The following is a 144,179-nucleotide window of genomic DNA, read 5'->3' as shown; positions in this document are numbered from 1 at the left end:
ACTTAGTTTTGGCAGACAACCACTTTCGGTAGCTTTGCCGAACAATGTTCGCCAAATTGTAAGCTCTGGCTCACCCTCACCTCCCTAGGCCTTTGTAGCCCCTTTTCATCAAGCTTTAGCCAATAAATGGCCTTTCTCTAAAAATTACTCTATTGTTCCATAACGCCCACCGCCTGCCCATACCCGCCAACCTGTACAATTGGTGTCAGAAGTTTGGATCCGTTCCCGTAGTGACTTTGTCGCTACACTAAATTTCTCCCGGCAAGACGCCGTACACTTCGCGCATGGAATGCGCCAACCGGCCGCCACGTTTGCTCCACGTGGACCGTGGCTGCTCCACTAAACACGCACAGGGCGCGCGCTGCAGCGAGGCAGCCCACGCTAGTCAGCCACGTGAGCTGGACGCCGCCGCGCTGACCGCTGCTTGAGTTGGAGGGGCCTGCGCTGCGCTGCGCTGCGCGACGGGGCCGGGGCGCCGTCATCCGCCGTCGCCGCGCCGCCCACCGTCGCCCGCCGCTGTCAACGACGCGCCAGGGGCTGCCGCCATCGCCGACCGGCCGAGCCAGCGCCGTCCGCCGCCAACACATTTGCCGCCGCCCACGGGTCCGGACGCCGCCGCCCGCCGACCACCGCTCGCCGCCACTGCACCATGCCGTCGCCGCCACCAATGCGTCGCACCATCGCCATCACCATGTAAGTCGCCGCGATGCTTACAACTATATCTTCGACGATCTTCCGCCGCTGGATTGAGAATCTTTGTGGCCGTCCTTTTTTTGTAACAATCATTACTTTTTTCTGGTCACTAGCGTCCCATAAAATTGTAAACATGCCGATGGGAACACGAGCGACGGAACGGGATACCCCCGTAGAGGCACCTGCCTCGCAAGACCCGCTCGAGGCCATAAATGCACAAATGCGCCAGTTACTCGCACAAAATCAGGAGCTACTTGAGCAAAACCGCGTCTTGAAACAGACGCTGGAAGCTAGTGCGCGAACTTCCATACCTGTGGCTAGCTCCGCCCCTGCAACTAACACTAATTCTGTCTCTAATACAAACGCCACAATTTCTGCTAACATGGCGACTGTAAGCAATTTTCCTGCGGCTGATTTCATTCCCACCTTTTCTGGGAAGTCCCACGAAAATGTGGCTATGTTCTTACAAAATATTCGTGATGTGGGTCGCACGTGTGCCTGGCCGGATGATCTATTGGTCAATGTAGCCAGACTCAAGTTGACAGGGGAAGCACGAATGTTCATAGAAACGGTGGACGAATTGCGTGACACGCATGAATTTGAAGTATTGGCCCGCGGATTGACTACACGTTATTCCGATACCAGAGGTACCGCATATTACAGAGATCAGTTATCAACCCTTAGGCAGAAGCCTAACGAGGATTTTGATGCCTTTGCAGATCGCATACGAGCAGTGTCTTGTCGTACCTATAAGCTAGGTGAAAATGCCAGTGAAAACAGAATTTTGCGCTCAGAAGCGGAAGCGCGTGCAATTGATGCATTTGTTCGCGGTATTGACCCCCGCATCGGAGGAGAAGTCAAAGCGGCCTCCCCCACTTCTCTGTTTGAAGCTGTTCGTTTGGCAATGTTACGCGAAGAGGTACTGCGTTTTTGTGCTGCCGCACCGCGCCCAACGGACCCAGTACCGGTCCCAGCAAAAGAAGTATTTTGTCAGCGTTGTGGGAAGCCCAACCATACGGCAATGCGCTGTCGCGCGCCGTATTGCACTATTTGCCAGACAGTAGGTCATGCTAATAATGTTTGCCCCACAAAGTCACCATTTTCTAATCAGATGCGCGGCCACCGCCGCAACGCAGGGTCGAATCAGGGAAACGCTTGGGGGGCAGGTTCCACCACTCACCCGCGCCCCCGACAAAAATAATACACCCGGTTAGGACCGAAAAATGTAAAGAGGTGGAACACGTTAGTCTAGTTGGCGTACTCGGGAACAAATCAGTTAGAATTTTAGTTGATACTGGTGCTCAAGTTAGTGTATTGTTTGTGGAGAAAAATGATCGAAGGGTGTTACAGCCACCCCGGTACAATATCAGTGGCCTTGGAGAGGAAGTAATTGTTCCTGCAGGTTCGTGTGTGGTGAATCTGCAAATAGACGGTGGTAAATACAGTCAGAGGATGGAGGTAGTGAGGCTAAAGAAGGGTGAATTTGACATCATACTAGGGAATGACTTCCTGCACCGTTATCAGGGGATAGTGGACTATCGAACGCGAACTCTGCAGTTCGGCGAAGCAATTCACCGATTTGGCAGTGCGCACCCCCGTCAGACGCGAGGAAGCTGCGAAAGGCGCCGTTCACAGTTTCCCATAAAACCGCAGATGTGGGCGATAAAAACCACTAACCCTGTGAGGATAAAAGGCGGAAGTGGAAAGATTCTCTGGATAGATGTCAAAAATCAAGAACGCCCCAAGACAGACATTCTGGTTGACCCGCTCACCCAGAATGATGTTTTAGATCGTCAGTCAGTACATATAAAGAGAAGTATCTGCCGGCCGGAGAGGAGACAGAAGGGTTTTGCGATACCAGTAAGTATAGATAATTTTGGTGTAGAAGATGTTGTGATACCGAAGGGTACTATTGTTGCCAGTGGTCAGGAAATTTTTGAGGAAATAAGAGGAGCTGAGAAGCAGCGAGATAAAGATGAGAAAGGAAGGAGAAGAAAGAAATGTTCAGTTAGAGAAGTGCGATATGTCGCGTCGACGATAAGGAGTCAGTTAGCAGAGAAGTTAGGTCATTTAAACAGTGAGGAGAAAAGGACGTTGCAGCTAGTATTAGAGGAATTTTCGTGGTTGTTTGAAGAGAGGCAGTTTCTACCGGCTACGGATTTGGTTCAGCACGAAATTCCGACCGAAGAAGCTCGGCCTATTGCGCCAGTAGTTCCACCCAAAAAAGCAAGAAAGAAGGTAATACAACCGCCTAGACAGCAACGTAGATATGCTCTAAGGTCAAACCCCTATGATTTGCGTTCCTGAAAGTAGGTCTGGAATGGTATGTAAACAGTTGGCAAAGTCCTGCATGCAGCAAGAGAATTAATTGACGGAAAACACCGTAGTTACTATACATTTAATTAAATTGTGCATGTTAGTTATAAGTAGACATAAGAATTGGCAACTGTTGGTAACTGGTAATAGAATTTATGACGTCACATGTTAATGGAAGTGACTGAAGTTATGTAATCATTTTGTCTTGTCATTTAACGTCTCCAGTCATGTTATCGTAGCAGTCGAGAATTAAAACCACAAACATTCTTTAATCATGGAATTAAGGGGAAAGTTGTCCTTGTCAAAAGAACACGTAGAGAAAGAATCAGTTAATCTTGTATATTTCAAAGAGATTCACATTTCACTTGTTAATTTAGTGAATAGTGCACGAACACAGGTATTAAAGCTTTACCATAAAAACATGATACTAATACGCCTTCGTAACTGCCAGTAGATCAGTGACTACATGCAGCCGTCTACCTGTACTTTGAAAGACGCCCTATTACATGTATGTTTTGCTAAATGATCACACAACGATAATAACAAGAATAAATACGTCCAAGTTAAACAACAAATAGGCTACTCTAAAGTAAAAGGAGTCTTCCTGAAGTGCTATTTTATTGTTTTCATGATGCGATGTTGAACAGACAACGAGGTAAGTTTTTTGGTACCACGTATTTCTGTATATTAAATGCCACGGAAGGAGTGCGTAAATACCTCCACTGTGGTCTACAGCCGTTCACATGCGCCGAGTCCCGCCCCTCCCTGTCAGCTGGCGACGCGGCCCCCTCCCCTCTCCATCCACCGGCCTGCCGAGAGAGCGGCCATTGCAGTTCCCCCTTCCCCACCCACCGCCTCTGTCCTTGGTGCGTGCAGCATCTGCACCTCTCCCCTCGCCCCTCCTCACCAGCCAACCATCGCCCTGCACGCCGCGTGCGTCAGCCACGCTACACCTTCGTACGTTGCAGTTTAAACAGCAAACCTAAAGTGATAGTTATAGAAATAAACTCGCCAGCTTAATATCGCCCTGCAGATTTTACTAGTCTGATCTAAAGATGGGGATCTATTTGTGTTGTCGGAGAGAGAACTTTTCCTGGAAAGCATTGACTAAACCATCAGGATTAGTAAACGTTGGAATTTCAGATCGATCTCCGGCTATGTTGTATCACCACCACGGTTAATAAACGGATCTATATGGCGTCAAGAAAGCCGGCACTTGCCGCTATATCTGTCCTGTAAACGACCGCTGAGTGGGGAACGCGTTAGCCAAGGAGTTGGGTTTGGAATGCCATTGCAAAATATAGTTTATATAGAAGCCTAACACCTGCCATTTACCTAAATTTTGAAGAACAGAGTGTTTAAGTAAAATAGTTGTAAGCCGATAGTTTTGTGACCTCTAGCGATTGAAGTTATTAGAGTCCCTTAGAAAAGAACATCCTCCATGCATAACTGTCGTGAACAACATAAGATAACTCTGGAAGGAAATTTTGTGACTGTACCGTGAGACAAACTCCATGCGTAGTAAGAGGACGGACCCAGCGTGAATGCCAGTTATGCAGCCGAGCCAGTGAAACCGGACGCAGCCGTACTGTCTGCCAGCTGTGCTGTCAGCAACTTACAATCTCACGAGCGCGACGCGTGTCGCACCTTAGCACCTCAAGCTGCACTGAATCTCAACACAGAAATTCTTAACCATGATATAACGAACCCTTTGAATAACCTTGCGCACATTTTCAATAGTAAGGAACATACTTTGCTCCCTACACACTCTTTATATGACAGATGAACTCTAATTTTATTAAAAACCAAAGCACCGACAGGTAAGTCATATCGACGTCTTCGAGATGCAACTAGCTTCGTCGAGCCGCCAATATTGATTATATGGAAGCAGGTAAGTGAGAGAATGAACAAAAGGAACAACCAATACACACCGGAACGATTGGTTGGGTGACTGATGATCGTCAATATTTGCAAATACAAATCAACACAGGAAACGGTTTATCACACGTTTAATAATTATTGGTCTGTCCATTGAAGGAGACATAAAATCATTTTTCATCAGAATCTTGTTACAGGAAGTATTAACGTGACATTACACTATTCCACAGCATTACACATAACATTGCCATGACTTAACGACAGTTTTCTTCTAGGTAAAAGTACCAAAGACTATTAGTTGGTATGAAGACACAAACGAGAGCATAAAGGAATACCAAGGGATGCTTACATTCATTTTGCTACGAAATGTAACTGGAGGATAAGGAAGTTTTGTTTGAAGGAAATAATATTTTAAACTTTTGCTTTTGTTACGGTTTTGCCACCGCTTATATCACTATGACGAGTTGCCAATTACTTATGTCCAATTACTTATGTCAAATTGCTTGTGCCTAATTGATTACGTCCAATTACTTATGTCTAATTACTTGTGTCCAATTACTTAAGTCCATGTATTATCTTATTGTTGTTCATTTTGACTGTTTTATTACTAACTATTTAGAGAATTTTGCTAAAGTTTTGCCAGCACCAGTAATTTAGTATTTGTATCAGCCTAGTGTTTCCATGTGTCGCTGTGTTACTATACTGATGAGGATAATAATTTTGTAGGATTTCAAGCATGCTAGAGTAAGTTCCCGAGTACTGCCAATTATTTGTTTAATAATAATGATGCCTTAGGTAATAAATTGTTTTGGAAGGGTAATTTAGGACGTAACCATGCTTTATTTTCATTTGTATTTGAATGTTCATCTGGAGGGACATACCACATGCCTACCCCCGTGATAGATAAGGTAAACAGAGAGAATCACACCCACAGAACGAGCAAGCTTTGGCCATATACCTAGTCTGTTGGATGAACAAGAGAACCACCCGCAAGGGCACGTACCTTACGTGACGCGGCTGGCACCCGCGCGGTCCCTTAGCTGTCTGTGTCGTTTCTTCACTTTTCCGTTCCGCGACATAGTCTGTTCTACCCACTTTCATCTTTCCACTATCAACAGAACAACCCTTGAAGAGTCATGCTCCGCCCGCAAGGGCACGTACCTTACGTGACGCGGCTGGCACCCGCGCGGTCCCTTAGCTGTCTGTGTCGTTCCTTCACTTTTCCGTTTCGCGGCATAGTCCGTTCTACCCACTTTGATCTGTCAACTTTCAACACACAAAACTATTCAGCCCAGACTTTGATCTTCCATCTCGAAGAAGAGTTCACGAGAACAGTGTTCCGTGCTCTCTGACGACAGCTGATCAGGCAACGTCAGACGCTAACCGCGTCTAGCCCGCAGCTAAACGCCAGTAAGCGGAAATCTCTGTTCAAAACCTTGAGCCTTCTTTGTTTTCCCGTTGTATTTTCCGAAGGAATACCGACTATTGAAGTAGTAGCATTTAACTGTATGACATGTCCCAGGACACTGCGATACAAGCAAGGATAGACGGAGTTTTAAGCAACCAGCTGGGCCCGAGGAGGCCAGCACTACGGAGTTACAGAGACGGCGAGTTTAGTCGCAAAATGTTGAGAGGATGAAGACGGCGAATTTGGTCGCAAAGTAAAGTTAGTCGCAAGATGTTGAGAGGATGAAGACGGTGAATTTTGTCGCGCAGTAAAGTTTTGTTTTAGGTGAGGGAAGTCGAGTTTGAAGAAGAGGAAGAAGCAAGTAGCAGCTATCTTGGAGTCGCAGAATTGTCATATACACAGTTAAGTAGGCGATAACGTCGTGTCAACGATGCGCCGTGCGCTAAACATTCATAAAGGAAAAGTCCTTCAGAAATTACGCTCAAATTATATTGTAATCCAATTTCTTACGCTTTCTGTCTCCACTATGGAAATCTCTAGATTCCCTTCGAGTTTTGTTCTTCTCTCATTAGCAACAGCCTTGACATCCAACAACACAATCTACACACCACCTGCACAAAACTGGTGTCACTTATCTTTGGCAATTTTACTTGATATGTTCAGCAAAAATGTTGATGCATGAGAAACTTCTCATAATGTGAACGTTATTACACGTAGAGGGTCAGCCCAAAGAGGCACTTACTTTGTTTAGCGATATGGAATATGCAGCAAAATAATATGATATTTGTGTACTTCACTTTTATATTTTCATGTTTTTATAACAATTATGTTTGGGCTAAAATGGATTTCATAGGAACTTGGTTACGAACCAACTTACTAATGCATAATGTAATTTTAAACAGAACCCACTGAACAGCTCATCTAGCGTGATGACACGCGTAATCCCACTTCCATTTTGTTTGTCATCGGTGAATAAACCATATCGATTACGCATATCTATTTCCCTTTGGAGAGAGTTTAAAATACAGACAGCGCAATGAACAGCGTCGGTAAACTTCATCGCTCTCTCTCACTCTTACACCTGACGCTTGCTTACTGCACGTAGCCGCCTCGGCTTCGCTTCTCAGCTGCCGCGTGCAGCTTTGACGCGGCGCTGCCCTTGGAAGTTATCTGCCGCGCGCCTTTCTGGCGCAGCGCGAGATTCGGCCTTGCAGTCAGCTGCCACTCTGACGAAGCCTCCGCGCAGATCTTCAGCAAACGGTTCCTGTTGGAACACCACTTATAACCTTCCATGCCACTACGCATTACTTAGTATTCGCACCCCTTTAATTATGTTTTTTATACCTGAAAGCTCATTCATGATTCCCTTGTCAGCTAACGCTCAAGTTTTACCTAAAAAATCAAATAATCACATCCTAACGTCAATTGATGATTTGCTAAAACATGAAAAAGGACAAATTTCTTACGTTCGCCTGTTGGCACTTAAATGAATGGTAAACAGCCACGAACTAAACTCAACAATAAAGAGAAAACAAGAACCTATCAGGCATGTGCCCTCCCTTAGTTTTAAGAGTGCAATTCTAATATTGGAGAAGCTAGTGTAGTGCAGTGAAGTGTTCCCTTAGTAATAACTCCCTTTTCAACTGTGTTTTGAAACATGTGGACCTCCCTTCATACCCCCCCTGCGCTGAGTTCCAGTGCACGGACCTGGCCACGGCCACGCCCCCTTCCCGCCGGCAGCCTGCGCGCTGCCCGCTGAGGACAACACACCACGCCGCTTCGCGTCTGTCGCCCTCGCCGTGACTCATCAGTGGTGATGTGTTTAAATTTTCAACTTATTTTAACAAAAGAAAAAAAAAGACATTTTTACTTCAACTTAGCAACAAGAACACTTGGCATGTTTACCTAATTCACACTGTTGTGCTTTGTTCTAATTTTGTGATGATTTTATGATGTTTTGATGTTTTATGATACGATGTTCTGATGTTTTATGATGTTCTGATGTTTTATGATGATTCTTGTATACACACAATATTGTTGACATGTGTAAGCTCCCTTGCGACCCTTAGGAGGTCTCTAGAGTCTCTATACCCTCCCATAGATTAAGACCCCTGTCGTCTTCCGTGAGAGCCAATGTTCACTTTCTCTCGCAAGATAAATTTGTTTACATTCAAATAATAATTGCATTGAGCGAATTCACATACGTTCTCCGCTCCCACGGAAGGGGGAGGAATGTAAAGGATGAGCCAGACAATAGGAGATTTTACTTTATTATATGAGCCTCCAACCAGTAACTTCATTTTTCCATTGCGGCCAAGCCACGGCCGGCAGCGTTAGCTGCCTGTAAATTCTTTCGTCCCACGGTTTAGTAACAGGAAGTCAGCACCGATGAAGGGCACCTTGTTCACGCGCCTCTCTCATGTGCTGACGAGGTAACGCCGTCCCAGGCGTCGCTTAGCAGGCAACGCTCTGGAAAGTTCCATGCCGCCCGCACGGTTTGCTCGGTCCTGACCAATCAGGGTGGAGGAAGCCGCGTGGTGCGTCGAACATACCCGGCCGCCCGTCGCCGGGCCCGCTCTCTTGTATTCTTGCTCACCCGCGAGTCGGATGCGCGTCCTGTAGCACTGAACATCTCCCGCTTCTCCCGGTGCTACGGCACTGTGGACTTAGTTTTGGCAGACAACCACTTTCGGTAGCTTTGCCGAACAATGTTCGCCAAATTGTAAGCTCTGGCTCACCCTCACCTCCCTAGGCCTTTGTAGCCCCTTTTCATCAAGCTTTAGCCAATAAATGGCCTTTCTCTAAAAATTACTCTATTGTTCCATAACGCCCACCGCCTGCCCATACCCGCCATCCTGTACAGGTAGGTCACTGTAAGCACCCAGCTGCGCGACAGACGCCTGAAAAAAAAAAGCCATTAGTGTGTGTGTTTCAGAGGCACAGGTGGAGAAAAAAAAATAAGGGAGGCCATTATCCTCTCTATTGACATTCCTTTGTAGAAAGCATCGTAAATACGACACGCTCAAACTTGAAAACATGATTACACTGTCTTGCTAGTTGAAAGATTGTTTACTGCATTATGAAATGCCATATGGCTAGTGAATGACGTTTCACACCTTGCTTCACCTATTTTGTTTAATATCTAGTTTCTAGCTGCACTGCAGCAATGGTTAAAATAAAATTTTACAGATGTACTAATATAAATATTTTCTGTCTACAGATCGAGTAAATAATAATTTTTTCAAACAAATGAGGGAGCACAAAAAGACATTTACCTTCACAGGAACTGCATACATAATTTTCTTTTCAAGTACTTGCTAATTTATTTTGTAGAATAAGTTGTGGTGCACCACTTTAATGATATAGATATTAAGATGTGAATAGACATTTCCCTTATCTGCATTGTTGTCTTTAGTGTAATATTTTTTCTGCTTGATCTTTGCCATGCTTAGGTATTAGTTATAGCATTTGCTGCTGCTGTTTGCCATGCACAGTGCTCCTGAATGTCACTTTGTATTACTCTGTTAAGCTAGTTTTACTACTGATTTATTTTTCTTGTTGCTGCACATTGGCTCATATTAGTGGTAAAGTTGCATTGCTTGCTAATTTAGACTTACTGTAGCTTGCTTTGCCATTTGAATATTTTGTCATTGCTGTTTGTGTTAATTGTTTTGTGCTGCTGCATTGCCTCGTCCCTTAGTTTAGCATCTGAGCTCAGTAGATTTAAGTTAGCTTAAGAGGGGGTAGACTATAAGAAACTAGCTATGATGGATTGGAATGCATTGAGAAGCTATAAGAAAATGGTTTGGCAAAAAAAAAAAAAAAAAAAAAAAAAGGTGGTGTACAGTGGAGAAAAACTATTTTTGAAAGAGGATGTGAACAGAATACAGAAAGCAGGCTTAGATAGGACTTTTTGGGAATAATGATGAATGAAGGGAGATCTCCATGCAAAATACTGCAGTAAAACAAATCCTGTCCTTTCCTTTTGTGTCATCCCTCTATGTGACTTCTGAAATTTTCCCAGCGTATTTCTTCTTCTAATAATTTCCGGGTATGCAGCCGGATCCCGTCGACATTCTGCCACGATATTTCGGCCCAGAGACGTCCGGCCATCATCAGGTGAGTACACAACTACTGAAGAGCCCAGGTGCAGTCGCGGTATTTATGCCGAATCTCGCGCATGCGAAATGTACTGGCATCCTACAGCGCATGCGTCAGGTGTTGACATGTGCAGCATAGCCGAGTTGTACGTGCTGCCCTCGGTGGTGAAAATAAAGGTTCATCTAGTCATTGTGTATCGAATGACGCTGTCGCTTCCGCTGTGATTGTATAATTTTAATAACAGGATTCCAATTTTTATCCAGGTGAAAGCCGTTGTCACGATTTATAAGATTATTGGCAAGACGAATTTCCACTGATTCCTTGATTATGGAATCCCAAAAACCGGAAACCGGGGCTAATATATATATATATATTTTTTTTTGTTCCATTGTATTCCATTGAATGTCTCAATGAAATACAGTGCTCTGCTACTGCCGATTTTGACGGTTGCCGCAGACAACTCGGCTATGCCGCGCATGTCAACAACTGACGCATGCGCTGTAGGATGCCAGTACATTTCGCATGCGCGAGATTCGGCATAAATACCGCGACTGCACCTGGGCTCTTCAGTAGTTGTGTACTCACCTGATGATGGCCGGACGTCTCTGGGCCGAAATATCGTGGCAGAATGTCGACGGGATTCGTCTGCATACCCGGAAATTATTAGAAGAATCCGTCTATGTGTTATTACGCTATGTGAATTTGTGTTTTTCTTGTCTTAATGTGATTAGCTAATAATAGTTATGTTGTAGAATTTTTCTGATAATAAGTTATTTTCTTTGTAAAGATGTTTAGACTTTATTTATTCTGTTCTGTTTTAATGCTCATGCGTGAAGTTGATGTTTCGAACGTTATTCTGATCTTTTATGTATGTACTCATGTCATAATTCCTGTAACACTGATGTATATGTTATTTCGATTCTTTTGTAAAGCCTGTACTACAAATGTTATCTATATTGGTATGTTTTTTAAGGATGTATTTTGTACCTTTGAAATTGTATTCTTATGTTATAAAATTGTAATTGTCACCAGTTCATCATGTTATTAACTCGTAAGTTCCATTTCACTGCACGCGTTTCTGTTGGTCATAGTATATGGACAATATATGAGAAGTAGAGACTGTTAGTGTTTGCACGTGTGTTAATAATTCAGCAAGGGACTGGATAACAGCATTGCTGGTTCTAAGGACAATTCCAAAAACTTTGTGAGTGCACAAGTGGTGGTTATGGACTTGCTATATTGTCCACAAGACTCTTCGATGGTGATTGTGCAACTGCACAGTCGCAACAGATGGCTGCTGGCCATCTCTACAAGGACTACAGTGGGTCTACACCTTTGATGATCCACCAATACCATTATTTCTACAAGGACTACAGTGGGTCTGCACGTTTGATGGCCCACCAATACCATTATCTCTACAAGGACTATTGCATCTTTGATGGCCCACCAATACCGTAATCTCTACCAGGACTACAGTGGGTCTACTCTGTGGTGACCTACCTACCAATATTCTTAAAAACTTCGACTGACTCTGCTGTGAGTTTGCTCTGTTGTGGCCCATTACCTGTCTGCATATCAAGAGTCAGCACTGTCTTTCCCTTGGAAGGACAACACTACTTCTTCAAGACAGCATGGAAATCCACTACTTCTGTGTGCATTTTCTTTTACTGCTCAGACTTTGAGAAAAATACTGCCATTTTACTGTGATGAACGATCAGGACTGTCTTTATGGACTGTGAAAAAATTTTAGCATTTGACCAACATTGAATCAATAAGTGTGGGCATTTGATTTCTCTGTTACTGTAATTGTGAAAAAATTTTTAACAAATATGTATTGGCCAGTGCCCAAAAAAATTTGTAAAATTTTTTGTGGGGAGCATGGGGGCTATGTAAGTAGGCTGTTTCAGTTTTCTTATTGGTAACGCCACGTAGCGCTCTGTATGAAAATCACTGGCTGTGCTGTGTGCAGTCTGTGGCTAGTTTGCATTGTTGTCTGCCATTGTAGTGTTGGGCAGCTGGATGTTAACAGCGCATAGCGTTGCGCAGTTGGAGGTGAGCCGCCAGCAGTGGTGGATGTGGGGAAGTGAGATGGCGGAATTTTGAGAATGGATAATCTGGAGGTGTGTCCATCAGAAACAGTACATTTGTAAGAATGGATGTCATGAACTGCTATATATATATATATATATAATGACTATTAAGGTAAATACATTGTTTGTTCTCTATTAAAATCTTTCATTTGCTAACTATGCCTATCAGTAGTTAGTGCCTTCCGTAGTTTGAATCTTTTATTTAGTTGGAAGTACTGGCACTCGCTGTATTGCAGTAGTTCGAGTAACGAAGATTTTTGTGAGGTAAGTGATTTGTGAAAGGTATAGGTTAATGTTAGTCAGGCCATTCTTTTGTAGGGATTATTGAAAGTCAAATTGCGTTGCGCTAAAGAATATTGTGTGTCAGTTTAAGCCCAGTCACGTGTATAATTTTTCTAAGGGGACGTTTCACTGTGTTCAGTTTTTCAAGGCCTATCCATTGTGGCAACTTACAACTAAATCTGAGGGGGGTGCGATGGGGAGGTTCCCTTGTAAGATAAATCGTAGGGTCAGTATTGCCTCATGTGTTCCAGCATTTCTATGGAATCCAAACTGATCTTCCCCGAGGTCGGCTTCAACTAGTTTTTCCATTCGTCTGTAAAGAATTATGAGGAATAAATTCACTTGATTTTTTTGTCGTTCCACGCGGAAATTGCAGCTAATCTCGCCTTACACATAGCGATTTATCTGTCCTAGATACCACTGCGGCAATAAGCAAAAGACAAACACTCCACCTCTTCGCTACCCCTGAAGTAATGTGGTCGCCTGTAAAGTAAACGCTCCTTTGACTCCTAGTTCCAGTTTGTCTGAACGACAGATTTTTAGCTGTTCCATTGTAGAGATACAAGTAGACACATTGAAAATCAACAAGGACATCTTAAGAAAACTTCTCCATGAAAAGAAGTTTCGCTATTTCGTGTATGTAATAGTGTAAAGGAGAAAAACTTATAATACTATATCTTTCCGCTTCTGTCGACAAAATTTGCGGCATTTGTGAAAACACAATTTTGTTTATGAAATGCTGTATTTCCATATTGGTAGAGAATGACACAGGACAGCAAGTAAACACAGACAGTTTGAAAGCCGAAAGTAACATCTTACTAATTCCTACCAATATAGGCACAATTGTGTTACAGATACTTTGTTTCATTAAGATAGACTTTCGTCGTAACGTTACCGTGGTGAGTTGTACGGCCGGACGAGGTGGCCGAGCTGTTCTAGGCGCTACAGTCTGGAACCGCGCGACCGCTACGGCCACAGGTTCGAATCCTGCCTCGGGCACGGATGTGTGTGATGTTCTTAGATTAGTTAGGTTTAAGTAGTTCTAAGTTCTAGGGGACGTATGACCTCAGAATTTAAGTCCCATAGTGCTCAGAACCATCTGAACCATTTGAGTTGTATTAGTACAGTGCATATTTTAACAGCTTCCTTCATTATTTTATTAAACATAACAGTTAACATCAGAGAGAAATTAATCATCAACAACATATTTTCTTACGTTATATAAAAGTCTGACAATGGCCTGCCTGTTTACAGATTCCACACATGTGGAAACCTATGGTCCTGAATTAAAGATGTTGTCGAATTAGATTCGAAGTAGATTTTCGTCTAGAAACGAATTTTCTTGACAGTTGTTGGATAAGGAGGAGGAAAGATAAACATCTGAGAGCATAAGATCAGAAGGGTAAGTGCGTGAGGGATGACTTCCCAGTCTCCTGCATGGTTTTGCTTGTGAAAGCAGAATGTGTTATCGTCTAGTAGCAGCAAAACAATACGTGATGCGGCTTTGTCGGTCATTTTTGTTACATTGCGACTGAAAGCTGTTGACAACAAATACCAGCTGTGATGGACCCACGCCTGGGGAGGAGTTCCTAGTGCATTACGGCCTTCTTTAGTCAGCAGACGTGAAATATTTTGTACCCATTGACCACTGCTCGAGTATATGCCTTTTGTTAGGGATCGGCCGCTAACTCCTTCGCGAGGTGTTAGCACAATGGCATCATAGCTTATCACCAGTCACAATATTGCATAGGAATGCTCAATGGGTTAACTGACGATGTTCAAGCAAAAATGCAGTAATAGTCACCCTTCTAATTTTGTTGTTTTGAATTATAGCATGCATTTCTGTAACCTAACATCTGAACTCTGCCTATTGCATCTAAATGAAACAAAATGTTGAAGCCAAATCGACAATATGTAAAAAAATTGTAGACCTTTTTCCACTTGTGACTCCATTTCTTAATGCTTAAGGGGAGCCGGATCGATGAAAATGAGAAAATTAACGTTTTTTGGTTTTTTCATTATAAAATTATTTGGAGTTTTCTGAATAAAACAAATCAAATTTCACCCTCCTAAGTGAATTCTAAGTGTGTTTTTTATCGCTGCAAAGTTGACGCGCCGCGTAAACGGCTGTAGCGACTCGGTGTGTCACCTCTGTCGGCGCCGCTCGCTGGCTGCAAGCAGGATGTCTTTGCGGAGTTAGACAGTGTTTTGTTTGCCAGCGTTGTATGGCTTTATCTCTGTGACAAGTGACTGTTCATATCGGTAAACATAAACGCTGTACCGTGTGTGTTGACTTGTGGAGTCTGCTTTGTGTTGTTTAGCTGTTCAGTTTTGCGTATTTGACGAATTTTGCTCGTACCTGTTTTACGTATTAGGTTTGTGGATATCAATATGCCCCGTTTCAGCAATCGAGTGTTTAAGAAAAGGCGTAATGAGTGGAAGAACAAATATTTTGTTGTTTTGACGGGAGATGCTGGTCAGACTGCTTCACTGATTACTCCAAATGAACGTGATAGAACTTCTTCCAGCAAGAAACTTTGTGATAGCAAAGAAAAATTTGAAAACTATGAAAGTGACAGTAATGTTGTGAATGAAATAATTAAAATTTTCTTGCTCTATAATCTGTTTGAAACATAACGTATTATGCCAAGTTTGCAAAGAAAGAGGACTGGAATTGAAAACTACATCACACATTGGTTTCGCATGGAAAATGTTATTGAAGTGTAACAAATGTGTTGCAGAAGTCTCGTTTTCTAATTCTAACAGTATTCCTCCTAGTGGTAATAGTGGAAAGAAGGTGTATGATATAAATGTTAGGCTAGTGTATGGCTTGCGTTGCATTAGCAAGGGCAGTGCTGCAGAGACAATGTTATGTGGAATTATGAACGTGTCAAAACCACCAACCAAATTTGGATTTTATAATGAATTGGTGGGGTCTCCTGCTGAAGATATCGATTAAGCAACAATGAAGAAAGCAGTTGAAGAAGCTGTGACAGATAATGGGAATTGTAGAGATTTAAATGTTGCTTTAGATGGATCATGGCAACGTAGAGGTCATAAATCTCTAAATGAAGTTGTGACAGCTACCAGTGGAGACAGCTGCAAGGTAATTGATGTTGCTATTTTCTCAAAACATTGTAGATGTAAGGCAATACCAAAGACAAACGTAGTGAAAGCTGTGAAGCAAATTTTCACGGCACGAGTGGAGCGATGAAAGTAGAGGCAGTGAAAGCAATTTTTTCCAGATCACAGGACTGCTATAATGTACGAAACACTATCTAGGAGATGGCGATTCTAAGGACTACAAAACTGTAAAGGAACTCAAATCTTACGGCAATGAAATTCACATTAAAAAACAGGAGTGCATTGGACATGTGCAGAAGCGCATGGGGGCTCGCTTGCGCAAACTAAAGCAGACATTAGGATCCCAGAAGCTTAGTGATGGTAAAACCCTTGGAGGAAGAGGAAGACTGACAGATGAAGCAACTGATAGATTGCAGAGGTCTTATGGGTGTGCAATTAGGCAAAATACAAGAAGCACTGAGCATATGAGGAGAGCAGTATGGGCATTATTTTTTCATACTGCATCAACAAATTAGCACCCACAACATGAACTGTGCCCCACAGGTGAATACTCACGGTGTAAGTACCAATCAGGAAAGGAATATACCCATAAAAACAGTTTGCCAAATGCTGTAATTGATGTAATTAAGCCCATATTCAGAGATTTATCACAGCCAAGTTTATTGGAAAAATGTTTACACGGGAAAACAAAAACTCTAAATGAAAGTGTAAATAAGTTGATTTGGATTAGGATCCCCAAAACAGTGTTCGTACAGATAAAAACATTGCATTTTGGAGTGTATGATGCAGTGGCAACATACAATGAAGGAAACATTATCAAATGCGATGTGCTGAAATGTTTAGGTTCCAACCAGGACACAACACCATTTCCGCAATGCGCCTAATTGATGAAGAAAGACTAAGAGGTGCAGGAAGAAGAGACAAAAGCCTACAACATGCAGCAAAAGGGAAGAAAAGACCAGTGAAAAGGAAACGAACACTGGAAAAAGAAGAGGATGCTGATAATCCATCATATGCGGCAGGAATGTATTAAAAAACTTCTGAAGCCCTTTCCTGTAACTTTAAATTTTTCATCTTTGAGTAACATTTTCTCAAAAACTGCTAATAGTATATCTATGAAATTCATAAACAGTATTGTTTACTTCTTTTATTTCATTTTACAACAAATTGTAAAAGATATTGTATACTTCAAGAGTTATAGAAGAAAAAGTACAAAATTTTAGAGAAAAAAATAAGCATCTGTTAAAAAAAATTATATAAAAAAGCTATAAATATTTCTTGTATGGCATTGTAGCTTTGTAGATAAATATTCACTGAACATGTAGTCCAATTTTCAGAGCAATATGTTTAATGGGTTTAGAAAAAATGTTCCTTCTATTTGCTAAAATTAACATGGAGGAGATGGATCATTCCAGCTCCCCTTAAACAATGAAGTTTCAAATATGCAAACTGCAAGGTAAACATTAGAAACTCAAATAAGAAAATGGCACTTGATAAACACACTCACAGTGCTGTACCATGGGCACCTGGTTGGACGGCACCTGACGTCAGGCAATGGGCGGTGTGTGGTCGGTGGACAGCCGCCACTGTAGGGCGAGGAAATTCTCTGGTATGGACCATTCTGATCTTGACGCATCCATGAGGTATTTTGTGGGATTATTTGTGGAAGTGTTATACTGTTCCACGTGGTTAGAATAGTAACGAATTATCCATAAAGTTACATCAGCCAGACTTTAGCAGACAGCCAAAATGCCGTTTAAAATCTAAAGAAATAAGTGACTCCAACGTCTGGCATTTTGTCAACATTGTGCGACGTTTTCCACTGGACAATAAGCTGATAAAGCTCTTTAATATCTGGAGAATAAGACAATACTTGCTCTAGACACTTGCAGACCCTATAGTGTTACCAAATTAGGCACGTGGCTGGACTTAGAATTCTGAAGGGTGGCTGGTTTTATGGACCACCTTAAGAAAACACTCAGTCTTATGGCGGCCAACTAGCGGCCAAGTTTTCTGTCTAAAACCGTACACGGAAAAGGTTGCCATGTTTCCATGTCACAGACATCAGCGTTCCAATATAAGATTCCCTTACTGCAGCTTTGAACATCATACATTAATAACATTTAATTAAATTATCATGCATTCATTTAAAAGATGATACATACCATCTTTCATAATACCACCATTTCTTAAAAAAATAAAAAGTGAGACATAGCGTCAAAGACTAATTTAAATTTTCTAATATTTCCCAAAGAAATAATGTGACAGCAAAGGGAAGAGTATGTCAAGTCATAAGAATGGTACTGATATTTCTATTTCCAGAGCCACAGCCATCAACAGGGTGTATTTCCGATACTTCACTCATTGTCAAATATCGTTCAACTCAGACCGCGATCGTAACATTTAGTTGTAAGGTCAGGGATAAAATATATATGCACCGATTTGTCAGGATGACGATTCTACCTGTGCGTGCTCGGCGTGCAGCGCCAGTGACGGGAATGATTCAAGTTTCCCATTAACGGTAGAAGCTATCCGAATGGAGAAGCCTGTTGGGGTGTAGGAATGTAGACGACTTAACCATATTGTCCTCTAGAAGACTGAATAGCGAACTAATACTTAGAATGTGTTGGGCAGCTTTCGTGATCAATTGGAAATTTGACAAGATTCAATATGGACATGTGTTTGCGCTGGGCTATTATTCCCTCCAACGTAAATTGTTTGGTTGACTGCATCTTAGCACTTGACTTTATTTAGTTGAGAGAAGACCGATTGTGGTGTATGCATCTAGCAGATGGAAGACAGTTTTGCTGGTTCTTTAGACATGGGAAATACGTTATTTGACTTTGTAAAGTATAGGGATACCAACATCAGTATTAGCAAGTGGAAATATCAGTTTTCTCTATTTTTCTTTTGTTGAGATTTTTCAAGTAAAGGTCTTCGCAGATGGGATAAGCTTCTATTTAATCTACGGTTTACAGCACACTCCACCTAGCTAAAGTTTCGGGTTTCTAGAAAAATAATTTCCAGTCTATATCTTCAGAATTATATTGCACAAGTGGTACTGCTATGCAAGCGATATTGATATGTGTTTGATATCGAGAAGTATCGCGAAAATGGTATGATGTTCTAGCAAGCCATGCGAAATTAGATATGATATTGTAATCACAGAGTCTGGAGATGTGTGTAGAAAAGAAAGCAAGCAAGCAGGTTCGGACCAGAAACAGGGAAAAACGAATCAGTCTTTGCATAACAGTTCTGAGAGTGACTTCGATCGACTGAGGGTGCTCTGATCACGCGTTGGGCTTGGATGACTGCCCTACCTCGCAGAAAATATCTAGTGCCACGAGCATACCTACAGTGCATGTGCTTATGCTATCTTCGTGGTATATGTACGAATGATGTAAAAGGGGTGATTTTTTATGGCGCAGGATACGAATTGTATGTTTACTGCATCGACACGGTAAGCGGTGATATTTGCTGGGTTGGAGATTGGTTTCATGTTCTAATATTCAACCTCTTTTCCTCAGTCAGTTAGCAGTGTAATTGAGTAAGAGACTTTCCGTATTTGACGATATGCAGGGCACTTTGCACGGTTTAATTGTGGGTGCAATATGGCTATCTGTAAAGAATAGTTTTTTGCAGCTGAAAGTCTCGTCTGCAGAAATAAAAAAAAAGTGCACGGTTTTTCCACACTACTGGCATCAGTAATTCTGCTGCTAAATTCGATAAGAACTAATCATAATCCCCATTTATTCACAAGACATCCTTTGTGCTGGGATATAGGAGTATCTACATAGCGATGAAAAAGTTTGTGTGTGTTGAAAGTAGGAAGGGTAAGACGTGATGGACAGGGTGCCAGGTTAGGACCATCAGGAGGAATGCATTCGGAGTTATTCCGCTATTTTCGTGAACAGATTCTGTTAGGACAAGAACTTCCTTGCGGACAGGCTGAGAGAGCATAAAAGCTCCTACAAAAGCGACTGTTAACTATTTGTGGGGCACTATACAATTTCCAAGAGGTCGACTTGGCTCTTATTTTACATAGCCATGTGATGTCAGTATAACATTGAGAACCTTTTAGATGGTGAGTCGCCACGCGGACGTTTCGCAGCGATGCGTCAGTCAAGCTGGGGCAGGTAAGCGTGGCTGGACGCAGCTCGTATGTCCCGTTAGGATCGCTAGGGAGAAAGCTGCCTGTACTATTCTGGAGCAGATTTCTATAGCGCGAACTGTGACGTCAGCATCTACAGGTATAGCGTCAGCAACAGTAAACACACGTGCTGCCCAGGGGCAGGTCACGTGTAGGACGAGTGTGAATCTGTAACGCCGGAAATGCATATACTCCTATTTCCATCTATTGTACTATTATTTTTTTTCCTTGTTTTGTTACCTCAAGATATGACATTTCTGTCTCTTTATATATTGTAATTGTTTTACTGTTTGTATATATATATTTATGCACTCATGTCGATGTATAATTGGTTTGTTTCGTAAATATTATTTGTATTTTTACGCTGGGTCTTGCCTAGGGAAAACTGCTATCGAACGATTACGTCGATAGATCGTGTGACGAATCAAAGTGTGTAGGATCTTTGGTAGTGTTAACTCTGCCGCGTGGAGCGCGGGCAGAACAGTGAGAGTCTGGCGGGAGTAGCGAGTGGAGCAGGTGTTGTGTGACGCTCCCGCGAGTTGCCGCGCTTTCGGGGTTTGGCAGCATGTAATTGCGCTCGACTCGCGATGATAGTTTCTGACATGGTGTCGCGGACGGGAAGCATTAGCTGGCGCACATCAAGAGCCCGTTTCGCCTGGAGACCGTGTCGAGAAGAAGGCGCGCCAACATCCAGCTTCTGCAACAGCGACGGCCGACAATGAGACTGTCGCCACCTCCTCGATCGACGGCTTCAAACCTTCAATCAACCAACAAGGAAGACTAAAAGCACGTAAAGTTTCAGAACTGTATGGCAGACCTCAGCTTTTCAAATTGTTCCATTTGCCTCGCAAAATTACAGCAACTTAGCATGAACCTTTGTTGCTCATTGTCCCAATTGCATTGCCAAGCAGGGTCCCTTCCTTTTCCGAAATGAACCCGAGTGTCTTTGAAATTCAAACGCCAGCATTAAAATAATATAATTAGATTTCACTGCTTTAATTTCAAAGTTCAGTAGCTGGCTACAATATTTAGGTTACACGAGCACAAATTTAGAGTGCGAGTTTTGTTAGCATATTTTAGCTTACCTGTGACTGCAGCTCAGCTTGGTACGTACTAAATTTTACTATTGTTAATAGTTCAGAATCATTTAATTCAAGTTCAAAGTTAAATATCTTGTTTCTAAATTGCTTAGAGTCAAGTTGCTTTTGAAATGATTGTTGAGGTAGTCCAAGACTAACCGTATTTTACTGGATTTCGATGTGCTTCAGAAAGAAAGCTCACTATTAACTTCAGTCACTAAATTAATTTTCGATTTTCCGGTTTTATTAATTCTTTTGCTAAATTAAGTCAGAGTGTAGCGAAATTTATTACTTCTGACAAACTTTCAGTTTTCACACTACACGTGTCAACCTTCAGTTGCCACGCTTCTAGTGCTAATTATATGTGTAATAACCTTTCTTTTTCAGTTACTATAGTAATTGTCCTTAGGACTGGCGACCGTGATTTCCCCCAAATCTCAAATATCTAATTACCGCTAGTTAATTGTTAACGTAACGGCCGCACATTTACTTTCTTTATTAACTTTACCCCTTTTCAAAATTGATTTCCACCAGTTTCATTTGCAATTTTCCTTTCATTTAGATGTAACCCTTTCCTCCCTCTTTACCGATAGATTAACTTCGGTGACGATTGCTTTTCCCAAATTTCCATTAGGTACACGCGGTTTAATTTCTCACTGTCATTAAGGTCGATAAGTGAGGGGGGAGGTTACACGTGGCGACCTGGTGACAGGACAATCTTCAAATTTGAGGTTGTTCTGGACACGAATTTTGCATTGTGCAAATCTCGTAACAAAGTACTGGTTACGAAATGGTCGATACGTCAGCGAGAATATTCGTGTGAGGAATCCTAATTAGAGTTGAGACTTTGCATTTATATTGAAAATTATTAAAATGAGTGAAAGCAACAATTACCAAAATTTGGTAGACTTGGATACGAAACAATCGGTCGAACAGTGGGAAACGCGCACAGCGGTACCCATTGTTCCGGGGCAGGCGGCTAGCATGAAAGATGCGACCGCCGAAACGCAACAAAGAGCTGAAATGGAATTCCAGACTTTAGAAAATGTTTCGGAATCGGAAGTGAAAATCAAATCTGAATCCCTTGATGACGAATACGGGGGGACAATGAAAGAGGAAGCCGCTACGGAAGTAAAACCGGTGGTTTCCGGGAATTTAACTGATTTATTGAATGTTTTGATTAACGAAATCAAGAGCCAATCGGCAGAAATTAAAGATCAGGCTGCCAAGCAAGAAGCTCAGGCTGCCGAGCAAGCAGCTCAGGCTGCCAAGCAAGTAGCTCAGTCTGAAAAAATTGAACGAATGCTAGACAATCAGAACAAAGCTATTAATTTTGTTAACAACAATGTTGAAGTTGTTAACACAAAAGTTGATAAAATCAAAGACGATATTGTCGTGATTAATACCGAAATCGGTAACCTTAAACAGGAAATGATAGGCGTTCAGGCGGAAATTGCAAGCATAAATACTCGTTTTGATTCCGAAATTAGCAGAATCGAGAAAAGTGTAGGAGACGCAGTTGCTCCGATCATCGAGAATAAGGTGACGGAACAAATTCAATTAGTGAGAAAAGAGGATCAACAGAAGGTGGAAACTTTAAAGGCTTTAGTATCCGAAGTAGATACCAAAGTGACGAAGCAGGCTAACACCTGCGAAGAGAAAAAGAGGGAAGTGGAAACGCTTGCGACAACCACTTGCCAAGTGATTACGAGGGTGTCGGAATTAGAAAGGAAACTTGACGAAAAACAGAGCTATGTGCCAATCTGTGCACATAGTTCGGAGTTGTTGACGAAAGAGGAGCGGTTCGACCCCTTGAAAAAAGGCGGTATACACCCGACGGATTTCATTAAAAATTGTGAAAGAGTTTTACCCAGATCATGGACTAATGAGAGAAAAATTAATGCGGTTATTGATGTGTTGGCTGGTGATGCCAAGCGTTGGGGCCTAAACCTCAACATTACGAACCTGACTTTTGACGAGTTTAAAAATTTGTTTCTGGCTGTATACTGGTCAGAGCAAAAACAGCAAAGTGTCTGGCGCGAATTTGTCGTATCGAGGCCTTTCGATGCGAATTCGCGCGGCTCGATGAAGGAGTTTTGTGAGGGCTGGATCCGCAAGTTGGAATATTTGTGTGACCGCCGCTCGGAATCCGAAATAGTCTGGGAACTCTACAAGAAGCTTCCAGATGATGCTAAACGCTATGTAGGAAGCAATCACAGGACAATCAATGATTTCCTGGGAAGAGTTGAGGACGAGGACTATTGGCGCAATAATCGCGACAGTGGTACAGGCCGTGGTAACAACAACGGGTACCACAGCAACCACACCAACGATAACCACGGGAATAATGCATACCGCAACCATGGCAGCAATAACAATAATGGTTCGGACCGTAATAACAATCGGTACAATGCAAATAATAACAGGAATGACGGAAACCAGTATCATACTAACGTGATACGGGCTTCACAGAATAGTAATAACGCCAGAGGGTGTGATCAGCCGCCTCAGCAACATCCGGGGAGCGTATCTGCTGGGACGAGACAGGGAAACCATTAGCCGCGCCGGTGAGGGGCCGACCGGGCGTGGAGAAATTTTGGCGGCCCAATAGCAGGAGAAAACCCAGGTGTCGTCGGTATGAAAATTCCGTGTGGAATAATCAACGGCGGGAGAGTGTGCCAGTGTTAAGAGAAAGGAGTGCGCCCACAAGTAGTAGATCAGCTGTATACACGGCAGTAGAAGGTACATTCACTGTCAGTGAGAACAATTTAAGTAGTGTTCCGGAAATCGATTATAAGGTGCCAGCTGTAATACCCACAGCGGAACTGGAGATTGAGTTTAAGAATGATTCGCAATTGTTGAGAGAAGATCAGATGTCGGATAAAACGTCCGTCATCGAGCGAGGGGATGCAGAGAGGGATGAGGTCTGGTTAAGGCAGTTCGGTCGCTTATACGACGAACTAAGAGATTATAGGGGTCTGTATGGGAGAAGTGTTTATGGGGAGCGCGTGCAGTATTTGCCGCGTCTCGTCCCACAGGAAGATAGTATTTGTGAAGTGATTGAAAGTTCTGGCCCTAACCGGCAGACTTTACCAGAAATAGTTGATGTTAATGGGGAGCACGAGCAAGATTCGTCGTGTTTCGTCCCGCAGGAGTTAGATGTTGAAGGAGTAACGGAAAGTTCTGGCCCTAACCGGCAGACTTTACCGAAAGTTATAGTGGTAGAAGTAGCCGACCCATCCGACGCAAACCTCCAGTTTAAACATTGCGAGAGTATTAAGGGGAAAGATTACGAAAATTTTAGTGATAGCCGGACACAATTGGTAGAAAAGCACATAGATTTCAGCGTGTATGAGGTTAGAGCTGACGTTATGCGGTCAGACGGTAGCAGTGTGGGTTGCGCAGATCCAGAGGAAGTAATTTCAGATGTGACTGGGCACATTCCTCCAGGTGGATTGGCAGATGAGATCAATCTGATTAAAGAGGAATCAACGAAGGTGACAATTAGTGAATTGATAGCAAAGCAACACTCACTAGTTGACGAGTTACAGGAAAAGGTTTCGGTATTGGAGGCGAAGCTAGAGACTAAGCCTCAGGACAAACGTGTTGAAATTAAAACTGTATGTGAACAGAGGCTGAAAAAGCCGCCAGATAAACCGGATTTAGGATCAAAGCCGGATGGTTTTTTCTGGAATGACCTGGATATAGACGAGGATTTACTGTGGGAAAATAAAGAAACAGTCGAGGACAAGTGTAGACAGATAGTAGTGTCTGTTAATATGCACGACCTACAACTAAACGTGTTGATTGACACCGGTGCAGAATTGAGTGCTGTATCTGGGAAAATATTTGAGTTACTGAAAGACAGACCTGGCATCGTAGTTATGCCAGTAACAGGAGTGAAAATTATCGGTGCTACTGGGAAGGCCAGTAAACCGGTCACAAAACAGATTTTTGTCAACTTCGAGATATGTGGGGCACGATTTGAACAAGAGTTTGTCGTCGTGCCAGACTTAACTACGGAAGTAATTATCGGGTTAGATTGGCTATTAAAGTACCGTGCAGTGATTAACTGCGAAAGCAAAACTTTGACATGTACGTCCCAAGATAAAACAATAGTAGTTAGTTTTGACGAGGCAGGAGACGGTGTGCATAGGCAATACCAGCCTATACACATTGTTAACTGGCCGGATGACATTGACGTAGGAATGAGTTTGAACTGCCATAACATGAGGAATTTCGGCATTGACAAAAGTGTAGAAAGTGAATTGGAAGAGATAATCAAATTCCCTCCACGGATTAACATTAGTATTGGTGTGAAAAAAGATCGTTTGCGAGAAGTAATGAAGCCAAAAGCCGATGCTTGCATACGTCGTCATGACGCTAAAGCGCGTTTTGCTAAGTTTGCAATCGGAGACTTAGTACTTGTAAAAGCTCATGAGAAATCGAGCGAGATAGACAATGAAATCTCTAAATTTAAGTTTGTTTATAATGGACCATATAAAGTCATTGGTATACCTCACACAAATGCTTATTGCTTAGAGTATCCAAGCTCTGGAAAGCTGTTAGGTATACGAAATATAATAGATTTGAAATTGTACCAACCTAGGATCGATTAATACCACACAATGGGTAATTTGTACAATATGTAAATATAGAGTGTAAGATTTAAGGTTTGCTAGATTGCCATGATTTTGACTGACCAAGAGGACATTAAAGAAGTTGTAATTAATAAGTAATTAATTTTGACTAAATGATTTAAGATAGAGTGATTATTTATCAATTGAAAAATCCAAGCTGCTAATTTAAGTTTTCAGCTGAGTCACAGTAGATTAAGCAACGTAAATATGATTTTGTAACTAGCTGTAAGATTTCATGAATATGTGTTTTACTAGTCATTGCCGATGTACTTAGACGCTGTTTTAAGTTTCAGGCTAGTACATGCGTGTGATGATGGACAGTGTTGAGTTATCCACTGTGATAGTATTAAGGGACTCCTTGAGATTACTCGGGAGTGAGTTTTTCCTAAAGAATTCAGTGAAACGGACGTTCTGGAAACGCCGTCACAAGGGCGAGTGAGATCAAGCGTGCCGCACACGCGGGCGCAACAATACTGGCGAGGCGAGCCGCTGTCGGCTCTTGTGCCGCTGTTGGCTCTTGTGCCGCTGTCGGCATTCTTTGTACTTGCGAGTACGAAAGGCGGAATAGTTTTTCTTCCCGGACAGCTGATGTGAAAGAATTCTGCTGTCAATATTTATGTTTTTTTCGATCTACTGAATATTATTTTCTTGTTTAGCGTTAAGTGGAATCTCATGACGAGATATTAATTATGAAAAGGTTATGTAAAAATGTGTATTCTATGTAATTAATTATTAATTTGCGTATTTTGATCTACCTGTTTTTATGACCATGTACTCTGATTAATTTTGCAAATAGTATTCCATTTCTCATAGTGTTACGAATTTTAATGATTTTGGAATAGCTAAACCATTTTCTATATCTTCTATGAATTTTAATATGTTGTCAACCTGTTTTATTTTGTGCAAGATGACAGAGTGGAATAAGATTAGGAGTGTCCCCACTCAATTATTATGGTCTAAAAATTGATTTATGATTAATTAGACGAATGCTAAATTTTGTTGATGTTTTGAGCATATGCATTTCCACTGTTTCTTTTTTGGGACATTTTCTGAGTCTGTTTACGTTACACGAACATCCTCAGACAATGTGGGGCACGTGTAACGCCGGAAATGCATATACTCCTATTTCCATCTATTGTACTATTATTTTTTTTCCTTGTTTTGTTACCTCAAGATATGACATTTCTGTCTCTTTATATATTGTAATTGTTTTACTGTTTGTATATATATATTTATGCACTCATGTCGATGTATAATTGGTTTGTTTCGTAAATATTATTTGTATTTTTACGCTGGGTCTTGCCTAGGGAAAACTGCTATCGAACGATTACGTCGATAGATCGTGTGACGAATCAAAGTGTGTAGGATCTTTGGTAGTGTTAACTCTGCCGCGTGGAGCGCGGGCAGAACAGTGAGAGTCTGGCGGGAGTAGCGAGTGGAGCAGGTGTTGTGTGACGCTCCCGCGAGTTGCCGCGCTTTCGGGGTTTGGCAGCATGTAATTGCGCTCGACTCGCGATGATAGTTTCTGACATGGTGTCGCGGACGGGAAGCATTAGCTGGCGCACATCAAGAGCCCGTTTCGCCTGGAGACCGTGTCGAGAAGAAGGCGCGCCAACATCCAGCTTCTGCAACAGCGACGGCCGACAATGAGACTGTCGCCACCTCCTCGATCGACGGCTTCAAACCTTCAATCAACCAACAAGGAAGACTAAAAGCACGTAAAGTTTCAGAACTGTATGGCAGACCTCAGCTTTTCAAATTGTTCCATTTGCCTCGCAAAATTACAGCAACTTAGCATGAACCTTTGTTGCTCATTGTCCCAATTGCATTGCCAAGCAGGGTCCCTTCCTTTTCCGAAATGAACCCGAGTGTCTTTGAAATTCAAACGCCAGCATTAAAATAATATAATTAGATTTCACTGCTTTAATTTCAAAGTTCAGTAGCTGGCTACAATATTTAGGTTACACGAGCACAAATTTAGAGTGCGAGTTTTGTTAGCATATTTTAGCTTACCTGTGACTGCAGCTCAGCTTGGTACGTACTAAATTTTACTATTGTTAATAGTTCAGAATCATTTAATTCAAGTTCAAAGTTAAATATCTTGTTTCTAAATTGCGTAGAGTCAAGTTGCTTTTGAAATGATTGTTGAGGTAGTCCAAGACTAACCGTATTTTACTGGATTTCGATGTGCTTCAGAAAGAAAGCTCACTATTAACTTCAGTCACTAAATTAATTTTCGATTTTCCGGTTTTATTAATTCTTTTGCTAAATTAAGTCAGAGTGTAGCGAAATTTATTACTTCTGACAAACTTTCAGTTTTCACACTACACGTGTCAACCTTCAGTTGCCACGCTTCTAGTGCTAATTATATGTGTAATAACCTTTCTTTTTCAGTTACTATAGTAATTGTCCTTAGGACTGGCGACCGTGATTTCCCCCAAATCTCAAATATCTAATTACCGCTAGTTAATTGTTAACGTAACGGCCGCACATTTACTTTCTTTATTAACTTTACCCCTTTTCAAAATTGATTTCCACCAGTTTCATTTGCAATTTTCCTTTCATTTAGATGTAACCCTTTCCTCCCTCTTTACCGATAGATTAACTTCGGTGACGATTGCTTTTCCCAAATTTCCATTAGGTACACGCGGTTTAATTTCTCACTGTCATTAAGGTCGATAAGTGAGGGGGGAGGTTACAAATCTGCCGTGGAGTTCTGTGCCGAGGTGGACAGGGGTGTGTGCTGTACCTCACCTGATTCGCGAGGACGTGACGGCGGAGGAGGAGATGCTGCGGAATCGGGCTGCTGCGAGCAGCCTGGTAGCTGCAGCCCTAAGGCCGGGAACATGTTTAGCGTTTTTGTCCGACCGGAATATTTACCGTCGCCACTCTAACATTAATGTAGCGTTTACACACTGAGCGGTAAAAATACCGACGCCACATCAGTCGATCACTGACCACCGTGCAACAAGTGTCTATTTAATTGTCGTTTTATCATGTTATAAATAGTGTTGTGTACAACATGAATAGAGAACAACTTTTTACATTATTGTTATATCGTCTATTGAAGAGGAAGCGAAAAATAGACTTATTTGGGTTCGTCCAATTAATGAAAGGAGAGAGGAAGTCGACCCTTCTACACTTTGTTTCCTGATTTAAGAAGCGATGAAGAAAAGTTTTTCAGTTATTTTAGGATGTCAGTCTCGTCATTCGACGAACTGCACAACCTGCTGAAAAATCATATACAATGGAAAAACACTAGACTGAGGAATTGTATTCAACCGGTGGAAATGCTGGCAATAACTTTAAGGTAAGTATAATTGAGAGTTGGGAATCAATTCACCACACAACTTTTATATTACAAAACCTTATATTTCTGTACAGAATACGCTAAAGCATTTTATTAAATGTTTCGCAATATTTGATCATTACGAATTACAGTTCAGAAAAATCAGTAGTGTTCGTTGAAGATAGTCAAGTTACTAAAGGGCTGGGAGATTGAATATTACATCCCTGGTCATTTCAGAATAATTTTCGTAATGATGAGGAGCAGAATTTATCTGCTGAGGTACGTTTGGAATTGGCTGGAAAATTGTGATTGGAGAGCAGGTCATTTGTTGTAATGGAACTGGACTATTTGTTAACTGCGATGAATGTATGTTATTCCTAAATGCTTGTTGAGGCGTCTGGGGAACACTGAAAGGTTGTGTAGACTTAAAATTTGATGGCTGATTAAACTGCTGGATCTGGGAAGTAGATTAGTTATATACATTATAGGTTTGAGGTATAGAGGGGTATGTATTTTTAATTTTCGAAATGACTCGAAGAAATTCCATTTGGGATGGAAGCCACTGTGTGTCATCAAACTTGTCTACATGAGGCAACAAACTTTCGAAGAACGACATTTTGCCGTTTTTTCTCAGGTTCTCTTTTCTGTAATGTGTATAAAATTTTTAAGTCTACTTCATCCATTTTTTTTATGTTGCCTTGCAGGTGATTCTGCTTTTGAAGCAAATGTTTCGGCTGTTCCTTCAACTGTAGTCACTGCCGGAGGTACTGGTGGAACACTTAGCTCTTCACTATCCTAGTCTTCATCTCCTTTGTTATACCTTTCTTCTGTTTCTCTTTCGTCGTATATTTTTTGCAGAAACTGTAGCTCATTGTTGAATATGTACTGTTTTTTCTTGGAGGCATGTGAACCACTTCATTTTGACTTTTTGTATTTTTTAGGTGATTTGATAAAAGCATCACGTAAGTGTTTCCAGCTATTCATGACTTCTCTACCTGAAAATAAAATATTTATAAGGCGAAGTTGTTAACTATAATATACGTGTTGCATAAAATAATGTTTTTAATGTGTGTGAAATCCTGTGGGACTTAAATGCTCAAGTCATTAGTCCTTAAGCTTACGCACTACTTAACCTAACTTATCCTAAGGACAAACACACACACCCATGCCCGAGCGAGGACTCGAACCTCCGCCGGGAGCAGCCACAAAGTCTGTGAGTACAGCGCCTTAGACCGCTCGGCTTATTCGCACAGAATTGGAATATCTACAGCAAGATTGATTGTTCAAGGGGTCTGTCAAGCTCTGTGGCTAGTTTTGCAAAGTGAGTGCATACCACCACCCACTAAAGAGATCTGGGAGGAATCAGCAAAGGGATTTGAATAAATAGCAAATTTCCCTCATTGTACAGGTACCATAGATGGAAAGCACATCCGTCTCGTGTGTCCAGCGGGAAGTGGCTCTATGTTCTAATATTATAAAGATTGTTATTCAATTGTGTTAATGGCTATCACGGACAGTTCGTAGCGATTTACGTTCGTGAACATTGTAAGTTATGGAAAAGACTGTGACTATTCTATTTTCAAAGGCACTGAGCTGTGGAAATCAACTGGAAGACATGTGCCTACCAGCAACAGTAAGCCCGAAAGTACCTTATTTCTTTGTTGCTGACGCTGCATTTGGCTTAGATAAACATTTGTTGAGACCTTAGTCTGGTACTCACTTGACTGTTGAAAAGAGGATATTTAACTACAGACTGCGTAGAACAAGAAGGTACATAGAGTGCGCTTTCGGGATACTCGGAAACAATGGCGAATTTCATCGTCCCTCGAATGTACAACCTGATTTTGCTACTGATATTGTCAAGGGCTGTATTGTACTTCACAATTATGTTAGAGATAGAGATGGGTACGTAGCTGAGGATGCTATGTCAATTACAGGACTTGAAAACATCCAAATAGCGTGCTGTTCAAGAGGAGGTTTGAAAGCCAACAACGTGAGAAACATTCTGTGTCAAGTGTTGGAAGCATTCCCTGGCAGATTTCAAAGATCTGAGGACCAGATACGTGGAACCAGGAAACATAATCATAACTACATACACTGTGGACAGGTTTGACACCGTTTGGCATAAAAAATACCTCCAATCTCACTTGACGACTCTATGGAGTGATGTGTGCACAACGACCATATATGTTAAATTAAAAGGAAAGTCAACAGTTGCCGTAATATTGATGTTTTATTGATGGCAGAATCGATTTTCGATCACATGGTGATCATCTTCAGTGCTGATATGTACAAATTATTATTGTCATCGCTTCTCAGTTTTGGTTATTGATAACCTGATACCAGTGTCTGAGTTTAATTTACACACAATGTGTACGTTGCAATACTACCCTACGCGACACTACTGGTACGGCGGCGACGGTGAAAATTCCGACCGGCCAAAAACGCCAAGTGTGTTCCCGGCCTAACCCGCTAGCCTGAGGGAGATCTGCCAATGGACGCCAGACGCAGCCGCGGCCGGGGTATAGGGTCGGCGACAGGGGCAGTGGCGGGGACGGCGGCGGCGTCAGGAGTCGAGTGGCGGGATGTGATTTTCACTAGCGATCATTTGTTTAAACTGTATTACATTGATTTCACCGACCAATAGGATCTACGAATTAAAAAAAACTGCCCCATACATGTGAAAGATGTTGTTGTTGTTGTTGTCTTCAGTCCTGAGACTGGTTTGATGCAGCTCTCCCTGCTACTCTATGCGTGAAACATATCTATTTCATTAATTTGCATAAATTTTTTATATCAATGTGGTGTTAGCGGTACAATAGTTAAGGGGAGGGTGTGCGTGAGTGGGTGACATGGAGCAGAACAGCAGGATAAGTGCAGAACGCTAGGTTAACTTTCATAATTTTTATGCAAATCGCAGTACAATAGTGTAAGGGGATGGGCGCAAAGAAGAACGCGCCAGAAATGGCGTTTAACAGCATGTGAAATTCGAAAAGTGTACCGTATCAGAAAATGGTGGGAAGACATAAGTAATTACTTAATTTGGTATCAAAGGCGGTAGAATAGTTTAAGTAAATGGGGTGACATGGAAAACAACTTAACAGAACAATAGGTTAAGTGCTGACAAAGGGCCAAACATTAGATTAAGACACCCAGAACACAGTTCCAAACATTAGGTTATGCAAAATGTTTGCTTCATATAATTACTTCTTACAAGACCTACACGTTTCCATACAGCAGAGAACGATGAGCAAGAGAAAACAAACCCCCACAAACTGATTTTTTTATAGATAAACAATATAAGGGCAGCATGATACGTCTCTTGTCTCCGAGCTCTTGACCGACACTACTTAGGATCATGCTTTCACGTTTCACCCTCAGATTGTTACTAGTCTCACAACAATGCTTAGAATCGCGCTCCCATGTTTCGCCCTCAGATTGTAACTATCGATAGCTGAGTGATTATTTATCTCCAATCATACACAATGCAAAGAATAGCGTTAAGTTCACTATATTGTTTTTAATCTGATGGAGAGTTCCGACACACTCCTTACATAGTTAGTTTATTTATGTGAATGTTTTCACTGTGTCTCGTGGTCTGAGTGGTTTCATTTACATACTTTTCAGACTTTTCTATTATCTCTGAACTATGACTGAGGTTGCCAAATTTGTTTACAGACGGAAATTGAATAAGTATGTGAATGGTCTTTGTCCTCCCGAAAGAGCATACTTCCCTGACGTTGCTCAGATTGCTTACAATTAAATCTTCGTTACTTGAGAGGGTCCCCATGAGAAACGAATAACCTTAGAAGAATGAAACTCCGAGGAAAAATTTGCTGGGACATGCAGAAGAGAAATAACGAATAAACCATCGAAACGAACACATTTTAATCCCCACATGAGAAGGTTCAAATCTGGTGATCTTGGTGGTTATGCAGATTGGAACCAACGGGCAATGGTTGTCCTCAAACTGAAAATCTTTGATCGCCCCTTATACTACCTATCTAAAACGTATGCTTGTTGGTTTAAGAGAGAATGTCCTGCCACCGCTCCCCTGTCACTGCGACTGACTGACTCTGGCGTAGAATTGAAGTTGCGTGGAATGACGTACCCCTCGTATCTACCACTCACACTCACTTCGACTTGATGCCCAGGGTGGGTTATACCCGTTATTACTGAGACGATTGATTGTTCCCAATTGTCCCCAAGTTACCTACAAATTTAACAATCTTTTGTTCCACCTCTGCTGTATACGCACAATAGTAATAATGTTTCTCACAATAGTAATATAACGGAGGGGTATCTGTTGAGAGGCCAGACAAACGTGTGGTTCCTGAAGAGGGGCAGCAGGCTTTTCAGTAGTTGCAGGGGCAACAGTCTGGATGATTGACTCATCTGGCCTTGTAACACTAACCAAAACGGCCTTGCTGTGCTGGTACTGCGAACGGCTGAAAGCAAGGGGAAACTACAGCCATAATTTTTCCCGAGGGCATGCAGCTTTACTGTATGGTTAAATGATGATGGCGTCCTCTTGGGTAAAATATTCCGGAGGTAAAATACTCCCCCATTCGGATCTCCGGGCGGGGACTACTCAAGAGGACGTCGTTATCTGGAGAAAGAAAACTGGCATTCTACGGATCGGACAGTGGGATGTCAAATCCCTTAATCTGGCAGGTAGGTTAGAAAATTTAAAAAGGGAAATGGATAGGTTAAAGTTAGATATTGTGGGAATTAGTGAAATTCGGTGGCAGGAGGAACAAGACTTCTGGTCAGGTGACTACAGGGTTATAAACACAAAACCAAATAGGGGTAATGCAGGAGTAGGTTTAATAATGAATAGGAAAATAGGAATGCGGGTAAGCTACTACAAACAGTATAGTGAACGCATTATTGTGGCCAAGATAGATACGAAGCCCACGCCTACTACAGTAGTACAAGTTTATATGCCAACTAGCTCTGCAGATGACGAAGTAGTTGAAGAAATGTATGATGAAATAAAAGAAATTATTCAGATAGTGAAGGGAGACGAAAATTTAATAGTCATGGGTGACTGGAATTCGTCAGTAGGAAAAGGGAGAGAAGGAAACATAGTAGGTGAATATGGATTGGGGCTAAGAAATGAAAGAGGAAGTCGCCTGGTAGAATTTTGCACAGAGCATAACTTAATCATAGCTAACACTTGGTTCAAGAACCATGAAAGAAGGTTGTATACATGGAAGAAGCCTGGAGATACTGACAGGTTTCAGATAGATTATATAATGGTAAGACAGAGTTTAAGAACCAGGTTTTAAATTGTAAGACATTTCCAGGGGCAGATGTGGACTCTGACCACAATCTGTTGGTTATGAACTATAGATTAAAACTGAAGAAACTACGAAAACGTGGTAATTTAAGGAGATGGGACCTGGATGAACTGACTAAACCAGAGGTTGTACAGAGTTTCAGGGAGAGCATAAGGCAACAATTGACAAGGATGGGGGAAAGAAATGCAGTAGAAGAAGAATGGGTAGCATTTAGGGATGAAGTAGTGAAGTCAACAGAGGATCAAGTAGGTAAAAAGACGAGGGCTAGTAGAAATCCTTGGGTAACAGAAGAAATATTGAATTTAATTGATGAAAGGAGAAAATACAAAAATGCAGTAAATGAAGCAGGCAAAAAGGAATACAAACGTCTCGTAAGTGAGATCGACAGGAAGTGCAAAATGGCTAAGCAGGGATGGCTAGAGGACAAATGTAAGGATGTTGAGGCTTATCTCACTAGGGATAAAGTAGATACTGCCTACAGGAAAATTAAAGAGACCTTTGGAGAAAAGAGAACCACTTGTATGAATATCAAGAGCTCAGATGGAAACCCAGTTCTAAGCAAAGAAGGGAAAGCTGAAAGGTGGAAGGAGTATATAGTCTATACAAGGGCGATGTACTTGAGGACAATATTTTGGAAATGGAAGAGGATGTAGATGAAGATGAAATGGGAGATATGATACTGCGTGAAGAGTTTGACAGAGCACTGAAAGACCTGAGTCGAAACAAGGCCCCAGAAGTAGACAACATTCCATTAGAACTGCTGACAGCCTTGGGAGAGCCAGTCCTGACAAAACTCTACCATCTGGTGAGCAAGAAGAATATAATGCTTCCAATCCCATAGAAAGCTGGTGTTGACAGATGTGAAAATTACCGAACTACCAGTTTAATAAGTCACAGCTGCAAAATAGTAACGCGAATTCTTTACAGACGAATGGAAAAACTAGTAGAAGCCGACCTCGGGGAAGATCAGTTTGGATTCCGTAGAAATATTGGAACACGTGAGCCAATACTGACCCTACGACTTATCTTAGAAGCTAGATTAAGTAAAGGCAAACCTACGTTTCTAGCATTTGTGGACTTAGAGAAAGCTTTTGACAATGTTGACTGGAATACTCTCTTTCAAATTCTGAAGGTGGCAGGGATAAAATACAGGGAGCGAAAGGCTATTTACAATTTGTACAGAAACCAGATGGCAGTTATAAGAGTCGAGGGACATGAAAGGGAAGCAGTGGTTGGGAAGGGAGTGACACAGGGTCGTAGCCTCTCCCCGATGCTATTCAATCTGTATATTGAGCAACCAGTAAAGGAAACAAAGGAAAGTTTGGAGTAGGTATTAAAATCCATGGAGAAGAAATATAAGTTTTGAGGTTCGCCGATGACACCGTAATTCTGTCAGAGACAGCAAAGGACTTGGAAGAGCAGTTGAACGGAATGGACAGTGTCTTCAAAGGAGGGTTTAAGATGAACATCAACAAAAGGAAAACGAGGATAATGGAATGTAGTCGAATTAAGTCGGGTGATGCTGAGGGAATTAGATTAGGAAATGAGACACTTAAAGTAATAAAGGAGTTTTGCTATTTGGGGAGCAAAATAACTGATGATGTTCGAAGTAGAGAGCATATAAAATGTAGACTGGCAATGGCAAGGAAAGCATTTCTGATGAAGAGAAATTTGTTAACATCGAGTATAGATTTAAGTGTCAGGAAGTCGTTTCTGAAAGTGTTTGTATGGAGTGTAGCCGTGCATGTAAGTGAAACATGGACGATAAATAGTTTGGACAAGAAGAGAATAGAAGCTTTCGAAATGTGGTGCTACAGAAGAATGCTGAAGATTAGATGGGTAGATAACATAACTAATGAGGAAGTACTGAATAGGATTGGGGAGAAGAGAAGTTTGTGGCACAACTTGACTAGAAGAAGGGATCGGTTGGTAAGACATGTTCTGAGGCATCAAGGGATCACCAATTTAGTATTGGAGGGCAGCGTGGAGGGTAAAAATCGCAGAGGGAGACCAAGAGATGAATACACTAAGCAGATTCAGAAGGATGCAGGTTGCAGTAGGTACTGGGAGATGAAGAAGCTTGCACAGGATTGAGTAGCATGGAGAGCTCATCAAACCAGTCTCAGGACTGAAGACACAACAACAACAACAGCTATTCGCTAACATTCTTGGTGCTGCAGTTATAATGTCTAGCAACGTGTTTCCACGCCACATACCTTAGGTCGTCATTATTGGGTTCTGTTTTTCCAGTTGCCTGAATCGGTAAAAATGAAACCTTACAGGGATCACTCTGCTGTCCGACTGTTAAGACCCTTTTTTCGCAGTGGCGGTTACACGTATTAAGCTGAAATTTATGTCACGTACTGTGGACAGCAGTTCCTTGACGGTGTAAAAAAATTAAGATTCTACATCAATGAAATAAAAAGATACGGCCATTTATGTCACATTTTATTTATTATTTAGCGTATGGCATTTAGACACAATTGTTATTACAATCAATATGCAAAATTGTAATAATTTGGCATTAGATATTCTTACAGTTATTACAATAGTTATACAGAATTATACAAAATTACACATAATACACATGTTACAGTAGTTATACAAAGTTATAGTAGTTTGGAAGTAATTACAAACAAACATCTAATGAGTTAATATATGCAATTGATTCTGGAGTCGCCATCAGGAAATCTTCTGGAGTCCCATCATAGGCTGTCCTGGGGCAGTCTTCTATTATGTGCTGGATAGTTTGATTTTCTCCACATTGACATAGCGGCGATTCTGTCATGCCCCACTGGTAGAGGGAATAGGCGCATCTGCCATGTTTAGTCCTAATTCTGTTTAAAGTTGCCCAGGTTTTGCGTGATAAGTCAAAACCTGGAGGCTTCTGGGAGATGCATGGAAGTTTGCTGATGTTCTTTAGGGACCATTCTTGGTGCCAGGCGCTGGTTATGTTGAATTCTTCCTCTGTTGCAGATGTGGCTATTGCGGTTCTGATGGGTGACCTTCTGGAGCGGAGGCGGCTTTGGGTGGCATCTTCAAAATTCTCATGGATGGGTAGATTCCGATTGCTCATTATCTTTTTGTACTCTCTTATAAGAGCGTTTGTGCGGCGTAGTTTAGGGGGTGGTATGTGGCTTAGTACTGGGAGCCATTCCACGGGTGTAGTCTTTATTACACCAGCGATCATTCTCATTGTGTTATTGAGCTGTGCATCGATTCTATGGGTGTGGGGGCTGTTTAGCCATACCGGCGCACAATATTCGGCAGCTGAGAAGACGAGACTTAAGGCTGATGTCCGTAACGTAGTAGCTGCCGCTCCCCATGTCGTTCCACAGAGCTTCTGTATAACGTTATTCCTTGTTTTTAGTTTCTCTGCTGTTTTCATTAGGTGACCTTTGAAAGAGAGTGTTCTATCGAGGGTCACACCTAGGTACTTTGGGGTTTTATTGTGGGTAAGCCATGTGGTCTCGAATTTTATTCTGAGCTCCCTCTTAGCTGCTTTATTGTTTAGGTGAAAACATGATACTTCTGTTTTGTTGGCGTTAGGTTGCAGGTGCCATTTTCGGAAATATTCTCCCATCCTCTCCAAGTCAGCTGTTAGGGTCTCCTCTGCCCCTTCAAATGACTGACTTCTCGTTGCAAGGACCCAGTCATCGGCGTAGCCAAACTTCTTTGATCTTGTTTCCGGTATGTCTGCAATGTAGAGATTGAAGAGGAGTGGTGCAAGCACCGATCCTTGAGGTAGGCCATTTTTTAATTTCCTCGGTGAACTAATATCTGAACCCATGGTGACTTGGATCGTTCTGTCATTCAGCATGTTGTTTAGTAGGCGAGCTGTTAGTTTACATGGGATTATGCGGAGGAACTTATAAATCATGCCTTCTCTCCAGACTGTGTCGTAGGCAGCTGACAGGTCTATGAATGCTGCAGAGGTTTTAAGCTTTCTTTGGAACCCAGCTTCAATGTACGTCGTGAGTGAGAGAACTTGATCGACACAGCTGCGGTTTGGTCTGAAACCTGCTTGTTCGATTGGTATAGCATTGAGTATTTTCTGGCAGATTCTATTGTAGATGAGCCTTTCTAACAATTTATATATTACTGACAGTAGTGCTATGGGCCTGTAGCTCTTCGGTGAGTTTGTTGGTTTCCCTGGTTTTAAGATGGCTATTATTTTCGATCTTTTGAGGTCACTAGGCACATTACCGGTTTGGATGATGTCGGTGAAGAATCTCGCCAGCCAGAGTTTTGTGTATTTACCGCAGTGTATCAGGAGTTCTGGATTAATGCTGTCGAGTCCTGGTGCTTTCCCTGGCTTGACCTCTTTGAGTGCTGTTTCTATTTCTTCGAGTGAGAAAGGGAGAGCGTATTCAGTTTCTGTCGCCTTATTCCTCAGATTCCTGAGTTCTCGTTTTATCTTGATCGTGTGTGCTCTGTCACTAGGGGCTCTGGACGTGGCCACTATATGAGATGCCATGGTGTTTGGGGAGACGTTTTCTGTCTGTCTTTGAATAGGTGCTCCACTTCCTAATTTCCTTAACAGGGTCCATGCTTGTCGGCTTGAAGTCTGGAAATTCAGGCTCTCCATTGCTTCTGTCCATTTACGTTGTCTTGCAGTATCAAGACTGTGGAGAAGGTCATCGGCCAGTTCTTTGTCGCCCGTCTTGAGGAAGCGCTGGTAGAGCTCGTCACTGTTTTTGGACCACCCTGGGACATACTCTCGTCGGTATCCCCTAGGGATGTGCTTCTTGGCAGTGCTTATTACTGCTCCGATGAATCTTCTATAGTTTTTATGGGGAGGTGGTATCCATCCTAGACATTTATCAAGGTCTCGAGAGTACTTTTCCCAATTTGCGTTCTTGAAATTCCATCTGGGGCAAGGCATGGAAGTCACCAGTGGGATTTGGCTGCCAATTTCAATAATGACTGGTCGGTGCTGGCTATGAGGAAAGTCGCACAGGACTTAACGGGTAGCTGGTAGTGGTTGGTTATTTCCGTCAGTTGAGGTGAAGCATAGATCCGGGTTGTATTCCTGCTCCCAGGCAGCTGATCTGAATGTGTAACGGTCTTTTGCATCAAAGATAAGGTTAAGATTTTCATTTTCAGCCCATTTCACCAAGGTTTCACCATTAGCATCACACTCCTTATATTTCCACTGTTCGTGGTGGCTATTGAAGTCTCCCAGATAGATTGCTGGGTGAGGTTGAGCCTGAATTACTGATCTTGGCCATGGAGTGGTTGGAGGTTTATAAATATTTGTAACGGTTACGCTCCCAATTTTTACTGTGACATTATGGATTCCATCACCTGACGACGTGGAGATAAGGGAGGCATTTTCTACATCATGTCTGATGTAGGTTGCAACACCATGGGTATGGTGGTAAGTGACACCAAGTAATTCAAATCCGGGTATTTCGCCCCTTTTCCGCAGTTGTACTTCAGTACTACAATGTGTTTCCTGAATGGCGATCAGATCAATGTTGTCTTTCTTCAGTAGTTATGATAAGTATTGGCACTTAGAATAGCTTATGCTCTCTATGTTGAGATGGCAGATTCGGACCGTAGGTCCAAGTTTCCTTGTTGGCATATCCTTAGGAGGACGTTTTTTGTGTCTACTTGCATAGTCAGGAGAACCTTTCACGGTTTGTCTGACTGCCATTATGTGCTAGCTCATTTAGCGTTACCCGGGGTGCACCACGTGGAGGCGAGCTAGCTTTACACCCCATTTATGTCACATAGTGTGATACAAACTGACTTGTCAAAACTTGTGTACTTCCCTTTGACCTAGAATCATGAAATTTGGCAAGACGTAAGGTTTCACAGTACAACTGAAGGAAGTACTTCGATAATTTTTAATTTGTTATTATATAACACTAAAAAAAATTGTCATTTGTTATCCGTCTCCATGACTGTCTGTCTGTTAAGACATCTTTTTCTCCGAGCGGGTTGACATACCACGTTGAAATTTATGTCACATACTGAGGTCTACGCTGCTTTTGCGGTGTAAAGCATTTAAGCTTCTAAGTCATTACTGTCAAGAGATACCGCCATCTGTGTTACAGATTTGGATATCATGTTAGTATCGATGTCGATAAAAGGTAAAAGTCATCGAAATTATCGATTACCGGGACGGATGAACTATGTATATACAGTATACAGATAATTAACTGTGTACGAGACTCTTACTGCGCGAACCTCACTCGCACTTACCGGGACCTTTTTTTTCTTTTACTTTAGCGTTTTTCTGCCATACTCAGCACAATTGGGTAATCGAGATACCTGTAGCGCAGAAATTTCCGTTTTCCCACAATTTATCTGTTCTTTATAATGACGCTTACCTTCTTTGTATCTCGACACGCCTCACCGACGAAGACGTGGCAGCCCAGGCGATGATATTCTTCTTCGCCGGCTTCGACACCGTGTCCACTGCACTGACGTTCTGCAGCTACCTGCTGGCCACACACCAGGACGTCCAGAGGCGGTTGCAGCGTGAGGTGGACGAGCTGATGCAGAAGAGCGGGGGGCAGCCCAGCTACGAGCAGGTCATGGGCTGCCAGTACCTCGACATGGTAGTCTCTGGTAAGCTGGAACCCTCTTCATGGAAATAGGAATCTATTGCATTGTCGGGAGTACACACTTTCACTGGCGGTTTTCGCATGTGAGGTGTTCCATGTTCTACGTATGTTACTGAAGCCAAGAACCAGTAGTTATATTTCTCCAACGTGCGTCAAAGGTTAAAGCAGCTACGCGAAGGAATCCTCTATGATCAGTCTCCATTGTCGGGTTTGACAGTGATCCACCTCGATAGCAGGGCTAATTTCAGGACATGGAAGTCGGTTGGCCCCAGATCGAATCCAGACGGTAAATTAACGAGAGGGTCGGTCTGCCACACAGCCTGGATATGGTTTTCAGACGGTTTCCCACACTCCACTATCTCAGTACCGGGCTGGTATCCAGTAACACAACTCATTCCACAATTATATAACTTTCCCACTTTCCCACAAACAACATTGTACACAGTTAGGGTAAACCCATTCCGCTTTAGGGGAAGGGGACAGAGGGGGGCGCATGGTAATGGTATTTGAGAGTAAAGACATCCACCCACCCCTTAGATTAATCGTGCCAAATCCGTTAATAACCATACCGACCCTGTGCAGATGTGGACAGAAGTCCAGGAAAAATTAGAATAAGGATTGTTGACAGTCACTGCTTGAATGTCTGCCATATTTTGCCCAGTTCCATTTACACTGGCATGTGCCACATGATTAACATTATTGTATTCTGTTCTTATTCCCCTACTGTGTTTCTACCATGCCCTAAACAACTGTGTAAACGAGGCTACTCATTACGCCGGCCGGAGTGGACGAGAGAGGTTCTACCCGCTACAGTCTGGAACCGCGCGACCGCTACGGTCGCAGGCTCGAATCCTGCCTCGGGCATGGATGTGTGTGATGTCCTTAGGTTAGTTGGGTTTAATTTGTTCTAAGTTCTAGGGGATTGATGACCTCAGCAGTTTCAGAGCCATTTGAACCATATGAACCTACTCATTACAAAGACATGAATGGCTTATCGAGCTCACACTATACTCCAATTCTGAAACAACAGACTGAAGATATGATCTCCTTTTTAAAGCTAGGGTATATGAAAGAATGAAATGATTCTTTTTCTCTTGAGATAAATGTGTTCAGTACCGGTAGTCATTTAGACTGCTGCAGTTCGTCCACAGTCCTGCAGACCTGAAAAGACCTTTTTCTTTAAACAACTCCAGTTAAGTCACACAAAAGCAGTCAATTTCAAAGTACACTCCATGATTAATGATGTACTATTCCTCATGAATGTGATGTTTCGTTATACATAAACAACCAAGGTGCAGAAGGAGCCATTAACGGATACGTGGTTTTATCGAATGACCATATATTTGATTATACTGCAGGTGTTTGTTGGTATCTGTATCAGTGCCATGTGGAGGCACCAGTATGCTGTGAGGATGGCGATGTGGACCTGTCGAATGTCTTTCGGCACCGCGCGGAGTGGCCGCGCAGTTTGAGGCGCTATGTCATGGATTGCGCTGCCCCTTCCGCTGGAGGTTCGAGTCCTCCCTCGGGCATGGGTGAGTGTGTGTTATCCTAAGCGTAATTTAGTTGAAGTTAGTTCAAGTCGTGGGTAAGTCTAGGGACGGATGACCTCCGCACTTTGGTCCCTTAAGAATTCACGCCTATTTGAACTCTTGAATGTCTTTTGGCGCTAATAAGATGCCATTAGCATACAAACATTTATTGGTTCAGATTTAAAGTTCAACGTCTTTTCATCAGCCGCAGCTGACACTTTGTACCAGTGACATGGGGGAATTCACCATGCTACTGTTTCCAGCACTGCTCGGCCGCTACTCCAGCAGTTTGGCATGAGTCTTGCAGCCTGCCATCTGCCAGTTTGCAGGCAAAACCGCTGTGTGAGAATCTGACCACACTTTTACAGTATCCACAATCCCACTCTGGGTTATGACCATTACCCAAAATTACGCGTTGAGATGTAAGGCACTGCTGGAAGCCATGTAGCCGGCCGTGGTGGCCGAGCGGTTCTAGACGCTTTAGTCCGGAACCGTGCGACTGCAACGGTCGCAGGTTCTAATCCTGCCTGGGCATGGATTTGTGTGATGTCCTTAGGTTAATTAGGTTTAAGTAGTTCTAAGTTCTAGGGGACTGATGACCTCAGATGTTAAGTCCCGTAGTGCTCAGAGCCATTTGAACTATTTTTTTTAATTGGATGATTCTGGCTCCATCTGACAGTTAGAGACTAGCAGCTGGAAGTGCCTGCAGGGAGACACCAAAAGTGAACAAACACAAATATCTCAGCTAGTGTCCTATTAGCATTTTTTTCGTTTCAGATCACTTACTGCCAGCGAGAACACTCACCCTTCGTCATTACGCTGTTCACAGAGACGCTGTACATGTATCCAACGCTCTCTGCTTTGGACCGACAGTGCAAGCTTCCCTACCAAACTGCCAGCGACTGAGACCCTGCCGGGGAATCGACCTCCGACCTGGAGAAGTCATATGGCTAGCCATCCATTGCGACCCGAAATACTACATAGAACCGGAGCGTTTCCACCCGGAACGCTTCAACCCAGAGAACAAACACCTCATCAAACTTTTGACGTACTGCCCATTTGGATCTGGGCCTGGCATTTGCATCGGTAGGTATTTATCCTAATTTTCTCGTATTATGTAGCTTTTCTTTTTTATTCCTCTCACAAGATCGAACTCTGTTGTTCATTACATGCATTACTACACTGGTGCATAAAATTTAAGGATGAAACTAGTTTTCATATGATGTGTCAGTTCCAAGTAGCATAGCTGGATGACACTTGGACGATACATAGAAAAAATCTGCAACAGCATAGTACGCAAGCTAACTGAAAGTTAAACACAATGAGACGAACAGAAACACAAGTTGTATTCAAAGACAGTAATTACACTGTAGCCAGAAAGACTGATGATGGTCGCCTGGATATTATAAAAGGCGGGACACGGGTCTGTGACCACCACGGACGGCAGTGCATGCTCAGCAAGGCACTGCCGAGCTCGCCACAACATTGGTAAAGAGTTCTTGCTGTGAGGTGCAGCATTCCTCCACCAGCGTCGTTGGCGTTCACTGGATGGTCGCCGGTGCATGTGGGCATGCTGGGCCGAGCGGTTCTAGGCGCTTCAGTCCGGAACCGCGCTGCTGCTACGGTCGCATGTTCGAATCATGCCTCGGGCATGGATGTGTGTGATGTCCTTAGGTTAAGCAGGATTAAGTAGTTTCTAAATGTAGGGGACTGATGTCCTCAGATGTTGAGTCCCATAGTGCACAGAGTCATTTGAACCATTTTTGGGCGTGCTGGAATACGCTTCCCGGACGTATCAAACACGTGCTCGATGGGATTTAGGTCGGTGTGATGGCCAGGCCATTCCATTCGCTGAAAAGCCTCTCATTGCAAGAAGAGTTCCACCATCTGCACTGTTCTCGGTCACTGTCATCCACAAAAATGAGGTCAGGGCCGAATGCATTTCTGGCACGTCGTGAACTACGACAGTGTGGCAATAAAGCTGACTGGTGAGTGTAACATGTTCAAAGGTTTGGCGGTCAGTAAGCCCGTGCAGCATTATACATTCCCACACTGCGACACCTGGACCACCCAGCCGGTCATGGTCCACGACGCCTGGCATGCCCTCATAACCCCACATGGCGAGAGGGGGGAACGGGTAGCACGTAGGAACTCTTCAAAAAAATCACTTGCCAAACACAGGCACATTAACAGCATGAGTCCAGAAACATTTTGCAGTTTGTTCCGCATTTTAAAATCTTGGTTCAGTCATCTCCCCCGAGCAGTCCTTACAGTGTATTCTGGCTTGCAGTTCACCACCGTCTTTTGTATTCTAGACTTGTAAAATCATGTTAGATGTTAGTTTCTTTCGTTCCAATATTTCATTATCTCCTCTTTCCGCGTAAACATCTTTCGCCTTTGTCTAACATCTTATTTCTCTTTCAAACTTGAGATGTATTTTTAGGCACTCTTCTAAGGAATGTCGTCTATATGATCTCGAAAAAATTCTATTGTGTTGCTGTTCAATAATCACAAAAATGAAATGACCGTATGGCTCTGCTGGCCGGGAGGCCCCCGTTCGAGCAAGTTCGGCCGCCAAGTGCAAGTCTTACTTCATTCGACGCCACACTGGGCGACTTGTGCGCCGGTGATGAGTTTGAAGTGATTATGAGGACAATACAACACCCAGTCCACGAGCAGAGAAAATCTCCAACCCGGCTGGAAATCGAAGCCGGGCCCGCTTACATAGGTGCTGATAGCTTCGCTGGCGAGAACCATAAACCAAATCCATCGACTTACTAACATACAATGTTAGGTCTTCCAGTAAAATAAAATTTGCCACCGATTCTTTACGAAGATTTTCATCACACGTTCAAGCCTACTTTCAAAAAATGTTCAAATGCGTCTGAAATCTTATGGGACATAACAGCTAAGGGCATCAGTCCATAAGCTTACACACTACTTAACCTAAATTATCCTAAGGACAAATACACACACCCATGCCCTACTTTACTTTCCCAGTTACTCACGCTCAGTTCGTTAAGCAATTTTGAATTTAGATCAAAAACGATTCTTTTTCTGTTAGTGGAGCTTGAAATTTACGGAAGTTCTGTTGTTCCAGGCCAGAGGTTCGCGCGCTCATGGAGTTGAAGGTGCTGTTAGTGTACCCCCTGTTCCGCTTCAGTTTCCAGATGGTCACCAAGACACCGGTGCCCCTCGAGATCAAATCCGACAGCATCTTCCCCGCTATCAATGGTGAGTCCTGGATTACAGTTCCGACACAAGTCCTGAACCTATTCTACAGCGCTGGAGGAACTATCAAGAAGAAATGTGCCAACTTAGAGCAGTTGTGGGAACTGACAGACAAATTTGTCCTCGAAGTGAATAACAGAAATGCATTACGATGTACTGTAGCAAAGATGAAATTAAGCACTTCTACTCCTTCGTACACTGAGAATGACATAATGACTTAATTAAGCACTACATAGTGTCTGGGAGATTGATTCGATGTGTCTATTTTTAAATTGTTCGTTGCTGTTTATTGATATTAATGGCTCTCTATAAGCCCTCCACAAATAGTATGCTACTGGGAGATGAAGCCTTATTTCTTTAGGAGAGGGCGCTTTACATTTATGACGTGTTTAGTGGTGGCACTTGCGGATATCTGGAGGATGGCTATTTTTCGCAGACACAGATGGCAGTAAGAGACATGGGATAGGCGAGATTCGTAGGATGATACTGAATATCGAACTACGTATATTTTAATAGCGATGTTACTTTAGCTTGTTTTAGTTTACGCACAATTATCGAACAATTTAAAAGGCTGTGGTCTTGATGTCCTGCGACGTCTTGAAACATTAGCCAAGAAGATGGTGATATTCCACCTAAGACGATTGTTATCTTGTGTACAATTTCGTTTTTACAGGTGACACACCGAACAGTTTTTTATTATTAGCTTACCGGTATGTTAACCGTGACTGTAAGTAGTCAGTTGCATTTTGTCTCTCATTATCTTTTACGTACGTTACAGAAATGGTTTTTTCATCATTTTCTGTTATGCATATCAATTGGGTGTCCTAGCAGCCTTAACATTTGCTACATGAGAGCTCGTTAGACGATACAGAATAGTGTTAGACGCTAGCTATAAAGTTGCACTGCCGTTTTGACGTTTAAGAAAAACTGACCTAGTCAAGGACACACCTTGTTTGACAAGCACCCCAAGGAAAACATGTGACTGTTCAAAAGGAAGCAGTACGATGAAGCTGCTGCTTCATGTCGGTAACAAGAAAAACTGCTGTGTCATGCTACGTCATTTAATTGCGTAAATCAGTCCTCGCAACACGGCAAACTGTGTCCCGGCCTGTGAACAGTGATTTGTTTCATTTTGTTGCCGCCTCTTACATTAGCAGCGGAAACGAATGCTACACAAAAAACACAGGAGCAGGTGTGGCAGCAAAGTTACAACAGATCCCAGCGCCTAGGCTTTTCGCAGTATCTTTGCAATCTGTTTTACAGAGAAGACAATAATGTACTGTCGCTTTATGTAGTCGGTTCTTTATTTTTCAACTTCGGTAATGCATTAAAATTAGAGCATTATAAAGTCGGCATTCAATTATCGTTCCAAGTAAATCGTCCATACCAGATCATATGTTGCTTATTCTTCACATTGTCTTTAACGTGATGTTTGCGTCTTTTCATATAATTCCTGTGTTCTAAGTCTCCAGAACTGCTTAAATATGTTAACTTGTTTATGACAATAATAATCTTATTTTAGACAGTTAAGAATGCAATCCATTGCAGTTTGGCCAGATGTGAATGTATTGTGCAGTAGTTCAGTTACACTCAGTAAAAAAGTGTCACTGTATTTGGAGACCAGTTAATTACTGTTGCCTCAAAGAGAGCGTTCGCGCAGTGGTTCTGCTCGTTGTTTACTGCAGAACATGATCTCCGACACATCGATTGTGATGTTACTTTCAGATCTCCCGAAAGTATCTAATTGTTTTAAGTGCTTTGTTGAAAGCAGAATATACTAATGAGTTAAATCACTGTTGACATACGTTTCAACAGACTCATCCTGAAAGTCATCAGTAACTTCACCTGTACGTGGAACTTTTGAACCTATGAACATTCATGTATTTTCGCTTATGATTTAAAGATATACTGATGAATTATTTCTTAGATACTATTTTTTTTAATGAAATGTTCTTGTAATATTTTGTACATGAATCTTTTGAACATCTCTTTACTATTGGTATCAGTTCTACAATACATTTGCTCTGGTAGTGTTACGTCTCCAAGGACTGATGTTAAGGTTTCTACTCTATTATCTAGCCCCTTTTTTTATAACACAATGTGTGGACTACGTCTTTTCTTACTAAATTATGGCAGCATTTCCTTGTGCGGGGCTGAGCTGCAGACCTCAGCCACCAGGGCAATTGCGTCTGACGCCGATCGCCCCAGTGGGAAGCCGAACTGGCTGGAGCTCATCCTGCACAGTATCCTGTGTACTGTCAGTCTGTCAGCCAATAGCTTCCCCAAGATGTCCAGCAGACATATTGGCCTGTAGGACTTGGGTCCCGTAGGGTCCTTGTCTTTTCCATTTTTTATAATGATCACATTCGCCTTTTTCCATATATTTGGGAATTTTCCAATTCTAAGGCATTCATTGAATAGCCCTGTAAGAGGTGCTATCAGCTGAGGGGCGAGGAACAGTACAACCTCCGCTACTATACCCTCTGGTCCTGGTGCCTTTCCCCTTTTGAGTGTGTTTATGTGTGCAGCAACTTCTTCCTCTGAGAAGGGGTCCACCATGGTGTCACTGGCGTACTCTTCCTGGTCTTCCCTGCGGATGTGCTGTTGGAGTTCAGTTTCCCCGTTTTCCTCGTCATCTGGCAACACAGTGCGCAGGAGGACTTCAACAGTCTCTTGCCAAAACTCTGTCATTCGGCCACCATCTCTGATTGTCGAGAGGACCACAGGAGATCTTATCTTCACTCTGACCAGCTTGTAGGGGACTCCCCAAGGGTCAGTGGTTAGCTGATTGAGTGTGTACCTCTCCCAGCTGTTCACCCTGACTTCCTTCAATTCTTTTTGAAAGATTCCTCCCGCTTCTCTGCATTACTGCAACAAATGCGGTTTTTCTCGCCAGACGGCACTTCGCTGGTGGCAAATCCACGCCCATCTCACAGACTGGCGCATACGTTCTAGGTCGGCAGTCTATGGTGATGACGGTGATGGAGAGGCCGCAACGGCCCTTCTCGTGGTTGGCACAGCAGCTTTTACCAGTTCTTTGGCGTACCTGTCAACGTCTAAGTCAACCTCAGGAAACGGAGGAAAGTCACACTCTCGAGCTGGGCATTCCCAATCCGTTTTGCTGAAATTGTACTGGGTTTCGCACCCCAGGTCCCAGCGGCACTCCTTGTCACTAAGACGAAAAACGATCGGATTATGATCTCTTGTAGTGTCATGATCTAAGACTTGCCAGTTTTTGATATGGCTGATGGCACTGGGTGTTGCCAAGGTGACATCTATGTCAGCCCCCGCCTCCTCCCCTGTAGGTGGAGGGTTTCCTGTCTTGTTTGCCGCTACAAGCTGGGAGGCCATAATTAACTCTTCGGCCTTCTCGCCGTTGGCGTCCCTGGTGACGCTGTACCACAGGGGGAATTTGGAATTCATATCGGCCGTGATAATAACCTTTCGCCCTCGCAACGCCGTGGTGACTCGTGTGAGGTGGTCCAGTAAATCCTCGAAATTTCCTCCATATTGGAAGTACATGTTTATGGTGTATGCTGTTCCTACAGGGGATTGTAACTCCACGACGTTGCAATGACTATTTGATAACTGCGTTATTGTGGTGGCGCGCAGGGCTTCGGCTCTTCTCCAGTGGAGATTACCTGCCAGGTGGTGGACGTGAAATAAGTTTGCCCAGCTTGATAGTATGGCTCCTGCAGGCAGATTACATGCAGTCTCCACTCTTCCACTATCTTCCGGAGCTCCTGCATGACTAGCCGACTGTTATGGGCGTTGATGTTTCCAATCGTTAATTCAGTTGTCATTATGAAGAGTGAGCGTGAAATTTGTGAGAGTGTAAAAAGTGAGTGTGAAAGTTGTGGATGTTGAACTATACGATCTTGTTTTAGTTGTTATTATGGGAAGTAAGTGTGGAAGTTGCAATAAGGCCAGGTGTTGTTCCAGTCTGACGCAATTCGTCCATTTGCAAGGACAGACTGTACATAAATTTCCTCCATATTGAAACGTTCTCCATTTCTCTCAAAGACCACTTTAAGTAGGTCACGCAGGGGGGACATTCATTGACTTTAGTTGTATTCTGTCCACAGCCTCCGTCGTCGGTATTTATGCGCTACGCGTACGACGTGTCTGAGTGCCGTTGTGACGACAGCCAGCTGCTCCAAACGCGACAGCTGCGTAGCGAACTCCAAGTTGGGGAACGTCCTTCTCGGATCCACTCCCGTAGCTCTTTGTGCTACCTGCAGCTGCATTGTGCTTGTGACTGTGCTGTCTTGCTGTGTCGATTTGGAAAGTCCTTCTTGCACAAGGATGATGCTGTTTGTCGTGGTGGCACGCGGGCTGCTGTCCGACACTTAGCCCCCTTCAGCTGTTGGCTTCCTGCCTCTGGGTTGAGTGACGAAGAGACACGCGAGGGGGCCCGAGTCGCAGGCACAGTCTGCATACATATATCTGTCCCGGATACTTTTTGTTCCCTTGATTCTACTACAGGCTCAGTCTGCATACATGTGCCTACCATGATTATTTTTCTTTTTTTTTTGACTCTTGTTGAGATTTTAAAAACTCTTTGAATTTACGTGCCCTTTCAGCATCCCTCCTACTCTTGCTTGGGGACTTTCTTTTCTTAGTTATATTTAGTTCAGAGACAGCATGAGCGATAATCTATTCCAGATATAAGGCGTTGTGCCAGCAATTTATACGTCGAACAGTTTCTTCCGGTTGCTCCACAGGTCTTTTTGCCCCTGCGTGTGCTTGGTATACAGATGCCTGCTTTAATGCGGTTCTTTCTCAGGTGGTCTTCAGATCCACATTTGGAGCAAGCTGGCTTCCTGCTGCAGTATTGTGTATGTGGTCTATGTCCACACAGTTGTGGCAACGAGGTTCCACTAGGTAGTCTTCCACATTTATCGCATGAAACCCTATGTATACTCGGCCCATTTCTGTTAATTTCCTCCACAAAACCCCTGACACTTCAGAAACATTATGAACTATATCCCGGTCCCTTGGAACTGTTCTGAATCTTAACCTAAAGTCTTCCATAAAAGTCTCCATGTCGTCCAGGTTGTGCTGATACAGGGTTTTGCAGAGGTCTTCATCTGTTAATGATGTGGGGATATCATACAAAATTACGAGTGGATTTCTTTTACGGGGTGGCTCACACCTAACTGACTTACATAGCTTCTGGTTAGCTAACAGTTTATTTTTGTCACCTACTGAGGCAACATCAATTATAACTACGATTTTTGTAGCCTTAACTCTGTTAATTTTAACTTTTTCTCTCAACGGATTTACAGTGGTGGAAAATACCTCCTGAACTTTTTTAATGTCTTGGCCAGGTAATGGTTTTTGGAAGGACCCCTCAGAGCTACTGGGCTCAACGCGCCGCTTCCAGTGCACTGGTCCCCTTCAGTTCCTGGTCACCACCGATTTCACTCTCCCTGTATCGGCAAGTATGCCCCGCACTCCAGAGAGGCGGATGCCCCTCTCGCCATTCGCCCCATACTGGCACGAGCTTCCACCTTGCTGCCAAGGACCCACTCCTACTCAGGGGGTGGGCCGGTCACCCAGTCGTTACGGGGTCTGGACCCATCTAACCTGACCTAGGCCGTGTTAGCACCTCCCGGGCGTGGTGGAACACGCCTCGGAAGACCAAGAGGTGGGGCGAGGCACACTTACTGAGTTGAAATGGAAATGTCGTGTGGCTAGGGCCTCCCGTCCGGTAGACCGTTCGCCTGGTGCAGGTCTTTCGATTTGACGCCACTTCGGCGACCTGCACGTCGAACTTACTGAGTTAGGACAGGATCCCACGACGGCAAGCCAGGCCACTGGCAGCAGAGACACACACGGTCGGTTGCTTGTCCCTGCGTTCTGGGCAGGCACAGCAGGTCGCGTCCGAGGCCAGCAACGCGCCGCACCCGCCCTACACCGCCGCTCGACCCACAAACCCAGGAGGGACAGACGTAGTGTCCCTGTTGCGCAGCCCCCCCCCCCCCCACCCCCCTGCGCCACGCACCCTTCGCTTTCGCCTCGGGTTGGGGGCGTTTAACGTCCTACCTTGACGGGAGTTTTATGTCCTTTCTTGACACAAGGACAACCCTCACCGTTCCACAGCCAGGAGATGTTGTGATATTGTGATGATGATGTTGTGATGTAATGATGTTATGGCCTGGGTCTTATGTTGTGGAGTTTGAGATCATCGAGACGGTGCGGCACTCAAACCCGAGTTTCTTTCCCCGGAGAGCCTCCACATGTACTGGGGGATCGTGGCCGACCGTGTCTCACCCACCGCCTTTGATAATTCACGGTGGGCCAGTGCGGATCAGTGGGGATTGCACCCAGCCTTTTAACGTCATGCACGGGCGGCCCTTCCCGTGTTAGCTTCAACCCATCCAAGGGGGCTACCGAGCGCCAGGGCCACGTCAACTACTTCATCTAACTTAAACTAACTTACGCTAAGGGCAACAGAAACATCCATGCCCGAGGGAGGACTCGAACCTCCTACGGGGAAAGCCTCGCGAACCGTGGTTAGGCGCCCAAGACAGCGCGGCTACCCTGCGCGGCTTTTCAGGTGGGACAAATTTAGATTTTAATGTGATGTAGTTATTGTAGCTCCAGTGATGCATATACTCATTATATATGACATTTTTTTGCTTTAATTTGTGTGCCTCAATCGTTGCACAGGCTTCTTATCGTTATAAGAATTACGTTAGTCTTCTCTATGGACGACTAGCAGGCTTCGCCGCAGTATGATGTAAGTGGTGATCAAATTCTATTTGAGGACGTTGCTGCAGCGCAAGGCGGCTCCATGTGGGTATATAAGCACCAACGTCTAGGAAAGGGATTAGTGCGGCACTGTGGCATTCGTGTCTTTCTGACATGCATGCGGTATATGCTGAAACGTAAACTACGGCGACGTGTTCCGAACAGGACCAACGCGCTGTTTTCTTTTCTTGGCTGCGGAAGGACAAATATTGGTAGACATCCATCGGAGAATGAACAAGGCAGCATGAATGTCGGACACGAACTGTGACAAGGGGTGCTACTGTTTCATATCGGATACCTCGTAACGCAGAAGCTACACTCAAGTGAGAGACACCAGAGCACCCGCCATACAGTCTTGGCCTCTCCCCATGCGACTACCACGCCTTCCGTCCCTTCAAAAAGGACCTGGAGTGCAGACGTTTCCCGTCGGAAGAGCACGTTCAGCAGGCAGCTGCGGACTTTTTCACGCAGCAGGACACGATGAACGGGTAGCTTCAACGTTGTGCGTAGGCGGGGTGATTGCCTCGATGCTGAGGATGATTTTGACTGATTGACATACCGATTCTGTACTGTACGACCTTCGAACGGAAACGTTTTGACAGCTCCTAGCATATTTTCGCCTCTGTCGGGAAATAAGTGTTTCAGTACATTTATTTGTTGTAAGAAAGGTATTGTTTCTAAGTCACTCAGTGCTCAGTGAGTAATTAAACTACGATTTAAAGAAAATAAAGAAACCCTGCCTTCCGATTTGCGTGTCCCCGAGACGAGAGTGAGACGGAAATTACTGAACATTATTCCCTCTGTGCAGGAGTATTTTGGGCCAGGTTAATTTTAAAGGTTCAAATAGTTCAAATGGCTCTGAGCACTATGGGACTTAAATTCTCAGGTCATCAGTCCCCTAGAACTTGGAACTACTTAAACCTAAGGACATCCATGCCCGAGGCGACCGTAGCAGTCGCGCGGTTCCACACTGAAGCGCATAGAGCCGCTCGACCACCCAGGCCGGCAAATTTTAAAGCAACCCCATTCAAAATAAAATTAATGGTAGTCACCAAAATAGCGGTGACCGTTACACAAGGTCATTGGTTTGACGAAGGACGTCAGGAGTGCACGGTTACATTCGATGGAGGTAGTTGGCGGCTAGGATCAACCAGACGGTGGCAGCCCAGCAGATATGCAGAATTCCATCAGAACTCGCTGGTAGGACAGTCTGAGCTTTTCGCAGGAACAGCCGCTTAGGGTGACGATAGAAAATAGCACATACCCAGACAGTCTGCCCTTTTGTTGTTGGGATCGAGTTTTTAAACGGGGCTCAGTAGGATTCCTCAGCCTGAGTTTTGTTGCCGTCTGCAGCAGACACCACTTAACGGCCGAGTCCATCACAGTGGACACACCTTGGACAACCGCCAGCCGTTGACAGCGAGATGCTAAGGCCTACACCTGCAGGCTGGGTAACGCGCTATCATGCACCTCTGCTGTTCCTCATTGGTAGCATTTCTCTCTCTTGCTCCTCTAAACCTTATAGGGGCTCCATTGTTTACATTTTTGTAACTTTTAGTTTAATTGATGCCTGATAACGTGTGAACTTGAAATTGAACGCTTGTGAGCTCTTACCCCCGGTTTCAATTCTTAATATTCATTTTACGTTGCCTTGTAAGTCTAGAATGCAAAATATATCGCACTTAAGGAGTCGAACATGGCCTCTTCTTATTTCTATGATTGTGATGCTGCACTTCCTGTTCACCTGAACCCCCATAATCAGCTCCAATTAATCTACATCTACATCTACATCGATACTCTGCAAAACACATTCAAGTGCCTGGCAGAGGGTTCATCCAGCCACCTTCACAATTCTCTGTTATTCCAATCTCGTACAGCGCGTCAACAAAATATTTTAGGATTCGGACGAGAAAGTTGTTGATTGGAATTTCGTAAGAAGATTCCGTCGCAACGAAAAATGCCTTTCTTTTAATCATTTCCAGCCCAAATCCTGAATCATTTCTGTGACACTCTCTCCCATATTTCGCGATAATAAGAAACGTACTGCCTTTCTTTGAATTTTATCGATGTACACCGTCAGTCTTATCTGATAAGGATCCCACATAGCGCAGCAGTATTCTAAAAGAGGACGGACCAGCGTAGTGTACGCAGTCTCCTTAGTTGGTCTGTTAGATTTTCTAAGTGTCCTGCCAATAAAACGCAGTCTTTGATTAGCCATCCCCACAACATTTTCGATGTGTTCCTTCGAATTTAAGTTGTTCGTAATTGTAATACGAAGGTATTTAGTTAAATTTACAGCTTTTAGATTAGACTGATTTGTAGTGTAACTGAAGTTTAACGAGTTATTTTTAGCACTCATGTCGATGACCTCACACTTTTCGTTAGTTAGGGTCAACTGCCTAATTTTGTACCATTCAGATACCTTTTCTAAATTTTTTTCAGCATGTTTTGATCTTCTGATGACTTTATTAGTCGATAGACGACACCGTCATCTGCAAACAACCGAAGATGGCTGCCCAGATTGTCTCCCAAATCGTTTATATAGATAAGGAACAGCAAAGGGCCTATGACACTACCTTTGGGAACGCCAGAAATCACTTCTGTTTTACTCGATGACTTTCCGTCAATTACTACGAACTGTGACCTTTCTGACAGGAAATCACAAATACAGTCAAATAACTGAGACGATATTCCGTAAGCACGCAATTTCATTACGAGACGCTTGTGTGATACAGTGTCAAAAGCCTTCCGGAATTCCAGAAATACAGAATCTATCTGAAATCCCCTATCAATAGCACTCAACACTTCATGTGAATAAAGAGCTAGTTGTGTTTCACAGGAACGATGTTTTCTAAACCCATGTTGACTGTGAGTCAATAGACAGTTTTCTTCGAGGTAATTCATAATATTCGAACACAATATATGTTCTAAAATCTTGCTGCATATTGACGTTAATCATAAGGGCATGTAATTCAGTGGATTACTCCTACTACCTTTCTTGAATATTGATATGACTTGTGGAACTTTCCAGTCTTTGTGTAAGGATCTTTCGTCGAGCAAACGGCTGTATATGATTGTTAAGTATGGAGTTAATGCATCAGCATACTTCGAAAGGAACCTAATTTGTATACAGTCTGGACCAGAAGACTTGCTTTTATTAAGTGATTTAAGTTGCTTCACAACTCCGAGGATATTTAGTTCTACGTTACTCATGTTGGCAGATGTTCTCGATTCGAATTCTGGAATATTTACTTCATCTTCTTTTGTGAAGGTATTTCGAAAGGCTGTGTTTAGTAAATCTGCTTTGGCAGCACTGTCATCGATAGTATCTCCATTGCTATCGCGCAGAGAAGGCATTGATTGTTTCTTGCCGCTAACATACTTCACATACGACCAGAATCTTTTCGGATTTTCTGCCAGGTTCCGAGTCAAAGTGTCGTTGAGGAAACTGTTACAGGCGTCTCGCATTGAACTCCGCGCTAAATTTCGAGCTGCTGTAAAGGATCGCCAATCTTGGGGATTTTGCATCTGTTTAAATTTGGCATGTTTGTTTGGTTGTTTCTGCAACAGTGTTCTAACCCATTTTGTGTACCAAGGAGGATCAGCTCCGACGTTTGTTAATTTATTTGGTATAAATCTCTCAATTGCTGCCGCTACCATTTCTTTGAATTTAAGCCACATCTGGTCTACACTTGTTGTTGAGACTGGTTTGATGCAGCTCTCCATGCTACTCTATCCTCTGCAAGCTTCTTCATCTCCCAGTACCTACTGCAACCTACATCCTTCTGAATCTGCTTAGTGTATTCATCTTTTGGTCTCCCTCTACGATTTTTACCCTCCACGCTGCTCTCCAATACTAAATTGGTGATCCCTTGATGCCTCAGAACATGTCCTACCAACCGATCCCTTCTTCTAGTTAAGTTGTGTCACAAACTTCTCTTCTCCCCAATCCTATTCAATACCTCCACATTAGTTATATAATCTACCCATCTAATCTTCAGCATTCTTCTGTAACACCACATTTCGAAAGCTTCTATTCTCTTCTTGTCCAAGCTAGTTATCGTCCATGTTTCACTTCCATACATGGCTACGCTCCATACAAATACTTTCAGAAAGGACTTCCTGACACTTAAATCAATACTCGGTGTTAACAAATTTCTCTTCTTCTGAAACGGTTTCCTTGCCATTGCCAGTCTACATTTGATATCCTCTCTACTTCGACAATCATCAGTTATTTTGCTCCCCAAATAGCAAAACTCCTTTACTACTTTAAGTGTCTCATTTCCTAATCTAAGTCCCTCAGCATCACCCGACTTAATTCGACTACATTCCATTATCCTCGTTTTGCTTTTGTTGGTGTTCATCTTATGCCATCCTTTCATGACCCTGTCCATTCCGTTCAACTGCTCTTCCAAGTCCTTTGCTGTCTCTGACAGAATTACAATGTCATCGGCGAACCTCAAAGTTTTTATTTCTTCTCCATGGATTTTAATACCTACTCCGAATTTTTCTTTCGTTTCCTTCACTGCTTGCTCAATATACAGATTGAATAACATCGGGGATAGGCTACACCCCTGTCTCACTCCCTTCCCAACCACTGCTTCCCTTTCATGCCCCTCGACTCTTATTACTGCCATCTGCTTTCTGTACAAATTGTAAATAGCCTTTCGCTCCCTGTGCTTTACCCCTGCCACCTTCAGAATTTGAAAGAGAGTATTCCAGTCAACATTGTCAAAAGCTTCCTCTAAGTCTACAAATGCTAGAAACGTAGGTTTACCTTTCCTTAATCTAGCTTCTAAGATAAGTCGTAGAGTCAGTGTTGCCTCATGTGTTCCAAGATTTCTACGGAATCCAAACTGATCTTCCCCGAGGTCAGCTTCTACCAGTTTTTCCATTCGTCTGTAGAGAATACGCGTCAGTATTTTGCATCCGTGACTTATTAAACTGATTGTTCGGTAATTTTCACATCTGTCAGCACCTGCTTTCTTTGGGATCGGAATTATTATATACTTCTTGAAGTCTGAGGGTATTTCGCCTGTCTCATACATCTTGCTCACCAGGTAGTAGCGTTTCGTCAGGACTGACTCTCCCAAGGCCGTCAGTAGTTCTAATGGAATGTTGTCTACTACCGGGGCTTTGTTTCGACTCGGGTCTTTCAGTGCTCTGTCAAACTCTTCACGCAGTATCGTATCTCCCATTTCATCTTCATCTAGATCCTCTTCCATTTCCATAATATTGTCCTCAAGTACATTGCCCTTGTATAGGCCCTCTATATACTCCCTCCACCTTTCTGCTTTCCCTTCTTTGCTTAGAACTTGGTTTCCATCTGGGCTCTTGATATTCATACAAGTGTTTCTCTGTTCTCCAAAGGTCTCTTTAATTTTCCTGTAGGCAGTATCTATCTTACCCCATTTGTCCTCTAGCCATTCCTGCTTAGCCATTTTGCACTTCCTGTCGAGCTTGTTTTTGAGACGTTTGTATTCATTTTTGCCTACTTCATTTAGTGCATTTTTATGTTTTCTCCTTTCATCAATTAAATTCAGTATTTCTTCTGTTACCCAAGGATTTCTACTAGCCCTCGTCTTTTTACCTACTAGGTCCTCTGCTGCCTTCACTTCTTCATCTCTCAAAGCTACCCATTCTTCTTCTACTGTGTTTCTTTTCCCCATTCCTGTCAATTGTTCCCTTATGCTCTCCCTGAAACTTTGTACAACCTCTGGTTCTTTCAGTTTATCCAGGTCCAATCTCCTTGAGTTCCCACCTTTTTGCAGTTTCTTCAGTTTTAATCTACAGTTCATAACCAATAGATTGTGATCAGAATCCACATCTGCCCCTGGAAATGTCTTACAATTTAGAACCTGGTTTCTCAATCTCTGTCTTACCATTATGTAATCTATTTGAAACCAGTCAGTATCTCCAGGCTTCTTCCATGTATACAACCTTCTTTTATGATTCTTGAACCAAGTTTTAGCTATGATTAAGTTATGCTCTTTGCAAAATTCTACAAGGCGGCTTCTTCTCTCATTCCTTCCCCCCCAATCCATATTCACCTACTATGTTTCCTTCTCTCCCTTTTCCTATTGACGAATTCCAGTCACCCATGACTATTAAATTTTCGTCTCCCTTCACTATCTGAATAATTTCTTTTATTTCATGATACCTTTCTTCCATTACTTCGTCATCTGCAGAGCTAGTTGGCGTATAAACTTGTACTACTGTAGTAAGCGTGGGCTTCGTATCTATCTTGGCCGCAATAATGCGTTCACTATGCTGTTTGTAGTAGCTTACCCGCACTCCTATTTTTTTATTCATTATTAAACCAACTCCTGCATTACCCCCGTTTGATTTTGTCTACACTTATATCATTATCTCGGGGGAAGGCGTCAAGTGAATTTTTATCTGCATTTTTGAATAGGCATATTTTTCACTTATTTTTCGAGGATTTGGGGATTACAATATTCAATCTCGCTGCGACAACCCTGTGTTCAGTAATTCCTGAATCGGTTTTGATGCTCGTTATTAACTAAGAATTATTTGTTGCTACGAGGTCAAGTGTGTTTTCACAACCGTTTGCTATTGGCGTGAGCTCATGAACTAACTGCTCGAAATAATTTTCAGAGAATGCGTTTAGCACAATTTCGGATGATATTTTATGCCTACCTCCGGAATGAAACATGCAGTTTCGCCAATATATCGAGGGTAAACTAAAGTCACTACCAACTATTATCGTGTGAGTTGGGTACGTGTTTGAAATCAAACTCAAGTTTTCTTTGAACCTTACAGTGACTGTATCATCCGATTTGGGAGGTCGGTAGAAGGATCCAGTAATTGTTTTATTCCAGTTGCCAACAATGACCTCTGCCCGTGCCAACTCACAGAAAGTATCTACTTCAATTTTGCGACAAGACAATCTACTTCTGACAGCAACGAACACGCCACCGCCAACCGTGTTTAGCCTATCTTTTCGGAACACCGTTTGGTTCTTCGCAAAAATTTCGGCTGAACTAATATCCGGCTTTAGCCAGCTTTCAGTGCCTATAACGATTTGAGCACCGGTGCTTTCTATTAGCGCTTGGAGCTCTGGGACTTTCCCAACACAGCTACGACAATTTACAACTGTTATACCAATAGTTCCTTCATCTTCGTTCTTCCTGTGTTCAGCCTGCACCCTTTGTGACTGAAGTGCTTCTTGTGTTTTCCTGAGACCCTCTTAACCTAAAAAACCGCCCAGTCCACGCCACGCAGCCCCCGTTACCCGTGTAGCCGCCTCCTGCGTATAGTGTACATCTGACGTATTCAGCGGGACCCGAAACCCAACCACCCTTTGGCGCAAGTCGAAGATCTGCAGCCTACACGGTCGCAGAAATGTCTGAGCCTCTAATTCAGACCCTCCACTCGGTTGTGTACCAGAGGTCCGCAATCGGTACTGTCGACTATGCTGCAAATGGTCAGCTCTGCTTTCATGTTGCAAGCAACGCATGAACCTGTGTTCAGTGTATGCCGCCTTTAACATCTGAAGACGGTCATTGTATGGACGAAACCGGTTATGACTGTGTCATAAACATGTGATTGTGTCTATAAATAAACAAGAAATTTTTGGAAGAGAATCAATCACTCACTCCATAGACAAAATGTCGTTTTTTCCAAAATCTTGCAAGCAACACTGGCAGCCTTCTGTTAGCCGCTCGAAACCAGAGACAATCTCTTCTGATCCAAAGTGACGCACATTATTGGTACCAACGTGAGCCACCACCTGCAGTTGGCTGCACCCTGTGCTCTTCATGGCATCCGGGAGGACCTTTTCCACATATGGAATGACCCCAATCGGTATGCACACGGAGTGCAATTGGTTTTCTTACCCTTCTTTTCATCCAAGTCCCTAAGGGCTCCCACAACGCGCCTAACGTTGGAGCTCCCAACTACCAATAATGCCACCCTCTGCGCTTGCCCGGATCTTGCAGGCTGAGTGGTTTCCTCTGAAACAGGACAGGCGACAGCATCTGGCTCAGCGACAGTGTCAGCCACAGACAGCACCTGGAACCTGTTTGTCACACAAACAGGGTAGGCCCTACGTCCGGCCTCCTGAGAAGTCTTTCGCCGCCTTCTTCGCCCCGGGGCTACCTCCCACTCGACCACAGGTGGGGGCTCAGCCTCAGTGCGAGCTGTAACTGGGTTGGCCACCGGTGAGGACCGATCAGAGGACTCTGACGCGCTGGACGTCCGTTGGATCCCCACGGCCGGCCCACAACAGTGGTGCCCATCCACTGCAGCCTCAAGCTGTGTAACCGAAGCCATCACAGCCTGAAGCTGAGAGTGGAGTGTCACCAACACGGCTCACATCCGCACACAACAATCGCAGTCCCTGTCCACACTAAAGACCGTGGAGAACTAAATTATGCAGATAAACGAACTATCGGCACGTGCTGCGCAATTCTACTGTAGACCCTGTCGAAAACGCACGAACTGTGTCTAGTAATACGCAGATATTCAAAAACCTAACTACCGAAGCACTCAGGTCAAAAAATCGGTTTACTTTCCGACGCAAACGAAAACGCGACAACTGTGGCTATTAGATATTAAATTTACACGCAGAAACTCAAGAAACTAAACTATTAAAGCACACAGGTGATAGAATAAAATTCGCTCTTGTTTAGGAACCTGCAAATGACACAAAAGTGGTTGCTTCCCTGCTGCTGCATCTGTCTCGGTCGGCTACTGCCGCCTGACTCATAATCAGTGTTCAATGAGACTGCTTGATTCATGCCTGCAAGTAGGATCTAGTGACATGCTGCCAAGGCCTGTCGGTATGACACCACTTTCATGAGGCGCAGGTTGGAAGCGATGATGAGCAGAGGTGTATGACCACAAGCGGCTGCTCTGTGTTCCTATTGGAATGTTGATTGCCGCTGACAGCGTCGTATCTGTTTCGTAATAGTATGGTTCCATCGTTTTTCATTAACACACTTGCCTTGCAGGCTACGTTACCATCAAATTTCTAGTCATGTACATCTACAGCTATGTTAGACATAGATCTAATTGTCGAGAAATCCTAAGGAAATGTTACTGATGCTTGTAGCAGATCACTTACAAACATGTCGTTGGACTGTTTCTTATTGTTAATTACAGCTCGCAGCGCTACTGACTTGACTGACTTAGAAAATCCTAGGAAGTTCTGGTCTTACGTTATATCAGTAAGTGGGTCGAAACAACATATTCAGACACTCTGGGATGATAATGGCATTGAAACAGAGGATGACACGCGTAAAGCTGAAATACTAAACACCTTTTTCCAAAGCTGTTTCACAGAGGAAGACCGCACTGCAGTTCCTTCTCTAAATCCTCGCACGAACGAAAAAATGGGTGACATCGAAATAAGTGTCCAAAGAATAGAAAAGCAACTGAAATCACTCAACAGAGGAAAGTCCACTGGACCTGACGGGATACCAATTTGATTCTGCACAAAGTACGCGAAAGAACTTGCCCCCCCCCCCCCTTCTAACAGCCGTGTACCGCAAGCCTCTAGAGGAACGGAAGGTTCCAAATCATTGGGAAAGAGCACAGGTAGTTTCAGTTTTCAAGAAGGGTCGTCGAGCAGATGCGCAAAACTATAGGCCTGTATCTCTGACATCGATATGTTGTAGAATTTTAGAACATGTTTTTTGCTGGCGTGTCATGTCATTTCTGGAAAACCAGAATCTACTCTGTAGGAATCAACATGGATTCCGGAAACAGCGATCGTATTAGACCCAACTCGCTTTATTTGTTCATGAGACCCAGAAAATATTAGACACAGGCTCCCGGGTGGATGCCATTTTCCTTGACTTCCGGAAGGCGTTCGATACAGTTCCGCACTGTCGCCTGATAAACAAAGTAAGAGCCCACGGAATATCAGACCAGCTGTGTGGCTGGATTGAAGAGTTTTTAGCAAACAGAACACAGCATGTTGTTATCAATGGAGAGACGTCTACAGACGTTAAAGTAACCTCTGGCGTGCCACAGGGGAGTGTTATGGGACCATTGGTTTTCACAATATATATAAATGACCTAGTAGACAGTGTCGGAAGTTCCATGCGGCTTTTCGCGGATGATGCTGTAGTATACAGAGAAGTTGCACCATTAGAAAATTGCAGAGAAATGCAGGAAGATCTGCAGCGGATACGCACTTGGTGCAGGGAGTGGCAACTGACCCTTAACACAGACAAATGTAATGTATTGCGAACACACAGAAAGAAGGACTCTTTATTGTATGAGTATATGACAGCGGAACAAACACTGGTAGCAGTTACTTCTGTAAAATATCTGGGAGTATGCGTACGGAACGATTAGAAGTGGAATGATCACATAAAATTAATTGTTGGTAAGGCGGGTGCCAGGTTGAGATGCATTGGGAGAGTCCTTAGAAAATGTAGTCCATCAACAACGTAGGTGGCTTACGAAACACTTGTTCGACCTGTACTCGAGTATTGCTCATCAGTGTGGGATCCGTACCAGGTCGGGTTGACAGAGGAGATAGAGAAGATCCAAAGAAGAGCGGCTGTCACTGCTACTACTACTACTACTACTACTTTCAGTGTAGGTGTCCTGTATTAATGTAAGGAGGTACAGGGTGATACAGTTGGGCCTATCTCGGGTTTATGCAACCTGCAACGCCTCCAAAAACCACGTGCAAGATTTTCTTATTCTCTCGCTCATTACGTGCAAACAATTTTCACTACAGAAAAAAATGAACATGACATTTTTGCAGTGAATTTAATGTAGTTACATTTTGTACTGCAATGCGTTTTCGACAGACACTGTAATTTTTGAATTATTCAAGAAAAAAGTGCAAATGTTATCTTCAAACACGTTTCTCTTGAATAACTCGAAAATGAAGACCTCCAGCGAAACCAAATTCCACTGCAAAATTCAACCACGTTACATTTGTCACAAAATGGTTATGTTCACTTTTTCTGTCGGACTAATAGATCGCACATCGCTAGTTATGTTCGAAGGCGTTGCAGGCTGCGTAAGACCCAGCGTTAGAGGCAGCTGAATCGTCCTGTATAGATGCTCGTCTTTTCCTCCTCTTCGTTCTTACCGAGGGCAGTCTCTAGACTGTTATTCCATCAACAGAGACTAGTTAGAATAATTCATTTCCCTTCACAGCACGCCAGTTTTAAAGCAGTGGTTACCTGACTTCTCGTACTACAAGTCAAGATCGCGACGAAGTCGCCATCGCTGAGCAAGTGATGCTACTTACACGTAGAGGCGAAAAATCTGTAGAATGAGCGAACAACACCGTCTGTAAACTGTGTAACGTAACACTGTGCGTGTTTAGCGTGTACCTCCAGCCCATATTGTAAGAGAGGAAAGTTACCCGCGACATGGCGTCGAGGAGCTGGTGTAAAACAATTTTCCCCAGTGTTCATGCCATCAAAGACATACAGATAGGTTGCAATCGTTGTGCAGTGGTTGTGCAGAATGCGATGATTAGGATGATAGAACAAATCCATTACTTATTCAGATTAGCTAAGGTAATGTCGCATGGTGTAGTTGGCTAGAAAAACGTCATTCTTTCCTTCTCGCACAATGGTAGCTTTCCTTTGCGGACTGTGAGAGTTGTGTGTTAGGAACATCTGTTGAGTGAAGCTGACGGAATGGGTGTATACAGTGCTGTGTGACGATGCGAGGGATGAAGAGGGTGAAGGTCAGTGGCGACACATACCCGACTCCCCTCTAACAGCACAGAGGGGGCCGCCGGGCTGGACACTGCCATCCGACAGACAGGCCACCGTCAACAGTGTCACGTGCCCTCACTCCGTTACACACTGTTCACAGGCTGGAATTTAATCAACGACATTGGTGCAAAGTCTCGTGATCATGAACCTTACGCTGCCACTTTTCCTCCCATTGCCACTCAAACATTAACAAAGGGTCCACATAGTGGTGCTCATAGTTTCTTCTACCACCAGGATTTAAACCGACTTACCACCAGATCGATACCACCACATAGGCACCCTCAGCTAAGGAGGCAGATCTGATGTCTTGTGGCAGCAGTATATGAGCTGGTATTAACTTGTTGACTGGCGATTTCTCATCTCCTTCCAAATCTACATATTGCGTGGTTGTAATTAAAGTGCAGCTAATCACAGAGGTCCAGTGTGGGCTGTAATTATCATACGCAGTTGTTGTGGAAATGTGTTTGATATTCTAATGCTTTAATGTGGAATCTATTTACGCTGGTAGAAACGCAGTTCCAGTTTGAGCCAGCAGGTGCAATCTGGCGCTGTAACGGATTAGGAAGAGGACGTGGGCACAAAAGATCAATGAAGTGAGGAAGGCATAATGCTGAATTTTTTATTAACCGCCGCTTACACAAATTGATCAATATGTGCACCGGAGACGTCGATGAGATGCTGTACAATGACAGATTTGCACATGTTGGCCAAAATTGAAATATTTTTTTTTCGAGCGTCACTCAGTTCCATATTAAAACAGTAGAATATGTACCAAGTTTCGCTGCCATACGATAATTACAACCCACACTGGACCTCCTTGAGTAGCTGCACTTTAATTATTACCACCTGGCATATACTCCACTGTATGGTGTATGGCGGAGGGCACGCTGTACCACTACTGGTCATTTCCTTTCCCCTTTCCAATCCCAAATAGAGAGAAGGAAAAATGTCTGCATGCTTCTATAAGATCCCTAGTTTCTCTTATGTTATCTTCGTGGTCCTTTCGCGAAATGTGCGTTGGCGGTGGTAGAATCGTCCTGCAATCAGCCTCAAATTATTTAAGTTTTCTCAGTAGTATTCCTTGAAAAGAACGTCGTCATCCCTGCTGGGATTCCCATTTGAATTCCCGAAGCAACTCTATAATACTTTTGTGTTGTTCGAATCTACCGGTAACAAGTCTAGCAGCCCGCCACTGAACTGCTTCTGTGTCTTCCTTTTTCCGACCCGGCGTGTATCCCAAACACCGTGGCAGTCTTTTGCAGATGAACCACAGTCCCAAAATTCTTCCAATAAACTGAACTCCACCACTCGCCTTCCCTACCGCAGACCCTAAATGCTCGTTCCATTGGATATCGATTTACAGAGGTACTCCTAGACATTTAATCGACGTGACTACCTGTGTGTCAGTCAGCACACTACTAATGTTGTATTCGAACGTTACGAGTTTCTTTTCCTACTCGTCCGCATTAACCTATATTTTTCAACATTTATAGCTAACTACGATACATCACACCAACTACAATTTTTTTCTAAGTCATCTTGTATTCTCCCACAGTCACTCAACGACGTTTTCCGTACCCTCCGGCATCATCAGTAGACAGCACCAGATAGCTGCTCACCCTACCTGTCAGAGCAATCATGTCTACTGAAAATAATAGGTCGGGGGTGAACAACATAAAGGTTTAGGGAAGTGCTTCATCATGGATTGTAGCTTCTTCGGATTGTGTTTCTCTTTTAGCACATATGAAATCACTTCATGATCTGGATACATTCACCCTTACGCTTTAGGTAGTCCCTTTCTAGTCTCCCTTGGATATATATATATATATATATATATATATATATATATATATATATATATATATATATATATATTCGCACAGGGAAAGCCACCGCACGTTCCGCCGATTCCTCCGACGTAACATAAAGCATAATTTTCATCTTCGTATGTCATTCTTTATACCTGAAAGGTTTTCGTAGGTTTCCTTACCGTTGCATAAACATTACATGTATCTTCAGTCTAGTTCTTGTTTAAAGAAGTTCAAAGTCGTACTAAACGTGACAGCTTCTGTCTCTTCCGATTAAATTTTTAAATCATCCATTACACCTCATCTCATACACACATTTGGTGAATATTTACTTTGATTATGTGCTTTTACCCAACCCATATAGTACACAGAACGAGCAGTAGCTTACGGACACGAGATATAATCCACACAAGATTCTACTGAATCTCTTCGTAAGTCCACCTCTTCCGTTATGGTCCAATGGAATCATGCACAGTGTTGGCAAAGTTTCTGGAGTACTGATGTATCGACTCTTCGAGAAATCGTGTGACCGATATCGATGCTAACGGTACAGCGCACGTAAAATACCGACATTTTCTTTATATCACATTTTAGATATTTCAGAAAGCGTGAGTCACTCTTAAAAGCGAAAAAAGATGATAAATTCGGAACAGGAAACTATCGTTATGTAAATTTATTCTATGTGTGTGTCTCTGTTCATTGAAACGTATTTTCCCCATAAATTTGTTTAATTAGTAGAAAAATACATTTATCTCTTTCAAATTATACGAAGGTTACAGAGCTGGTCAATTACAAAAAAACTATATTAATAGAGACATTATAGAGACAATAGTTCGCAGAACACGTCAATGGAAAAGAGTTTTGGAATGTAGGAAGTTGAGAAGGGAGAGAGTTAAATTATAGAGGAACACCAAGGGTTAAATAAAGCCATCAGGATCAATCGGATGTCGGCTGCAGCAGTCATGTAGGGATGAACACACAAGACAGTGTCAACAGTAGCATCAGACTCAAGACCCGAACAATATTATTGGACGGGGTGGGCGAAAAATTCGTTACATCTCATATCCAGTAGAAGTATACGACAAAGAGTATTATGAAAGATCGATATACCTGCAGCAATGTTTTTGCTTTTTTCCAATATATTGCCTTTCGGACCGTGCCCATTCATCATCTCAGTAGTATAATCTCAATTATGACGATATGAACGTAAATACAACACAACAGCCAGTCCTCCAGCAGAGAGAATCTTCCACCTTGCCGGGAATCGAATCCGGCCCATTTCGGTAAGTAAGCCACCGCTCTGACCGTGCAGCTACCGTGACAGACTAAAATTCTTCAACATTGTCTGTATATAGACAGTATAATATCGACTGATGACTATACGTGCATAATTTCTGCCTGATATCGAAATCACCAGTATATGTATTGCAGCTGCTACCTTTATTCAGGCATTGCCTCTGGCGTCTATGAGAGCGGACCTCTAAAAACTTGTGAACAACGTGGTAAACTTCGTACGTATCTGAAAACCTGTTGCTGTGAATGACGTCTGGGATACCTTCTTGAATCAGATGACTGCTGCTCTACATACTTGTAGTTTCAATTCTTCCAGTACCCTTCACTTATGTATGCTTTACCTCTTCGTTATAATGCACAGGCTTTGCGAAGCAAGTAGTAGTCCGAGCCCCTTTTAGTCTACTTGAATGGTATAGCACACAAACAGCATGGGCTCATCTTTACATGCCACGTCTAACAGCGTATATGTTGTATTATTCACGTCTACATTGTTCCGTTGAAGACATAATTCTTGTGTGTCTTTGCTCACAGTTGACTAGTAGTGGCTGCTAAAGAAGCAAGACGTATTCCTGAGTAAAAATATTTTAATTCAACAGTATTTTAAAAGATGATTTTTCGAAGCTTTATCTTTAAGTGACGGAATGTTTGGGCGAATTGTCATAATATTATGTTGCTTCTCAGATTCCGAGACGCGCTGAAATTAACAACTACAGTATGCTGGTCGCTACGAGTAAATTAAATAAACGGTTTTTAAACATCTAGTAAAAGTTTATTTTGCAGCTCAAGGAACATCACCGAAAGCTTCGTAAGCAACATTACATTACTGGAATAAGCAACAGCATGTAACCTCACAAATGGCTGTCGTTACAGCGAAGAGCGACCGTTATTAAACGCCCCACATCTCCAGAGTGCAGAGAAGTCTTGCACATTTGACTCGCAGGCTGGTATTAATCGTGCACTGGAAGCCAGGGCTTCTGTAACTGCTTGGTGGAAACAAGGGAGGTCGTGAGCGTGGTCCAAACCACGACGCAGCTTCCGACGGTGCAGCTTAGCTATTTTCACAGCGGACCAGACGACTGCTTCACATCCGGGAAGAGGGACAGACAACTGGAAACAGGAGATTCTTTGTGTACTCCAGCGGAGGTATTCTGGCCATAAACACCATAAAATCTAAGACTTATTTCGCTTTCCCGATTATTTCCAATTTTTGGTAATGGCATAGACTCTTGGCAGTGTTCCAGCTATCGGAGATTTTTGAAAAAGTTGTCGTTCATGAAGAACACTTCTTTACCATCGAAACATGTCACTCTTTTTACGTTTTTTTCTTTCTGAATAAAATGTTCATTGTACAACGTGAGTTACTCGTATGAGAAGCACTCCGTCTTCAGGCCACAAGAGGCCCATCGAGACCATCCGACCGCCGTGTCATCCTCAGATGAGGATGCGGATAGGAGGGTCGTCTGGTCAGCACACCGCTCTCCCAGTCGTTACGATGCTTTTCTGTGACCGGAGCCGCTACCGTTCGGTTGAGTAGCTCCTCAATTGGCATCACGAGGCTGAGTGCAGCCCGAAAAATGGCAACAGCGCATGGCGGCCGTGATGGTCACCCACCCAAGTGCCCGCCACACCCGACAGCGCTTAACTTCGGTGATCTGACGGGAACCGGTGTATCCACTGCGGCAAGTTGCCATTTGTATGACAAAGTTTATGAAAAAAGATGAAAAAGTATGACAGTCAGTCACAGCTGTTGATATTTGCTATGAAAACCAACACAAACCTACAACAGGAATGTTGCTGTAGTTTCGCGTTTGAGACTGGTTTTACGCGAGGTTTACGCGAGAACGGTAAGATTCCTTAGACAAGAGGCTGTGGTGTATAACGTAAAGTGTTGTTCTTTTTTTTTGAACTTGAGTGTTTGCAGTCATGTGATGCTGGCATCCGCTTCTACCCAACTCGTGACAATCTTTGTGACGGTACTTCACATACTTTCTGGATTGAATAAAATGTTTCGTGTTACAGTGTTCACCTGTCCTTGCCAGTTGCTCCCTACACCGCAGCTTTCAGTGTTCCTGGACATTCACAAGAGGTGGAGCACAGATCCGGTGATATAGTGGTCTCCGCTAAATTACGTAATATGAATGTTGCTGGTTTATTACGAATGTTCGCGTTCTACCCTTGTCCACTCAGACGTTTTATTCCGGTTCTTGTGATATAAACAACGACGGTCGCCAGGGGCTCCGTACCATGAGCACGCTTTGCTGCTGCGGTGTAGGGCAGTCGCCAGCAACAACTTTCCTGACTTCTTCTCGAAGCCACTTCGCTACCTGAAGATCCTTATGGACGATGAGAATTAGTTTCTTGCTGCATTCGCCTCGTTCGACTGGAGGAACAGAAATTAAATAAATTTTGTGTTTTCTGTGTTCACTTGTTCGCTAATCATTTCTGCTCCTCTCCGGCTTACCCTGTAGCCAGAATGAGTGACTACATCGAGGTATGGTTTTTGATACGTTATGGTGGGTGATGTAGTGAATTTTTTGACTTGTACAAGTGGTTTTTAACATTAATAGTAGTCCAGTTATGAGTCAGATTTCTTTCCAAATATTGTTGTTGTTGTAGTCTTCAGTCCTGAGACTGGTTTGATGCAGCTCTCCATGCTACCCTATCCTGTGCAAGCTTCTTCATTTCCCAGTACTTACTGCAACCCACATCTTTCTGAATCTGCTTACTGTATTCATCTCTTGGTCTCCCTCTACGATTTCTACCCTCCAGGCTGCCCTCCAATGCTAAATTTGTGATCCCTTGATGCCTCACAACATGTCCTACTAACCGGTCCCTTCATTTTGTCAAGTTGTGCCACATACTCCTCTTCTCTACAATTCTATTCAATACTTCCTCATTAGTTATGTAATCTACCCATCTAATCTTCATCATTCATCTGTAGCACCACATTTCGAAAGATTCTATTCTCTTCTTATCCAAAATATTTATCGTCCATGTTTCACTTCCATACATGGCTACACTCCATACAAATACTTTCAGAAAGAACTTCCTGACACTTAAATCTATACTCGATGTTAACAAATTTCTCTTCTTCTGAAACGCTTTCCTTGCCATCGCCAGTCTACATTTTATATCTCCTCTACTTCGACCATCATCAGTTATTTTGCTCCCCAAATAGCAAAACTCCTTTACTACTTTAAGTGTCTCATTTCCTAATCTAATTCCCTCAGCATCGCCCGACTTAGTTCGACTACATTCCATTATCCTCGTTTTGCTTTTGTTGATGTTCATCTTATATCTTCCTTTCAAGACACTGTTCATTCCGTTCAACGGCTCTTCCAAGTCCTTTGCTGTCTCTGATATAGCTGTGTACTTTTTCCTGTGGCACTGTCAGAGCCTCCAAAAAGGACTTGAGTACGTTGACATTATGGTGTAACGAGGTGATTCTACGTATTAACATGTTCCACCTTCAACCACTTAAACCGATAAAAGATGTTGTGGGAAGCAGACTATAGTTTAAGTAGTTGTTAATTAGTTAAGTGTTGAACATCCCAGTTTTCGCGGCTTCCTCGTTTGATGTTTGTGCAGATCGATGCAACAGGAAGTCATTGCACTATACTGACGACGCGATGGCAAATGCGCGATCCCACCTGCCGTGGAGACCCACTTAAGCTTTGGCGTCACAGCTTGGGGGTGCCTTTCAAGTCAAGGAGAAAAGTGTGCGTGCAAGAATGTAAACGCCCGAACAATACATGAGAACTGTCTTTCCAGTGTCTAATGTCAAACCAGTACAACACGACATGCTATGATATATTGTGAGCTACGATATATTAGTGATCTGCAATACCCACAGTTGTAAAAGAAATTTTATGGGGAAGAAAATGCGATTACAGTGGAGGAAAGTTGTCGCAAAACGGTTTACGTCATTTGGTAGCTTGTATAAAGCTAAGCTGTCTTTCAGCACCTGCCCCAACTGCAAAAGATGAGCCGTCCGCGGTGGTCTAGCGGTTCTAGGCGCGGAGTCCGGAACCGCGCGACTGCTACGGTCGCAGGTTCGAATCCTGCCTCGGGCATGGATGTGTGTGATGTCCTTAAGTTAGTTAGGTTTAAGTAGTTCTAAGTTCTAGGGGACTGATGACCACAGATGTTAAGTCCCATAGTGCTGAGAGCCATTTGCAAAAGGTGAAGTAATCACGCTACACGGTTTAGTGGCACTGCATGGCAGGTCCTCCCAAGCGATTAACTTCAGGAACGACGACAGCAAACTATTCCTAAGGTGAAGGTGGCGCACACAGCAACCGAATGGTTCATCAATGCAGTGGAACCCACTGTAACCATAAAACATACACCACCGATTTGCAGGAGGTAAAGAGAAGAGGTTCTGCAAATCAGTTGTTTTCTGCGCTCTTATCTTGTTACTGTTCGATCCAGTTCCACACACGTTGGATGCGATTCGCGAAAACCCCAGTCTTTTACTGGGTGTTTGTCACTGCGGCTTGTTTTTGATTGTTGCCGATGTCTGTGTGTAGCTTTCGCTATTGGCCATTGTTTTTGCCCGAGTTCTTAATGTGGATCAGCATTCCTGATAAACGGAACATGCCCGAGTGTTTCATAAGAAGGTATAAAAGACTCACATTCTGCCCAGTTGTAGTTCCATTATTACCGCCTTAAACGTAGAGAGTGATACTTTAAAATTATGTGTGTGTCTTATTTTGAATGCTCAATTGGTCAAGTTGTAATAAAAGCAATTGCGTTTCCAGTTGGCTATTAATTTTAAAGCACTTTTGTGTGGATTCTTTAAAACTGTATGTGAGTTTTATTCTAAGTGTTCAGGTGTTCACACTATTATAAAGAATTTGTATCTCCAGTTGTTTACTTTAAATCACTTGTTGATTTCTTTCTGTTATATAATTTTAATACGTGTTTTTCGTGAACTTAAGAGTCTGAACTTAATCAAGCAATTGTGTAACGTAAGGACTGAACTCAAGCCGTTAGTCTCATGTTCGCTAATGCATTCATATTCAACTCCCTTTTAATTCTGCTCTAAATCTGTTAATCAAATACATGTTTTTGTTCTTTGTTCTTTCAGAACTTGTGTACCACGCGAATATTGATCATCTTACTGATTGTAAACATTTCCTGTATTCAATATTATTGGAATCGTACACATGCTCATAAATGTTTAAAGTGTCGTTCAGAGGATAGTTATTTTAAATCCCTGCTTTGCATGCAAGCAAAATAGATATTAGTAGTTTCTGAAAACCAATGGGGCAAAATGTTAAAGATTTTAGATTTATGAATCTACCAAAAAATGAAATGGTAATAAATAGCTGTGGTCGGTTTAATTTCTGCAGTTTCTGTTACTTAACTGTTTGTTAATATTTATTGAACGTGTTGAACGCCTCAACTAGTCCACAGATAAATGATTTTGAGAATGCACCACCTTAACTCAAGAAATATTTAATTCTCCATCCAGGAACAAGATTACCACCAAAGTTCTATAGCCAAGGAACACTAGTGTCTGTTTAGCAAAAGTACAAGTTTGCTTGCATGAAAGAGTGCCGGTACAATAACCAGACCCAGATTCCGCTAAAATAGATCGTCTAAGTCTTTGAGCAGCGCCACACAGATTCCAATACCAGCAGTAAGTCTTTCTCAACCACTTACAGAAACATAACAAAGTTCAGTGGCAGCGGCATTGGCACTTTTTTTTTTTATTTTCACTTGCCACCCTGATTTTACGACGCACCACCTAATTGCTTAAGGTGGGCCTTTACTGACCACTTGGCCGCTGCGATCGGTATATGGGCGCTGATGTGGATTGGCTGAACCTCCACACCAGTTCCCGCATCCGACCGCAGCGTTGCCCGTGTCCCGCCACGTGGAGGCGGGTCATAGTTGACCGTGTTTTGTTTTAGTCTCTTTTATTTTGTTTTCTTTTACTTGTTTATCTTTGTCTGCTGTTTATCTTTCTTTTCTTTCCTTTAAGGCAGCTTTCCCAAACCGTTTAACAAAAAATTACAAGAAATTTAAATTTCGAAAAAGAAATACAAAAATGCAGTTAAGAATGAAGAAGAGGAAAGAAGATAGGAAAGGAAGAAGTTTATAATCCCTCCACCCTGTGAAGCCATTGATCATCAGTCTCCGACGTTTTGCTTACCTTTAACTAAGAAGATCTATGCTGAGCTATAATTTCTATGCTAATTACTAAAACTATTACTAAGGTAATTACGCTATTGACAGGTTTAAAGTGTCGTGCTTGCCTGTGGGAACCTCGACGGTGCGCCGACACTGTTTACATCCATTCATGTTGAGCTTTAGTTATGTGTAATCTATTGTGATATCTGTACATTATGTTTAGACTAATGCGTTTCTGTCGGTCTTCTTTCTGTCTCGGTTTTCATCCTCCACACTATGGCGTCTATGTAGGTGCTGCATCAAAGTTTGTCGTCTGTACGGCCTCTCGCGCCTGTACTCTTTATGGCATTCATCTGAGAATCTTTCTGTCAATACGTGTAGTTCGTCCCATAATTCTGGTCTTCTGATTGCATCGTATAAGTGTCGTTCAGTTTGTAAGTGTTGTATTCCTGTTGTGTTCCTGTGTTGTCTGTATTTCCCGCAGAATAGGATTGTGTGTTCGGGGGTTCCCATAACTTCGCATGTACATGTAGATGTGTCTCTTAGACTCACGCGGTTCAAGTGCGTGGGATAACGTCGTGCCCAGTCATGAAGTGCACTGGCACCTGGACCGTCCGAAAGGTAAAGGCGGCGGGCAGCGAGCTGCAGGAGGGGCGGGGAGCGGAGGGGAGGGCGGGCCGCCTCCTCCATCCTGGCGGACGGACGGCTGCGTCACGAGAGAGGGAGAGTGAGGTGGGGGGGGGGGGGGGGGGGAGAGAGAGAGAGAGAGAGAGAGAGAGGGAGAGAGCTCGCCCGGCTACTGCTGCGAGCAGGCGGCGCGGGAATTCGAGTCTCCGCAACAAGTGACCACTTAATGTCCGCACATTTTTGTGGCAGAGAGAAAATTTATTCGTTTTGAAAGTTGAGTTAGCAGAGGTACTGAGAACCTTTTGCTTTTGATACGCCAGGCTTTATATATGTAATACATTTCTGTAGAAAAATCCCTCGAGGGAATAAAATTACACTAGGATGTATCAAATTTTCACTAGGTTGATATGTACCGTTCCTTTTATAGGCTAGCAGGAATGTACTACTCATTTTCTTCAACGAGAATGCGAGGAGACTGAACACTACAAGCTATGTGCATGCGCGAGCTGATATCTTTGGAGCAGAATTATTAAACGCTTTCGAGTCAGTCAGAAGCATTTCCTCTGATCAGTCGAAGGAGTTGCAACGGTCCACTGGCCGCCACTCGAACATCGCACAGTCACAAACCACGGCAACAGACAGAATGCCTGCGTCGAACGTATTCGCGTGGTACCGAGGCTTGTAAACGTATCTCGAACGAAGCTAATAACAATCGGTACCTCATGAGTGGTTGCGTAGAGACCCAGCCATCCTGCTGTGTTTGCTCTCATGGCTCTGCCTTCCTAAGCCAGAATTATTGCCACACGTGTACTTCGAAAAATTCCTAGTGCACCTTCCGTGTAGACGACATCGATAGTTTCCCCAAAACTATAGAATTTCCCATCAGGTAGAACCGGCCATGCGACTCATTCCCCCGGCAAGTGAAATTACGGTTTTCATTTCTGATGCGTGTTAGATTATATGGTGGGAGACAGGGTAGCAATTTCCATGTTTGGGGCCGGTAGTTCACTCACGACCTTTTGCTCATTGGTCTTCATAGAGTTTCTGCAAGTGCTGTTCTGCGGTGAGGTGAAAGTCTCGTGGCCATTGGAACGCTGTTCAGATGTGGAAACGATGCTAGTGAGGAGATGTTTTGGACTTTGCCCTACTGCCAAGTCATTCCACAATTAGACTTCAACACTTTCACGACCTGGAGTTTCTTCAACCGCGTCAGTATCGACAAAATGAGGAGTTTGGCTCCACGTAGTCAACCTGCTACAAGTATCGCCATGCCCTGCTAGCGTCTCTCACGCTCAAGTGGTCTGTCACGACTTCTCCTCCGACTATGAGTACTGCGGTCGTGTCGAGACTGCAGACTGTGAAGGGCGCTCTCAATTTCCGCTTATGAGGCAGTGAGAAGAAAGAGAATCTCAGCATCGACCTATAGTTACGTGAAGTCATGCATGGTTTTTTTTCTTTTCTTTTTTTTCCTACAAGTCAGTTTTATTTTCCTGGGGATTTTCAGTTGCTATCCATTCATGAATTAGTCAATTGATGGTATGGTCAGCTGTAGGTTTCGTAGCTACTCTAATGATTTTTCAGCAGTTTAATTCCACATTCTGTTCTGGTTGTATATTCTGATGTCATGTATTCGGTTCATCTTCTACCATGGTTGAAATTATTACGAGGGCAGTTCAATAAGTAATGCAACACATTTTTTTCTGAAACAGGGGATGTTTTATTCAGCATTGAAATACACCAGGTTATTCCCCAATCTTTTAGCTACACAACACTATTTTTCAACGTAATCTCCATTCAATGCTACGGTCTTACGCCACCTTGAAATGAGGGCCTGTATGCCTGCTCGGTACCATTCCACTGGTCGATGTCGGAGCCAACGTCGTACTGCATCAATAACTTCTTCATCATCCGCGTAGTGCCTCCCACGGATTGCGTCCTTCATTGGGCCAAACATATGGAAATCCGACGGTGCGAGATCGGGGCTGTAGGGTGCATGAGGAAGAACAGTCCACTGAAGTTTTGTGAGCTCCTCTCAGGTGCGAAGACTTGTGTGAGGTCTTGCGTTGTCATGAAGAAGGAGAAGTTCGTTCAGATTTTTGTGCCTACGAACACGCTGAAGTCGTTTCTTCAATTTCTGAAGAGTAGCACAATACACTTCAGAGTTGATCGTTTGACCATGGGGAAGGACATCGAACAGAATAACCCCTTTAGCGTCCCAGAAGACTGTAACCATGACTTTACCGGCTGAGGATATGGCTTTAAACTTTTTCTTGTTAGGGGAGTGGGTGTGGCGCCACTCCATTGATTGCCGTTTTGTTTCAGGTTCGAAGTGATGACCCCATGTTTCATCGCCTGTAACAATCTTTGACAAGAAATTGTCACCCTCAGCCACATGACGAGCAAGCAATTCCGCACAGATGGTTCTCCTTTGCTCTTTATGGTGTTCGGTTAGACAACGAGGGACCCAGCGGGAACAAACCTTTGAATATCCCAACTGGTGAACAATTGTGACAGCACTACCAACAGAGATGTCAAGTTGAGCACTGAGTTGTTTGATGGTGATCCGTCGATCATCTCGAACGAGTGTGTTCGCACGCTCCGCCATTGCAGGAGTCACAGCTGAGCACGGCCGGCCCGCACGCGGGAGATCAGACAGTCTTGCTTGACCTTGCGGCGATGATGACACACGCTTTGCCCAACGACTCACCGTGCTTTTGTCCACTGCCAGATCACCGTAGACATTCTGCAAGCGCCTATGAATATCTGAGATGCCCTGGTTTTCCGCCAAAAGAAACTCGATCACTGCCCGTTGTTTGCAACCCACATCCGTTACAGACGCCATTTTAACAGCTCCGTACAGCGCTGCCACCTGTCGGAAGTCAATGAAACTACACGAGACGAAGCGGGAATGTTTGAAAATATTCCACAAGAAATTTCCGGTTTTTTCAACCAAAATTGGCCGAGAAAAAAAATGTGTTGCATTACTTATTGAACTGCCCTCGTACTTGTGTGTCTGTAAATTCTTTTCTGGCCACCATTCAAGTAGACGTGTTCACCGTAATGCCGGTGACGACCCTTAGTGATGAATTATTCTATATACATCTTGTTAAAGATAGCCTTGTTTCCGTAGTTCTTTTCGTTCTGATCTATTCATGATGTTTTATGATGTACTTAGTTTTTTCGTGAGTAAAAATAAAAGGTTATCGGACTTAACTCTCTCATTTATCATTCATTTACTCAACATACTGGCTGGCCGTACTCTGTAAAAAGTGGGCGACCCCGCCTAACAGTTTCAGGTATTTAATTTCAGAGTTCCTTATGCTCAATAGTCAGCATATCCGTGTAGTCCAGGTGCTTCATGGGCATATTTTATCATCTCTGAGCATATGGTATGATAAAGTAGAAGATTTGGTTGGTCATTAGCATATCGACAGTGAATTCGTCGAGGCAGTGTCTGTGCTCACGCAACACCAACTTCAGCAATTTTATATAATTGTTGTCTGAATGCAAAAATTTTAAATCATGTCATAATCTGCAGATCAAGAGACACAATTTTATGTTAAAGGTTTAATATAGTAAGTGAGGTATTAATGTTACGGACAGTGATATGTCTGAGGGAGTTTAACTCACAGCCCGCAAATTATCTTGTCTGTATTTATCCAGTATTAGTGACTTCCAACAAACTTTAGGTATCATTTCAAACAGTTCTGAAAGTTCTTCTCGGTACATACCGCACAAAATTATGAAAGTAAAAAAAGCATATCGCTTTGGTTATTCATACGGTAAAACTTCATGATCAGGCAAAGCGTTTTAATTTATCACTTCTTCACTACCGACTCTATTTGCAACACATTTTGCTGACAGTATTCACATACACCACCGAGACGCGTGATGAACTAGCTTTATTACTATTATTATTATTATTATTATTATTTTAAATGGAGCACAAACTGTCTAAATTATCCTCATCCAGTGTTTGGTAGTTGAGAGCACTTAGCCACTTGCAACAAACTTCAAACATTTCAAACGTTTTCTTAACTTTCTCTCGCTCACAGACCCAGAAGAAAATGAAAGGAGTACAGTTTATCGCTTACGTAATGCACGTTCTCTGTGCGGTAAAATAAGGGGTTTTAGTCTTCAACTATAAAGGTTTTACATGCTTAAAATGACGTTTAACTCGTAAAGTCAATTGTAATCAGATGTTTGAAGCTGTTTTATACATGGGATATCGATTATTTCATGAATCGGGTTTTGGGAAGAGGGTGGGAGGGGGGTGGGAAAGTTGTCAATGGTCTGGAATCATACTTACCATAAAAATGGATGTACGTATGTGTGTTCGGTCCACATCACCTCCTAAACTTCAGCCAAACTTGGTACAGATGTCCTATACTGTTAGGGAACAATCTCCGTGGGCGTTAGTACCACCTGCCTGTCACACTTCAGGAGATGCGACGTCGTAAACACTGATAGGTGTGAAGAACTGTCGCATCATGCATGACATTTAAATTCATTACTTCTGTGCTACTAATTCTATTCGCAACATATTTCGCAGACAGTACCCACTCATGTCGCTAAATGTACTCAAAGTATATCACTGGACGACTCATAGTCCAGGAGGTACGAGATCGTAAACACTGCGACGCGTTTAAAAATGGCGCATCATGCATGAATTCTTAATACATTTATTCTTTACTACTAAGACACTCCTACAGTCAAGTGAACTTCAAGAAAGCCCTGACACTCGGCAGCGCTTTGACAGCTTTCAACTGCGAAGCGCAAACGGCTTTAGGTGAAAATAGTGGCCGTCTATAGAGTTACAGAGAGGCGTTGCCAGGCAGACGCTTGCAAACTCGCGTTGTAGATACGCGAAGCAGCTGCGCTCAGCTTACGAAAACTGCACACTACAAACACAGTTAATCTTTTGTTTTTATTTTCAATAGAAAATTGAAGGTACGAACACCCACGAAATGCCGGGTTTGTCAGTTAGTATTGTTGTTGTGGTCTTCAGACCAGAGACTGGTTTGTTACAGCTCTCCATGCTACTCTATCCTGTGCAAGCTTCGTCATTTTCCAGTACCTACTGCAACCTACATTCCTCTGAATCTGCTTAGTGTATTCACCTCTTGGTCTCCCTCTACGCTTTTTCTCTCCACACTGCCCTCCAATACCAAATTGATGATCCCTTGATGGCGCAGAACGTGTCCTATCAACCGATCCCTTCTTCTAGTCAAGTTGTGCCACAAATTTCTCTTCTCCCCAATTCTATTCAGTACCTCCTCATTAGTTACGTGATCTATCCATCTAATTTTCAGCATTCTTCTGTAGCACCACATTTCGAAAGCTTCTATTCTCTTCTTGTCTAAACTATTTATCGTCCATGTTTCACATCCACACAAATACTTTTAGAAAAGACTTCTTGACACTTAAATGTATACTCGATGTTAATAAATTTCTCTTTTTCAGAAGCCCTTTCTTGTCATTGCTAGTCTGAATATTGTATCTTCTCTGCTAGTATTAAGATATGTTAAGTCCACAAAGAAAAGGGAGCTTAGGGTTTAAAGCCTCGTCCATGATGATGTCGTTGGACACATAGCACATATTCGGATTGGAGGCTGCGTACAAAATGACATCGGCCGTATATATTTCACATGAACCATCTTGCTATTTGCTATTAGGGATTTACATAAACTACAGCAAACTAGATCTGGATGATCGGAACTGGACTTAAAACGAAGGCGAGTCTAGATACGAAAATCACTGCGGCACATCGCTCTGCTGTAATTTACCTACCTGTGCAAGACGGCCTTCACAGCACATATAAAATCTTCGTTACGGGTACTCGTACTCATAAAGAATTGTACCTGGCATATTTGCATTAGCCCATTTATTAGTACCGCCCTAGGAAACTTTTATCTTGCGGACATGATGAACAAAACTGTATGTGGTAAAGCATACCAAAGCCAGAAATTTTGTAAGTCATTTCAAAAGCAAAAGTTGAAACGTAGATCATAAGTGTCGGTTACAAGGAATGGGCAACTGGGTTGATGCCTGTTTCTCAACAAGCTTACGTTTAACCCAGGTCCTTTCGCGTGGCTTCGCGAATTCACTGGCCAGTTAACCTGGTATAGCTGTAATATTTTGTTATAATACTTTTCTATGGCCAAGAAGTTAAGATCTATTTATGTGATCATTATGACCGCAGGTCATGCGTGAGAGCACTGAGCCTGGAAGAGTGTTTGCTGACGTACCTCAATGGATTTTATCAACTATTAGTCTTTAGGAAGTTTTGGTGGTTAACAAAAGGTTGTAAAACGCAAAGATTGTGTTGGATGTGAAGCAGGAATGTGTGAGAGCTAGTGCCGTTCTCTGGCGCACAGTGCAGCGCTGTGATGCGTAAGAGAATTTGGATCGGCCTTGGCGTGACGTCAGTGCCTTCCCCCTCCACGTGGGCAGCAGCAGCGGGCGGGCCGCGACAACAGACGCCCGTTCCAAGCCAGGCAGCTGGTTTGCACACTGTTCACAAGGTGAGTGACCGCTAACCTGCTCATATCCTTGTTACTGAATTAATGAACTACAATTTTTCGTCGACTGTTACGTTTTGCCGTTTGATCTGAAAATGTTTACTGGGTTTTCGCATGGAGATGCTCACGCGGTTGCCTTTGACAGTAGTCAGTAGCTCTTATCGTCTAAAGGGGCTTATCTGTGCACTGTCTGCGTCTCACTGGGCCACGCACAAGAACGCAGAACATGTAATCCTTGACGAAAAAGCAAAGAATTCACGCCGCCTTTGCGATGGGATAGTTCGGTAAGTCAAGTGACAGGGCTGTCTTCAGAACTTCCATTGGACATCAGTATAATGGCGCCCACGGGCTGAGGAAGGCGCTGGATATTAGCGAATTTGATCGAAACAACACTATGCTTGGAATATACCTATCACATTTTTGCTCGCAAATCTCCTTCTGGGGAGTTCGACCACCTGGTGAAGGTCAAGTCCTTTTAGTTGGCGCCACTTCGGCCACTTATGCGTCGATTATGATGACAACACCCACGCCCAGTTCCGAAAGGAGAAAATCTCCAACCACGCTGGGAATCGAAACCGGAGCTTCAGTATCAATATTCAGCAGTGCTAACCACAAAGCCACAAGGTGGTGAGACATACAGATTGTCTTATGCATTGAACACTTCGACTCTGAGGTCGTAGAGGCACCGGTTTTTTCACATACCGCCACGCCAAAGGCTTTTCGTAAGTAGTTCAAACCGGAGAAGTCAGCCGCAGAAAGTGTTGTTGACAGGGGTCGTCTTTGACAGTCTAGGATTGTTACAGCGGATAGACGCGTTTTGCAAGAAGACCATTCGGAACTACGATTTTTGTAATTTTTTATGTTTTCGATGCGTGAAATACAACTCAAATGCCAATTTACCAAAACAGTTCGATTGATTTCTCAAACATTGTGGATAAAATCGGCTTTGAAGTTTCCCGAGAATCTTTAATTTGCCAAATCTAGTTCGGTTTTTCAATGGGTCACGTGATCCTGTAATAGACCGATTGGCTGTCATGCCGGTGGACCGGGTTCCCTTCCTGGCTGATGCAAACTTTTATAGAAAGGTGCATGTTCCACGAGCATTTACATGAATTCCCAAATACATAAAGTGGGAAAATATTTGTTTTATTTTAATTTAAAAAATCTTTAATAACAATATTTTATGAAAGATGAGTACCTAATATGCAAATAAAATTGGAATTAGGTGTGCAGTGTGTAATTAGAAATAATAATACGCATTATTCATAGCAAATTACGATAACATATTTCTGTTAATTGATATGTATTTCTTAAATTTTATATTCAAATGGTGTAGTTATTCTAACTGAAAGGAAAAAAGCGAAAAATATTATCAGCAAAAAAAGACTCGCTGTAGCGAATAGCACTCTCGAGCGCTGCCGATTGTTTCATCCTTACGTATTTTGTGCTTCACGGAAATGTTCGTAGGAGATGTACCTTTGTTGAAAACATTGCATCAGCCATGAATCAAACCGGGGCTGCTCATATGGCAGGGGAAATCCCACAACGTAACCAGGTCATACAACGAGGGAAAAAAAACCTTCTAGCTTTTGCCTTTAGGGAACTAAAGATGCTCGGAAAACTTCAAAGTCGTTTTCGTCGAGGAATTTTGAGAGTTGCGTTGAACAGTTTCGCTGACTGATATTTGAGCTGTGAGCTTCACGTGACATAAAAATCACAAAAATCTGAGTGCCATCTACTCTCTGGTTTCAGTGCAGAAAGTCGCTTGCAAACTCGTTGCAAACAACTTCTGAGGAGTCATTCTAGTCGGACGCCGCGGCTCCACGGCCATACCTCTACTCACCTCGTAGCACAAGGCGTACAGATTACCAGGAACGCAAGAATACCGCTACTGGACGCTCAGACGATGCTAACATCTCGCCCGGATGCGGTACACGCCCATACGAGGTGTCTAAGTCGAAAGTCGCAATATGGCGATGCCTCATGCTTGTCAAAAAATTACAATTCAGGCAAGGAGAGTGGTATTCTTAAGTAGGGGTAACTGACCAACATATCCAATACTTGTTTGTGGGTATATATGCATGACATTGTCTTCTGATAGAGAGTGGCATACACAGCTGGACAACAAGGCTGTCTGTCCAACCAGATAATAGCTGTATCAATCACACTCAGCTGTGACTGACAATGAAGGCATTCTATAGTAGGTCTTACATAGTTGTTGAATGGAATACGCAATTTAGTCAGCGTATGTGTTTGATTACAAGTGCATGTGAGACTCGTAGGGGAAAAATAATAACGAGTTGAATAGCAAAATTTGAGGAAACTTTTAGAGGCAGACATCAGAAGGCGGTTGCCTCAAATGATTAAATCACTATCCAAAGACACGAAATTAAGATTGGGCAGAGATGTGTGAAGAAAAGGGATGTATATGGAGAACAGCGAGGGGTGCTAAAAAGGAAAGACCCTAGGGTAACCGTGTATGGATGCGCAAACAATCAAATTTAAAAAATAGATAATCGTGTGTTCTACCTGCACTAACGAGGAGACTATCACATGGTAAGAAGGAAAAGGGGGAGACACATAAGGAAAGAGTGGTAACTAAAAACATACAAAATATCTGGTCACTCTGTAAAACAATTTGTAGCATACAGTGATATAATGGAAACAGAGATGGAACCATTAGATTATCTTCGTTCACCAGAACGTATCGTTGTGTGGCGAGCAATTCCTGGAGTTTGTTTGTCTTCAATTAGTCCCACTTGCGCCAGTTGCGAGACGGACTTTACGTCTCTCTGGAACTGTGACCTCTGAGGTGATGTCCATGAGACTGAATTAAGTTCATGAGAAATGTGCAGTTAAAAACTACGGAAGCTGTACAAATTGAGCTAAAGGAAAATTTATGCGTTTAACTTATGTTGTGCAAATGGAGGTGTAAGGGGAGTTACACATGTAACTCATGTACGTAGCTTTCTTTATAGCGTATTTGCGCAACTTCCGTAGTTTTAACTGAATCTGCTGATGACCTGCTCTTGCCAGTAATTAGGTTGATGATGTTTCATTTTTTTGATTCTGTAGTCCCACGTTTTGTATTTCTTACGTCACATTGCGATCAGATCTGTATTAGTGCACCTCTTTCTATTCTTTCATTAGATCTCTGGATCTCAGGACAACCCGTAACAAAGGTGGAATCCGGTTAAAACATTCAAATTGTCCCAGACGGTATATTTATTCATTACAGGTATGGAATTGATCTTGAAGCTCACTATTCGATGTGAGGGATCAGATTTCATTTATGAAACGTCAAGAAATGGTACGTTTCGTAACGAAACGAAGCACTGTGACTGACTAGCTTTCCAGCCAGACTTTTGTACCCGAGGTCAGTAATACACGCTTTTGCGGTGGTGCTCTGCAAATGTAGACGGCTCAAATACCGCTGGTAAAGAAGAGCTGGTGTAGTGAAAGGCACTGAATTTCTGATCTTCAGAGTTAGCACTAATCTTTGGGATTAAATTCCTAGCCCCTCTGCAGTATCTCAAACAGCGAGTGTATCTGACACTGACGTCGCTGATTCGTAAGTCGGATGGCGGCGTTAGATTCGGTGGCCCTGTTGGTGCAGTTCCACAAGAACAAGCTTCTTGCTGGCGCCCTTATCCCTCTCACTGCTACCAACAGCACAGGCACGTCACTACAACTCCACACACACTCAGTCACGTAGACTAAACTGATACGTTTAAAACGTAACGCTCACATCAGGCGAAGGAAAAGAATCTTTCCATTACGTCGCTGACCACATCCCTTGGGATAACAATGTGGCACGTATTTACAAGCTGAAATAAACAACATTATTTTTTAAATTAATTCGCTGAATGCGAATTTCTCGATTCCAGTTATGTCGAGTGTAGATCTACTACCCAGAGTAACATACCAAAGTGTTCTCGGCCGGGAGTCGAACCCGGATGTCCTGCTAATTCCGAGCGATCGCCTTCATAGCTTCGGCTATTCGTCCACGCTCCTCTCACCGACCCGGGCTCGACATGTCACAGTCTCCATATTTTTATATAGTAGCCATCTAAATTCATAACCTAAAGCTCTCATCATTACCTGGATTCGCACAACAGGGAAAATGAGACAACGAGGAATCGAGGCAATCTTGTTATGGTTAACAGTGTATGAGCTTCAGACATGCACGTTTTGCAACCCTATGCAGGCACGCGGCACTAACAAGGATCACAAACAACGCGAATGAAACTGTTCAAAATGGTTCAAATAGCTCTGAACGCTATGGGACTTAACATCTGACGTCATCAGTCCCCTACAACATAGAACTACTTAAACGTAACTAAGCTAAGGACATCACACACATCCATGCTCGAGGCAGGATTCGAGCCTGCGACCGTAGCGCTCACGCGATTCCAGACTGTAGCGCCTAGAACCGCTCGGCCACTCAGGCCGGCAATGAAACTGTAATATAACCACATACGACAGTGACTCCCAACCAGACACGACATTTGACGTTACTGCAGTTAGTACACTGGTTGTGTTACTTCAGTTCCACCTTGACCGCCGGAGTATCCCTTCGATGTCCTCAGATGGCCGCAGACTGGTGGACGCTGCTGGTGTCCCTGGCTGTGGGCGCCGCCGTCGCGGTCGCCCTTTGGTGGCGCCGCTACTCCACGCACTTTGCCCGCCGCGGCCTGCCCTCCATCCCCCCGCTGCCCCTAGTGGGCAACATGCTGGACCTGGTGCTCAGGAGGAAGTCCATGGCCGACACACTCACCGAACTCTATCGCAAGTTCGAGCCGCATCCGTACGCTGGCGTCTACTTCACGATGCCATTTGTGATGGTCAGAGATCCCCATATCATCCGTGCCATCACTGTCAAGGACTTTGACCACTTTACCGACCACATGGAGTTCTTCAACGCTGACAAGTCGAACACACTGGCACAAAGGATGCTTACCGGTTTGAAAGGTAAGTTGTCTGTTTAAATTTTTATTTACCAGTCAGCGTTACTTCTTATGCTCACTGTGACAGCGTAATACTTTTCTGTCATCGTGCACGATTCAGTTTAACTCTAAGAACTGACCAGGTGCGAGTGGCAGTCGCGCATGAGGGTTCCTTAAAAGCTTAATTATGTATACAGGCAGTTCATCCATACTGGGAATCGAGAACCTCGACCACTTTTGCCCGTTATCGACACTGATACTGGCAAGATATCGTCCCAGGGAGTACAAGATTTTCGAAAAGTTTGAATTTAAATGATATAAATCCCAAATAAAGTCATGCAGGCGGCTGAAGACCATTATTGCAACAAATGAGTCTGATTGGGTCTCAATGGCAAATGTCAAATGTCAGGCCAGGAATGACAATGTTGCTTATATGTCGCGTTTCGGAATTTATCCGTCATCAGATGTCCAGGAGCAACATCTGATGATGGATAAATTCCGAAACGCGTCATATGAGCAATAAAGTCATTCCTTGTCTGATATTTGACATTTACTGTTCCGACCCAACCAGCCTGAACCCACAACTACTGACTGTTTTAATTTCAAGTTTCACATTGGATAACAAATGACAAATTTTTTTTCATGTGAAATAATTACATATTAACAATTTTCGGATTCTTTCCTTTACCTATACTGAGAAACCTAGTTTCTTTACAAGTTTCTTTATTCTAGGTCAACGGTAAGTACCCTATAGGCTTTGGTGAATGGATTTGCTAGTATGAAAATATGTGACATAGAAGGTCATACCTTTTGATTGCATTGACTTATAAGCTTCAAAGTTTTTCACCGTCAAGAGACCGTAGACGTCAGTATGTGACGTATTTCTGCTTAATATGTCCATCCATTCGTGAGAAAAAGGGTTTTTAATAGTCGGACAGGTGGACAGACAGATAGATAGGCCGACAACAAAGTGACCCTACAACGATTCCGTTTTCGTCGATTCAGGTACTAAACCCTAAGAATGACCTATCTGGGCTCCTCCGTTTACTGCGAAGAATGAAGATTTGCTTACGGTTATGTCAATGGGGTAATGATACTCGGGTGCGACATGAAAGAAAATAATCTACCAGGTGGACATAATTAAACTTTCCATATTTAACACGTTATAACACGGAAACTGATAACCGTTCGAGTACCAAACTCGGCAGCATTAATGTCAGGGAAATGGGGAGGAGAAATAATTCAATTCCATTGAAACACTTTTAATTTGCTGCTATGGTACACAATGCCATTACATTCCGGTACCATTACTACTACAAAAGGAGGTCAATATGGCAGAGCAGAACAATGCATGCGCGTAGGTATGCTGGTCACCTCTCTTGGCATGATGCGCTTCAGATCAGCACACGTGTGAACGTTCCCTTGGTAAACCCTGTCCTTCAGGTACCCCCACAACCAGAAATCACAGGGAGTGAGACCAGGTGATCCTGCCGACCGAGCATTTGGAAACGATCGGCTTGTAATTAGATCGTTTCCAAATGTGTTTCGGAGAAGCAGGTGAACTTCACGAGCGATGTGCGTTGGGGCCCCATCTTGCATGAAAACTGTTGAGTTCAATGCGTCTGTCTCCTGTAGTGCTTGTATGACCTGCTGGCGAGGCATATCGCAGTAACGCTGGCCAGCCGCTCTGCACGTCTTTGATCCTTGAGCGCCAAACTGTTTTTTAGAACGGGCCAATGGTGAACGTAGCCGTGAAGCCACACCACTCTGTGACACGTTCACCATACAGAGGAACTTCATGCACAGTGACTGGAGGTGAAGATCTCCACACTCGGCAATTCTGTGTGTTCACCTCACCAGTCAGAGAAAAATGAGCTGCGTCTGTCCATAGGACGGTCCAGGGCCAGGTCTCGTCAACTTCAATCCTTGCGAGAAAGTTGGGAAGGAAGTCAACACGTGGTGCGTACTGTGGTGGAAGCTGCTGTACGATAGGGATCTTGTGTGGATACCATTCGAGAATGGTTCGAAGCACGTTCCGTACAGTGGACCACGGGATGTTCACCTCTCGTGACAAAACACGCGCACTGCCTGACGACTGCCAATTGCGCGCAGCATTGTCTGCCATAGCAACAGCGATTTCATCAACCACCGGTGCTGCAACCGGCCGTCGGCCTTTTCCTGGAGCGACCCACATTTCTCGAGTTGATTCAAACTTCTTCAATCCGCACAGCAAGTAGAGAAAGAGGATCCTTTCGTAATCCATTCAGCCGGCGACATTCTCGAAGTGCAGCTGCAGCGTTACCGTTGTTTTCACAATAGAACTTCACCAACAGTGCCCTGCTCCTTTTGTCCAAGCTCATCTTGACACGTAAACAAGTGCACTGCGACTGGTCAGGTGTGTGAGACTATCAATCACAGCACCTGGTGGCCGTAGTTGGAACTGGACGTTACGCTGTGACACATGAAAATCATGCACCCCATACTCTAGACATTAATGCTACCAAGTCTGGTACTCGTACGGTAACAAGTTTCCGTATTATAACGTGTTAAATAGGGAAAGTTTAATTATAACCACCCAGTACATAATTTCAGTGACAAGTAGTGCTTCGAGTTACAAAGAAATTACCTCGAGGTGAATTGACAGATGGATGTTCGATTAGGTCCAATCTGGCCTGTTTTATCGGTGAGACATGGTCCGTCATACTGTTTACGTGTCCCTAGGTCTTGATCACGTGAACCTGCGCAGCGTCGTACTTGCTGGATCAACATAAGTCGGATTCTTGCGGGGAAAACACATTTTCTCGGAGATAAATGTTCTTTCTAAAAGGCTCCAAATAACATTCTTCCCCAAGAAAAATATTTAAATTTAAGTCGGTTGAATGGACGATAATAACTTTCTTCTCGGCATCTGTTTGATTTCATCACTTAACACACAGAACTGCGTATAGATGTAACGTATTACGTATTTATATTTCAGACGCGCCCGACAGCTTTGCGTGCTTAAGCGCTACTTCTGGAACTGGGAGAAATTTAGAATTTTATATGTAGTTCTTCACATTTTAAAGACTTCAGTTTTTCTTATAACTCCTGAAAATTAACCACTATTTTTGGCATTTTGGCTGTCATCACATGCTTGTATGTTTCAAAATACTTTCTGCCTCGACGCCCAGGACGGCGTTACGATGCTCTTAAATCTGATTTGCAGAGTGTCCATGTAGTTGTAGATGTTTAGCTTACACCATCACTGAAGCTAAACGCTCAGGTCCTTTCGTTTACACGGGTAACCTGTCAGCTTACATGCTACATCCGTAGGTGAATTCCAATGTTGTTTGGCTGTCAGGAAAAGCAGAATGGACCTCTCCAAGACGTACTGCCGAGCAAGGGCATACTAGCAAAGACCCGTCTCTTGTGTTGTTTCTGGACGGTAGGCTACCTGCTAAAACAGTTATTCGCCTTTTCCTTTCTATCGTCACCAACAGCGTGAACATGACACTATATTCTACATACATCATCTTCAAAAATCATGTAACTTCATTTAAGAAAGACTTCGTGGAGTGAAAGACATAATAATTACAGAGAAAAACAATCTTGCAGTTTAGCTGGATGAGCTTATCTCTTGGGAAATACCAAAAAAAGAAGAAAGGAAAAGAATCCCATACGACATCATTGTTTCTTCAGACACGATTCTCGAAAAAAAAAAAGTAATCGATTAGTACAACTCCATGGAAAGTAATGGCAAAATTAGCTTAACTCAAGCGCTTCAGCAATTCCACAGTACGGACTCATGTGACTTTTCTATGAAGACCGCACATCAGTCTCACAGTAACAGCGATATTCATAAAAACAGCTCTTGAAGGAAAGCAATCAGCGTCTTTTCCTGGAGAAGCTAACATTCTCTAAGAAAATCGTGCTGTATAAAGTCTAAAAAGGCCATGATAACCTACCTATAAAAGAAATTTTTTACACAACCAAAGAGTTTAAATGAAAACTGGAATTGTTCCTCCTTCATAGATACAATTATACTTTGCACGAACATAAGTATTTATCAGCTTTCCAATGATCATCACGTAGTGATTCAATAGGTTTGTAGCAGAACTGAAAAATTACAATGATAACGTCCAGAGTTTCAACTGTAAGGCTGCCTTATGGTATGCGCCTTTTATACTGTTCCTCAAAGTAGTTAAGAGCCATTCGGGTTGATGTTACTTATTTGTGAATACTGCTATTTTTAGTGTTCTATTCATTTTAAATTTCTATCCTTTTTCTGTGTCAGTGTTCTATGTATCGCGTAGTGACTTCATGAACTGTGTATTACGTGATCCCAAAAATCCAGAAACAAATTCATTAAACGTTGTGGTATGAGCACTCCTATAATTAAAATGCAAAACTACTGCAATTAGTATGTATTTTCCATATATTATTTATTGCATTACAATCTATAAAACAGGTAACTTACTGATTAACTATCTAACTTGTGCAGTAAGTTTTATTCATCTTAAAAATCATTGATGACACATCAAAACATTCCAGCAATTAAGAAGCGCTGTCGCTAATAATTTGCAATGCTTAGCGATACGTTCTACCCTAATTATAGTGTGCTTCAGTTACGAATGTTATCTTATGGTTTGAATGTTTCCTGAATCAGCCACTTGAACCTGGATTCCCATGTACTGGTCGCAAATATTTAGGAAAGTACGTCATAGTTTTCATCCTCGAAAGGTAAAAATTTATTGCCTGAAAAGTGACTGAAACATAGCTGTTAAAACAGTTCTTTGAACTGCATGTCAGTTACGCAAAACTTAGACTGCTCCCTCTCCTTAGGAAAGGAGTGGCACGGTATGCGGACCACACTCAGCCCGGCTTTCACTACAATGAAGATGAAGAACATGTTCACCTTGATGACAGAGATCGCTGACCAGGCAGCAGACTATCTGGCTGTGAAAGCTGCTGATTACGAGGGTGAGTATTTACTCCACACTGACAGTCCCTTGTTCATAGACTATAAGCTAAAACATATTCCTCGTGTTATACAATTTACTGTCTTACTTGTAGTTAACTAGCTAGTGGCGATGATGTCATTTTTTTTCTAGTCATCAGTCTTCTGACTGGTTTGATGCCGCCCACCACGAATTTCTCTCCTGTGCCAACTCTTCATCTCAGAGTAGCACTTGAAACCTACGTCCTCAATTTTTACACTCTAAAGCCCCATCTAGTACCGTGGAAGTCATTTCCTGATGTCTTAACAGATGTCCAGTCATCTTGTTCCTCCTTCTTGTCAGCGTTTTCCTCAGCGATTCTGCGGAGAACCTCTTCATTCCTTACCTTGTCAATCCACCTAATTTTCAACATTCCTGTTTAGTACCACATCGCAACTGCTTCGATTCTCTTCTGTTCCGCTTTTCCCACAGGACATGTTTCACTACCACACGATGCTGCTGTGCTCCAACCGTACTTCCTCAGAAATTTCTACCTGAAATTGATGCCTATGTTTGATACTGGTAGACTTCTCTCGGCCAGTAATGCCTTTTTTGCAAGCGATAGTCTAGTTTTTATATCCTTACTCCGTCCATCATGGGTTATTTTGCTTCCCAGATTGCAAAATTCCTTAACTTCCTCTACTTCATGATCACCAATTCTAATATTGAGTTTCTCGCTGTGCATTTCTTTTACTTTTCATTACTTTCGTCTTTCTTCGGTTTACATTAAATTCACATTCTGTACTCATTACACTGTTCATCCATTCAACGGATACAGTAATATTCTTCTTCAATTTCGCTGAAGATGGCAATTTCAACAGCCAATCTTATCGCTGATTTTCTTTCACCATGAGTTTTAATCCTACTCTTGAATCTGTCTTATTTCCGTCATTGCTTCTTTAAGGTGCAGATTGAACGGTAGGCGCGTAAGACTATATCGCTGTCTTACGCCTTTTTAATGCGAGCGCTTGGTTCTCTGTCTTGTGGTCTCATTGTTCCGCCTTGGTTCTTGTACATACCGTATATTATCCATCTTTCCTTATAGCTTATCCCTGTTTTCTCAGGATTCCGACCATCTTGGACCATTTTACATTGTCGAACGCTTTTTCCAGGTCGACAAATCCCATGAACATGTGTCGTTATTTTTCTTCAGTATGCTTCCATTATCGACCGCACCAAATGAGAACTGCCTCTCTGGCCCCTTTACCTTTGCTAAAGTCAATCTGATCGTCATCTGACACATCCTCAATTTTCTTTTCTATTCTTCTGTACATTATTCTTGTCAGCGTCTTGAACTCACGCGCTATTAAGCTAATTGTGCCATAGTTCTCGCACATATCGGTCTTGTCGTCTTCAGAAATGTGTGGCGGATGTTTCCCCGGATCGCCAGTATCATATATTCTACACATCGACGTGCGTAGTCGTTTTGTTGCCACTTCCCCCAATGATTTTAGAAATTGCGTTGGGATATCATCTGTCCCTTATGCCTTATTTGAATTTAAGTCCTTCAAAGCTCTTCTGAGTTCTGATTCTAATACAGGATCTCCCATCTCTTCCCTATCGACTCCTGTTTCTCCTTCTACCACAGAGGTCTTCAGTGTGCTCTTCCCACGTGTCCACTCTCTCCTCTGTATTTAACAGTAAAGTTCCAAATGGATTACTGGTGTTACCGCCCTTGCGTTTAACTTCGCCGAAGTTCGTTTTGACTTTTCTGTGTACTGCCTCAGTGTTTGTGACAACCGCGTCTACTTCGATTTCTTCATATTTCTCACGCAGCCATTTCGCTTTAACGTCCCTGCACTGCCTACTTCTTTCGTTCCTAAGTGACTTGTATTTCTGTACGTCCTTCTTTGGACAATCAGTTGAGGTATTGGTTCTGATAACCTTGGTTTCTTTGCAGCTACCTTCCTGTCAAAAAAGGTTTTCTTTCCAGCTCCTGCGGTTGCGTTTTTTATACATGCCCACTCCTCTTCAACAGAGGTGCCTACTGAGCTATTCATTGTCGCAGTTTCTACGGCTTTGGAGAACTTCAAGCGTATCTCTTCGTATCCCACTTATTTGTGCATTGCTGCTTCCTGACTAGTCGCTTGAACTTCGGCCTAACCTTTATCACTATAGTAGCTACAAAATTGTAATCTGAGTCCATATTTCCTCCTGGATTCAGTATCTGATTCGGGAAGCCCCGCCTGACCATGATGTAATCCAGCTGAAACTTTCCTGCATCTCCCGGCCTTTCCCAAGTACACTTTCTCCTCTTGTGATTCTTGAACACAGTATTCGCAATTGAAAGCTGAAATATATTGCAGAACTGAATTAGTCTTTCTCCTCCACCATTCTTAATACCAATCCTATATTCTGCCTTAATCCTGCCTTCTATGCCTTCCTCTACAACCACAACATTTTGTGGCATCGTAATGACACCAAACATAATGAGTATGCCAAATTAAAGTTTTTCTGCAAGTATCTGGAATGCACACACACCAGTTGTCAGTAGGAACATTACGTCTGTAGGAAAAAAAAAAATTTTGTTTGAATTTTCTAATGCTGTAAATTTTCTGAGGAGGCTTTTGTGCCTGGAGAGTCTTTATTTTATGCCACCTCCGATCTGGATCTTGTAATGTAGCCATGTTGTTACGCATATATAAATAGCATTGTCTGTAATGTGTGTCTTTCATGAACAAAATTCTGTATTCGGTTATTTGTCGTGGTAAATCCGAAAGTTCAGTCAGTCTTGCGGTGGATGCAACAAAGCGTCAACGACAACATGCTTCTAACGTTTTAGATGCTGTATCTCGAAACTACGCTGAAGTGACGTAAGTCATGAGACAGCGATTCGCAACCGTACAGAAGGCGGTAGTGTCGCGTACACAAGGCAGTACGTCGGCCAAGCTGCCTTTTGCACTCAAGGGATTAATGTGACGATGTTTCCGACGTGATTATGGTCGCACGACCGAAATAACAGACTCTGAATGCGGAGTGGTAGTGGAGCCAGACACAGTGGACATTCTATTTCGGAAATGTGAGGGAACTGAATATTCCGAGGCATACAATGTCAAGAGTGTGCCGAGAATACAAATTTCGTGCGTACATCTCACCACGACCGAGAATAGCGACTTCTGCGTAGAGTAGTCACTGCTGACAGGCAAGCGACAATGAATGACATAACCGCAGGAATCAGTGTGGGACGCACGGTGGACGTATCCGTAAGGACACTGTGGTGAAACATCCCGTTAACGGGCTGTGGCAGCAAACGACCGTCGCGAGTGGCTCTGCTAACAGAAACCGCACCGCCTGCAGCGCCTCTCATGGGCTCGTGACCACATCGGTTGGACGCTGGACGACCGGAAGACCGTGGCCTGGGCAGGCGAGTCTCGATTCCATTCGGTAAGAGCTGATGGTAAGGCTCGAGTGTGGAGCAGACACCACGGAGCCATGGGGACCCACCCAAGTTGTCAACAAGGCGCTGTGCAAGCTGGTGGTGGAAGGTAGGAGACGAGGTACTGGCGGAATTAAAGCTGTGAGGAGGGGGCGTGAGTCGTGCTTGGGTAGCTCAGTTGATAGAGCACTTGCCCGCCAAGGGCAAAGGTCCCGAGTTCGAGTCTCGGTCCGGCACACAGTTTTAATCTGCCAGGTAGTTTCATTTCGCCATGCTGCCTCTAAAGCCGCAGTCCATAATTGCGAAAGTACAGCCAGTGCAGGATTTTGTACGCGAACGTCCCATTAATGTTCGATGGAAATCATGTCGGGCTATCTGTGTGGACAAATCATTCACTCCAACTGTCCAGAATTTTCTTCAAGCCAGTCAAGAACAATTGTGCCCGGATGACATGGAGCATTGTCATGGGAACATGAAATCCTCGAATGGCTGCAAATTTTCTGCAAGTAGGAGAACATAAACGTTTCGGACCCAGTCCATTCTACGTAAACACAGCCCACACCTATCTGGAACCACCAGCAGCTTGCACAGCGCCTTGTTGACAACTTGGGTGGGTCCCCATGGCTCCGTGGTGTCTGCTCCACACTCGAGCCTTACCATCAGCTCTTACCGAATGGAATCGAGACTCGCCTGCCCAGGCCACGGTCTTCCGGTCGTCCAGCGTCCAACCGATGTGGTCACGAGCCCATGAGAGGCGCTGCAGGCGGTGCGGTTTCTGTTAGCAGAGCCACTCGCGACGGTCGTCTGCTGCCACAGCCCGTTAACGGGATATTTGACCACACTGTCCTTACGGATACGTCCACCGTGCGTCCCACACTGATTCCTGCGGTTATTTCAGACGCTCTCCTGCGAATCTTGCAGAACTAGCACTCCTGGAAGAAAGGATATGGCGGAGACATGGCTTAGCCACAGCCTGGGGGATGTTTCCAGAATGAGATTTTCACTCTGCAGCGGAGTGTGCGCTGATGTGAAACTTCCTGGCAGATTAAAACTGTGTGCCGGACCGATAATCCATGCAACATCAAAGAACATCACCGCCCAGAGAAGTATATTGTATGTGCAAATCTTGACAGACCAAGTGACACTGCATACTTTTGTATGAAATGTAATCCACCTTTACGTCTGAATTTTTGTTTCGTAAGATAACACACTTTGAAGTTATCGTAGTCTAGTAACCCACATATGTTTTTCATCTAATGCAGAACATTTTTGAAAAAAAAAAAAACGTATACCTCTATAAAGCTTAAAAAAGAGACAATTTAACACGATAACACTGCATTTGGCGTCTTCATTTTTTCTCAACAATAACGGTGGACTGCTACACTCGTGTGTGTGTATGTACACGCACCACTGAAAATTACGCGCACGTTGCAGGCGGCCGCTCGCACTAAATATGAGAGGGATTAAAGGACTCCCTTACTTGCTTCTACGAGAGTGGCATTAAAGCGATTACATGTCGTTAGGGGAAGTGCGAAAGTTGATTTTCTCCTTATTTTTATGATTAAAATTCTCTTCCTGATGGTGATATTTTATATACAAACCAACATTCTAAGTGAAACAGTACAATAGCATAACGAACTTTTGCGGTCGGTGTGAAAACAAACGTTTTTACCAACCGTAATCTACCAGTAATCTGGTTTTGAATTCTGCATGAATCACTGTTTTTGTTCAAAATTAATTTTACCATAACTTCTTTGATTCGTCGAGAGGACGTTATATAATACTATCCAGTTTTCTGCGACGGTTTTGCAATTTACTTGTCGTTTGCGTCTATCCATTGTCAGTCAACAAGTCACCATGCAGTGATCTGGATAATTTGCTCACAAAATGATTTGCTGCTTCTTAGAAGAAAGGTATTTCTTCATCTTACGTGAAAACGATGAGCAGTATTTTGAGACGGAAGTACAGAAATGAAACTTCAAATTTATACACGTTCCTAAATTTGCGAATGCAAGCTTTAAGGTTTGTTTTTGATTACAATAATATGAACAGCCCAGATAATGAAATGAGTACATCGAAACATCGTGTTTAAAGTAACGGAAACTCTTCATCGCGTAGACTAATACTTTCCGTTCACTGTTGCCTCACTTAGTGGCTACGTTCTTTCGGTGCAGAGCTAAGAAAGAGAGAAACCAACCTATGAAGGAGACTCCAACGGCGAAATGTTGGTTAAAGTTATAAAGGAAGGTGACACTTCGTAATAGCCCAGTAAAGTTCGACAGGCAGAGGTCTACTATAAATCGAAAATCGCATATTATAATTTCCGTAAATGTAGCAGAACACTGGATTTAATTGCACAACGTCCTCTCCAAGAATAAAGGGAAATGAAGGAGGTATGTGGCCGTCAATTTCCACAGAACAAGAAGTTGATCAGTATTGTGTATTTTCTTTAAGCTTCTTCTGGTCACGAGGATTTGCTGACTTTGGAGATGAAGGACTTTTTCACCCGTGTTACCAATGACGTCATTGCGACTACGGCATTCGGTGTGAAGGTGGATTCCCTGTCAGAACCGGACAACACCTTCTACCGCATGGGCCGTGACGTCACCAACATCGGAGCGCTCGTCGCCGGCGGCTTCATGACATCCCCGAAGCTCATGCAGGTGAGTGCGTCACATTGAACTGTGTTACCTGATCGTTGTGTGCTACCTCCATTCTCGAAACGTGTCCTAATTTCCATGTCTATCTCAGCTGCTGGGCATATCATTCTTCGACCGGAAGGCGATGGAGTTCTTCAAATCCATGGTGTACGAGACTATTCGTACGCGAGAGAAGCACGGAATTGTTCGCCCCGATGTGATCCATCTACTGATGCAGGCAAGCCGTGGAGAGCTGGTTTCCGAGGAATGCAAGAAAGACGGGACCACCGGCTCCCAAGAGAGATGTAAATACAGTTCAAAGATCTTTGCCGCTCTTATCCAGAAGCCAGTGTACAAATTCTCACCGTAGTTTAATTATACACTACTGGCCATTGCCCGCATCTCGTGGTCGTGCGGTAGTGTTCTCGCTTCCCACGCCCGGGTTCCCGGGTTCGATTCCCGGCGGGGTCAGGGATTTTCTCTGCCTCGTGATGGCTGGGTGTTGTGTGCTGTCCTTAGGTTAGTTAGGTTTAAGTAGTTCTAAGTTCTAGGGGACTGATGACCATAGATGTTAAGTCCCATAGTGCTCAGAGACATTTGAACCATTTTGAACCACTGGCCATTAAAATTGCTTCACCAAGAAGAATTGCACATGATAAACGGGTATTCATGGGACAAATATATTATACTAGAACTGACATGTGATTACACTTTCGGGCAATTTGGGTACATAGATCCTGAGAAATCAGTACCCAGAACAACCACCTCTGGCCGTAATAACGGCCTTCATACGCATGGGCATTGAGTCAAACAGAGCTTGGATGGCGTGTACAGGTACAGCTGCCCATGCAGCTTCAACACGATACCACAGTTCATCAAGAGTAGTGACTGGCGTATTGTGACGAGCCAGTTACTCGGCAACCATTGACCAGACGTTTTCAGTTGGTGAGAGATCCGGAGAGTATGCTGGCCAGGGCAACAGTCGAACATTTTCTGTATCCAGAAAGGCCCGTACAGGAACTGCAACATGCGGTCGTGCATTATCCTGCTGAAATACAGAGTTTCGGAGGGATCGAATGAAGGGTAGAGCCACGGACAACTGAAATGTAACGTCACTGTTCAAAGTGCCGTCAATGCGAACAAGAGGTGACAGAGACGTGTAACCAATGGGACCTCAAACCATCACGCCGGGTGATACGCTAGTATGGCGATGACGAATACACGGTTCCAATGTGCGTTCACTGCGATGTCGCCAAACACGGATGCGACCATCATGATGCTGTAAAAAGAACCTGGATTCATCCGAAAAAATGACGTTTTGCCGTTCGTGCACCCAAGATCGTCGTTGAGTACACCATCGCAGGCGCTCCTGTCTGCGATGCAGCGTGAAGGGTAACCGCAGCCATGGTCTCCGAGCTGATAGTTCATGCTGCTGCAAATGTCGTGGAACTGTTCGTACAGATGGTTGTTGTCTTGAAAACGTCCACATCAGCTGACTCAGGGATCGAGACGTGGCTGCACGATCCGTTACAGCCATGCGGATAAGATGCCTGTCATCTCGACTGCTAGTGATACGAGGCCGTTGGGATCCAGCACGGCGTTCTGTATTAACCTCCTGAACCCACCGATTCCATATTCTGCTAACAGTCATTGGATCTCGACCAACGCGAGCACCAATGTAGCTATACGATAAACCGCAATCGCTTTAGGCTACAATCCGACCTTTATCAAAGTCGGAAACGTGATGGTACGCATTTTCCTCCTTACACGAGGCATCACAGCAACGTTTCACCAGGCAACGCCGGTCAACTGCTGTTTGTGTATGAGAAATCGGTTGGAAACTTTCCTGATGTCAGCACGTTGTAGGTGTCGCCACCGGCTCCAACCTTGTGTGAATGCTCTGAAAAGCTAATCATTTGCATGTCACAGCATCTTCTTCCTGTCGGTTAAATTTCGCGTCTGTAGCACGTCATCTTCGTGGTGTAGCAATTTTAATGGCCAGTAGTGTATTATTTTCCCGTCTTCTTATTAGTAACCATTTTCATGAGGTACCCCCTTTCACCAAGCACGCTAATGGGCGTGGAAGACGTTACATTGATTAGGAGCTACCTACACTACCACTCATGACCGTGTGTCACATCGAAGGAAAATATAATTAATGGAAAGAACTTGATAGTCGTAAAATTGTGTAACGTAAACACAGATCGCAATGCACAAATTCAGTGAGTAGTAGCATCGCCGGCCGTTAACGGAGATGTTGGCGACAATGCGATAAGACAATCCATGTCACAGTTTTACACCGCACTCCTCAGGTACACTTGAGCCAGCAACATGGGTGAATAGTTCTGGCCCGAGTCAAGACTGACAGTGGAACAAACGACTTATAAATTCTGGATATTAAACGCCCTTAAGGAATTCTTTCTGTTCACCTTTGAGCTTCATAAATGCACCTGCATGTGTGGAGGCGTGCATTATAATGCTGCACGGCACTGGTGGGCAGCAGCAAGCAGTGGGGTTCAGAGTCTCTACGAACCACCTCTGTGACCGTAAGAAACACCAGACTCTGTTAACTGCTATGAACGATGCTCGTCCAGTTGGACGTACAATCAACGGATTGCTGCGGCTTCCAACTTACGTTACTGCGGCCACCTTTGTCTATATACACGTTAAGTGTCCTGGCTGCAGTGCCTTTACGAAGCTCTATGCGATCTCTCGATGAAGGGGCCTCATACCTGTTGACCCTTCGAACGGCCTTCAGACGCAGGAATGTCATTCTCCATCTCCGTCTGTTTGGGCCTTACTAGCAGTGTGGACGGTCACCATTTTGGTCCCGTTATTGTCGGTGGAGTGAAAAGTATCTGCGGTACAATTCTTTTTAGAAAGAGGCTTCGATGAACGTAGCGATTTTCGTGTTTATCAGTGTACCACGTCTCTACATTCAAAGGAGGAGTGATCTATAATTGTGTTTATGTTTTCTGTCCATTCCAAATAAATGCTTTAAATGTGTTCCGTTGATGACATATCTAAGACATTAAAACGAATCTATTTTCTGAAATTGTTTAGTCATGACATATGTCATACAAAAAAAGAACATATTTAGTCTACATCGCTTTCATTCATATCTCGCAGACATTTTACGTCCATATGCAGAGTGTAAACGGTAGAGGCTGCCAAAATTATACACACGGTATATCTCAGTGGGCTAGACAAAAAAGGTCTAATACAGTAACGTTGTATTGTGTTCTCTATTTTTGTATTCGTAAAAGACAGATATTTGTAGAAGTGATAGCACACGCATTTCTGTTTACGGTGTCAACTGACAGTGCACGACCTTGTTTGTGTGTTACCGCCATCGATGGGTAGGCCAGAGGAAGGTAACGGACGATCCGCAGAAGCGCAAAGTTCGTTGTGATTAAATATAATGAACTGTGCCCTCTTGTTACAACATTAACATAACGAAAATTGAATTCAGATTATTTTCTTTTTGCGTAAAAGTACCGTCCTCACTGAGGATGACACGGCGGTCGGATGGTCCCGGTAGGCCACTCGTGGCCTGAAACGGAGTGCTATATTACAATGGTACCGTAACGAAAATCAAACTCACATTACTTTGTTTCCTCTTACACCCATACTACAATAAATGTTCAAAATGCCCAAAATTCGCTTCGATGCATGCTTCATTATGTGGAACCCAGTTTCGTCGCACTCGTTCACACACATCCACATTTGCCTTTCTTGTATTAGCAGCATCGAAAAACTTTTGCGTAAGTTCTTCCACATTACCTGCTGAGCGCAAACAAGTTCCTTCATATTGCCTCAAAAGTAAAAATCCAGCGGATTTAAATCAGGAAGGCGTGCTTGCGATCGACGTGGCTCAAAACGTTCTGTTTATCGTCCTGGAAAGCGTCTATTAAAAAATGTTCGTAGCACCATGTTGGAGGAACCAGGTATTATTAGCAACGCTAACGGAACATCTTCTAATCAGACTGGTAGCAATGTTTCCTTTAGAGAGGTTCGGTAACTGTTACCAGTCAACTGGTATAAGGGCCAATAATGTAATCATCCAAACACCCTCCCACACATTTACGGAAAAGGAGCGCTGAAAATTTGTTGCTACTACTTGGCGCGGAATGTGTACACTCTACGTGTGCATGTTATGGAAGTCAGTTATTCCGTCGCGACTGGAAATACGTTTCATCTGTGACGAGTATTTTGCTTACAAAATCATGCTGCGGACTTTGTAACAAAAACCACTCTTACAGTTCTCGTCCTGGAGGGAAGTATTGCTCTTCCAACGTTAGTACGCGTTGAATGTGGTGAGGCCGCAGACGCCTGCTTCTCTCTCAAAGTGTGACGAACGACAGTGCGCGACACCCCCACCCGGCGGGTGGTGCTTTGAGTATTCTAAGTAAGAGTTTCGTGAATGCGGACCAGAATTTGTTCCTCAGCTTCCAGTGCACAATCTTGATGTTGTGGGCCTCTGCCTTCGGCGTGGGGCAGGAAAGAGACAGCATTTCTGAACCTATGCAAATTAAATACGTACTCGTAAGTCGTATTCTGTCATGATTTATTTAATAATAAAACGGAAACACATCAGAACAAACAATATGTTTCGCATACAGAATTAAATGTAAAAAGTTAAAGATAGCTACCATATTTTATTACCCATGAACAGCAAAATAATGGAGTAGAAGTAGAGAACTATGATATAATTCTTTGATGAACAGGAACAAATGTCGTTCGCGCAGAAAGTCTTCGTTGTGGGAAGCGTTTTCGAAAAATTCGTACAGCTGCTCTATCAACACCTTTTGCCTTCCCGTAAATTAAATGAATATCGCGTAGTTCAGCGATAGTAGAGTCCCCTCCCATTCTAAGGTTTAACAAAGCTGCAGTAACGTCTGCGCAGGTAACCGAAGACAGTCGCCGACTGGCGTACCACAATGACTCAATCACGCAGGCCATAGTCAGTACGCACAGCGGTAGATAACACGAACCGACTGCTTACATAAATGCACCGGTGTTGGGGGACGGGGTGGGGCAGGCACCCCATATTGTTTCCATCTTGTTTAATGAATTCTCCCAGTCTACTGTGCATAATGTTTACACAGGTCGCGTCTAACCCGCGCACACTGCCCAGTGTCTACTGGTACAAAAACATTGTCCCGCGGTAAAATGCTTCTTTTTTTCTGAGACAGCCAAAGGAAATGGACAAACGTGTTACTGGACGTTTTAAATCAATAGTTACTTGCATTTTACTAATAGGATTTTTTTGGCAGCTTATTCCGTTTGTAACACGCCCGGGTGTACGAATGGGTGGAGATGGGGGGTGGGGGACCCTTTAAATTGACTTCTCGTTTCGTGACCGTGCGTCCTGTCCACACCACGTACCTGGTAATTCCGCGACGGTCGTACTGTTCTGCTCCACACTGCTGCTGTCTTGCCTGAAATTATCTGTCGAAATATGCGAGCGGGTTTAGGGGAGCCACTCAACGACGTTAAAAGCACAACACTGTCCTACGTCTGGTATGAACATCTATATTCTCAGACGATATGGAAACCACAGGTTGCAATGTTTACACTCTAAATCGTAAATTTTTATCCCAATTAACAATCTTGATGATTAACAGTCCAAAATATAATTCAGACGAGCGTATGCGTAACCGACACGACGCGGGTGATTGTTGATGATGCGGAAGCCCAATGATCGAACGACAGTTCTTACGCTCGTCACACATACAGATACCTGGTAATAGTCCTCCTTGTCACTAGTAATGATATAACACTGGTCGTATAGTTAATTTTTCACTTCTCAGTTCTCACTCGTACGAGCGTGCGCGTAACCGTCGCGGCGCGGCTGATTGTTGATAATGCGGAAACGCGATGATTGAACGCACGTTCTCACGCTCGCTACAAATCACTGGCACTTGACTGCACTCTTTTATGGTAACTAATTTTTATTGATTCACATCAGTTCATTCTGGGAGACCGAACACGGCGCGGATGATCGATGCTATGCGACACGCAACGAGAGGAAACACAAATACGTTATTAACGCCACTGCTCATTTTCAATTACTTTTTGACGCACTTTCCTCTGAACCATTTCCATATGTCATCACTTTACTGTAATAGCACTTGTACCAACACTTCAACCTGAACACTAACAATGCTTCTTGCATGCAGAGCTACACACTACACAACATAACAGTTTCGTGTCCCGTTCTCGACTCTCTACAGACACGGCTGCTCGCAAAGATACTCCACAACTAAGCCAGCGATATAACAATACGCTTACACGTTTACACCCCATACAAACGACTAAAGCTTTGCGAAAGTTGTAAACAATTTTTATAAAACAAAAATAGTATTAGAGGAACCATATAATATTTTCAAATGAAACTATATGATTCCACCCACCTCTTCAAGTCTCAGACATCTATGATGCTTATAAGCAGGCTGAAACCAGAAATGAAAATTTACACCGAGGACAGAATTCGAACCTGCGTCTGCTGCTCTACTCACTAGGCAGATGTGCTAACCACTACGCCATTCTGGCACAGTGGCTTTGGACAACTGCACGGGCTAACCTAGCACGCCTCTGTCCTCAGTCCAAAGTCTCATTCATGCCTCAGGCTCTTCCGTCTCGTTCATGGCTGAGGTGCGTTTGCAATACAGTTGGAGAGACTCTGCAGTGCAATGCAGTGCTGTTCCAGTTTAAGGGGATACGAAGCAGGCTGAGGGGCGAATGGGAATTTAGTATGAGGAGGGAGGCGTGCTACAGCAGTCCGTGCAGCGCACCTGCCTTGTGAGCGGAAGAACCAGGTTCGAATCCTGGGCTTTGTGCAAATTTTCATTCGTCGCTTCAATCTGCAACATTTTTATGTTTTACGACTGTGTTAGTAGATAAGGAGTACGTATTATACTGAGGACTGAACCCTCCACTATTGCACGCAGACGTTACAGATTACTGCTACGGCCTGATTCCCATAATGCTTGAACATCCGCTCAGCGAATTCTGGAACGTATTCGTGGACACCATTGGCTCGCGTTTTCTTGTAAGAACCAGGCGAAGTGAAAACGCCAGTAAAGTAACGTGACTGAAGTTTGTAAGAAGCAGACTCCTTCGGACCTGATAAATTTTTTCCTTGGTTCCATAAATCATGTCAGGCAGATACAGATATTCGTCCTCGTTGCTTCTGCAGAGTAACTAGTACGAGAAGTTTAGCTGCATTACCGCAGAGATGTATCACACAAGCCAGGAGGGAAGCGATATTTTCATAGAGGCTTTAATTAAACTCCCATTACATCGAGGAATTGTAGTGGGGACCAAGAAGGTTGCGAAACACAAAGTACCACGACACACTTTTGCTCGCTGATCCCTGCTGAATTTCGTTTGGGTTCACTTACAAGTAGGCTTACATGTGCCGGCCACCAACATCAGCACAGACACGGTACCTCTGCAACACGTTCCGGCACACACGATCGCCAGTCCTTGGTCCTCCATCATACTCCGCAGCGCGCCAGTTGATCTTCCTCGGATGCCAGAGAGCTGTCGTTAATCCAGGATTTCATGCGACCCCACAGGTTGTGATCTCGAACATCTCGAGCCACATGTGAGAAATGAGATGCCGTGCCATCGTACTGAAACCACGTGTTTTGACGCCAATGCAGAGGCACATTTTCCAAGAGCCTATGCAGTACGCCGTACAGCAGTCGCAAGTACGAGGCACCCCTGAGATGTGGTGGAAGAAGGTATGGCTCCCTGTCCAAATCTTCAAACCGTATCGTTCCTGAAATCCCTGGTTGCGTGCAGCTTACGCTTTTCCATCAACCCACAGAAGAAAGTTGTGGGAGCCGAGAAGATATTGACCGGTGAACTTGGTTTCATCTTTGAAAAGGATCCGCCGTGGGAAATCGGAACCGTCCACACCATGGTGCAAGAACCATCTGCAGAAGAGACTTCATGACGCAAAATCTCTTGTCTGCATTGCCTGTACTTCTGACAGAGAGGGTGGGGGGGGGGGGGGGAGGGTGGTACTGACGCAGCTGTTGCTCATGCAGAACACTCCAGACTATTTGGTGAACCACATTAGACCACCCGCTATGTTTCTGGTACTCGTCGTTGCATTCTCTTCCACTGCACGCAGTACAGACTCTTCAAATTCGGTGTCTGCTGCCTCAGTCGAGGAGAACAGTCGGCTCTGCTGATGATGACTGTATTCCCTCCGAAAAACGCTGGTACACTGTAGCAAATACGGAGTGGCGCTAGGGAAGACGCTGCACATACAACTGACGAGCAGCAGTCCCACTGCGCCGAGATTCTCCGTGCAGTATCATCATGACAACGTATTCCGCAAGCGTCATAGGCAACAGCAACATTTTAAAAATGAAATGCACCCACAGCGTGCATTTTGTGCAGCAGTGAATGACTTCCATCGTACAGTAGAGTGGTACAGGAAACACAGACCACAGGCACAAAAGCAAGGACAAATCTCTCTGGACCTGTTCAGTAGTACAGTATGAACAAAGACCACAAGAATAGTAGCAGGTACTAACCTCTTTAGGGCAGATCACACACTCAGGTGTATGAACTTCAAAATTTTGAAATGGTTGACTGTATTTTTGTTATTCCAATACGTCTTACGCATTTCCACACTACACCATTCTCAAAGGAAAATACCTAATGTTCTTACATAGAGTAGAAAAGCGTTAGTATTGGAACAGTAAAATTTTGGTCAATACACCTCAATGTGTTCAAATGCATCCAATGGCTCTTTTATCTCACAATGATTTTATGCAAATTATAGCTCAACTTAGCTTAGTTTTAATTTACATCCGCTTTTACTTCTTACTTACTTTTATAACGGTTGTTACAGCGTTCTGTTTCGTGCGTCTACCCTGGTATTCCTGCTGCGTACAACAGTTTTATTCTGACTAAGCTTTTTCTGTTAAGATCTTGTTTTGACTGTTAAAGGCGAGGCCAGACATGGTTACCGATATCGGAGGTTGCAATTTCATTCTTGCATCCCTCAGCTGTCGTCGTCTTAGTGCTCAATTTTTTGATATTGTTTTGCACCCTATCAGTACCCAAGATTTCGTTGCCTTTTTCTTTTTTTTTTCTTTTTTACTGTCATACTTTCTGTCATTTTGACTTTTAGGCATTTGCTGAGAAAACTGATTTTTTTGGAGTACTGTATTCAGTGACACAAAAAGGTAACACTCTCGTGTATCTAAAACAGTTTACTTCATTTCGTTTCAACAACTCAGTCATTGCATTAATCCTATTGTAGTCGAACTACAGGGATTCCATACACGACACATAGGCCTAATTTCTTCACTCGCTGTCCCTAGTCCAACTTCATGGCTCGTTTTGCCTTGTCGCATGTTTTTATTACGTCTGGTACTGTGTGGGCGCCGAGTACTACCTTATACTTGCCCGCCCGGTTAGCCGAACGGTCCAACGCACGGCTTTCCGGAGTGGGAAGGAGCGCCTGGTCCCCGGCACGAATCCGCCCGGCGACCTTGTGTCGAGGTCCGGTGAGCCGGCCAGTCTGTGGATGGTTTTTAGGCCATCTGCCTCGGCGAATGCGGGCTGGTTCCCCTTATTCCGCCTCAGCTACACTATGTTGGCGGTTGCTGCGCAAACAAGTTCTCCACGCACGCGCACACCACCCTTACTCTACCACGCAAACATAGGGGTTACACTCGTCTGGTGTGAGACGTTCTCTGGGGGTCCACCGGGGGCCGAACCGCACAATAGCCCTGGGTTCGGTGTGGGGCGGCGGAAGGGTGAAGTGGACTGCGGTAGTCGTCGAGGGGTTGTGGACCACTGCGGCTGCGGCGGGGACGGAGCCTCTCGGTTGTTTATAGGTTCCCGGTTAACATACAACATACAACTGTCTTATACGTGTACATCGCTATTCCGTTTGCGTTTATCATTTTAATCCTAACCAAGCGTCTTACACTAACATGTTTTTGCTCTTTAAAACGATCTATACATGAGTACCGATCCTAACAGTTCGCATCATTCTCGCGCCATGCCTCACCTCTTGTTGTGTTATTGTCCAATTGTAGACATATTTTAAGAAATCGTCGGGACCTATTGTTTTAGTTGTATTTTTTTCTTATAGCTCTTTAATCTGATGTATTCTATCGCGCTGGCCTATAGTCTTTTTGCGATTTCTCATATTTGTACGTCACTATACACTGAAGAGGCAAAGAAACGGGTACACGTGCGCCATACAGTGTAGGGCCCCAGCCAGGTCGCAGAAGTGCCGCAACACGACGTGGCATGGACTAGACTAATGCGTGAAGTAGTGCTGGAGGGAGCTGACATCGTGAATCCTGCAGGCCTGTCCGTAAATCCGTAACAGTACGAGTGGAAGGAGATCTCTTCTGAACAGCACGTTGTGAGGCAACACAAATATGCTCAATAAGGTTCATGTCTGGGGAGTCTGGTGGCCAGCGGACGTGTTTAAACTCAGAAGTGCGTTCCTGGAGCCATTCTGCAGCAACTCTAGACGTGTGGGGTGTCGCATTCTCCTGCCGGAATTTTCCAAATCCCTCGGAACGCACAATGGACGTGAATGGATGCAGGTAATCAGATAGAACGCTTACGTACGAGTCATCTGCAAGAGTCGTAACTAGAGGTATCAGGGGTCTCATATCACTCCAACTGCACACACCCCACACCATTACAGAGCCTCCTCCACCTTGAACAGTCCGCTGCTGACATGCAGGGTCCATGGATTCATGAGGTGGTCTTCATACCCGTACACGTCCATCTGCTCGATACAATTTGAAACGAGACTCTTCCGACCAGGCAACGTAATCCGAGTCATCAATAGTACAATGTCGCAAAGCTTTGTGTCATGCAGTACTCAAGGGTACACGAGTGGACCTTCGGCTCCGAAAGTCCACATCGATGTTGTTTCGTAGAATGATTCACACCCTGACACTTGCTGATGGCCCACCATTGAAATCTGCAGCAGTTTGCGGAAGGGTTGCTCTTCTGTCACGTTGAACGATTCTCTTCAGCCGTCGTTGGTCCCGTTCTTGCAGGATCTTTTTCCAGCCGCAGCGATGTCGGAGATATTATCTTTTATCAGATTCCTGACATTCATGGCACACCCATGAAATGGTTGTACGGGAAAAGCCCACTTCATCGCGACCTCGGAGATGTTGTGTCCCATCGCTCGTGCGCCGGCTATAACACTACTTACAAACTCATTTAAATCTTGATAACGTTCCATTGTAACATCAGTAACCGATCTAACAACTGGACTATGATGCCGACTGCAGGTATTTTCGTTGAGAGATCTTACCTTTGTCTCCCATGCATATGTATACGATGTGGTGTTTTTTAGTGCGTGTACCAACAAAGACCAAAGATCACTAGATTGGATTGCCCAATACGGTGCCACAGCCAGAAGCCACTTAAAAATTTAGCAGTCTGGGGAAATGGTTATCGGCAGTGGCCCGCCAGAAGGGAGCTTGGTCCCACATCCACTTCAGAGCAGGATTACATGCTTGGGCATTGTTTTTATGCATGACAGTTGATGGACGGCACTCCTTACTTATCTCTTACAAAGCATATCTATGGATGTCCATAGCAACCTGCTGCAATCTTTGAATGTGGTCTAGCAAGTGGCTTAAGTCAACGTCTATCTGGTTCAGGATACCGATGCTGATGACAACATCATACACTTTGGTTACTTCATCAGTGTGGGGATGATCATCAAAGTGGAATAAGTTACTCACTCTCCCTACCACATAGGATGGTCTCAGAATGGTCAGTGTGCGGGTTAGAGCAGCTGCTCTACATGCCATCATCATGATGGAGATGTAGACTCGCCATAAGTGCAGCTTCTCGGGAACTCTGATTGAAGAACTGACCCCCCACCTCTCACGAACCACGACTCGCAGTGGCGCATATTTCCCCAACACTGTCTCACCTTAAGGAGTTTTTTGTGGACTTCAGTTTTGTCGAAGCTGACCTGCCAAGTGAGCGGCTGGAGACGGTACACGATGTTTACTGCAGGATGATGTGAGGCCATCCCCAAAATCCAACCAAAAGCCGTGTACCCTGAGTTACCAGTCGGTGGCCTGGCGTTCAGTGCACAGTGCTTTTCTCGATTCAGTGACAGAGAGGCCTAGTATTTCGTGATCAACGACAAATATATGAATCGCCAGATTTCATTCCATACTATGACAGATTTTCCATTGTGTCCCCTGGCCACCTACCTATATGGATGGTCTGGAATGTGAGTCTGACGTGGTGGGTGGAGGTTGATGGATCTGATGTTCGCACCGACCGTAACATCAGTGACTACGACGTCCCTTCTTCTACATCTACATCTACATCTACATCCATACTCCGCAAGCCACCTGACGGTGTGTGGCGGAGGGTACCTTGAGTACCTCTATCGGTTCTCCCTTCTATTCCAGTCTCGTATTGTTCGTGGAAAGAAAGATTGTCGGTATGCCTCTGTGTGGGCTCTAATATCTCTGATTTTGTCCCTATGGTCTCTTCGCGAGATATACGTAGGAGGGAGCAATATACTGCTTGACTCTTCGGTGAAGGTATGTTCTCGAAACTTCAACAGAAGCCCATTCCAAACTACTGAGCGTCCGTCCTGCAGAGTCTTCCACTGGAGTTTATCTATCATCTCCGTAACACTTACCCCAGATATGCATTTTATCCATGTACTAAGATGAATGTAGTGATTTGGATAAAGGGTTTGACTACACGGTATCTTCACTGGGATGGTGACAAACACTTGATCGATTCTTGCGCCTTCTTATTGGAAGGATTCACTCGTCTGTAACACCACCTGCGCTACCTCCGATGCTCTGCTAATAGCTGCATAGTGTCTTCTTGGGTCCCCCACACAGTTGACATGTGCCAGGTATGAGAAGTCTACTTTACATGCACGTACATTTTGGGAAACGGACCGGAACAAGTGACAGAACCATCTGGACCCCTCCATTGTGAAGACGTACCCGGCCTCAGTGGCGGGTTGGAGGAGTCTACGGCCGTGTTGCCCGATGGCAGCGGCGGGTGTCGTGTCTGAGGGTGCGCACAGGAAGAGTGTGGGTTCCCTGCGCAGGGGGGCCCAGTGCGAGGTGGCCTCATCCAGCGCCCAAAATATCCCCCGTGGCGGACGGCTGGCGGCGAGCCGGAATGGACTTTCCTTACTTGCTTTTGGCGTCACGGTTGACGACCCTCTGATGAGAGAATCGAGGCGCACGGTCTGCAATCTATCTCAATTGTTTTTCAGAAAATAATCGTTAAAAGTTGTTTTTCACGGTACATATAACTTTATATGTCAGCTTCACGGAGAAATGCTCACAAATTGGATAATATTCTTAATTAAAGTGATATTCACACCTAAGTACGACACTGCGCAAAATTCGGGAAGCTTGCAATGAAAAATAGAGGGAGCTAGGATTTTGCGTTTGGTACATATTACACCATATGTTGCTGTAACTGAAATGTAGCTGATATTTAATTTTTCTTTAGACGTCGCAGAAGCTCTGTATTTGTGTCCAGTCTCGAGAAAACGCAATTTATATAGCACGTTCACTTCCGCAGCACGCGTGCGAGGATGAAATATTCATAACATCCCTTATATCTTCGAAACCGTTCGAGTTATTGAGACGAGATTTTGGTGACTGATGGCACACAACGACGAGAAGAGTATTTTGTCGCTTATTTAACATACGGAACATTCTTATCTACGTCGCTATAGCCGAAGCTACAGACATTGTTTAATTTTTTTTCAATTCAGTACTGTAATTTCTTAAAAGTCATTCATAGATAGTGAAAAGTGAATTTGCTAATACGAAAATAAACGCAGTTCCTTCTCGCATGTTGAAGCAAACGGACACAATGAAGTTTTCCGCAAGGTGTCGAACTCTCTGGTCGCCTATTGCTTGGTTAGGAAAACACTCCGTTTCAATATTATTTCGCAATAGCAAGGTTAGTTTGTGCAGTTTATGTTGCGTTTCGGCAAAAAAGCAAAATTTAACGTGGCTGATGATACGTATCTGAACAAAAAAGTTTAAGAACTCAGATGAAAACAACCAACCAATTGTACGAGGTGCATTCATGTTCTAGGGCGTCCGATTTTTTTTCTAATTAACTACTCACCCGAAATCGATGAAACTGGCGTCACTTCTCGACGTAATTGCCCTGCAGACGTACACATTTTTCACAACGCTGACGCCACGATTCCATGGCAGCGGCGAAGGCTTCTTTAGGAGTCTGTTTTGACCACTGGAAAATCGCTGAGGCAATAGCAGCACGGCTGGTGAATGTGCGGCCACGGAGAGTGTCTTTCATTGTTGGAAAAAGCCAAAAGTCACTAGGAGCCAGGTCAGGTGAGTAGGGAGCATGAGGAATCACTTCAAAGTTGTTATCACGAAGAAACTGTTGCGTAACGTTAGCTCGATGTGCGGGTGCGTTGTCTCGGTGAAACAGCACACGCGCAGCCCTTCGTGGACGTTTTTGTTGCAGTGCAGCAAGGAATTTGTTCTTCAAAACATTTTCGTAGGATGCACCTGTTACCGTAGTGCCCTTCGGAACGCAATGGGTAAAGATTACGCCCTCGCTGTCCCAGAACATAGACACCATCATTTTTTCAGCACTGGCGGTTACCCGAAATTTTTTTGGTGGCGGTGAATCTGTGTGCTTCCATGGAGTTGACTGGCGCTTTGTTTCTGGATTGAAAAATGGCATCCATGTCTCATCCATTGTCACAACCGACGAAAAGAAAGTCCCATTCGTGCTGTCATTGCACGTCAACATTGCTTGGCAACATGCCACACGGGCAGCCGTGTGGTCGTCTGTCAGCATTCGTGGCACCCACCTGGATGACACTTTTTGCATTTTCAGGTCATCATGCAGGACTGTGTGCACAGAACCCACAGAATTGCCAACTCTGGAGGCGATCTGTTCAACAGTCATTCGGCGATCCCCCAAAACAATTCTCTCCACTTTCTCGATCGTGTCGTCAGACCGGCTTGTGCGAACCCGAGGTTGTTTCGGTTTGTTGTCACACGATGTTCTGCCTTCATTAAACTGTCGCACCCACGAACGCACTTTTGGCACATCCATAACTCCATCACCACAGGTCTCCTTCAACTGTCAATGAATTTCAGTTGGTTTCACACCACGCAAATTCAGAAAACGAATGATTGCACGCTGTTCAAGTAAGGAAACGTCGCCATTCTAAGTATTTAAAACAGTTCTCATTCTCGCCACTGGCGGTAAAATTCCATCTGCCGTACAGTGCTGCCATCTCTGGGACGTATTGACAATGAACGTGGCCTCATTTTAAAACAATGCGCATGTTTCTATCTCTTTCCAGTCCGGAGAAAAAAAATCGGAGGCCTTAGAACTTAAATGCACCTCGTATTACAGCTTCAGGGAAATCTTGCAACCCAGTGTATCTTTAAGAATGAACAGCTCGGAATTAAACTCACCAAACGATTTTCTTTCTGCACTTCACTTATATTTCACATATGAAAAAGCACAGCAAATAGTGTACCATCTATCCATTCCTGTCTCTGTGCGGAGTGAGGGAGAGAGTTTTCTTACCACACAAGTGAGACGGACTTTGACGAATAACTGACTAGGTTCTTTCAAGTCGTCAATGTGATCACAGCTTCAGAGCGATGAAAGAGTTTTATTCGGTCAATTCTTCTCTCAAGGAAAAATGCATCATTGTTCTATTAGAAATGACAAATCTGGTGCCTATGTAACTGGGGATCACTAGGTTACAAAAATATGATAATCGTTACTTTAATAACCGGCTGAGACTATTCCTTAAGGTTAAAATAGATTACAAATTTATTTAATCCACAGCTAACACATCAAAAGACAATTAAGGTAAAGAACATCACCACTTCAGTCTGAATGGGGATGGAACTAAAAAAAAAAGATGGGGTACGCTATTTGCTGCTAATTATTTCCATATTTCTCAGATGAAGAACAAGGAGAAAACCGTTTTCGTAAGTTTCTATTGCCAGAATTGCAACAGAAGTGACGAGTTATCTTTGTGATCATTGTTAACCTTTTCTCATTTCAAAAGGATCATCAGCTATGAGTAACAGCTACCTTTCTCTTACTGGTAGGTTTAATTTTGCTTCTTTTACCACGATACAGAATAATTTGGACAGACTTGTCTTGTAGTAGCTTCTGCAGCATAATCTTGAAATGGAGTGTCTTGTTAAACAAGGAATTGGCGATCAGAGAGGTCAATACCTTACGGAAAACCTCATTGTGTCCGTTTGCTGTAACATACAAGAAACACTTGCCCGTTTATTTTCATAGTAGCAGATTCTCTTTTCACTAGCTGTCAATGACCTTTACGAAAACTACACTACTAGATTGAAAAAAAATATTAAATAAAAACTTTAGCTTCGGCTATATAGATGTAGATATGGAAAAATACTCTCCTCGTCGAGTGCTATTATTTACCAAAATCTCTTTTCGATATCTCGAATGGTTTAGGAGATATGAGGATGTCATTCATATTTTATTCTCGCACCGATGCAGTGAGCAGCGAGACCGTAGACATAGACTTCTTCCCCAGTCGAAAGAATAATTCAATGTCTTAGATAAATTTGCAAAGTCATAGCGACCCATATTTTTCATTGCAAACGTTTTCGAATTCGGTGAAGCGCCGTACTTAAATGCAATAATCACAATAATTATGACCATTAGCAAGATGATGGGCACATCACCCCGAAGCAGACATGTAAAGCTATACGTAAAGTAAAAATAAAAATTTCAGGTCAATAGTTCCTCTAACAGCGTATGAGAAAGACTGCAGAACTAACGGAGGGCGCATGACGTTCTGCCTGTAACGGCACTGGTGCACGACGAACCAGCGTTCTCTGTGTGCACCCGTAGGCGCCTGTAGCCGCTCTGGATATCGTAGCGAGTCGGCACGCTGACTGCCGGCTTCCTTTCTGTTCTTACACTAACCCTGTTCCACCGGAAGGTCGGTCTTTACATTATATTTATACCTTAATATTTTTGCTGTTTTGTTACTTTCTTTACCCATAGAACGCCACCGTTGTACGAATAAAGCTGTTTCATTTAGCCCACCTTCCTGTTAAAAGAAAAGAAAAAGAAAAGAAAAAAAGTGGTGCAGGCTGTGATATTTTTGTATTTTACCTACTGTGTAGCACTGTTAAGCCTAGAAAGACAGATTAATGCATTACCTGAATAAATAAAATCTTTTAAGCAAATCACAGTTTGGTTTCCGAAGTGTCAAAAATACGGAGTCAGCCATAGTAGAATTCATGGAACAAATGCGTAAAATCAAGACACAATTCAAACTCCAGAAAAGAGCCATAAGAATAGTAGTCGAGCTCATTGCAAGGAGCTGTTCAAAACAAATTGGGATTTTAACTGCTCCGTGCGAATACATTTAGCAGTCAGTTGTACACATCAAAAATAGCATCGGTAATCACTGCACAAACAGCTCTGTCCATGACCATGGAACAAGAGCTAGACTCAACTTACATTTACCAAGAAAAAATAAACATGACACTCAAAACAGCATTTTCTACCAGTAAATAATACTGAACAATAAATTACCAAAAGAGATTAAAGAAATTGCAAAAATACACTTACTTAAAAAGGCAGCTAAAAAGTATCTATTATGCAATACATTTTATACATTGAAGGATTACTTAGATAAAACAGAGTAGGGGTTTGGTAAAAGAATGTTATACAAATAAATAATAATAACGATTACACAACATCGAATATTGCACATAACACCTTCACATTATGTTTTTTTTTCCTTTTGTAGAAAAACTTACCCCCAAGCTATGCAAAGCACAGTACTAGCACCTCTTCCTATTTCTGAGCTCAACATCTCACTCATGATAGACGAATGCTGACTCAGTTCTTCAGGATAGCAAATGGGAAGTTGCGGTACCGAAAATGGCCCAGAGATCACCAGTGTGTGTGCGTGTTTGGTGTGTAGTGAGTGAATTGTTATGAAACGATGTGTGTATAATGTGTGCAGTGACTGATAGTGAGATATGAGTGAACGGTGTGGCATTACATTATTTAATAAGTTATTTGTAAGAAAAGTATTGCGTACCATGAGTAAATCTAATGATTGTCTCTAACTAGAAATCTGTAAATGTATGTATATACGAATTAGTTTATTCTAAATTGGTTAATACTTTGACATGTCCTATTGGCTTGTAAAAAGAGATGTACGGATGGATGAAACTACTACTATTACTACTACTATATGAAAGCCACATGTTGCTAGGTCAGGCGAATAAGGTGGGTCGGCTAACACTAGAGTGCTCTAGCCCACTAGAAACCTGTACGAGCCAGTGCGCATCTTGATGCAGAACCTGTGAGTTGTCCTTCAACAGTATGGGTCTTTTTCGTTCTTATTTGCTCATGGAATTGAGCAAGAACCTCAAGATAGTTGTACTGATTAATACTTTGACCTTCGGGAACCAAGTGATGATACACATCTCCATGATTGAATCTTGGTTTGCTAATTCGAGCTTTTTTGCTCTCGGTGAAGCTGGAGGGTCCCAGTATATGAATTGGCGCTTAGTTTCTACATCATAAGTGATACACCAACATTCGTCACTTGTTATTAAACTTTCCAAAAAATTAAAATAATTTTAAGTGGTGTTCAAAGTACGAATCGCAGTGCCCGTGTTGTTAAGAAGAACGATGCTATGCTCCTTCGGACACGCATTCATGTTCGAGGGAAAGTTACATCGTTCTCCTTAACAACACAGCCACTGTAGTCTTGTACGTATCCGCCGATACCAGGCAGCTACTTTCAGTTAAAAATGTACTGCACTGCATGGAAATTAAACTACTGGCCATTAAAATTACTACACCACGGAGATGACGTGCTATAGACACGAAATTTAACCGCCAGGAAGAAGATGCTCTAATATGCAAATGATTAGCTTTTCAGAGCATTCACACAAGGTTGGCGCCGGTGGCGACACCTACAACGTGCTGACATGAGGAAAGTTTCCAACCGATTTCTCATAAACAAACAGCAGTTGACCGGTGTTGCCTGGTGAAACGTTGTCATGATGTCTCGTGTAAGGAGGAGAAATGCGTACCATCACGTTTCCGACTTTGATAAAGGTCGGATTGTAGCCTATCGCGATTGCGGTTTATCGTATCGCGACATTGCTGCTCCCGTTGGTCGAGATCCAATGACTGTTAGCAGAATATGGAATCGGTGTGTTCACGAGGGTAATACGGAACGCCGTGCTGGATCCCAACGGCCTCGTATCACCAGCAGTCGAGATGACAGGCATCTTATCCGCATGGCTGTAACGGATCGTGCAGCCACGTCTCGATCCCTGAGTCAGCTGATGTGGACGTTTTCAAGACAACAATCATCTGTACGAACAGTTCCACGACATTTGCAGCAGCATGGACTATCAGCTCGGAGACCATGGCTGCGGTTACCCTTCACGCTGCATCACAAACAGGAGCGCCTACGATGGTGTACTCAACGACGAACCTGGGTGCACGAATGGCAAAACGTCATTTTTTTGGATGAATCCGGGTTCTGTTTACAGCATCATGATGGTCGTATCCGTGTTTGGCGACATCGCGATGAACGCACATTGGAAGCGTGTATTCGTCATCGCCATACTGGCGTAACAGCCGGCGTGATGGTATGGGGTGCCATTGGTTACACGTCTCGGTCACCTGTTGTTCGCATTGACGGCACTTTGAACAGTGGACGTTACATTTCAGATGTATTACGACCCGTGGCTCTACCCTTCATTCGATCCCTGCGAAACGCTACATTTCAGCATGATAATGCACTACCGCATGTTGCAGGTCCTGTACGGGCCTTTCTGGATGCAGAAAATGTTCGACTGCTGCCCTGGCCAACACATTCTCCAGATCTCTCACCAATTGAAAACGTCTGGTCAATGGTGACCGAGCAACTGACTCGTCACAATACGCCAGTCACTATTCTTGATGAACTGTGGTATCGAGTTGAAGCTGCATGGGCAGCTGTACCTGTACACGCCATCCAAGTTCTGTTTGACTGAATGTCCAGACGTATCAAGGCCGTTATTACGGCCAGAGGTGGTTGTTCTGGGTACTGGTTTCTCAGGATCTATGCACCCAAAATGCGTGAAAATGTAATCACTTGTCAGTTCTAGTATAACATATTTCTCCAATGAATACCCGTTTATCATCTGCATTTCTTCTTGGTGTAGCAATTTTAATGGCCAGTACTGTACTACATAACGTTTGAATGTGTACAGGGTGTGACGCAGGATCGAGGAAGTGTGGAAGTTTAGGTACAAACCAGATAACACGACCGCTCGCGTAAAGTGGGGAATCTGGGTTCGAGTCCCGATACGGAACAAATTTTCACTATCGTCATTGCCTCATACATGCCAGGGCTGTTCGTTCGGGCAACTATGAGTACATTTCAGGTATTCAGTACAGTGTCAGTACAAACATTTTCACGAGCTTCTGTCTGTTAGATTGTGAGAATTTTCCACAACAGTTCGCATTCACTTTTTTCACGTTAAACTGGCTATGTACAATTTGCTAACGCATTCTTTGTCTATTCTTATAGTTTCACCCATCGATCGAATACTCAGTCGTCGGTCGAATCGAATCAGATCACCAACTTTGTAGATATTTTCATCAGTTTCTGATGTTGAACGTCGTCCCGGGCGTGAGTCGTCCTCAATGTCTTCTCGGCCGTCTTGGAAAGTCTTGAACCACTCAGAGACCCGCGTACGTTATAAACATTTGTTCGACCAAAAGACAGCTTTCAGTAGCTGTTTTTTCGAGATTATTATGAAACTTAACGACAATTTGTTGCTGTATCATTATACTTACCGTTTTTTCTACAAAAAATAACAACTTTTAAACAAATGAAGGCTACTGCAACACTGATTGCTCTACAGACATCAGAGATAGCACATTCGACTGAGAAGGCTTTACGCTTCACAGCTATTGGTCGTTCATGTTTGGTGCATGCGTACTTACTCTGTGACAGCATCTGTTTCGTTATTTTATAGCCATACTTCATATTCACCTCGCCCACACACCTTTTCTTGCACTTCCGAGCCAATGATTGTAAACAAGCGGCACTAAAGAAGTTACTGAACTCAGATCGGACCCTCTTCAGCTGCACATCTCTTCCTTCTTCAGCAGACAAGCCGTGATCTGAGGGAGCGCTCTGATATTGTTGTCTTACCGGCTGACAAAGGCAATGCTACAGTTGTTGTCTTCCATAAGGACTACACTGATAAGATGCAGAGCCTGCTAAATGACGATTCCTACCGGAAGATCAGCGTTGACCCTACAAAGAAGGTGGAGAACAAGACGAGGGCGCTTCTCAAGGACGCAGATTTACCGGAGGGTGACGCTAAGAAATTGTTACCCCAAGGTCCGGTACCGCCTAGACTATATGGACTCCCGAAGGTTCACAAAGAGGGGGTACCATTACGCCCCATTGTCAGCAACATCAGGGCACCTACATATTTGTTGGCCAAATACCTGACGGGAATATTAAGTCCTTATGTGGGTAAATGCCCTCATCACATCCGTAATTCCGTGGATTTTGTTAAACGCCTTGACAGCTTCAGGTTGGATGAGTCAGATATCATGGAGAGTTTTGACGTCGTTTCCTTGTTTACGAGGGTACCCCTGCGAGAGTCACTAGAATTGGTTAGTCAGAAGTTTGACGAGAAGACCACTGAACTTTTTAGGCATGTCTTCACTTCCACGTATTTTCTTTTTAATGGAGAATACTACGAACAAACGGAGGGAGTCGCCATGGGTAGCCCACTCTCACCGGTGGTAGCGAATTTGTACATGGAGAACTTCGAGGAGGTAGCCCTGTCGTCATCCGTATGGAAACCTACTTGCTTTTTCCGTTACGTCGACGACACGTTCGTCATCTGGCCACATGGTATGGATAAACTCCTTGACTTCCTTACACATCTAAACTCCATACACCCCAACATCAAATTCACTATGGAGACCGAAACGGAGGGTAAATTACCTTTCCTTGACGTCTTGGTCAAGAGAAGAGCTGACGGCACCCTAGGTCATGGGGTGTATCGGAAGACAACGCACACTGATCTGTATTTGCACGCAGACAGCTGCTACCACCCTTCACAGAGGAATGGGGTACTTAAAACTCTAGTACATAGGGCGCGCACTATCTCTGACGCAGAGAGTCTACCCCAGGAATTGGAACATCTGAGAACTGTATTTCGCAAAAATGGGTACTCAGAGTGGCAGATTCAACGTGCTCTCCGCCCAACCACAGCAGCACAACCTGTTGAGAGTGATGAAGTCACCAGGGAGGAGGTAGGCACTGCATTTATTCCATACACAGGCGCACTCTCGGGAAAAATCGCCCGCATTCTGAAGAAACACCGGGTCGGAACTGTGTTTTGTCCTCCAAATAAAACTCGTGCACTGGTGGGGAGCGCCAAAGATGACCTCGGTTTGAGGAAGGCCGGCGTGTACCAGATTCCGTGTCAATGTGGCAAGTCGTATATTGGTCAGACGATGCGTACCGTCGAGGATCGATGCCGTGAACACCAGAGGCACACTCGACTGATGTATCCGAGCAAGTCGGCGGTCGCTGAACATTGCTTGTCGGAAAATCACGCCATGGAGTATGACCGCACGAGGATTCTGGTACAGACGTCGAGATACTGGGACAGCGTTGTTAGAGAGGCCATCGAAATTCGCACCAATGACGACCTCATAAACCGTGACTGTGGCTATAATCTTAGCAAGGCTTGGGAACCAGCGATTGGGTTAATCAAGAGTAAATCGAGCAAACGTATAGTTGTGACGACCACGGCGGACAGAGCCATCACACCGACGTCATCTCAGACGTCGTCGCAATCTGTTCCACCGCGCGACCGTGGCGCGGGGCGCGGACGGCGGAGGGAGCGCGCCGCGGGCGGAGGGTATTTAAATCGGCCGCCGCCGCGACCGAACCCGCGTTTTTTCCCGCTCACGCCGCGGAGAGTTAAGCATAAGCCCATTGTCGCTGTTGCCACTCGAGATGTCGGGACGCGGACGGGGACGCAAAGCTGCTGCCTTGGCGGAGTTGCTGCTCACGTTAGCAGGACCAGCCGGGAAGAAGAAGAGGAAGACTGCAGCGCAGTGCTTTCGCTGCCAAAAGCTTGGCCACGTCGCTAAGCACTGCAGCGGAGCAGTCGCGTGCTTGAAGTGTGCGCAAGCACACGACACACGCGACTGCAAGAAGCAGAAAGACGCCCCATGTACCTGCGCCAACTGCGGCGGCGCACACGCGGCCAACGCCCGCTCCTGCGCCTATAGAAGAAACTGGCGCGGACCGGAGAAGAAGGCGCAAAAGCAAGTGACCACCACACACGAAGAGGTGGTCACTTGCACAGAAGACGACGTGACCAGGCGCCTTAATGGCGCCGTGGAGGAAGCCATGTCCGCCTTCAAATCCGCCATGGCGGAAGAGAGGGCGGCCATGCTGGCGGAACTGGGCGAGGCTCGGCGTCAGATTGCTGAGCTGACGCATGAGCTTCGCTCAGCCAAAGCAGCCTCCGCCACAGCGGTCGATACCGCCAGCCAGACGACTCCTCCACGAGAGAAGAAGTTTGCGACGGTGGCCACGCAGACCGACGTGCCTGCCGAAGGGGAGCCCAAGACGGACACCGAAGCAGCAGCGCAAGAGGAAAAGTGGGAAGAAGTCCCATTCCTCCCGCTTCCGGACATGTACAGCGCAAGCGCTGTGACGCAGAAGATCGCTGCATCGCTTCGCGACGGTACCTACCCCCACCACGATAACCCTTATCCTTTTGTTCCACCTAACCATCCTAAACCACAACTCCCATATCGCCCACTCGGGTATCCAGAAGGCCTTCTTGGTCTTTCTAGGGAGGAGTTCAATCTGATTGACTCCTACCCTATCTTCACAGAGTGGCAAATGCGCTGTATAATCATAGTCTCGTCAACGGAGAATATGATAAAGCGGGATGCATTTTGCACAACATCCCAACCGAGGAAGAGCCCTCAGCCACAGCAAAGAAGAAAAAGAAAAATCGTCATAACGACAAGTTCAGACGATAGGTCATCGGCACTCCTTGCCAGTACAGAAGAACCTACAAGTAAAGAAAGAAGATTCATCAACATCCCAGGGGAGTAAAGGCCAACAGGCCACAAACTTCCACACGAACCTCCTCACAGTGAGGAAGTCAGAAAAGGAGCAGCAGAGAGCGACCGAACCCAGTTCCCTCTGAGCAGCCATATCGTACGGATGTCCGTGCCGGCACGTTCACAGGAGCTCAGTCCGTCAGTTCACCTGATGATGGCGACATGTATAATCGCCGAAATATTGTGCCCGTTGGACACTGTAGACCGGCAGCACACCCGTGGATATTTTGATTATGAATACGATATTTCGTAATGATGTGGAACGAGTCGAATTTTCCAGTACATGACATAATTAGGTTAATTTAACAACATACTTAAGTTAATATAACAACTTTATTTTTTTGTGTTTTTTGTTTTTCTTTATTTTTTATTTTTATTTATTTTTTTAATATTTTTCTTTTTTTCCTTTTTTTGCTTAATTTATATCCAAAAATTCCTCTGTGGAGTAGAAGGAGTTGTCATTCAGAAAATCTTTTAATTTCTTCTTAAATACTTGTTGGTTATCTGTCAGACTTTTGATACTATTTGGTAAGTGACCAAAGACTTTAGTGCCAGTATAATTCACCCCTTTCTGTGCCAAAGTTAGATTTAATCTTGAATAGTGAAGATCATCCTTTCTCCTAGTATTGTAGTTATGCACACTGCTATTACTTTTGAATTGGGTTTGGTTGTTAATAACAAATTTCATAAGAGAGTATATATACTGAGAAGCTACTGTCTGCAGGATGATCTTGGGTGGACTCCAGCTATTATTCTGATTACACGCTTTTGTGCAATAAATACTTTATTCCTCAGTGATGAATTACCCCAAAATATGATGCCATATGAAAGCAATGAGTGAAAATAGGCGTAGTAAGCTAATTTATTAAGATGTTTATCACCAAAATTTGCAATGATCCTTATTGCTTAAGTAGCTGAACTCAAACGTTTCAGCAGATCATCAATGTGTTTCTTCCAATTTAATCTCTCATCAATGGACATACCTAAAAATTTGGAATATTCTACCTTAGCTATATGCTTCTGATTAAGGTCTATATTTATCAATGGCGTCATACCATTCACTGTACGGAACTGTATGTACTGTGTCTTATCAAAATTCAGTGAGAGTCCGTTTACAAGGAACCACTTAGTAATTTTCTGAAAGACAGTATTGACAATTTCATCAGTTAATTCTTGTTTGTCAGGTGTGATTACTATACTTGTATCATCAGCAAAGAGAACTAACTTTGCCTCTTCATGAATATAGAATGGCAAGTCATTAATATATAATAAGAACAACAAAGGACCCAAGAACAACTACGTTTATTTGAGATTCTGTCATTTGATTACAGACTGGCGTTTGCTTTTCCTAGCGTTTTTTGGTGTGCTCATTCCACTTTACGTTGCTTCGGATGGTTATTCCCAAATACTTTACTATAGTGGATGTATCCAGTGTTTTTTCAGTAGTATTGTAATCCGAATAGTAGTGAATCTCCTCACCTAGTTGTGCACAGTACGTTAAATTTATTTACGGTCAACTGTCAGTCTCTACTGCACTCCTGAAGTTGCCTTTACGCCCGTCGATTCCGTCTTGTGAAGAACAACGTATTGAGTTCTACATGCTAGAAGGTGACAAATATTGTTCGATTATCGATATGCTCTTATTTTGTTCACTAATCGATAGTCCTGAACAGTGTCGAATGCCTTCCGGAAGTCAAGGAACACGTCGTCAATCTGAAGACGTTTGTACGCAGCGCTCTGAACTTCATGGAAGTGCTGAGCGAGCTGCGTTTCGTAAGATCTCTCTTTATGGAATCCATGTCGATTTTTATAGTTGAGGCCTTCGATCTCTAGAAGGGTTACAATGCGTGAGCATAGAATATATTCCACAACTAAACATCAGTGATATAAACCTATAAATATGAGCAATCTCAGCGAGGATCGGTCTCGAAAAAGAAAATGACTTCACTTTTACCAATCGCGATCTTGGATAAACTACTGTTAGAAGAGCGTAATCTCTCTAGGATCTCACAAATATCTGTTTACATCCAGATATCTTCCACTTTGGAGCGGTTTTAGTTGTAAGCCAATTACTTATGTAATCTCCAGTGCCACACGGCAGGTACAAATGTGTACAGCTTGCAGTTTTCAGCAACTATGCGAAAACTTTTATGTCATAGTAGAGAGATAATGAAGGTTGTGTATATCAGTATATGTCGTTCATCTTTGAAATGCAGAGAATCAAAGATTTTTTTATGTACCTTGGAAATCCACTCTAAGGCAAAAAAATGCTCATCACGAAGGAATTATCCGAATGAGACGAAAATCGGTAGATAGGACGCACATGTAAAGACAAACAAATAATTACCAGTTCAGAAAAATTTCTTGATTTATTTAGGAGAAAGAGCTTTAAAATTCGTCAAGTCAATAACGCATTGGTCCACCTGTGGCCCTCATTCAAGCAGTTATTAGGCTTTGCATTGATTGATTTATGTTGGATGTCCCCCCGTGAGACAGCGTGTCAAATTCTGTCCAATGAGCGAGTTAGATCGTCAATATCGCAAGCTGGCGGGAGGGCGCTGCCCTTAATGCTCCAAGAGTCCCCAATTGGGAAGAGATTTGCCAATCTTGCTGCCCGAAGTAGGGCACGAAGACTAACATCACAAACTCTTGCCGTGTGCGAATGGGTGTTGTCTTCCAGAAATGTAAGTCCAGGATGGCTTGGCATGAGGGGCAACAAAACGGAGCGTAAAGTATCATCTACGTACTGCTGTGCCGCAAGTCCGCCGCGGGTGACGACAAGTGGAGTTCTGCTGTGAAAAGAAGTGCCGTCCCAGACCACCACTACCTGTTTTCGGTCCATTTGGAGGGCGACAGTCACGTCGCTCTGCCGCTGATGTCTGGGGCGTCTTTGCTGGTCATTGGGGGCTCAGTTCGGACAGGGACTCACCACTGAAGGCGATTCTCCGCCAGTCAATGAAATTACAGGCCGAATGTGTAGACACCACTCTAAATGGGGCATACTGGTGTACAGAGGTCAATGGTAGCCGGCGCAAGGGGCGCCGAGGCCTCAGCCCCCTCCTGTGAGCCGCTCATTAGCGGTCCTTGCGGTCACTCAAGCACCAGTTGCACGTCGGATCGATGACAGTGATGAATCCGGGGCTATGAGTACTTCTTTGACGTTCCTCTGTCCTCTCGTTCTGTCTTTTCTCTAGCTCGGCCGGTTCCTTGTTGACGTTATGTTCGGCCACAGTGCACTCATTCCAGCCAGTGTCCAGCCAGCGGCATCGCTCTCACTCAAATGTCGAGCGAACCGGCTTCTTTGAGACCAGTTACAAGTCCTCCTCTCTCAAACGCAGACATCAGCGTACACTGTAAACGCGCCAGTCTCCGAGACACAGTTACTGCCCAACTCATTATGCGGAATGAAATTCGCAAACGCTTTATATCCTGGTATCTCCTGTCCCCTGCCTACTGTCCCAGGCAGCTGGCCGGTGGAATTCTTCAGCTGCATTACGCTTTCAGCAATCGGCGACCGAAGTTCACAATTTTGCATTTACCGTCGATACCTGTGTGAATATCAATTTGGGACCAATTCATGCAACTCCTTCGTGATGCGCAACTTTTTATTTCGTACAGTGTTTTTGCTGTTTAAAGTAAACGGGCCAGTTGTGGCGTTAAACGTTTGCAATGTAGGAATAAGCGTTTGCTATAGAACTGAATACCACTTCGTCACATATTTAATGTATTTTTGCCAGAGTGCCTAAGTTTGAGAGTATTTACGAGATTGGTACGGAAGCTAAGGGGGCATCGACATTTTGAGGGGCCGGCATTTATTTCCGAATGCTTTAATATGAAACGTTCTTCCCTGACGCAGGTCTCAGCGATGAGGACGTGGCCGCACAGGCGATACTCTTCTTCTTCGCCGGATTCGAGTCAGTAGCGACGCTGCTGACGTTCTGCAGCTACCTGCTGGCCACGCACGAGGACGTGCAGCAGCGGCTGCAGAGGGAGGTGGACGAGCTGATGCAGAAGAGCGGGGGGCAGCCCAGCTACGAGCAGGTCACGGGCTGCCAGTACCTCGACATGGTGCTCTCTGGTGCGTGCTCCCAAGTTCTTGGATATATGAAAGTTTTTGCCAGAAATGCTCTGCTTAACACTTTTCAGAAAACAAAGAATTTCGCATCCGTCGATACCATGTATTTGTTATTACTGCCCTTGGTAATCACTAGCGTCCCACTGTTGCGCAAAAGCCTCTCCGAATTCCTACCATTGGTCTCTCCTGTCCTCCATAGGTGTTCAGCCCATCTGTCTTCCCCTCCTTCTTTTCCCTTCTATAGGAGTCCATGCTGTCGTTACTCTGCTCCATTTGTCACCCTGTTTGATTGACCTCTCCACTTCCTTTTAACTGTCTGGTTCAGGTCAAGGAGTCTTTCATACCGCTTTTATTTTGCATGAATTTATTTTACGAATCTACCTTTTGCTTTTACACTCGGCCTACTGCTTGCTGTCCCCGTGCGTGTCACTCTGATTTTGTTTTCTATTTGTGTGTAATCCCAAAGTCTTTCATACAATACCACAAGCGCCAGCGTCTTCTCTAAAGCCAGGCTCCAAAACTGATATGAATAACTTTGGTAAAGCTACATCCCGTGTTTGACTCCTCTTTACTCGTTAATTCCCTTGCCTATACTCTGTTCATCATAAGAACAAACGTGATGTGAACATTACGCCATGTATTCTTATGCACTTGCTTGAATCTCATTGGATTTCGTTTCACTTGAAGCGGAAGCCAACCTGGGACCAGTACAGTCCAGTGTGGATTCGTTTTATGCTGTGTTACACGCACATAGGCCGAGCGATAATGCGGCACAATCAGCTTTACCGTCGCATTAAAGTTGGACACCACTCACCAGCCAGAGGTCCAAATAACCTGCAGTGATGTGAGCAGTTGCAGTTCAGACGTAAAAAGAGAAGAGCAGAGAAACAGTTTAGCTTCGAATGTCACTTAACTTTCAAAGAGAATGAAATTATATTCCCAGAAACTCCAGCACTACAGCGCGCTTCTTAGGTGACCAGACGGAAAGCATAAAATGCACTCGTTCTCAACTGCCATAGTATTCTAATTACAAACAAGAGTGATGAAAATTTCCAGCTTAAACATAGGGCAATTTTTCTGAGAGAGCTGTGTTTAATGCAAAAGCATACTGCAGGGATTTCACCGTACTGCCGAATACTGAAGCCATAGAAGTTTTAATTACAGTCAGTCGTCTGACAATCTCTTATCTCCTTCCTTATCCGAACCCGACCATTACGTTTCAGTTCTGGAAGTGTCACCTGCTGCGTTGATAACGAGCCACGAAGCCAACCAGGCGCCGCATTTTCTCTGCTTCTTTTATAAAGAGCCGTTCTATAACCAGCCAGCGTTCGGCATTGACACGTGAAAAAGCTGCGTGCGTCAGTCAGTCAGTTCCAGTACGTCTGGCAGTTTAACAGTCTTGTTACAACTCGGGCCAGATCCCGCAACTTAGCTTCAGATGAGTTCCATTGGGTTCATAATGTAATGGTACAGTATAAAATTTAAGAAATGCAGCATCTGAATGACGTGCACTATGATGTGAAAATGATTGCTTCTCATGTGTCTACGAGTACGATAGTTATCTACCTCTGTGGCATAAAACGCGATGGACACATTCCAAATAAAGAGGATTTGGTTTTTCATTTTTGCCTTAAAAACTGTTACGTTTTCCTAACTTAAGCAACTGTTATGAACAGTCTTTCGTAAAACATCTATAATTAAGAATTTATATTTGAAATGAAAACAGGAATTTCGCGTGCAATATGTAATTGGGAACAAGAAGATGTGCTTTATTCATTAAAAATGGTGATGAGTTTTATAAGTACGAGATGTAGGTGTTTCAAATTGAACGAGGAGAAAATGATACTGGAGATATTTGAAGCAACGAACCATTACCTGGTTACCATTCTACTACGCTACTGACTGCTTTTTCTACGTACGATGTGTGTTTGTGTGTCAACTGTATTACATACAGTCGCTGGGAAATTTTCAAAGCCGATTATCTCAGTAAATTCATGAAAAACATTAAAAACAGCCTATTTCTCGGCGCTTTTTAACCGTTCTCCACACGAGTGTTTCACTGCGGAACAGAAACCAGCCTCAGGCAGTTTTACACCAGGCATTAACAAATCAGAGCACAACGTAGCTGAGGCTATGACTGTATACGATTTTTGAAATAAAAACTACGCAGCTAAAGCTTGATTAAGATAAACGTCAATGGCCGTTATTACATCTGAATATCTGAAAGTTTCATTTAAGGTAACTTAGTAATAAGATATCTAATACATAAGTAGGACCTACTTCCAAGAGCGCAACAACGCCAGTGTACGTGCGCTACGACCAATTATCGCGTTTGTGTTTCTTTACATCGGGTTTATCATTATGATGACAGGATTATAGTTGTTCCTGCACTGTGATGCTGGAATACACATACTTTATTACACTAATACACTGAAGAGACGAAAGTCATGACATAGCGATATCCACATACACAGATGGCAGCACTAACATCGCGTACACAAGCTGTGAAACGGCAGTGGATTGGCGGGACTGTCATTTATTCCCACATGATTCATATGAAAGGATATCCGACGTAATTCTTTCCGAGATCAGTAGTGTGCCGAGAAAACCAAATTTCAGGCGTTACCTCTCACCGCGGACAACGAAGTGGCCGACGACCTTCACTTAACGACCGAGAGCAGCGGCGTTTGCGCATAGATGTCAGTGCTAACAGACAGGTAACACTGCGTGAAGTAACTGCAGAAATCAGTGTGGGGCGTACGACGACCGTGTCTGTTAGGCCAGTGCGGCGAAATTTGTCGTTAATGGGCTGTGGCAGCAGGCGACCGAGGAGAGTGCGTTTTCTTACAGCACGACGGCGCCTCTCCTGGGCTGTTGACCGTATCGGTTGGACCCTAGACGCACGGAAGAGCGTGGCCTGGTCAGGAGAGTCCCAGTTTCTCCTGACGGTAGGCTTCGAGTTCGGCGCAGACCCCACGAAACCGCTGAACCAAGTTGTCAACAAGCCACTCCATAGTGGTGCAGCCCAAGTTTGCATGGAATAGACTGCGTCCTCTGGTCCAAGTGAACCGATCATTGACTGGAAATGGTAATATTTAGCTACTTGAGGACCATTTACAGCCATTCATGGACTTCATGTTCCCAAAAAAGCATGTAATTTTTATGGACGAAAATTCGCCATGGTACCAGGCAAGAGTTGCTCGCGATTGGTCTGAAGAATATTCTACACAGTTCGGGCGAATGATTTGGCCACCCAGACCCCACCAGATGAGTCCCATCCAACATTTATGGGACAAAACTGGGAGGTCAGTTCGAGAAAAAATGCCGTACTGCCAACACGGCTATAGAAGGATCATGGCTCAATATTTCTTCAGGGGACTTCCAACTACTTGTAGAGTCTATGCGACGTCGAGCTGTTCCCCTACGCCGGAAAAGAAGGTGGTCCGACACGATATTAGGAGGTATCCCATGACTTTGTCACCTCAGTTTATAACCTACAGCTATATTTGTTGAGGCTTCTAGTACATTTTTATGGTACAGAGAAGTGAATTCCTTTGTAATACCAAAAAATGGGTAAACATAGTGTTATACGGTCGACGGGACTCTGTTACTTTGCAAGTATCATTTTTAATAGTATTTTCGTGCTCTGACGAGCACCGGCGTAGTATTTAGTTAATTCCTCTGCTATAAGAAGCACTACCTGCAGATGATCAGTTAGAGAAGAGCCATTCCTGAAAAGCACATGTTCTGTGATTGATGTTGTTGTAGATTTACTAAAATACTCTTCTGGATTAGTTTGATTAATAGTTGATAATTCTGCTATGCCAACCAATTGGGTGGTTGTTATTAATTCCAGTTTTGCGCCTTTTCTGTATTTGGTGTACAGGAGTTTCTGAAAGAACAATATTTTTGTCTTTTGTATCTTGTTTAGTACTTTGATGTGGTCAGGTAGTGCAGTATGACCCATTTTCATTATCCTAGATGTTATTCCCCCCGGGTCAGGACTTTCACTGTTCTTTATTTTTTTCACTGCATACTGAATACCTTCACTTGCTATAGGCTTAGGTAATTGCGAACAGACTCAGTTTCTTTCTCACCATTGCAGTAACTAAAAAGACAGATCTTTACTGAATGTTATGGATTCGTTCAAAATGTTACTGTTTCCCTCCATACGTCCCATCCACTCAATTACTGTTTTCGCCTTGCGTATACTCCGAGCTGTTTTGAGCAGCAATTTCATTTTATGGGTTCTACAGCTACGTTTACATTCTTCTGCCATAAAAAGTTTCTTGCACTTGTTGTACTCAACTTATCCAGTTACCTAAACAAAAGCGGCGAAAAAAATAGTCTCACTCTTTTACAGGTGCAAGTCTTCCGATTTCCAGGAAAATCTGCATGGTATTCACTTCTCTTACAGTTTAACTATACAATTCTTTCTTACATTCACAAATGGCACTAACGGACCACTAATAATTCTGGACAAGAACTGTAGAAAACATTCGTGAGCAAACCGTTAAAGAGCAAGCAAAGATACACCGAAGTCTAGGATTTATCTTCGGCGGCCCTCTGTTATTGTATGCAGTAATCACAAACCAGTTTTTTGAATCGCCACTTTAAATGAAATTGTGAATGAAGTCGGCTAGTCAAAGTTTTGCAAACTTTCAGATTCGTTTAAAATATAACATAATTAAAAATCCGATTGTACGGACCAGGAGCAATCACAGAGCAGCAGAGCAAACAAAGTTTGAATCTAAACTTCAGCTTTCGCCCGAAGCGATATAGGCGATATGTTGGAAACCTACTTGGATCTGTCTGGGAAAAGATTTCAACTTTCACCTATCAAATACAAGTCCAACGTCTCAGTCAGTGCACCAACTGACTTTGTCCATTTCAAGGTACGTTTCATATAACTTCAAACATCATTCAGTCAAACATAACAACAAAAAAAAACCTCCTAACAACTATGTACTCTGTCTAAGATTAAAACAAACGAAAACTATTCGCTGCGGATAAGTTTCCCCATACATCACAAGAAATTGGGTATTTCGTGAATGTAATATGTATCGATAATCATTGTTAATAAAGTAATCTAAATCGCCTGATATACATACCTACTTACAACCAAGTTTCGGCTACTGTCATCATCAGAACAAAAGTAATAATTTCTGAAAAATGTTCAGTATCAGTTGCAATAAAAGCTATTCCTAAGCGGGGTCGCATAAACGTCTTTGTAAATAAAGAATTATATTAAGCAATATAGACGGCTTCATTCGGAAAAATCAGATTAATTTAGGAAATTTATTTCAATTATTAATATGTATCTATAATGTTAAGTGACACTATTGTACTTTTGTGGGCGTGACGCCATCCTCATTTACGCATCCGTGTTTTCCGTGAAGCTCTGTAACGCCCTTCGGAGAGGGCTCTAACACTGCTCGGATCTGCTCCCATCCTGATCCACCAAAACCTGCTGGTCTCCTCCTACACTGCTGGGGAAAAAATTGCGCATCCACTCAGAGCTTTCCAACTTACTCTGTCTACATCTACATCTACATCTACATCTACATTTATACTCCACAAGCCACCCAACGGTGTGTGGTGGAGGGCACTTTAGGTGCCACTGTCATTACCTCCCTTTCCTGTTCCAGTCGCGTATGGTTCGTGGGAGGAACGACCGCCGGAAAACCTCTGTGCGTCCTCGGATCTCTGTAATTTTACATTCGTGATCTCCTCGGGAGGTATAAGTAGGGGGAAGCAATATATTCGATACCTCATCCAGAAACGCACCCTCTCGAAACCTGGCGAGCAAGCTACACCGTGATGCAGAGCGCCTCTCTTGCAGAGCCTGCCACTTGAGTTTGTTAAACATCTCCGTAACGCTATCACGCCTACCAAATAACCCTGTGACGAAACGCGCCGCTCTTCTTTGGATCTTCTCTATCTCCTCCGTCAAACCGATCTGGTACGGATCCCACATTGATGAGCAATACTCAAGTATAGGTCGAACGAGTGTTTTGTAAGCTACCTCCTTTGTTGATGGACTACATTTTCTAAGGACTCTCCCAATGAAACCCAACCTGGTACCCGCCTTACAAACAATTAATTTTATACGATCATTTCACTTCAAATCGTTCCGTACGCATACTCCCAGATATTTTACAGAAGCAACTGCTACCAGTTTTTGTTCCGCTATCATATCATCATACAATAAAGTATCCTTCTTTCTATGTATTCGCAATACATTACATTTGTCTATGTTAAGGGTCAATTGCCACTCCCTGCACCAAGTGCGTATCCGCTGCAGATCTTCCTGCATTTCGCTGCAATTTTCTAATGCTGCAACTTCTCTGTATACTACAGCATCATCCGCGAAAAGTCGCATGGAACTTCCGACACTATCTACTTGGTCATTTATATATATTGTGAAAACCAACGGTCCCATAACACTCCCCTGTGGCACGCCAGAGGTTACTTTAACGTCTGTAGACGTCTCTCCATTGAGAACAACATGCTGTGTTCTGTTTGCTAAAAACTCTTCAATCCAGCCACACAGCTGGTCTGATATTCCGTAGGCTCTTACTTTGTTTATCAGGCGACAGTGCGGAACTATATCGAACGCCTTCCGGAAGTCAAGGAAAATGGCATCTACCTGGGAGCCTGTATCTAATATTTTCTGGGTCTCATGAACAAATAAAGCGAGTTGGGTCTCACACGATCGCTGTTTCCGGAGTCCATGTTGATTCCTACAGAGTAGATTCTGGGTTTCCAGAAATGACATGATACGCGAGCAAAGAACATGTTCTAAAATTCTACAACAGATCGATGTCAGAGATATAGACATATAGTTTTGCGCATCTGCTCGACGACCTTTCTTGAAAACTGGAACTACCTGTGCTCTTTTCCAATCGTTTGGAACCTTCCGTTCCTCTAGAGACTTGCGGTACACGGCTGTTAGAATGGGGGCAAGTTCTTTCGCGTACTCTATGTAGAATCGAATTGGTATCCCGTCAGGTCCAGTGGACTTTCCTCTGTTGAGTGATTCCAGTTGCTTTTCTATTCCTTGGACACTTATTTTGATGTCAGCCATTTTCTCGTTCGTGAGAGGATTTAGAGAAGGAACTGCAGTGCGCTCTTCCTCTGTGAAACAGCTTTGGAAAGAGGTGTTTAGTATTTCAGCTTTACGCGTGTCATCCTCTGTTTCAATGCCATTATCATCCCAGAGTGTCTGAATATGATGTTTCGATCCACTTACTGATTTAAGGTAAGACCAAAACCACGGTGGGTTTTTCCCGTCCCTGACAGTTTTACTCGGCACGTACCTGTCTAAAACGCATTTTACAATTGCCTTGAAATTTTTCCATAAACACTCAACATTGTCAGTGTCGGAACAGAAATTTTCATTTTGCTCTGTTAGGTAGTCTGAAATCTGCCTCCTATTACTCCTGCTAAACAGATAAACCTTCCTCCCTTTTTTTATATTCCTATTTACTTCCATATTCAGGGATGCTGCAACGGCCTTACGATCACTGATTACCTGTTCTGCGCTTACAGAGTCGGAAAGCTCGGGTCTGTTTGTTACCAGTAGGTCCAAGATGTTATCTCCACGAGCCGGTTCTCTGTTTAATTGCTCGAGGTAATTTTCGGATAGTGCACTCAGTGTAATGTCACTCGATGCTCTGTCCCTGCCACCCATCCTAAACATCTGAGTGTCCCAGTCTATCTCAAGGCTCGTTATTAGAACATTGCGTAGGAGTACGTGATATGATTACATTTACAGATCAATGGCACGAGCAGTTCCGAGGTACCAGGAATCGACCTATGCTGAAGCACTCGTATCAGTATGGACGACGTTGGCACCCAGTCGATCGTACAGAAGGCGAATACTCTCCTGGGACACTTTATGCAACATCTGCTCTACCTGTTCACGGAGTTCTGTGAGAGCTGCTGTAGCACGAGCCATTTCTCGTCCCATCATAGCCCACACGTGCTCTATTGGAGATCGTCTCGGCCAGGGCAGTTGCTGCACGTCTTGCAGGGCACTTTGAGTTTCACGGGCAGTGCGTAGGCTAGCGTAATAGTGTTGGAACAACTCATCGCCTTCCTGTCGCGAGAACGGCAAAAAAAAAAAAAAAACGAGTTAACAACATTCTGCACGTACCGAGAGCAGGTTAATGTCCGCTCCAGAAACGCCAAAGGTGAACGCCAGTTGTAGCTCATCGCAACCCAAACCTTAGGGCCCGGGGTTGGGTCAGTGTGTCTCGGACGAATGCACTGTACGAGGCAGCCCTCACCAGTCGTACATCGTTCGCCCAAACGACCATCACCATCACTTACACGCCAGCAGAATCTGCTACCATAGCTGAAGATGACGTCGCGCTATTCCATCTCCCAAGTGACCCTCTGACGGCGCCAGTCGAGCCGTGTCCGGCGTTGCTGTGACGCTGCTGGAAGACGCGCTGGAGATGTGCGTGCCCGGAGCCTCACTGCTAATAACCGGTCCACAACAATTCGTGTTGACGCGTCTTGGCTCACAAGTCCCCTTAAGGGGGGCAGGACGTCAAACGGGCCGACTTGGAGCAGGAGAAGCATCTCAGGACATTTTAATTTCCAGTGTCTATACTTTTACAAATAAATTCATTAAACTTTGTCAGCATCACTAGGAAAGATTCAGGATTCACTCATTGCAGTGGAAGTTCGAAAATATAACAAAATAATTTTTTTTTCGTGCGAAATTTCATCATTTTTTCACTTCCTAATGGCTGCATTTGTTGCTATAAGTACACTTTTCTTCATAAGTTAGATTCTTCGATGAATTTTGCACAGCATACATACCATACTCACAGGTGTATAAAACTCCAGAATTTGTTTAATTTATGAAAAAACGAATGAACTGTTATATTTTAAACTTCATGTTTACAAAAAAACACAAATTTTATAGTTAATTGCCTCAATTTTTACCATAGTTTTTAATAGATTTGGAAAATTCTAGAGTTTCATACACTTTTAAATATGGTTTGTATGCTGTGCAAAATTCATCGAAGAATCTCTCTAACTTATGAAGAAATGTCTACCTGTAGTAACAAATGCAGCCATTAGTAAGTGGAAAAAATGATGAAATTTCACACGTAAAAAAAAATTACTTCATTATGTTTTACAACTTTCACTGTTATGAGTATGAATTCTGAATCCTTCCTGATCATGCTGACAAAATTTAATGAATTTATTTGTAAAAGTATCGACTGTGGAAATTAAAATGTCCTGTGGTGCCTCTCCTGCTCCAAGTCGACCAATTTGACGTCCTACCCCGCTTAACTGTGCCGTGGTAGCCGTACGATCTGTCACTGCAGCCCTTACAATACGACTATTCTGGTGCGCGTCTGTACTGCGTGGACATCCAGAACATCGTCTGCGGGTGTGAGAATGTTCACGTGGCCACTGATACCAGCATCTTTGCACATCTGACGCAGCACGTACAATCCGTGTGGCAATTTTCTGAAAGGATCATGCCGCCACTCGGAAGGTCTCAGTTTGACCCCTTTCAAACTCGCTCGGTTGGCTGTAGGAAGGGTGAGTTCGTCCCCGCGGCACGGTTTCCCGCTTGCTTCAAACACTTGCCCCACACTGAGCTTGTGGCTGTGAGCTCTCCCTATTAAAGGACAGTCACAGACGGCGCTCTGGTAGCTACGCCACTACGCCATCTGTTGGCGGACGACATTGAAACCATTTTCGGTACATCTACTATCCCCCAGGTAGCATAGGGTGTCATCAGATAAAAATTTTCATCGGTTTTCCAGGTGTACTAATTATTTTTTTCCGACGGTGTATTAACAATGATATCGACAGGACGTCTAACCCAAAACTTCCCTCGTTCTTCGTACGTTGACAGTGAATTATCGAGAAATTTACCTTTTTCCACCACACTTTAAGTTGTGTTTTCTACAATTAACAGACTTCCTTTTACGTCCACAGAAACACTGAGGATATACGTGCCCGGCACAGCCTTGGACCGGGTGTGCGTGCGCTCCTACCAGCTGCCAGCAGCAGACGGCGGTCCTGGTGTCTGGCTGCACCCTGGTGACGTCATCTGGGTGCCTGTGCACGCCATCCACCGCGACCCCAAGTACTTTCCCGAGCCTGAGCGTTTCGACCCGGAGAGGTTCAGTCCAGAGAACAAGCACCTCATCAAGCCATTCACTTACTTTCCGTTCGGGTCTGGACCTCGCATCTGTATTGGTAAGGAATCTGCAGTATAATTACCTTTTTAATATTTTTATCATGTTACTTGCCGTCATGGCCGAAAACGAAGTCGCATTACCGCGACGATATGACACGACGGCGGTAGCCGGCGCAAATCATACTGACGCTGAAGATTTAGCCTCCGGATTTGGCCAAGAGGAGCAGAAGTAGTAACCTGAACATTTACACCGTGTTTCAAAATGCTCTTTACAACTTTGATGACGTATGTTTCAGAAAGGGGGATAGATATAAAGATATGGTTTCCGGCATATTGTCCACACACACATAAAATTTTGTTTGTTTTTTGTTTCTGCAGCACAGTTATTGAGGAGAATGGTCACACCCCATCAGATGGTACAGTGTCAGGAGTATTTGATAGAGACCAAACCTGACACCCACGCTCAGCGGAAATTCCGGAAGCACATCACCATCACTTCCGACCATAAAACAGTGGTACTCGAGGTTGAAGGAAGCCGGAAGTGGCGTGGAAAAGATGAGTTTTGGGCGTGCCAAGGGCGAGTAAAGCAGATGTGGCGCGGGAGCAACAGGCATTTATCTGCAGCCCAACCAAGTCAGTCTGTCAATTATCTCAACAGTTGCAGCTACGGCCAACCACGGTGCGCCACACAAGGGGCTGGACCTTCATGCCTACAAGTTGCAGCTGCTGCCTGCGCTTCAACCTGATGGCAGGCCAAAGCGCAAAGCGTTTGAAACTGGGATGCCGAGTCGCATCGACAACGACCCAGACTATCTGAGAAAGATTATGCTCTCGGAACAAGCTTGCTTTCATGTGTCCAGGATGGTCAGCTGACACAGTTTGAAGATGTGGGACTATGAAATCGCACTTTACGTGAAAACTGTGCTCGACAGTCCAAAGGTAAACTCCCCCGTCGGATGTTCGAGTCCTCCCTCGGGCATGGGTGTGTGTGTTGTGGTTACCGTAAGTTAGTTTCAGTTACATTAAGTACTGTATAAGCGTAGGAACCGTTGACGTCAGCAGTTTCGTCCCACAGGATCTTATCACAATTTTCCAAAGTTTCCAAAGGTAACCGTGTGGTGTGATCTGCTTCACAGTCCTGTGATGGGACCATTTTTCTTTGCAGATGCGTCAGTAACCGCGACTGAACACGTTGGAACAGTTTAGATTTTCACAGGTCGAAGAACTGCATCCTGATCCCGTGCTGCAGCGAGATGGTGCCCCTTCTCACTAGGGCTCCATCGTTAGGAAGGCTTTCAACACATTTCCGTGTCGCTGGTTTGGCAGAGGAGGGCCCATGGCCTCCAGATACAAAGACATTAGATTTTTTTTTCCTTTGTGGCTTTGTGGGGGATGCTGTCTACCAGATCGCGGTGCAGGACCTCCTGGATCTGCAAGCTTGCATCAGAACGGCAACGACACACCTTAATGACATGCTAGCCTGGCCATGGGAGGGACTAGAGTATCGGCTAGATTTCTTGCGTACCATAGATGGCGCACGTGTTGGACTCTGTTATAGGGCCACTAAATCTTTCGGTGGGTGTCAACTTTATGCTGCATTACGCCACGCTGTGTGGCCGCACGGTTTGAGGCGCAATGTCAAGGATTGCGCGGCCTCTCCCTTCGGAGGTTCGGGTCCTCGGTCGGGCATGGGTGTGCGTGTTGTCCTTAGCATATGTTAGTTTAAGTAGTGCGTAAGTGTAGGGACCGATGACGTCAGAAGTTTGGTCTCTTAGCAATTCACACACGTCTGAACATTTTATGCTGCAATACGCACCTTTCTACTTATCCCCATTTCTGAAATAACAAAAAAGGCGTAAAGATGATTTTGGAACACCCTAACTTTTCGATAAATGTATGATGCACCATCCCCATGGACCAACTACAAACCTCTTCTCAGTGTTTACAGGCCCAATTGACGGAGACTACATAGGATGGAGGATAGTCTGCCGCTTAGGGTGGTTTACATTTGCGACACCTGTCACGATTTTCGGCAAGATTTTATACCAAGTAATAGTTGCTCCTATCTGCAAGGTAAACCGCACTGATGAACTAACTGTGGAAGATTACTGCAAATACTAACGATATAAGAGATATAAAAATTACAGGATGAACAATTATCAAACAAAAGTACAACTATTGTTTTCGTAACCCCATTGCTGGTGACTTTCCGATTTCCATTCATACAGTGGCTGTAAATAAATACTTAATTTCCTCTGTGAATAGCTTACGCAGTAATTTTGACTTCGACTTCGAGAGTACTTCATGCAAATGAAACAGAGAAATACAAATAGGAATTAGACTCTTTTTTGAATAACTAACATACAATTAATACTTCATATCAACGGACACACTGGCAAAACCGTCAACGGCTAACGCTAGCACCTAGATACCGCTTCCTATCTTAGCGCACGAACTGCCTAAGAGATTTTATGACAACAGGTTTAACGTTTGACGAACGTGTTTCTTTACAGTAGGTTATTGTTAGGTTTACTTATCAACACTGATTTTTCAGGGAATTTATGTAGATAGAATATGTATTTGACATTTACAACACTGGTGACGAACTCTTATCCTTGCCTCCATTTATAACCAATAAGACAAGCTACAATTCGCACGGGTGACGTCTTTTCTCTACGCTTCTTATAGCACCCACCGAGGCAGCATTAGCCAGATGATTGTAGTTTTACCAAATTTAGCACACATCTGTAGAAGTCTGCAGGAAATTTTGAGTTCGTACTGTTACCGAGCGTGTACTCGTTCATATCACGATGTATTCTGCTGTATATCGCTTTCACCAGGAACTTTCTTATAATGGTTTGTTAAGTGTTAAGTAGTAAGGAACTCTTTTCGTTACTATATACAGCGAACAAAATGAGCAGATGCAAATGAGAACTTCCTCTCTGACAACGTTCACGTGAACCAGCTATCTAGCCACACACACACAGACACACACACACACACACACACGCACACACCATTCTTCATTTAATTTTGTGGTAGTGCTATACTGTTCCTCCTATTGGAATGCCGAGACCTCCATCATTAGAATTTTGTTTTCATACATTCTGTAGTTTTTGATAATGTTGGAACTAGAACACACATATTCTCGGCAGCATAATTGACTCATCTTGTACTCTTCCTTTCTACAACAACGTCTCGACTTTCTACATGCTATTTCCATACAAGCTGCGTCCTTTAATTCAGTGAATATTCACCTTGTACGTGTGTCTCCCTAGTGCAAAACCATTCTAACTTAGTCTAAGTTTGTAAGTTGTATTACAAATTAACGACCATGTTATATTTATTTTAAAAATTGTGTCGCCTGTAATGGCCTGTATTTACTTTGTAGTTTATGAACATTCACAACCTTCGTCTATGCAGTTGTTCAGTATAGCAAGATAAACCTACAAATTATTGTAAAAGTGTGGCACGCAAGGGTTGATTTACACATTTCACGCTTAATGCCTCATGCCATGATCAAATATTTCGAACAGTTTCTAGCATCCATATAACGCAAAGTTTAAATCCTTACCTTATGATGGCCTAATAAATCGAAAACGTTTTAGTAACAATCAAATATTCGTGTAAAAATACGCAAGTTGTTTGCTTTTAATTCTTGAGTGTGCAATGGTTCTACTAACAGGGGAGACTCTCCATCGCTCCCCTGTCAGAGTTCATGGTAAGATGGGCAACTGGATAGCCCGACAAAAACTGAACACAGATCAAGCATGAAAACAGGAAGAAGGTGTACTGAAGTGCGAAAAATAAAAAGCAAAATAGAAACAGTGAACAGCCCAAGAACGAGGAGTTTAATAAATAGTAGCGTGAGATCAGCAATGGTATTGGACTACCGTGCGGGCCAGCTGTGTTCAAAGCTGCCTCGTGCTTTTTTTTTTTTTACAACATTACGAACTGTCGTCTGGTCATTGGAATGTTTATTCTCTTTCTGTAGTCTCTGCAGTGTCATACTATACACTGGTTATAGAATATGAATCATGTAGTAAGAATTCGTTGCCGTCGCAAGTAAATGTTGTGAACAATGGGAGCAGACCACATAGATGTCTCACAGAAATGAAAACAACGAGTAAACGGGTGTGAACTATGTTACAACAAAGGAACTCATGGGTCAAGACTTCCAAAACGAAAAGGAACGTCGAAAACGTTAAAGACATATGTTTTGACAGAGCACAGACAAAATGTGTGATTGTGAAACTGTTGCGTTCATTTGTTGCAGCTTATGTGACAAGCTATTATGTTTTCATCATTTCCTAGGGACTGAGCACATTCACATTCATACGAACACCTGTGTCGCACAAGGAGGCATATCTCACTCACTTACCAGTCGTACAAATTAGGTGCGTCGATAAGAGATTCCTGTGGTATCGATAGTAACGGTGCCACATAGTTTCAAAGGTTGGCACTACCACGAGACACCGACGGCAGAGCCCTCTAGCTGGTGCTGTGCAGCTCTACGAGCTCCGCTACAGATTCTGCCCCATTTCATCAGGTGCAGACAACCAGGAGACTTCGCTTCAGCTTTGCTCTACATACAACGGGTCCAAGACTTCGCATCTGTACAAAGTTATGTATTCTTTCTTGCAGCAGTAAACCATTTGTACTCACGGCAGTACCGACGTAATTTTCCTGTTCCTGTTCCTTACCCACGCGCCGCCTCCCAGGCGGGATACAAAAATCCCTGTCACATGACAAACATACTGTCACTAGTGCTGTGGCTGACACAGCAGTAAGTCTGATTAGCTCAGTGGTAACGTATTTAGTTCCCCCGCAACGGGCACGGGTTCGATTCCTGGTCGCGTTGGAGATTTTCTCCGCTCGTGGACGGGCTGATGTGTTATCCTCATCACCGGCACGGAAGTCGTCCAATGTGGCGCCGACTGAAATAAGACCTGTACTTGGCGGCCGAACCCGAATGGGACCTCCTGGCCAACAACGCCATACGATCATTTCGTTTATTTTTTGATACAGCAGACTTGTTTTCCGGTGGACGATTCGGTTGACTTGTCACCTTGTCGTCAAATGTTTGCGGTTCCCATTCAAAAGCCTTTCGGTTGCTAAAAGAGTAGTTGGGCAGAATCAACTATCATTATAGGTCCCTACCTTACACCTCGCCCTTGCAAACTGACGTTACAGCATGTCACGGACACAAATTGGAATAAAGGGCACAGCGAAAAAGGGAAAAAGCAAATTGCCACAAGGGCGGTTTCAACACGGCTATAGCGCGTTGCAGTCCAACACCGCAACCACTTAACAACGTCGCTCTTTCTCTACCCGACTGCTCTATATTGCACTTCTTGCTCTTCGACCGTTCACAGTTTCTGTTTTGCTTTTTTTTCCAGAGTCCAGTACACTTTCTTCAGCTTCTGACAGGCTGTCCGCTGGGCCCTCTTACCACTAAATCTGAGGGCGATGCGACGGGGAGAGCTTCCCTTGTACGAAGTGAAGGAAGAAGCAATTAACATGATCATGTGTTTACCTCAGAGTTCTCTTGTTTCAGGCCAGAGGTTCGCGCTGATGGAAGCGAAGGTGGTGCTGGTGCACCTGGTGTCCAGGTTCAGCCTCCAGGTGGTCGAGAAGACGCCGGTGCCGCTCAAGATCCAGCCCAGCAGCGTCACCCTCTCTATCCAGGGGGGCGCCTGGCTCGGCGTACGGCGCAGGGCGGCTCTGTAGGAGACAAAGCAGTCGTAGGCGCCGCTGTTGAGTCTGTCACTTGCCAAATCTATCACGCCGAAAGATAATGTAATCCGTTTGCATCTGCAGCAAGCTGTACAACGCAAATACAAACCCGCTCGGGATCGATATACTTGATAACCAACCGTTAGGCAACAAGGCAAAGACATCTAAGTCTTCCACTCACCTAACCCATAACAGATTTTACGTTTTCGTTGTTCCGTATCATATCGCTTCTTAGAACTACTCCCAAATATTTAAACAATGTATCATCTACAATATGTTCGCCACTAATCTTGTAGTCAAATACTGTGGGATTCTTTCTCTCTGCTACAGGCATTATGTTGCATTATTAAGACACATTTTAGAGAGTTACCATTCATTATTCCTAGCGTTCAGTATTGACAGAGTCTACCCAAATACATTGTCCATCACACTAAAACGGTCCTAACTTCTCCTTGGTACTGATTTTCGGTTAAGACAGTCTATGAAAAGTTGCAGCCACTCTCGCTCGGCTGTGTGATCTGTAACGATATCCACAATGTCCTACAAGCAAATACTCAGCTAATACCTTCCCTCACCTTGTCAATTAACTTGTAAGATTTCAAAGAGCCTTCTTGTACGTAACACGTAAAGTTTCTGTAATAAGACGTTCACCAAAATACCTCGTGAAATGTTGTGCTTAAAACGTCACACACCTGTTCATGTAATCCAACTCTTAAGCAGACTGCTTCTGTCCCGAACTAGCCTAATATTTCTAATCATCTGTTAGGTCTACGTCTGTCTCTAAGAATGACTGGCTGAGATACCAGATATGGAACACATACACATTTCAATCACACACAATATAAATACATGTTAGTGGGACACAAAAACAGATAAAATACTATTTAGCAAGAGCTACTGTAACGATAAACAACTCTGAAAACGTATGTAGGCAGTGCCAGTTCGTTATACGGAAATGTCCTTTCAACAAAGTAAATAATTTGGTGGGTATGGACTTATTAATGCTGGCAATTTAGATCTTTTAAATTTCAGAATATCTTTGGTGAGAAATTTTAATTACTGATACAGTAACAAACAAACAAATAAATGATCCCAGATTGCAATAAAGCTAATGTCAGCATTAGAGAATAGCCGTACTTAACTGATCGTAAACGCTTAGGCATAAAAATTACCTTAACACACTTCTTTATGAGCCAACTAGGTAAAATTCTGGCATTTGAAATAGCCTTTTACTACAGAGAAGTTTAATCTGAGGTGTTATTCGACAAGAACTGTTGAACGCTAAACTGGGAACGGACTTGAATTTACTAATACACTTCAGAATTTACTAATGCACTTCAGTAATGTTAATCGATGGGAATCATACTGACGGCTCGCAGTAATGCAATGTCGGTTGACAATCGGCAATACGATTAGAGACATGTGCGTACACCTGCTTCATACCTGAGACGACTTCTGTAGGATCTGTGACGTCGATGCTACGTTACCTCGTTGTTCGCTGTCCCACCGATATACTCCATACAAAACTTTTGTGTTTCAGGACGGGACAGGCCAATCGAGTAAATTCGATATTAAGAACACAGTAGTGGACGGCTGGCCATTACGTGCAGCCTGAATGTTTATTTTTCAGAAGGCCAGAATTAAATTGTTTAGGATCTCATCGCTGACATAAATTTGAGAAACAGTTGTGAGCATGAAGAACCTGATAATACACAGTTCACCGCCTGAAATGACGCCATTCCATCTCACTCGTACTGCTAATCGTAAAATCGTAAAATACTATCACTCACTGCCGCTCGTCAACTGTCTCTCTGCGGCACTCTCCACAGATATTAATCTTCCAAGCGGGCCGAAGCTTCTCGAATTACAACGAAATTAACTATTATATGGGAACAAAATTACATTATAAATAACAATATTAGTTCTAAATAATACTTTACGTCGCATCTGTGTATATAAAATCATTATAATCCAATACAAGCAACGTTGAAACACAAAACTACGGAAAAAAATTACATACAGACTTCATTAATGTTCCAGAACGACAAAGATCAGTAGCATTAGCTGCAACATATAACGACGTAAGCCAAGTAAGTCCTTTACAACTCTCTCAACGTGTTACCTCTAACATTTTTTAAATAAAATGGTAGTGGTAAACAAGATCAAGTCAGATAGATAACAAAAAGAAATTAAAAGCGCTATTCATAATGGTTTAGGACTGCCTTCCTTGCTGCAATATCTTCACATACAGAATGAGAAAGGAGATAAAGTTTAGTTAGACGTAATTTTTACAGGCCAACTGCTTTTGCGCGTATGCTAATAACTATTGCTAAGAATTTGTATTTTCCTTTCTATAACATATGCTCTGCTGTTTAGCAATAAAGTATATTTTGTTCGTAATTAACAAGTGTCTGCTTGTGACACGCCCATCACATCTCTGACTGGTTATTTGTCTCCCTGCATCTTAGCACAACACTATGAGCACTTCCAGAGTTCCTGTGTTCAAACAGTGCTCAAAGGAAAGTTCCTTATCGAGCAGTTTACGGCTTTTGTCGTGTGTGCAATGAGCCATCATCCTGATGCGTTTACTCAGTGATGTAAATTAGACATGGAAGTACCTGGAATGCTTTCAAAATGTCAGCTGTGTTTTTCAGACTACAGAGAACTAATTTTACGTGTGGTAATTATAAAACTTTAATTCGTTATAGATGTGGAAAAGTCTGACTGTGATGACAAAACTTTTCGGAAATAGCTCTAGCTAGTCACGTTTTGTGATGGTTCAGTTTTTGTCACACCATGACCGGTTTCTAATCGTCTAGCGACTCGTCTTCAGGTGGTACACCTTTTTTGTGGTTATTCGTTGGCATTGGGGGAGAGGTCGAGGAGTCGTGTAACAGTGGCGCGTGCCGGTCGTAGTGTAATAAAAACTGAAACATCATAAAATGTGACTGATTGCGTTATTTCTGAAAACTTGTATGGTAAATATTGTTATTGGTACGATTAATATAATTTTCCAAGGAGAATTATAACTGAAAATATTAATTACATACCACAATTCCTTTTTTTGTTTCGTGTGACACTAGTTATCAATTTCTTGGATCCTCACTGGAGGATTAGTCACATGCTTATTATAAATTACTGTTCAGTTGGCTGTATCAATGTGAATCAGTAAGAATCCTTTATTTAACTGTGCCAGGACTATTTTGGGCTCATGGAGATTGCTTTAGTAGCTTTTGTCTACATCTACATGATTACTCTGCAATTCATAACTGAGTGTCTGGCAGAGGGTTCATTGAACCAACTTTAAGCTACTTCTGTACAGTTCCACTGTCGAAAAGCGCAAAGGTAAACGAACACTTAAATCTTTCCGTGCGAGCTCTGTTTTCTCGTAGTTAATTATGACGATCATTTCCGCCTACGAAGGTTGCCCATAACAAAATATTTTCACATTTTTGGGAGAAAGTTGGTGATTGCAGTTTTATAAGAAGGTCCTGCCTCAGCGAAAACGCCTTTGTTGTAATGACTGCGACACC

At 43.5% G+C, this 144,179-nt stretch overlaps 1 protein-coding gene across 1 annotated transcript; it reads left to right on the top strand.

Annotated features, from left to right (window-relative positions):
- Positions 1–40,702: 40,702 nt before the first annotated feature.
- Positions 40,703–143,046, top strand: LOC124777931 (cytochrome P450 9e2-like). The gene is made up of 12 exons (XM_047253481.1): positions 40,703–40,892; positions 43,294–43,510; positions 45,521–45,654; positions 77,301–77,401; positions 80,368–80,514; positions 85,101–85,482; positions 90,279–90,416; positions 96,264–96,472; positions 96,561–96,753; positions 124,518–124,739; positions 134,706–134,969; positions 140,468–143,046. The coding sequence occupies exons 1-12, from the start codon at positions 40,703–40,705 to the stop codon at positions 140,638–140,640; spliced, it is 2,370 nt and encodes a 789-aa protein (XP_047109437.1). The 3' UTR covers positions 140,641–143,046.
- Positions 143,047–144,179: the final 1,133 nt, after the last annotated feature.

The sequence above is a fragment of the Schistocerca piceifrons genome, chromosome 2 (assembly GCF_021461385.2).
Source record: "Schistocerca piceifrons isolate TAMUIC-IGC-003096 chromosome 2, iqSchPice1.1, whole genome shotgun sequence".
In the NCBI taxonomy this organism is placed as follows: domain Eukaryota; kingdom Metazoa; phylum Arthropoda; class Insecta; order Orthoptera; family Acrididae; genus Schistocerca; species Schistocerca piceifrons.
Note: the sequence above shows the minus strand (reverse complement) of the source record. Positions and strands in the feature narration are given on the sequence as shown.

Bases quoted from the DNA above. Each gene is read 5' to 3' on its own strand.
- LOC124777931 (XM_047253481.1), top strand. From the start codon at position 40,703: ATGATATTCTTCTTCGCCGGCTTCGACACCGTGTCCACTGCACTGACG. The intron at 40,893-43,293 runs GTAAGCTGGAAC...TTGGACCGACAG, and splicing joins CCTCGACATGGTAGTCTCTG to TGCAAGCTTCCCTACCAAAC. The intron at 45,655-77,300 runs GTGAGTCCTGGA...ATTTAATTTCAG, and splicing joins CATCTTCCCCGCTATCAATG to AGTTCCTTATGCTCAATAGT.